Below are 144,179 nucleotides of genomic sequence, written 5' to 3' on the forward strand. Positions count from 1 at the left end.
GTCACCACTAGGGGGAGCTCCCTGTATACCGAGATGCATGATAAGATCATGTCTGCAGACACCATTAGGGGGAGCTCCCTGTATAAAGAGATACAAGATAAGAGCCTGTCTGCAGTCACCACTAGGGGGAGCTCCCTGTATACTTAGATACATGATAAGATTCTGTCTGCAGCCACCACTAGGGGAAGCTCCCAGTATGCAGAGATACATGTTAAGATTCTGACTGCAGCCACCACTAGGGGGAGCTCCCTGTATACAGAGATACATGATAAGATCCTGTCTGCAGACACTATTAGGGGGAGCTCCCTGTATACAGAGATACATGATAAGATTCTGTCTGCAGCCACCACTAGGGGGAGCTCCCTGTATACAGAGATACATGATAAGATTCTGTCTGCAGCCACCACTAGGGGGAGCTCCCTGTATACAGAGATACATGATAAGATTCTGTCTGCAGTCACCACTAGGGGGAGCTCCCTGCATACAGAGATACATGATAAGATTCTGTCTGCAGCCACCACTAGGGGAAGCTCCCAGTATGCAGAGATACATGTTAAGATTCTGTCTGCAGCCACCACTAGGGGGAGCTCCCTGTACACATAGACACTTGATAAGACTGAGGTAGGGGGCACTTACTTTTCCGCATCTCTGTACATACATTCATCTGGTGAGTTACAGGTTGGGTCTGTTCTCGGTTATGTGCCGCAGTTATTAATCCATCTCGCGTGTGACCGCCATTTGTGGGGCGTATTTTCCCCGTGCCGCGCACTATAAACAGCTCAGGTTTGATGTAAAGTGGTTGTGACGGGGGAGCGTTCACAGCAGCCCCAGCGTTTACGCTGCGATGTTCGGAGAGCGTGCGGCGTGTCACATACGACCATTGTTTACTGCGAAATCCAAACAACATCCCCGGATTATATGTATCAGATGTAAACTGAGCATCGGAATGTCCCGGCCGCTGCTAACAGTGGCGCTGCCAGCTGTGGAATGTGCCCGGATCGGTGGCAGCTGTCCTAAGGCGTCCTCCACCCATAGCCCGCACATCAGGACCTGGGAAAGCTGGGTGTCGGTTATATGGCCCCCACTGCAGCAATTCTGGCTCTGGACCCCTGAATCTGGCGGGGTGATAGTTCTGCTGAGCGCGTCTGGTCGCATCTCACACCAAAAGGTTTCAGTAAATAATCAGAAGAAATCCCGACAGCAAATGGCCCCTAGTTCCATCAGTGCGGCCCGTGACCCCTGCCCCTCTGACCACAACACATCAACCCCGCGGAATGCCCACCTGTCCACCAGGATCAGATGACCCCCCAAATCCTGGGTAGATATACAGGGTGCGGTGGGCATATATACGGTAACATTACTCCCGATTATGGAATATTCCATATTATCAGAATTCCATACAGAAGCCTGTCATTTGTAAAGACAGAATGTGGAGGAGCCCAGGTCAGAGGTGACCCCAGGATATGACGCCTGTCCTCCATTATATGGGCTGGGAATGGCGAGCGCCGCGGACCCTCACACCGCCCACAGTATAAAGAGATGTTCCAGTGTACAACAATCAAAGCAGTGATCTAGCAGAGTTCAGGCTTCAGATCTTCATTACTTTCAATATGTCTGCTTGCTGTTAGTGAATGAAAACTTGTGTGCAGAGAAGTGGATCCAATGTGTCAGTGTGGGGGAGGCAGCATTGTCTGCACTGATACATTGTATCCACTGCTCAGCTGGGATCATGGACAGGATGGATACACCAGTTCGCATTCACTGACAGCAAGCACAGATCCAGGAAATGGTGAAGAGCTGAAACATAAATGGTCGCTTCATCAGGCGGATTTGGGGAGTAAGATTGCATGGAATGCTTTCTGAATGCTGGGGATTATAATCCAACAATGTGTGAAAGGGAATCTACTGGTGATGTGGAGTTACCATTCCCATCATCCTCACTACCACCACCATCACTGCCATTACCATCCTACAATCATCCCACCATCATAACTGTCACTACAATCCCCATCATCCTCATCACAGTATGATTCCCACATATTATATTAGGTGAGTGCTGACACGTGACCCGGCATCATCCTGTTATTGCGGAGCGTCACGACTTTTCCAGGTGTCTGGAGCGACAAGTGCAGCAGGAAGTGGAGTCATCACCGCAATCTGCAGCAGATGGAAACCATCCTAGGAGATTAGATCCCTCATCTGTCAGGAACCATCAAACCCCAAATCAGAGGACACCCGGCACCTGACACAGCCAGACCCACCAGCACCAGAGAATTAGATTCAGCAGTCAGTATCACACAGGAGAGGATTAGATACATGGCTCAGCAGTCAGTATCACACAGGATAGGATTAGATACACAGCTCAGCAGTCAGTATCACACAGGAGAGGATTAGATACACAGCTCAGCTGTCAGTATCACACAGGATAGGATTAGATACACGGCTCAGCAGTCACTATCACATAGGATAGGATTAGATACATGGCTCAGCAGTCAGTATCACACAGAATAGGATTAGATACACTGCTCAGCAGTCAGTATCACACAGGATAGGATTAGATACAGGAGCTCAGCAGACAGTATCATACAGGATAGGATTAGATACACAGCTCAGCAGACAGTATCACACAGGAGAGGATTAGATACACGGCTCAGCAGTCAGTGTCACACAGGATAGGATTAGATACACTGTTCAGCAGTCAGTGTCACACAGGATAGAATCATAGAATCATAGAATGGTAGAGTTGGAAGGGACCTCCTGGGCCATCTGGTCCAACCCCCTGCTCAAAGCAGGATTCGCTAAATCATCCCAGTCAGATGTCTGTCCAGCCTCTGTTTGAAGACTTCCATTGAAGGAGAACTCACAACTTCTCTTGGCAGCCTGTTCCACTCATTGCTCACTCTAACTGTCAAAAAGTTTTTTCTAATATCTAATCTGTGTCTCCTCCCATTCAGTTTCATCCCATTGCTTCTAGTCTTTCCTTGTGCAAATGAGAATAAAGTTGATCCTTCTACAATGTGACAGCCCTTTAGATATTTGTAGACAGCTATTAAGTCTCCTCTCAGTCTTCTCTTTTGCAAACTAAACATTCCCAAATCCTGCAACCTTTCCTCATAAGACAGGGTTTGCAGACCAGTCACCATTCTGGTCGCTCTTTTCTGAACTTGCTCCAGTTTGTTGATGTCTTTTTTAAAATGTGGTGCCCAAAACTGGACACAATATTCCAGATGAGGTCTGACCAAAGAGGAGTAGAGGGAAATAATGGCTTCACGTGATCTAGACTGTATGCTTCTGTTAATACATCCTAGAATTGCATTTGCCTTTTTTGCTGCTGCATCACACTGTTGACTCATATTCAGTCTGTGATCTATTAGTATACCCAAGTCTCTTTCACATGTGCTGTTGCTTAGCCCTATTCCTCCCATTCTGTATATGCTTTTTTCATTTTTATTGCCCAGATGTAGTACTTTGCATTTTTCCCTGTTAAAAACCATTCTGTTAGTTGCTGCCCACTTCTCCAGTTTATTTAAATCTTTTTGAATCCTCTCTCTCTCTTCTCTAGTATTAGCTATCCCTCCTAGCTTTGTGTCATCAGCAAATTTAATCAGTTTACCCTCAATTCCTTCATCTAAATTGTTGATAAAGATGTTGAACAATACAGGGCCCAGGACAGAGCCCTGTGGTACCCCACTTGAGACATTCTTCCAACTGGATGTGCAGCCATTTACGACCACTCTTTGGGTCCGATCACTAAGCCAGTTATGATTCCACCTAACAGTTGCCTTGTCCATTCCATACTTAGTCATTTTTTCAATAAGGATTGTATGAGATACTTTGTCAAATGCTTTGCTGAAGTCAAGATATACTATATCTACAGCATTTCCTTGATCCACCCAATCAGTGATTCCATCATAGAAGGAAATTAAGTTAGTCTGACATGACTTATTAGTTACAAACCCATGCTGACTCTGTTTAATCACTTCATTCTTATCCAGGTACTGACATACATGTTGTTTAATAATTTGTTCAAAGATCTTTCCTGGTATAGAAGTCAGACTCACCGGCCTATAGTTGCCTGGGTCCACCTTCTTCTTAGATACACAGCTCAGCAGACAGTATCACACAGGATAGGACTAGATACACAGCTCAGCAGTCAGTATCACACAGGATAGGATTAGATACACAGCTCAGCAGACAGTATCACACAGGATAGGACTAGATACACAGCTCAGCAGTCAGTATCACACAGGAGAGGATTAGATACACAGCTCAGCAGACAGTATCACACAGGATAGGACTAGATACACAGCTCAGCAGTCAGTATCACACAGGATAGGACTAGATACACAGCTCAGCAGTCAGTATCACACAGGATAGGATTAGATACACAGCTCAGCAGACAGTATCACACAGGATAGGACTAGATACACAGCTCAGCAGTCAGTATCACACAGGAGAGGATTAGATACACGGCTCAGCAGACAGTATCACACAGGAGAGGATTAGATACACGGCTCAGCAGTCAGTATCACACAGGATAGGACTAGATACACAGCTCAGCAGTCAGTATCACACAGGATAGGATTAGATACACAGCTCAGCAGACAGTATCACACAGGATAGGACTAGATACACAGCTCAGCAGTCAGTATCACACAGGAGAGGATTAGATACACAGCTCAGCAGACAGTATCACACAGGATAGGACTAGATACACAGCTCAGCAGTCAGTATCACACAGGATAGGATTAGATACACAGCTCAGCAGACAGTATCACACAGGATAGGACTAGATACACAGCTCAGCAGTCAGTATCACACAGGATAGGATTAGATACACAGCTCAGCAGACAGTATCACACAGGATAGGACTAGATACACAGCTCAGCAGTCAGTATCACACAGGAGAGGATTAGATACACGGCTCAGCAGACAGTATCACACAGGATAGGATTAGATACACAGCTCAGCAGTCAGTATCACACAGGATAGGATTAGATACAGGAGCTCAGCAGACAGTATCACACAGGATAGGATTAGATACACAGCTCAGCAGTCAGTATCACACAGGATAGGACTAGATACACGGCTCAGTAGTCAGTATCACACAGGATAGGAATAGATACACAGCTCAGCAGTCAGTATCACACAGGATAGGATTAGATACACAGCTCAGCAGTCAGTATCACACAGGAGAGGATTAGATACAGGAGCTCAGCAGACAGTATCATACAGGATAGGATTAGATACACAGCTCAGCAGTCAGTATCACACAGGATAGGACTAGATACATGGCTCAGCAGACAAAATCACACAGGATAGGGTTAGATCTGTGGGGAGGTTGAGCTGGGTAAGGTTCTGTCTGTAATGGAGACAGAGTTTGACAGCAGGTGTCATGTGGCAGCCTGCCCATCAGAGGTCACTAGAGAGCACCGATGTCAGTGATTATGTAACTGTCATTGGAGTGTTACATAACTGCCAGAGGTCAAGGTGACTCTGATTGGGCAGAGGTGACTGTCAGGTGACAGAGGGTGGGGCTACCTGGTCTGTCTGAATAAATACTGAGGTAAGCTTCCAGAAGCTTCAGTCAGCCAGGGGAGCTCACAGGTTAGGAGAGTCTGTCACACAAAGGAGATCCCCCAGAGACTTTGGACAGTGGAAACGGTCACGGGGGGTGACCCTATAGGACACTGGTCACATGCAGAGACGGCCTGTGAGGACCTGGATTATTGGTGGACTTTGTAAGGCGAAACGCCATGGTGGATTGGCCTAGGGCAGCCACGGCGGATAGAGCCACGAAGTATGCCTGACGGAAAAAAGTGTACAAGTGAAGGTACCCGGGCCTGTCTGCAGGAGGATAACAGTGTGAAACACCTGTCGTGTTTTGTTCTGGTCGTCGTGAGGGCGGCCATTAAAAGCAAACCTGTTGAATACAATTCCTGCCTCTGTCTCGTGCCTGTCGATGTCAAGAAGCGGGTCACCTGTGAGTACAGCACACCTCCGCCACCTATCTGCACTAACACCAGCAGCACCACCACCCAATTGCCGTTCCTCCCTCGCCACCGACCCTACATTTTGGCGTAGTCGGCAGGATCCATCGCCGCAAATACAACATCTTCAGCGGTAAGCCTGCGCCAGAAGAATCAAAGGACCCTAAGCTGTGTGGGTTGAAGATTTTATTTTTCCCTTTGGATTACAAAAATTGGACTGTGAATTGCTGGTTTTCAGCAGGTGGATCTGGAGCGAAAAAGGCCTTGTTAAAATTGGCTGTGGCAATTTGGCACCAAAAAGAAGCACAGGAGTTTGCAGCCACCTTGGACCTCCAGGAACAGCTGCTAGAGGAGCTGTTGCCGACCGTCCGTGCAGAGTCATCGGGCCTGGAGGCTGGCCCTGCCGGACGGCGGGGTGAAGAACATCTGCTGCTGGAGGAGCTGCGGGATGGACTGTCAGGAGCTGCGGTGCCGGGGAAGGTGAGCGTTACTCCGACTCAGCCGGCAGCACCGCAGGCAGATCCCGCCCCCATGCCCCGTGTACGAGACACCGGCCCCCGGCCACCCCGCCTGACCTCTCGTTCTTCAGCGACCCCGGCCCCGCCCCAGACCGCCACGGCCTACTCACCGGCATCCGCGGCCGCCGCTGATCCATCCGTGACCCCTGCTGCGGCCTTCTTGCCGGAGCTCGCGGCCGCCTTGATCCCTGCTGCGGCCTGCTCCGCGGCCTACCCGCTGATGCCTGTGGCCGCCTCTGTCCCTTCCATGACTCTGGGTGCGGCTTGCTCCCCAATGTCCGCGGCCGCCTCTGCAACGTTCTTGACCCCGACTGCGGCCCGCCCACTGGACTCTGCGACCTACGCCGGACCCTCCGTCTGGGTTGCGGAGATTATTGATCAGAAGGAGGCCAAAGAGTGGGAGGTGTGGGCACTGCTACACGAGAAGGGAGAGGCAGCCATGACTACCCCTCAATCATATGGGCGGCTTGTACATGCTAACACCGCTAAAGGCTACGGGTTCATCTGGGACCTCGCCACCGGCCACAAAGACTACCTCAATGTGACCCCCATCAGACATGGACGGGCTTTGCGGGAGGGAGACCCGGTCTCCTATTCAAACGAATACTGCCCCTGCGGCTGCTATGCGGTAGCGGTCATCACCTACCCTGAGGGGTATGAGCCTCCATAGAAAGAAACAAGGACTCCTGGGTCTCGGGCATCAGGGACACTCGAGGCCCAGAATATTTCAAGCATCCCAGGGACTTCACGGCTGTGGAGTTCCCTGCTAATTGGCGAAACATCGGCCGCCAGGAGGTGGCCCGGAGTATCCTGCTAAATCGACTGCCGGGGACTGTCGTGCGCCGTTGCACGACCTGGGGACAGTTCGAAGTCCTCAATTGGGTAATAAGTGCCCCTTTCTTGGTGTAGTGGGAATGCATACGGGGGGCGTGCTCTCCTCAAAGGAACGGGGAGCACTAGTGTCCATGTTTGTTAAAAATTTAAAGATGTTATGCTTTATTTAAAAAAAAAAAATGCTTTGCATAATGATACTGGTAGATATAGGTAACAAAACTAGTGAGTAATTTAAGCATAGTATGGTACTTAATGTAGAATGTTGCAAAGAAGAGGGTAAATGTTGTACCCATCAAAAAGTAATGTATGTCGAAGCTATGTGTAATATGTATAGTGAGTTAGAAATGTTATTTGAAAAATGAAAATGTGTATTCAGCAGGTCCCGGGTACGGGGAATGGGCCGACCCTGACTGTGTTAAGTTGAAAGGATGACAGGACCAAGAAGGCAAAATGGAACGGGTGCCTGAGTAAGAGAAGTCTGTATGACACAGGAGTTTGTGTGACGCAGAGAGGTCTGTGCGACCGGGAGACTGTGTGACGCAGAGAAGTCTGTGTGACACAGGAGTTTGTGTGACGCAGAGAGGTCTGTGCGACCAGGAGACTGTGTGACGCAGGGAAGACTGTGTGACAAGAGGGTCTGTGTGACCAAAGGTTTGTGTGACACAGGAGTCCGTGTGATGCAGAGAGGTATGTGTTACCCAGGTGACGACCATGTCAGTACCAGATACTGACACTACTTTCATCCCCGTGACGCAATTGTCGAGGACGACAATGGTCAAAGGAAGGAGGAATGTGGGGAGGTTGAGCTGGGTACGGTTCTGTCTGTAATGGAGACAGAGAGATTGACAGAGGGTGTCATGTGGCAGACTGCCCATCAGAGGTCACTAGAGAGCACCGATGGCAGTGATTATGTAGCTGTCATTTGAGTGTTACATAACTGCCAGAGGTCAAGGTGACTCTGATTGGGCAGAGGTGACTGTCAGGTGACAGAGGGTGGGGCTACCTGGTCTGTCTGAATAAATACTGAAGTAAGCTTCCAGAAGCTTCAGTCAGACAGTGGAGCTCACAGGTTAGGAGAGTCTGTCACACAAAGGAGACCCCTCAGAGACTTTGGACAGTGGAAACGGTCACGGGGGGGGTGACCCTATAGGACATTGGTCACATGCAGAGACGGCCTGTGAGGACCTGGATTATTGGTGGACTTTGTAAGGTGAAACGCCGTGGTGGATTGGCCTAGGGCAGCCACGGCGGATAGAGCCACGAAGTACGCCTGACGGAAAAAAGTGTACAAGTGAAGGTACCCGAGCCTGTCTGCAGGAGGATAACAGTGTGAAACATCTGTCGTGTCTTGTTCTGGTCGTCGTGAGGGCGACCAATAAAAGCAAACCTGTTGAATACAATTCCTGCCTCTGTCTCATGCCTGTCGATGTCAAGAAGCGGGTCACCCCCCATTCCTGAGAGTACAGCACACTCCGCCGCCTATCTGCACTAACATCAGCAGCACCACCACCCAATTGCCTTTCCTCCCTCGCCACCGACCCTACAGATACACGGTTCAGCAGTCAGTACCACACAGGATAGGTTTAGATACACAGCTCAGCAGACACTATCACACAGGATAGGATTAGATACATGGCTCAGCAGACAGTATCACACAGGAAAGGATTAGATACACAGCTCAGCAGACAGTATCACACAGGATAGGATTAGATACAGGCGCTCAGCAGACAGTATCATACAGTATAGGATTAGATACACAGCTCAGCAGACAGTATCACACAGGATAGGTTTAGATACACAGCTCAGCAGACACTATCACACAGGATAGGATTAGATACATGGCTCAGCATTCAGTATCACAGAAAGGATTAGATACACAGCTCAGCAGACAGTATTACACGTGGTAGGATTAGATACATGTGTGGCCCCCATTACACTCAGTATTGGGCTCCGGTTGAGGACATGTTCCTCGTGTCTGGACATTTGCTGGATGCACCTGATGTATTTGATGCTCTCCCCCTCATAGACACGTGTCACTCATCGTCTCGGGGGGGATTTGCGGACATTTGGCTGCAAATTGATCTACAAGATGCCGGGAAACAGATGGAGCCGAAATGTGGTTTCCATTAAACCTGAATGAGCAGGAATCTCCACGTATTGGGGCGTCCGACATGTGGAGGAAATCATGAGTGATAGACATGTGGGGGGTCCCCGACCTGCTGAGGGGTTCATGTCCTCAGCTCCATGATTGACAGGCTCCATGTGATGTCTGTGTCCCGGCTCTACTGAGAATCTCGGCTACAGATAAAGGGGAGTAATAAATGAAATCTGAGGGGTGACACCAAATAACACCAGGGGAAGGAGCTACCTGCATTGTCTGGGGCTCTGCGCTGCCATCATGTGACCCCCGGGGTCCCCAATTTTTATATTCCGAAGTAATGAGTCTGTTGCTGGGGAATCCTCTATTCATCCTGTAGATGACGATATCCATGTACCCCAGAAACAAGGACACACAGGCGCCAAGCCTGGACTCCGTGGTGATAGCATGTAGTACGACAGCACCCTGCGAATACTACAGCGCCCCCACAGTCCACCACGCACAGTATTACTTCGTCCCCAGAGTCCACACCATATAGTATTATAGCGCCCCCCAGAGTCCACTACACATAGTATTACAGCGCCGCCCAGAGTACTACAGTGCCCCCCCAAAGACCACCACTCATAGTATTATAGCTCCCCCCCAGAGTCCACCACACACACCTTACCTGCTCTCTGATGGCCTGCAGGTGTCTCCGATTCTCCTTAGAACATTGGTGCAACACCATTATATTCAACTGTATCTGTGTCCTGAGGATTAAACTAGGGGGCAGCTCCCCAAATTCAGGATAGTTCCATTGGATCCCAGACAATTGAAAGATTTCTAGCTTACTCCCAGTATAGAAAAGTCACTAAAAGCAAAGGTCCCGTACCACTCCAGAGTTTGGATATGGATTTATCTGTTGAATGGATTTCATCTGAACATTTCTGACATAGAAAAGGCCCCAGTCCAAACTCAAATACAGCACCTCTACAGTCTTATGCTTACAATCACCACTAGAGGGAGCTTACTGCATTCAAAATTATTATTGAGGTCTATAGATATGTAAGCAGCTCCCCCTAGTGGTGGCTGCAGACAAAATCTTATCATGTATCTCTGTATACAGAGAGCTCTCCCTAGTGGTGACTGCAGGCAGAATCTTATCATGTATCTCTGCATACAGGGAGCTCCCCCTAGTGGTGACTGCAGACAGGATCGTATCATGTATCTCTGTATGCAGGGAGCTCCCCCTAGTGGTGGCTGCAGAAAGGATCTTATCATGTATCTCTGTATACAGGGAGCTTCACCTAGTGGTTGCTGCAGACAGGATCTTATTTTGTATCTCTGCATTCAGGGAGCTCCCCCTAGTGGTGCCTGCAGACAGGATCTTTTCATGGATCTCTGTATACAGGGAGCTCCCCTAGTGGTGGCTGCAAACAGAATCTTATCATGTATCTCTGTATACAGGGAGCTCCCCCTAGTGGTGACTGCAGACAGGATCGTATCATGTATCTCTGTATGCAGGGAGCTCCCCCTAGTGGTGACTGCAGACAGAATCTTATCATGTATCTCTGTATACAGGGAGCTCCACCTAGTGGTTGCTGCAGACAGGATCTTATTTTGTATCTCTGCATTCAGGGAGCTCCCCCTAGTGGTGCCTGCAGAAAGGATCTTATCATGTATCTCTGTATACAATGAGCTCCCTTTAGTAGCGACTGCAGACAGGAACTTATCATTTATCTCTGTATACAGGGAGCTCCCCCTAGTGGTGACTGCAGACAGGATCTTATCATGTATCTCTGTATACAGGGAGCTCCCACTAGTGGTGACTGCAGACAGGATGTTATCATGTATCTCTGTATACAGGGATCTCCCCCTAGATGTGGAAAATATGTAGATAGCTTGTAAACTGACATGATACATTTAATTGTCTCCTTCTAGTGTATGCAATCATATCAAATTTTTGTTTCTGCTGTGATACAACCTACTCAGCCACCATATCTAATCCAGTTATGTGTGATATTGGCTGTTCACCAATGAATCTACTCCCATCATATATCATACTGTTGTCTGCGCTGCTGTAGCTAATCATTTTGTGTATGATACTTTCTGTATTCCTCACATAAGTGATGTATTATACTGGGGGATTTTACTCAGTGTCTGGTCTCAGTGTCCTGTGGGGTCCATGTTGCCCCCTCCTACGCCTCGTCTTGCGCCCGTCTTGCAGGTGAGCTGCGCTGATTAGCTGTTAAGTATTTGCAGGTGTCCGGAAAATGGGGAGGAAATTGTTTGCATGAGGATCATGATTGGGGGAGGTCTATGTCATCACCCGGAGGATGTGACCCCCGACCATCCCGAGACCCTCACTGATCATAGAAAATAACTTTGGAAATGGCCAGAACACTTCTCTGATAATTCCTGAGCTTCCAGGAGTTAAATGGTTAATTCTTTCCCATGTTTTTTGGAACAGGACAAAATAACTCAGCGGACCGACCCTATTAGTAGCGTAGCCTCGCACCCGGAGGAGCGGCTGAGGACTGATGACATCACAACGTGCGGGATTTATGCCACCATACACAGGACTGCATCCGGCCAGACCCCACTATATCTGTCGTCCTGTTTTAGTTGGGTATATATATTTACCACTTGTGGCCGTCCGCTCCTAGGGGCTGATTGTGCCAGTATGGAGTGAAAAACACCAAAAATCTCAGAGAACGAATTTCTGGTTTGGGGACATTTTTAATTACATTAATAAAAGTGCAGAATTTCCCATTTAAATCCCTCGTCAATAATGTCGGGCAGGAGATGATGGGAATGCGCCTGACAGGGATTGAACGTCGATCGATTCCCCTTAAATCGCCCGAAAAAGAGGACAAATGGTGCCCGCTCCTCGCCCACCGCCCCTCTGCGCACAATGAGGCCGCTGTACGCATCACCCGGCAGCCGCCATTTGTAAACATTCACGGTGGAAAGTTCAGCAGGAAATTAGACATCGGCCGCTCTTCCTTACTGACCATTATTGGAACAACATGTTTCTTTGAGCGGTGAGGAGAGAATCCGGAACAGTCCGCCATCGTGTTCTCGGCTCCTTGGCGGCTGACGGATTTTTTCTGAATTGGAAGTTTGAGAAGTTTGTGGTTTCTGGGAAATAAAAGTTGTATAAATCATAAAAAATAGCTCAAAGGTTGAAAATATCAGATATTTGAAAGGAGACGTCCGGCAGATACGACGGGCGCGTTGCACAGCAGCCACACACAGCCTTCTATTCCCAGCATTCAGCTTTTCCACCTGTGACACAGATCATAATTTCCACCAATACCAAAGAGATTTAAATGGCAGAAAAAATCAAACAAGAAGTAAAAATGCTTTTTTTTCATGCAGATCCTATGAGTGTCCTGGAGATATTTAAAAGCCCCTGGACTGCAAGGAAATGCTCCGAAATGCCAAGAATTCCCAAAATCTTTTCCCTTATCATCGACTACTCATTTTCCACTTCAACAACACAACATTTATCTGATGAAGGTCCATGGGGACCGAAATCTTAACCTCTAGCTATCGATCCACGGACTGTAAATAAATTCACATTGTTTATCTGAGTGACGATTTTCATTACTACTACTGGTATGGATTGGAACCCTACTCAGGCCCCTCATCAAACCCCTCCAGAGTGCCATTTATGATTTTTCTACTGAGGCCATAGTAGCGCCGCGTGTCGGAGGCCACATAGTAGCGCCGCGTGTCGGAGGCCACATAGTAGCGCCGCGTGTCGGAGGCCACATAGTACTGCCATGTGCCTGAGGCCACATAGTAGCTCCGCGTGTCGGAGGCCACATAGTACCACCGCGTGTCGGAGGCCACATAGTACCGCCGCGTGTCGGAGGCCACATAGTACCGCCGCGTGTCGGAGGCCACATAGTACCGCCGCGTGTCGGAGGCCACATAGTACCGCCGCGTGTCGGAGGCCACATAGTAGCGCAGCGTGTCGGAGGCCACATAGTACCGCCGCGTTCGGAGGCCACATAGTACCGCCGCGTGTCGGAGGCCACATAGTAGCGCCGCGTGTCGGAGGCCACATAGTACCGCCGCGTGCCGGAGGCCACATAGTACCGCCGCGTGTCGGAGGCCACATAGTACCGCTGCGTGTCGGAGGCCACATAGTACCGCCGCGGGTCGGAGGCCACATAGTACCGCCGCGTGTCGGAGGCCACATAGTACCGCCGCGTGTCGGAGGCCACATAGTACCGCCGCGTGTCGGAGGCCACATAGTAGCGCAGCGTGTCGGAGGCCACATAGTACCGCCGCGTTCGGAGGCCACATAGTACCGCCGCGTGTCGGAGGCCACATAGTACCGCCGCGTGTTGGAGGCCACATAGTAGCGCAGCGTGTCAGAGGCCACATAGTACCGCCGCGTTCGGAGGCCACATAGTACCGCCGCGTTCGGAGGCCACATAGTACCGCCGCGTGTCGGAGGCCACATAGTACTGCCATGTGCCTGAGGCCATAGTACCGCCGCGTGCCTGAAGCCATAGTACCGCCGCATGCCTGAGGCCATAGTACCGCCGCGTGCCTGAAGCCATAGTACCGCCGCGTGCCTGAGGCCATAGTACCGCCGCGTGCCTGAAGCCACAGTACCACCGCGTGCCTGAGGCCATAGTATTGCCGTGTGCCTGAGGCCAAAGTACCACATGTTGAAACGGACATGACGCCACCGTTGTTGAGTTCAGGCGGTTTCTGGTATCTGATGAGTCACAATTTATTACGTGTAAATTGCGCTGAATATTGAGAAAATCCATAATAATAAAACGAATTAAGTAAAAGGCAGAAATACATAAACTATACAGTGAATGTCCGTCCCGCGGGACTGCTGAGCCGTGCGGCATCCTCATCAATGCACAGGACACCTGAGGCTCCGGGTTGCTCCTCACGAGGGTCCTGGTATCGTCCGGCTCGCTATCCAACATTAAATAATTATCTCCGTTGCCATTATCCCCCACGAGCGTCCATTACAGGCAATGATTGACAGACGAGGGCGTCCAGCGGGGGCCTCTGGGCCGGACGTCTCTGAATGAGCTGGGACAAGTGTCAGTCGTCTTTACATTCCCGGCTGTGGAGATGAAATGTGACGGCACGGAGATGTTGTAGCCGTAGAAGCCACAGGGCGGGTGCAAGGAGCAGTTTAGGGTTTCCCGGGCGAGAGGGAAAATGTTCCCAGATGTGGGAATCCCATACAACATGGGGCTGGTGGCGGCCGCTCCGGGGACGCTGTGACCCTTGTATGTTTCCAGTTTGTTGTGTCTGGAGATGCCAAATGTAGACAAGAAAGGGACGTCCACCATTAGAGGAGAAAGTATGTGCCCCCCTGGAGATGCAGGCTTATCCAGCAGAGACCGGGGTCTTAGGATGCCGCTGGGGCAGATTTTGTAGCAGAACGGGGCGTTTATGTTGTGGAGATAGGTGTCCGAGCAGTGAAGACTCCCGGCAGGCAGGTGAAACGTAGGAGGGGAACAAGACGGAGATAGAAGAGGGGATGGAGCGCCCCCACTGGGCGAGAGCGGAGAAGAACCGGAGCTTCCTCCTGTGCACGAGAGAACAATCATCAGGAACAGTAATCATCATCATCATAAGTCATCAGTAATCATCAGACATCGCCATAGTATTAAACACCAATTATTATAGGTCATTGTATCAATGATCATCAATAATCATTATACGAGCACAGTTTTTATCTCCCAAAACAACACGCGTGGCCTCTGCTGATTGTACCGTCTACATCATCGCCAGAGTTATTGAGCCCTGTGATTGCCTGCAGTGGTTATGGGTGCTATAGTCATGGTGTCACCAATGCAATAAAGACCAGAGCCACAGTGGAGAGCTGGGACTGATGGGTGTTAATAACTGTATTCGTGGAAGACCCCTATAAGGGGCCGTTTCCATTTATCCGTAGCATCAAAATCAGTTTTCTTGTTCCTCAACAGATGTCAGAAAGGCCTCGGTAGTCCTCCGACTATTTCTACTGCACAACTAGCAAAACAAAAAATGCAGCATGTGGGGATTCCTGATCCGGGTCCTTGAACAGACCGATGTGACGAATGAATGAGAATGATCCCACAGAAATTATCGTCACTGCTGCCCCGGAGGGAAAAAATGCCTGAGAAATGGGAACAAGGCATAATAATCATTCTCAGCAATTGTTATCAGTGATCAATAACGTCATTAATTATGGGAAGAATTAATACAAAGGAGAATACATTACATAGGGCCCCATACATACACATACTTATACATGTACCGTCATACAGTGCTCACACTGTATATACCGTATAGACAATATATAACTATATAATGCCCAATAATAGCACCGCACAACGTCTACACAATACTGTCACCTAATATTCATTACTACCATCCATTGCCTTCACAGTACTAACATGCAGTGTCCAAGTAAGGCTAGTTTCACACTAGCGTTTATGAGCGCAGCGACGGCCTGCGCACGGCCGCCGCTAAGCCCCGCCCCCTGCCACGCCTCCACCGGTAGCTCCGCCTACCGGCGCATGACGCTGCATGCGCCCTGCGTCCCCTATCTTTATCACAGGGGGCGCAGGCCGTGCGCAGTATGCGTTTGGCGGCGCATGCGCCTTTTTGACGGTGCGCCGACGCAACCAAACTGCAGCAGGTTGCGTTTGGCGCAGGTCGGCGCACCGTCAAAAAGGCGCATGCGCCGCCAAACGCATACTGCGCACGGCCTGCGCCCCCTGTGATAAAGATAGGGGACGCAGGGAGCATGCAGCGTCATGCGCCGGTAGGCGGAGCTACCGGCGGAGGCGCGGCAGGGGGCGGGGTTTAGCGGCGGCCGTGCGCAGGCCGTCGCTGCGCTCATAAATGCTAGTGTGAAACTAGCCTAACACTGCCATGTACTAACTAAATACTACCATTATACACAGGTCAAAATCCAACTAAACGCTGCCTGCAATATTACAATACAGCGCCTGTGTAACACTACCATATAACACTCACATCATTCCCGCCATATGGTGCCCACACAAAACTGCCACCCACTGACAATGTTATAGCCATACAGAAATTGTCCCATAAATCACTTGCAAACACAACCATACACCACTACTGACACTGGGCATGTAGGACCATCAGTGGAGGTCGTCAAAAGGGTCTCAAGTTCCTAAATGGTTAAAATTGCAAAATGCTTGTTAAAAAAAAAAAAGAGCACGGTGAGATAGTGGACAGGTTGTTGCCATGGTAACCAGCCACCTCTGCAGCCTCAGAGTGGCTGTTTACTTAGGTAAGGAGAGGGTGCTGCATCGAGGCTGTATGTATTAGAGGCTGTAAGTGTCGCTCTGAAGAAGCCCGGGTCACTGGATCAGTGAGGACCAGTGGCACGATCATGTCCGATCTGTCAATCCTCAGGAGCGCATGGTCCCCCGTCATCCAAGAGGCAGAGGAGCTGCTGCATGCAGATTGTTACAGCACTGGTCGAGCTGTCAGATGAGCGTCTATTAGACCTCAATCAGACATCCGTGTTAGGTCGGTTTCACACATCCTGATATTTCCAGTACCGGAGAAATCCATGTGGACCTCCCTCGTACCTAGGGCGGCGGGGTACTCGGTACCGGGCCCGTTGGTTTCAATGGGAGATGTCACGGTAGCTGTGACCCGGTCCGTGGCCCTGGGTGTTGTGAGTTCATTTTCCCCTTCATTACTGAGGCCCGAGGAACTCCCTCTTCTGGTAAAGAAAGGTAGTGAGCCTGATTATCAAACACCTGAGGCTGATGATGATGACTGGCTGAGTGGAGTTACTGACTGGATATAAGGCTGCCGACGCCCTTCTGCCCTGCGGGTGATTTCTCTGTGGGATCCTTGGAGACCAGTCTGAATTCCTGCTCCTCTAAAGCTAAGTTTGCTGCTCGGCCTTTTGCTTTGGTGCTTTGACTTTGTTTTGCTTTGTTTTTCTGGATTTCTGCCATTCCCTGCTGGGGTGTGCTGAATTCATTTAGCTCTGTCTTCTGAAAATACCTGAGTGCTGATTTAGTTTTTGAAGCCTAGCTGCTTCAGGGCCTTTTTCATATCAGCTTGTTGGCTTATGTCTTTGATAGGGTTTTGGCAGATTGCAGACAGCAGCCTTCCTGTCCTTTCCTATCTAGGTAGTTTTGGGCCCCGTCTTTGCTCAGTCTATCTTTCTGTCTGTGTTAGTATTTTCATCTTGCTTCACCGTCATTATATGTTGGGGGCTGCCTATTGCTTTGGGGTCTGCTCTGGGGCAGTTTAGATTTCCCCTTTCTTTCTTTAGGCCTATGTAATTCTCCGGCTGTGATGGAGGGGTCTAGGGCATCGTAGGAACCCCCCATGGCTACTGCTAGTTGTGTTGATAGGTTCAGGGGTCTGCAATCTGATAGTTGCCAACTTCTCTGGTTTTCTGGACTTAGCTTGTATTTCTACTTTTGCCTCCTACGGTGACTCATTCATAACACCTGGGCGTCCATTGTAAAAGGGGAATGTTGAGCGTGAGGATGATAATGATTAAAGTTTATTAGTGAATGATTCGTGATGCCTCCTGTGGTGTTCGGCAATAAAGATGTTAAGCCGACGCTGCAGACAGATCCTCTGGGACAGATGGTGTGGTACAGCAATGATGGTGTGGCCCTCCACAGGTAGGGCTGTAGTCCCAGGGCAGTGAGGATAGGTGTTGAGGAAGAGGGTGTAGTGTCTGGCACAGAGATGTAGCAGTGCTGAGTAGGTGGCGCAAGAATAAGCGGAGGACAGCAGGGCATGTAGTTCCAAAGCTTTACTCACAGTCTGTTGAGCGTACAGGTGCCCACATCCGTGCCGTGTCCTCCAGGTCAGGGACTCAGCCAACCTCCAGGCAAGATGAAGTATCCCCTTCCAACACTCCGCCAACATATGTGCCTTTTCTGAACGTCTCCCTTTTGCGCCTATAGTGAAGTACTCTCAGTACCGAGTTACACTGGAGTTCCTCCTGTCAGATGTTTTTAGAACTGTACTTGTACGGCAGACAGCTGTAGCCTGCTTCGGGGACTCCTTGCTACTAAGTCCCGGCTGTTGCTGTTGGGCCCCCAAGTCTTGTGTGGGAATAAAGTGGTGACAACTTCTATTCCTCCGGTGTCTGCTGCAGGACCATTAGTATCCATACAACCTCGGGGACCGGACCCTGGCCTTGCGCTGTGAACTCGGGAAGGGTTCTGCTCTAACCCTAATCCTTAGTCCTCCTCTCCTTATGTTCCGTACTAATCCTTCCTTCTTATGGAGAGAGTCAGACTTTCCATCAATGTCTCCTGTGCCAGCGGACCCAGGTCACTGAGGTCGGCTGCAGCACGTCCTTCATCCATCCCACTCAGGGGATGTTCACTCCTCCTCTGACTCTGTCAGACTGACTAAATTCTAAACTCTTCCAGCTCTTTTGATGCTAACTAAACTCCACCCGCCTCCCAGCACGCTTCGTGTTCCAAGCAGGGAGCCACCAAAGGTGCTTTGCTACACTACTATGTTGTGTGGGATGCAGGTGTTGGAGCGTGGTCAGGTGTCTCCACCTTACCTGAATGGTGGGGCACCACACCTCAGCAGGAGGTGCAGTACCTCTGTGGCGACTGAACCCTCAGGGGCGACTGAACCCTCATGTACATGTGTCTGTGTGTCCATTTGTCACATCTGTGTGCTATCCGTGTGTACCATCCTTGTGTGATCCATGTGCTGTCCGTGTGGATACATACCAGAGCCTAGAATTAAAACAATTTGTTTCAATTTTAATCTTTTGACTTAAAAAACGCACACAGATGGCAAACGGACGCCATCCGTGTGCAGTACGTGTTTACATGGACCTACTGACTTTTATGGATCCGTGTGATCCGTGCAGATGCACAAAAATGGACATGTTGATGTGTGGAGTACACGGAGACACGGTCTGTGAGAAGACACAGATATGTGCATAGACCCATTCATTTGAATGGGTCTACATGTGTCAGTGTCTCCGGTACGTGTGAAAACTGTCACCACACGTACTGGAGACACGGACGTGTGAAAGAGGCCTTATATGTACATGTTCTATACCTAATTTCTACAGACACAACATGTGCCCATACAGTCTATGGTGCTAGTCACATTAAAATGTCCGTGCAAAAATTACAGAGATGTGTCCTTTTTTTAGCCAACTTCAAAGATGAAAAGTACAAATATGAGTCTATAAGTCTGCGAAGCTCACTGACAGCACATGGACGGCATCAGTGTACGATCCAAGCGCTGTCCGTGATTAACCCTGTAATGTACAGGAGAAGCTGTCAGATATTTATCCATAAAGGAAAAATCACTGATGAAACAAGGTAAAAACTGACACACGGAGCAAACACTGAGACAACTCAGATCCAAAACGCTGAGGACCCTCAGATCCAAAATGCCAAGAACCTTTGGAACCAAAACACCTAGGATGCTTGGAACCAAAACACTGTGGACCCTCAGATCCAAAACTCAAAGGACCCTCAGATCCAAAATGCCTAGGACCCTCAGATCCAAAACATAGAGGACCCTCAGATTCAAAATGCCGATGACCCTCAGATCAAAACACAGAGGACCCCCTTAAATCCAAAACACAGAGGACCCTCAGATCCAAAACACCCAGGACCCTCAGATCCAATACGCAAAGGACCCTCAGATCCAAAATGCCGAGGACCCTCAGATCCAATACACAAAGGACCCTCAGATCCAAAACACAGAGGACCCCCTTAAATCCAAAACACCCAGGACCCTCAGATCCAAAACACAGAGAACCCTCAAATCCAAAACACCCAGGACCCTTGGATTGTGACTGAGTCCTGACAATTGTATCCAGTCTGCATAAAGTACTCTCCCAGCTGCACAGAATTGTCTCCCATTGTTACAAAGTATCAGTCTGGAAGTCTCAGCATTGTCGGCACTGACACATTGTATCCACTTCCCAGCTGAGCACAGGGTCGCTCTGTGCAGGGTTTGGCTCTGTTCTTTCACATTGTGTTCATGCAGAACGTAGGATCCAAATTATTATTGTATTTGAGCCTTTGTCTATTTTTTCTAGTCATTGGTGTTTTCCATTTGTGTTTTATTCTTCTTTTAATTTGGGCCTTTTTTTAAAGTCTATTTTAGGGTATGTGCACACGTTGCCGGTTTCATTGCGGATTCTGCACAATCCGCAGGTCAAAATACCCGCGTTTTACTTGCGGATTCCCTGTGGGTTTTCTGCAGATTTCACCTGCGTTTTTACACCTGCAGATTCCTATAATGGAATAGGTGTAAAAACGCTGCAGATTCCGCACAAAGAATTGACATGCTGCGGAAAATAAACCGCTGCGTTTCTGCTCGGAATTTTCCGCAGCTTGTGCACAGCGGTTTTGTTTTCCATAGGATTACAAAGTACTGTACATCGCATGGAAAACTGCTGCGTATCCGCAGGGCCAAATCCACTGCGGATCTCATAGAATCATAGAATCATAGAATCATAGAATTGTAGAGTTGGAAGGGACCTCCTGGGCCATCTGGTCCAACCCCCTGCTCAAAGCAGGATTCGCTAAATCATCCCAGTCAGATGTCTGTCCAGCCTCTGTTTGAAGACTTCCATTGAAGGAGAACTCACCACTTCTCGTGGCAGCTTGTTCCACTCATTGATCACTCTAACTGTCAAAAAGTTTTTTCTAATATCTAATCTGTGTCTCCTCCCATTCAGTTTCATCCCATTGCTTCTAGTCTTTCCTTGTGCAAATGAGAATAAAGTTGATCCTTCTACAATGTGACAGCCCTTTAGATATTTGTAGACAGCTATTAAGTCTCCTCTCAGTCTTCTCTTTTGCAAACTAAACATTCCCAAATCCTGCAACCTTTCCTCATAAGACAGGGTTTGCAGACCGGTCACCATTCTGGTCGCTCTTTTCTGAACTTGCTCCAGTTTGTTGATGTCTTTTTTAAAATGTGGTGCCCAAAATTGGACACAATATTCCAGATGAGGTCTGACCAAAGAGGAGTAGAGGGAAATAATGACTTCACGTGATCTAGACTGTATGCTTCTGTTAATACATCCTAGAATTGCATTTGCCTTTTTTGCTGCTGCATCACACTGTTGACTCATATTCAGTCTGTGATCTATTAGTATACCCAAGTCTTTTTCACATGTGCTGTCACTTAGCCCTATTCCTCCCATTCTATATATGCTTTTTCCATTTTTATTGCCCAGATGTAGTACTTTGCATTTCTCCCTGTTAAAAACCATTCTGTTAGTTGCTGCCCACTTCTCCAGTTTATTTAAATCTTTTTGAATCCTCTCTCTCTCTTCTCTAGTATTAGCTATCCCTCCTAGCTTTGTGTCATCAGCAAATTTAATCAGTTTACCCTCAATTCCTTCATCTAAATCGTTGATAAAGATGTTGAACAATACAGGGCCCAGGACAGAGCCCTGTGGTACCCCACTTGAGACATTCTTCCAACTGGATGTGCAGCCATTTACGACCACTCTTTGGGTCCGATCACTAAGCCAGTTATGAATCCACTTAACAGTTGCCTTGTCCATTCCATACTTAATCATTTTTTCAATAAGGATTGTATGAGAGACTTTGTCAAATGCTTTGCTGAAGTCAAGATATACTATATCTACAGCATTTCCTTGATCCACCCAATCAGTGATACCGTCATAGAAGGAAATTAAGTTAGTCTGACATGACTTATTAGTTACAAACCCATGCTGACTCTGTTTAATCACTTCATTCTTATCCAGGTATTGACATACATGTTGTTTAATAATTTGTTCAAAGATCTTTCCTGGTATAGAAGTCAGACTCACCGGCCTATAGTTACCTGGGTCCACCTTCTTCCCTTTTTTGAAGATAGGAACAACATTTGCTCTTCTCCAGTCTTCTGGCACTTCTCCTGTTCTCCAAGAATTTTCAAAGATTATAGAGAGGGGTTCAAAAATTTCTTCTGCTATCTCCTTCAGTACTCTGGGGTGTAATTCATCTGGACCTGGAGACTTGAATTCATTTAGGCTAGCTAAGTGTTTCCTCACTATCTTTCTGTTTATAGATATCCTGGATTCTTCTATTCCCGTAATAGGACAGTGAATAACAGTTGATGTTACATTTCCTTTCTGAGAGAAAACAGATGCAAAATAGGAATTTAAAAGTTCAGCCTTCTCAACATCCTGTCTTACCATTTCATCATTTTCATCCTGTAAAAATCCTATAGCATCTTTGACTTTTCTTTTACTTTTGACATATCCCCAAAATCCTTTATTATTGCTTTTGACATCTCTTGCAAGCCTCAATTCATTTTCAGCTTTAGCTAATCTGATTTGTGCCCTGCAGGTTCTGCAGACAGCATTATATTCTTCTTTAGATATGCCTCCCTCTTTCCATTTTATAAACATTTTTTTCTTCCTTTTTAGCATGTGCTTAAGTTCTGTGTTCATCCATCCTGGTTTCCTTAACTGCTTCCTATTCTTCCCTCTTTTCGGAATTGTTAACAACTGTGCTTTGAGAATTTCATTTTTCAAGATTTCCCATCCTTCCTGGACATTTTTGTCTTTAAGGATATCCAGCCATTGGATCCCTCCAATTCTCTTTCTGAATCCCTTAAAATCTGCCTTTCTGAAATCTAACCTTGACGTCTGAGTCTTCACAGGTCTTCCGCCTCTAGTTATCCAAAATTCTAAAATAGCATGGTCGCTACCTCCTAGGGTCCCAGCCACTTTTACCTCCTCAACCATCTGCAGCCAAATCCGCAACGTGTGCACAGACCCTTATGTGTTCACTTGTTCCAGATGCTTCGGCTGATCCATGATTTGTTACTTTTTTAAAAGTGGGAACCATTTTTGTGAAAATATTCCCCAGTCCCTTCCTCGTCCCAAAGAGATTTTATGGATATTTAACATTTTATGCAAGTTTTGCAAAATTTTCGGGGAACATGTGACTTTTTGGGCAGTTGCGAATATTATCATTTCAAAAAATTCTTGAGCAGCGTCCACCATTTTAAATAATTTGGCATAAAAGTCGCCAATGAATACCGCAAGACAAAAATGAAATAAATGAATAAAAGTAACTTTAAAAAAAGAAACACAAATAAAAAATTAGGGACAAAGTTTGTTTTCGGGTTTGCGATGATGCGGGCGCAGGATTCATTATTCTGTTGCTTTCGGCTAATTCATCATTTGTGACTTTTCGGAATGTCTCTAGATGTTTGCAGAGTTTCTGCAGCTCACTACTGGGGAACAAAATGTCATTTGTTTTTATTTGCACAATTGAAGACTGAAGTGCGACAGTTTATTGCTTACTGAAAGTACGATGCCACAACCGCTGCAAATACTGATGTGTTGGCAGGAAAAATTCAATTTTCCCATTCGTTAGAATAGGTAAAAAATGCTGCAAAATCTCTGATCGAATTGTCGAGTTGCACATATGAACTGATCAAATCTGCAAGGAAAAAATAAGCAACATGTGCAGGAGACTGCAGGAAAAACTTCAGTTTTTGTATCAGATCTGTGCAGGAAAAAATACAACAAAAATGCAGCAAACGCTTACCGTGTGCACCGACCCGAAAAGGTCTCAAAAAAGCAGTGAAATTCTTTTTCATATTCTTACGGAATTCCCTTCGATGAAACTGACACAATCAATTTATTCCACAGGTTAATACAGTTGTGGAGACTTTTTATTTCTTTTTTTTTTTACTTCTCTACAATAAAAATATACAAAAAATTATTTTTTTATTTTGTCGCCACATTCAGGGGAGTTCAGCTTAGCTTTCATTTGACATAGCCGTATGAGGGCTCGTTGCTTTGAGAGACAGGTGTATTTTTTATTTTAAGGTACCTGCAACTTGCCAACTATATTAATTTTTCATAAATCGGGGGATGTAAGCAAAATGTTAGTAGGCTAAATAGCCTACTAACTGTGCGGGATAAAAATGTGCTGTATTTGTTTTATACTGAGGGGTGTCGGGTGCAGGGAGACATTTGTGGGAGAATTTTAACAACACACTTTAATAGTCCAGTATCACTGTGTATTGTGTCCATCAGTCCGTCAGGTCCAGCCTCAAGGGGTTAATGGAAAATGGATTAACCAGCTGCCACTCAGCTCTCCGAGGCTCCAGAAAAGCCAGAATAAACCATCTCCTGCTCCAATACCACAATACTAGTCTGGTTAAGATGGGTGACAAACAATCTCTGTATAGCAACTTACACTACAGTAAATGGCTACAGAACAGATTTATAGCAAGTGATGTCTGACAAATCCCTGAACAGCGGCCGTAATACAGATTCCATGTTCCCCAAATCACCGACACCTCATAATGTAACGTGCAACCCGAGCAAGTGATCCGCATGTAACTGCAAAGCCTCTTACCAGCTGGATCGGCCCCAAAGGCCTTAAAGTCTAAGGAAAGAGAAGATCTCCATGGGTAGTTCTCAAGAAGACCATCCAGAACTCCCCTAAAACACAAAAGTCAAATGATCAGCCCACGACTTGGAAGATGAGAGCGGCACAAAAGATATGTTCTTGTACATAGGAGCAGTATTATAGTAATGTTCTTGCACATAGGAGCAGTATTATAATAGTTATATTCTTGTATATAGGGAGCAGTATTATAGTAGTTATATTCTTGTACATAGGGGCAGTATTATAGTAGCTATATTCTTGTACATAGGAGCAGTATTATAGTAGTTATATTCTTGTACATAGGAGCAGTATTATAGTAGTTATATTCTTGTACATAGGGGCAGTATTATAGTAGTTATATTCTTGTACATAGGGGCAGTATTATAGTAGTTATATTCTTGTACATAGGAGCAGTATTATAGTAGTTATATTCTTGTACATAGGAGCAGTATTATAGTAGTTATATTCTTGTACATAGGGGCAGTATTATAGTAGTTATATTCTTGTACATAGGGGCAGTATTATAGTAGTTATATTCTTGTACATAGGAGCAGTATTATAGTAGTTATATTCTTGTACATAGGAGCAGTATTATAGTAGTTATATTCTTGTACATAGGAGCAGTACTATAGTAGTTATATTCTTGTACATAGGAGCAGTATTATAGTAGTTATATTCTTGTACATAGGGGCAGTATTATAGTAGTTATATTCTTGTACATAGGGGCAGTAGTATAGTAGTTATATTCTTGTACATAGGGGCAGTATTATAGTAGTTATATTCTTGTACACAGGAGCAGTATTATAGTAGTTATATTCTTGTACATAGGGGCAGTATTATAGTAGTTATTTTCTTGTACAAAGGGGCAGTATTACAGTAGTTATATTCTTGTACATAGGAGTATTATAGTAGTTATATTCTTGTACATAGGAGCAGTATTATAGTAGCTATATTCTTGTACCTAGGGGGCAGTATTATAGTAGTTATATTCTTGTACATACAGGGCAGTATTATAGTAGTTATATTCTTGTGCATGGAGGGCAGTATTATAGTAGTTACAGTGCCTTGTGAAAGTATTCGGCCCCCTGGAACTTTTCAACCTTTTTCCACATATCATGCTTCAAACATAAAGATACCAAATGTAAATTTTTGGTGAAGAATCAACAAGTGGACCACAATTGTGAAGTTGAACGAAATTTATTGGTTATTTTAAATTTTTGTGGAAATTCAAAAACTGAAAAGTGGGGCGTGCAATATTATTCGGCCCTTTTACTTTCAGTGCAGCAAACTCACTCCAGAAGTTCATTGTGGATCTCTGACTGATCCAATGTTGTCCTAAATGACTAATGATGATAAATATAATCCACCTGTGTGTAATCAAGTCTCTGTATAAATGTACCTGCTCTGTGATAGTCTCAGGGTTCTGTTTGAAACACAGAGAACATCAGGAAGAGCAAGGAACACAACAGGCAGGTCCGTGATACTGTTGTGGAAAAGTTTAAAGTCGGATTTGGATACAAAATGATTTCCAAAACTTTAAACATCCCAAGGAGCACTGTGCAAGCGATCATATTGAAATGGAAGGAGTATCATACCACTGCAAATCTATCAAGACCCGGCCGTCCCTCTAAACTTTCATCTCAAACAAGGAGAAGGCTGATCAGAGGTGCAGCCAAGAGGCCCATGATCACTCTGGATGAACTGCAGAGATCTACAGCTGAGGAGGGACAGTCTGTCCATAGGACAACAATCAGTCGTACAATGCCCAAATCTGGCCTTTATGGAAGAGTGGCAAGAAGAAAGCCATTTCTCAAAGATATCCATAAAAAGTGTTGCTAAAAGTTTGCAACAAGCCACCTGAGAGACACACCAAACATGTGGAAGAAGGTGCTCTGGTCAGATGAAACCAAAATTAAACTTTTTGGCAACAATGTCAAACGATATGTTTGGTGTAAAGGCAACACAGCTAATCACCCTGAACACACCATCCCCACTGTCAAACATGGTGGTGGCAGCATCATGGTTTGGGCCTGCTTTTCTTCAGCGGGGACAGGGAAGATGGTTAAAATCGATGGGAAGATGGATGGAGCCAAATACAGGATCGTTCTTGAAAAAAACCTTTTGGAGTCTGCAAAAGACCTGAGACTGGGACGGAGATTTGTCTTCCAAGACAATGATCCCAAACATAAAGCAAAATCTGCAATGGAATGGTTCACAAATAAACGTATCCAGGTGTTAGAATGGCCATGTCAAAGTCCAGACCTGAATCCAATCGAGAATCTATGGAAAGAGCTGAAAACTGCTGTTCACAAACGATCTCCATCAAACCTCACTGAGCTTGAGCTGTTTGCCAAGGAAGAATGGGCAAGAATTTCAGTCTCTTGATGTACAAAACTGAAAGAGACATACCCCAAGCGACTTGCAGCTGCAATCGCAGCAAAAGGGGGCGCAACAAAGTATTAAGTTAAAGGAGCCGAATAATATTGCACGCCCCACTTTTCAGTTTTTGAATTTCCACAAAAATTTAAAATAACCAATAAATTTCGCTCAACTTCACAACTGTGTCCCACTTGTTGTTGATTCTTCACCAAACACCAAAAATTTACATTTGGTATCTTTATGTTTGAAGCATGATATGTGGGAAAAGGTTGAAAAGTTCCAGGGGGCCAAATACTTTCGCAAGGCTCTGTATATTCTGGTACATAGGGGGCAGTATTATAATAGCTATATTCTCGTACATGGGGGCAGTATTATAGTAGTTATACTCTTATACATAGCAGCAGTATTATAGTAGTTATATTCTTATACATAGGGGCAGTATTATAGTAGTTATATTCTTGTACATAGGGACAGTATTATAGTAAATATATTCTTGTACATAGGGGGCAGTATTATAGTAGTTATATTCTTGTACATAGGGGCAGTATTATAGTAGTTATATTCTTGTACATAGGGACAGTATTATAGTAGTTATATTCTTGTACATAGGGGGCAGTATTATAGTAGTTATATTCTTGTACATAGCGGCAGTATTATAGTAGTTATATTCTTGTATATAGGGGCAGTATTATAGTAGCTATATACTTGTACATCGGGGGCAGTATTATAGTAGTTATATTCTTGTACATAGCAGCAGTATTATAGTAGTTATATTCTTGTATATAGGGGCAGTATTATAGTAGTTATAGTCTTGTACATAGGAGCAGTATTATAGTAGTTATATTCTTGTATATAGGGGCAGTATTATAGTAATTATATTCTTATACATAGCAGCAGTATTATAGCAGTTATATTCTTGTATATAAGGGGCAGTATTATAGTAATTATAGTCTTGTACATAGGGACAGTATTATAGTAATTATATTCTTATACATAGCAGCAGTATTATAGTAGTTATATTCTTGTATATAGGGGCTGTATTATAGTAGTTATATTCTTATACATAGCAGCAGTATTATAGTAGTTATATTCTTGTACATAGGGACAGTATTATAGTAATTATATTCTTATACATAGCAGCAGTATTATAGTAGTTATATTCTTGTACATAGAGGACAGCATTATAGTAGTTATGTTCTTGTACACAGGGGGCAGTATTATAGTAATTATATTCTTATACACAGCAGCAGTATTATAGTAGTTACATTCTTGTACATAGGGGGCAGTATTATAGTAGTTATATTCTTATACATAGCAGCAGTATTATAGTAGTTATATTCTTGTATATAGGGGCAGTATTATAGTAGTTATATTCTTATACATAACAGCAGTATTATAGTAGTTATATTCTTGTATATAGTGGCAGTATTATAGTAATTATATTCTTATACACAGCAGCAGTATTATAGTAGTTACATTCTTGTACATAGGGGGCAGTATTATAGTAGTTATTACCTGTTCCTTCCTGGGTCTCTAAAGCCTTTTGCAAATGGATTTCTGTCAATTTTCAACTTTGTTATCTATGGAGAAAATGATTATATATGAAGTAGTAATATGAACATATGATTGTAGAATCTGATGTTCTGATTTCTGATTGATGTATTTGTTACAGGGTATTTTTAGCTTTCTATTTGCTAGGCATTCTGGGAGTTGTTGTGCTCTGTAACCCTATAGACTATTCCCCGCTGCCCATATGACACAGCGGCGCCCCCACCTGCTGGTTCTGATATGCTGTTACTGTGGTGAATTCTGTTTCTTTGAATGAAAACGTCTTCACCCCGTCTGCCGGTAACGACTGAATCTGAGACAGGTCAAAGCGCGAGTCTTGGACTATGACGTGGACCCGGGGCTTGTACTTGTGCATCGACTGCAGGATGATCTGCAAACATAAGAGAAGAATTATCAGTCAGCAGCACACGGCCGCCATTGTAATCAGTCTTGTAGGTGACTCTGCTGTTTCCCTCCAAAATGAAGTGATTGTACAGAGGGCCAGCAGAATAGGCAGAAATACCCAATGTTCTACCGGCGCCACACGCAGGCGTTTGTACGTAAAGTGACGTGCAGAGTCTTCAGACCCTGCACTTTACTATATCATAGGCGCAGATCTTGAGTATTTATTTTCCCCACAGACTACAAGACCCCAGACATAACCCCCCACAACCCCAAAGATTACAAGACACCAGACATAAGCAACCACCTTAAAGATTGCAAGACCCCAGACATAACCCCCTGCACCCCAAAGATTACAAGACCCCAGACATAACCCCCTGCACCCCAAAGATTACAAGACCCTAAACAAAACCCCCAGTACCCTACAGTTCACGAGACCCCAAACATAACCCCCCGCACCCTAAATGTTACAAGATCCCAGACATAACCCACCCCACATCCCAAAGATTACAAGATCCCAGATATAATCCACCATTCCACAGATAACAAGACCCCAAACATAACCCCTGGACCCCAAAGATCACGTCCGCAGACATAACCCCCCACACATCACAAGACACTGGACATAACCCAATACAGCACCCCATAGATCACGAGACCCAAGACATAACCCCTACACATTACAGATCACAAGGTCTCAGATATGATCCCCGCACCTGAAAGATCACGAGACCCCAGACATAACCACCACACACTACAGATCACGAGACCCCAGACATAACACACAGATCACGTGACTTTAGATGTAGCTGATAATGCACCTGACAACTGACACCTGTGCAGAGGATGGCGTCTGACACCTATGAAACCTATGTGTTTTGGACGTCACTTGATGTTGGTGACGTTGATGTAGTTGTGATGTGCGGGTGTCATACTGGATGGGGTCACACTGGGCAGTGACCGGAGTAATGTGCTGTGACCAATGACACATCTGTTGCTGCCAAATGGAGGAATTTCAGGACTGTGGAGAACACAGCAAAGAAGATGAATGCGGCCCCCGCACGTCACCGAGGGTCATGTAGAGACACATAGGTATAAGGGGTTTATGGCATTATACAGTGTATATACAAATGCAATACCAATAAAGATGGGACGCTGTGTAACATGTAAAGAGAACAAGAACTAACTATCTGGAAATCTCTTATCGACATATTTTATTCACACAGAGCATAGAGCAGATCAGAAATGTTGGACATTTTTCCATCTTATCTGAATATATGAACTTATTTAGAAATTCATGGAAGCGATAGCTCAAAAAAGTTGGGCCAAGGATAATAATAGGCTGGAAGAAGGCAGAGGCAGAAGAGGCAGAGTCTCTCAGGAGCAAAGATGTCAGAGATCACAGATCTGCGTCTAAAAATGATGGAACACATTCAGAAAAAAATTCCTTAACATAAAACTACTAAGTCTTTGAACTTCCTCCATCTACAGCACATAATGTCATCAGAAGATTCAGAGATTATGGAGAGAGCCATGTGCACAAGTGACAAAGACGAAGGTCACTATTTGAGGTTTGGGATCTCCGAACCCTCGGGCCGCACTGAATTAAAATCAGGCATGATTACCTGTGCAGATCACTCCATGGAGTCAGGCATAATCCATAAATTATTGTCTATGATGAGGAAGAGAGTAACCATCCAGCTTGAACTCCTCGTGTTTCCTCCCTCTACTAACCTACCTATGCTCGACATTGCCATTTCCTTGTGTGGTTCCACCATTAATCCCCAGCAACATGCCCGCTGTCTTGGGGTCATACTTGATTCCGAGCTTTCATTCACCCCCCACATCTGATCAGTGGCTCGCTCTTGTTATCTGCACCTCAAAAACATTTTTAGAATTCGACCCTTTCTTATTTTCGACTCTGCAAAAACTCTTACTGTTTCTCTTATTCATACTGGACAATTGTAACTCTCTACTAATCGGTCTCCCTCTTACCAAACTCTCCCCTTTCCAATCTGTCCTGAATGCTGCAGCCAGGATCAAATTCCTCACCAATCGTTATACCGATGCCTCTATCTTGTGCCAGTCCTTACACTGGTTATCCATCCACTCCAGAACAGTATAAACTTATTAACCCCCCTCAAAGCACTCCATGGCTCAGCACCACCCTACATCTCCTCCCTCGTCTCAGCCTACCACCCTAACTGTGCCCTCCATTCTGCTAATGACCTGAGGTTAGCATCCTCAATAATCATCACTCTCGTCTCTAAGACTTTTCACGTGCTGCGCCAATTCTTTGTAATGCACTACCCAGGTTACTACGATTAATCCCCAATCCCCACAGTTTTAAGCGTGCCCTAAAAACGCATTTGTTCAGACTGGCCTACTGCCTCAACGCATTAACCTAACTACCCCTGTGTTGCCCACTCAAAATTTTTACCATAACCGGGTTCCTCGCATCATGTTCTCACATGCTTTATGCATTTAATAGCCCTCTGTGTCTGAACTGTTACATATTTAGACTGTTAACTGGTTCATGCAGCATCACAGGATCACCCGATTCTTACACTATGACTGGTCCGAACAATAAAAGCAATTGTTACCATCCACCTTTCGTGTCTCCCCTTTTCCTTATAGATTGTATGCTTGCGAGCAGGGCCCTCATTCCTCTTGGTATCTGTTTTCATCTATGTTTTTATTGGTATGCTGTAATGTCTATTGTATGTACAAGCCCCCTCTATAATGTAAATGTGCTGCGGAATATGATGGCGCAATAGAAATAAAATTATTACTATTAGTATTATCAAAGAGAGGGGCCATCCAGCTTGATATTGAGGAAAGGGACCATCCAGCTCAAAATCAAGGAGAGGGACAATCCAGCTAATTGTCGAGGAGAGGAACCATCCAGCTCATTATTGAGGAGAGGGACCATACAGCTTGTTATCAAGGAGAGGGACCATCCATCTTGTTATCGAGGAGAGGGACCATCCAGCTCGTTATCAAGGAGAAGTACTGTCCAGCTTGTTATCGAGGAGAGGGACCATCCAGCTTGTTATTGAGGAGAGTTACCATCCAGCTCATTATCAAGGAGCGGAACCATCCAGCGTGTTATCAGCACACAGTTCTGCATCACTTATTTATGGGGGACATTAGTGCCTATGTTTCTGGCAGTGCACACATGAGAGGCGCCATCAATGCTGAACATTATACAGAGGTGATAGAACAACACCTGCTCCCTCCAATGTCTATTCCAGAGAAGACCTTGTATGATACAGCAGGACAATGTCAAACCATATACTGCATCTATCACAGCAGCACAGCTCTGCAGAGGAACCTGAGAGATCATCCGGCAGCCTGCAGTCCGGACCTTTCACCAATATAAAACATTTATCTCATTATGAAACAAAAAACTTGGAAAAGACCCTTAACTAAGGAGCAGCAAGACCCCAACATCAGACAAGAAGGCAGGGGCTGGCTGGCACTTTTCAGCCTGGGGGGCAATCACAAGGCAGTGGCCCTCCAGTCGCGGTGCTTTTGCCCTGCTTATCTCTGGCCGCTGCATTAAAGAAGCAGAGATAATAGGCTTTAATAACAGGCTGGTACATAGATATGGGAACAAAACGAAGCTAGCTGCATATATATGGAAGCAGAACCAAGTTTGCTGCCTACATAGATACTGTAACAGAAGCAAGCTGACTACATAGACACGAGACTGGAAACAAGATTGCTACGTAGATAAAGAAACTAACTGGAGCTTACTACAGAGATATGGGAGCCGAACCAAGCTTACTACAGAGATACGGGGGCAGAACCGAGCTTACTACAGAGATATGGGAGCCAAACCAAGCTTACTACAGAGATATGGGGGCAGAAAAGAGCTTACTACAGAGATATGGGAGCAGAACCGAGCTTACTACAGAGATATGAGAGCAGAACCAAGCTTACTACAGAGATATGGGAGCAGAACCAAGCTTACTATAGAGATATGGGAGCAGAACCGAGCTTACTACAGAGATATGGGAGCAGAACCGAGCTTACTACAAAGATATGGCAGCAGAACCAAGCTTACTACAGAAATATTAGAGCAGAACAGAGCTTACTACAGAAATATAGGAGCAAAACAGAGCTTACTATAGACCTATGGGAGCAGAACTGAGCTTACTACAGAAATATGGGAGCAGAACCAAGCTTACTACAAAAGTATAGGAGCAGAACCGAGCTTAATAGAGAGATATGGGAACAGAATGGAGCTTACTACAGAGATATAGGAGCAGAACCAAGCTTACTACAGAAGTATAGGAGCAGAACGGAGCTTACTGCAGAGATATGGGAGGAGAACCAAGCCCTAAGAAAAAAATAATGGAATCTGAGTGCCCCTATCAAAACTAATAATGTCCCCATTTATAACAAATAATGTCCTCTGAGTGCCCACAAAGCTCTGAATATACAGAATAATGGCCCTACATACCACAAAACACAATATGATGGTCCCCAAAGCCCTTTATTATACATTGAGGACTCCAGAACGCCCTATATAGTAAAATGGCTACATAGCCCCTATATAAAATAAGATGTTCCCATTGCCCCTAAATATAGTATGATGGTCCCCAATGACCCTATATACAGCAAGAAGGTCCCCCTGCCCCCCATATATATAGTATGAAGGTCCCCACTGCTCCCTGTATATAGTATGAAATCCCCACTGCCCCCTATGTGTATACAGTTGAAACCAGAAGTTTAAATCCACTATATACTGTATAAAAATACAAATCTGCATGTTTTTCTCTATCTGACATGAAATTAGAATAAACATTTCCCGTTTTAGGTCATATATGTCTTTTTATATAGTGTATGGAAACTTCTGGTTTCAACTGTATAGCATGATGGCCCCACTGCCCTGTATATATAATATAAAGGTCCCCATGTACATAGTAGGATGGTCCCAGTTCCCCCATATATATAGTATGATTACCCCAGTTCCCTCTCATATAAAGTATGATGGTCCCACAGCCCCATATATATAGTATGGAGGCACCAGTTCTCCCCATATATATAGTAAGATATCCCCATCTCACCCCATATATATGTTGACCCCAGTTCCTATATATATATATATATATATATATATATATATATATATATATATATATATAGTAGAATGGTTCCAGTTCCCCCATGTATATAATAAGGTGCTCCTAGTTCTCCCATATATATAGTATGATGACCCCAGCCCCCTTATATACAGTATGATGGCCCCTCAGTCCGTTCATAAATACAGTATGAAGGCCGCAGTTTCCCCCATATATACAGTATAATGGCCACAGTTTCCTCCCATATATACAATATAGTGGCCCCAGCCCCATATATAGAGTATGATGGCCGCAGTTTCTCCCCATATATACAGTAGGATGGCCGCAGTTTCCCCCATATATACAGTATGATGGCCACAGTTTCCCCCCATATATACAGTATAGTGGCCCCATCCCCATATATAGAGTATGATGGCCGCAGTTTCCCCCCCATATATGCAGTATGATGGCCCCAGTTCCCCCCCATATACAGAGTATGATGGCCCTAGCCCCCATATATACAGTATGATGGCCGCAGTTTCTCCTCATATATACAGTAGGATAGCCGCAGTTTCTCCCCATATATACAGTAGGATGGCCGCAGTTTCTCCCCATATATACAGTAGGATGGTCGCAGTTTCTCCCCATATATACAGTATGATGGCCACAGTTTCTCCCCATATACACAGTATGATGGCCCCAGCCCCCATTTATGCAGTATGATAGCCGCAGTTTCCCCCCCATATATGCAGTATGATGGCCCCAGTTCCCCCCATATATACAGTATTACAGTATGATGGCCTCAGCCCCCATATATACAGTATGATGGCCGCAGTTTCCCCCCATATATGCAGTAGGCTGGCCGCAGTTTCTCCCCATATATACAGTAGGATGGCCGCAGTTTCTCCCCATATATACAGTAGGATGGCCACAGTTTCTCCCCATATATACAGTATGATTGCCCCAGCCCCCAAATATGCAGTATGATGGCCGCAGTTTCCCCCCCATATATGCAGTATGATGGCCCCAGTTTCCCCCCCATATATGCAGTATGATGGCCCCAGCCCCCATATATGCAGTATGATGGCTGCAGCTTCCCCCCCATATATGCAGTAGGATGGCCACAGTTCCCCCCATATATACAGTATGATGGTCCCAGCCCCCATATATACAGTATGATGGCTGCAGTTTCCCCCCCATATATGCAGTAGGATGGCTGCAGTTCCCCCCATATATACAGTATGATGGTCCCAGCCCCCATATATACAGGATGATGGCTGCAGTTTCCCCCCCATATATAGTAGGATGGCCGCAGTTCCCCCCCATATATACAGTATGATGACCCCAGCCCCCATATATACAGGATGGCCGCAGTTCCCCCCCCATATATACAGTATGATGGTCCCAGCCCCCATATATACAGGATGATGGCTGCAGTTTCCCCCCCATATATAGTAGGATGGCCGCAGTTCCCCCCATATATACAGTATGATGGTCCCAGCCCCCATATATACAGGATGATGGCTGCAGTTTCCCCCCCATATATAGTAGGATGGCCGCAGTTCCCCCCCATATATACAGTATGATGACCCCAGCCCCCATATATACAGGATGGCCGCAGTTTCCCCCCCCATATATACAGTAGGATGGCCCCAATCCCATATATACAGTATGATGCCCCCCTCATATATACAGTATGATGGCCCCACAGCCCCGTTCATTTAAAAAATAATAAAGTTTATACTCATCTCATCGTGATTCCCAGCACCGCGGCCTCCGTGTCCTCTTCTGGCCTGTAGAGCGGTGTGAGACAATGACGTCATCGCGCCGCCTGCGTGCACAACACAGTCTGTCTCATAAGCCGCAGACCGCGGCTGAGACAACTGGTCACTGGGATGTGCGCGGCTGTGTCTGCTGTCGGCCGCATCGATCACAGCACAGCAGACACGGCCGCACGCAGTTCACTGTGCAGGGCCATCAGGCGGCCGGCCCTGCACAGCTGCTGGGGGAGCGGCCCGGGGGGCATTTGCCTCCCTGCCACCCGTCCCAGCCCGCCCCTGCAAGAAGGGAACAATGTTCTTCCCTAAAACTCCAGCAATTGTCTCCTCACTTCCCCGACGTTTATAGACTGTTGTAAGAAGAAGAGGGGACCCTGCATAATGGGGGACACGGCCCGGGCACAATGGTCGACACAAAATGTCCAATGTTCACTTTATGATCTGTTCTATGTGGTAAAATATGGCGATAAGACGTGACGTAATTGAAGCTTGTGGATCCCAATGCAAATCTCCAACAGAGCCCCTGACGATCATGGTTATGTAAAAGTTTTGGTCATCTATAGACCAGAAGGACTGTTTGGGCCCCTTAGGCTCCAGTGACCAAGTGAGACTGCAGCCCCTGCACCCATTATAGTTATAATCCTGGTCATAGGAAATTTCTAAATCATTGCATCATCAGTGTGACATCATCAGTCATCTATTAAGTCATCTCTTAGTGATCAGTGGCGACCAGTAGTAACCGGAAGTGACCAGTAGTGACCTTCCATCTCATCCCCAATGTTGTAATTCTACTTCATATTGCACTTCTTGTCTTTGTAAGCCGTCCCTCCATGAGTCACAGAATTACTTTTTGGTCTTTTGCCTGACTTCTATCAGATTATATTCGGAGCTACATTAATAAATCAGATGTTTTCTGCAACATATGTGGCAAAGTGACTGTTGGGTCACAGAAGAAGAACGTGTCTCCCCTGGTTCGGAAGCCGACACTCACTATTCTGGCTGCTGGAGGTGGGGTCTTTGCAGGAATAAATGTGCTTCATGTCTGACACAACGGTTGAATGGGACCAGGGAATCTCAGAAAACTGATCCCACTATTAATCATTAATCATCACTGTGTCATCTCCATAGATAAGATATTGGAAATAGAATTCTGGTGAGCTTTCCTCTATTTGCCACTTTATGTTTGCAGAAATAATGTAAGAGCAATGAATCATTCTCTATCATTATTGACACAATTTACTTACATGAAAAATGTGATGGACAGATAGATACAGTGTCGGACTGGGGTGCCAAGGGCCCACCAGTAACATTGACTTTTGGTGGAGGCCACTTTTCTCCTGCATACAAATATTACACTGCCCTCATTCACAAATTTATCTCTATACAATAATAAGCTGGGTAGATTGGTTAATGAATGAGGAGATGCTTCTTTTTTTCTGTACAGAGTAAATCAATTGAATTATGCCAAGTACTGCCCATACAGTGCGTCTGGGGCCCAGATGTGCACAGGGGCCCACCGAGGGATTCCCCTATTCTCCTGTGGGCCAGTCCAAGCCTGAATAGAAAGATGCATAGATAGATAGAAAAATAATAGATAAATAGCTAGATAGAAAATAGTAGATAATAAATAGATAGATAGATCATAGATAGATCATAGATAGATAATAGATAGATAAGATAGTGTGAGTCAGTGACCCCTGTTACAGCTAGGGGGCGCTGTATGTTCTCCCCAGGATGTGCACGGAGGTGTATGAAGGCCATAGGTGTGCATGGCAGTCACGGGTGTAAATATGACTGCAATGCAGACTGGAAATAATAAAAGTAAGTGTTAGGCTAACTGCACACGTAGCAGAAAATTTCTGCTGAAAAACCTGACTCCCTTCCCAGAAAACGTGCGGTTTTTATGCGTTTTTCTCTGCGCATTTTCAAAATGCATAGAACTAGCCAGAAACGCGGAAAAATCAACTAAATTAATGAGCATGCTGCGTTTTTTACCGTGATGCGTTTTTTTCGCGATAAAAAAACGCATCAATGTGCACAAAAAGTACAAAATGCATAGAGATTAATGGGAAGCTTATTTTTAGCGGTTTTATAGCGGTTTTATTGGAAAAACCGCTAAAAATACTGCTAAAAAAACGCTGTGTGTGAACACAGCCTAAGGCTATGTGCCCACGTATGCAGAAAATTTCTGCATAAAAACTGGACTCCTTTCCAGAAAACGCGCATTTTTTCCGCGATTTTTGCGCGTTTTTACCGCGATTTTTGCCGTGATTTTTTCCGGAGAGTCCCCAGACACATAGAAAATAGCCAGAAATGCGGAATTTACCGCGAAATTAATGAGCATGCTGCGTTTTTTTTACCGCAAGGCGGTTTTTTCGCGTTAAAAAATGCGTCAATATGCACAAAAAGTGGAAAATGCATTAAAATGAATGGGAAGCTTCTTTTAGGCATTTTTTGAGTGGATTTTTTGGTAAAGCCGCAGGAAAAACATGAAAGAAAACACAACGTGTGAACACAGCCTTAGTCTTGGACATGCTATGGTCCAAAACAGATGTAGGGAAAACTGGCCTTGGAATTGGTGTTTTGAAACTGACATGTCAGTGGTGCAGTCCGTTTCATTTCCGGTCCGAGTTTTCCATGTGGCTGAAAGCCACAGGTTTCTGTGATAAAAGCCCTGCAGGAAAGGGTTAGTGAGTTCAGACTGAGTGAGTCTCAGGTGTGTCAGGGCCAGAGTGAGTTGGTGCTTATTGCTGTGCAGAGCAGTTAGTGTGTAGAGCACAGGCAGGGGCGCACCTATAATGAGGCCATTTGAGCCTGTGGCTCAGGTGGCAGACAGCTGCTGTGCACAGGGGGCGCCATTATGCGCTCTACTACCCGCAGCACCTACAATTTAGCCTCTGCACGCTGGTGCTGCTGGTAGCGTGCAGAGGCTTGTAATTGATGAGGTCACAGGAGGGAAGGAGTCAGGGTCCCCGATGTGACCCTTGACTCCTCCCCTCTTGTGACCTCATCACAGGTCCTATGCGCACAACCCTCAGTGTCTGCAGGACTCTGCTGTGCTAGTTGTCATCATGCTGGATGAGGGAAGTTTATGTGTGGGGTCAGGGGGGTTTACAGGTTGGATGTAGCAGAGCCGCGCATAATCGAGGTGTACGGAGCAGAGCCATGTGTGTACGAGGTGTACGGAGCGGAGCCGCGCGTGTACGAGGTGTACGGAGTGGAGCCACGTGTGTACGGGATGTACAGAGCGGAGCCGCGTGTGTATGGGGTGTACGGAGTGGAGCCGCCTGTGTATGGGTTGTATGGAGTGGAGCTGTGTATGTGTGGAGCGTACAAAATGTAGCCCTGTGTGTACAGTGCATGGAGCTGAGCCGTGTGTGTACAGAGCGGAGCAGAGCCGTGTGTGTACGGAGTGGAGCTGCGTGTGTACGGAGCGGAACCGCGTGTGTACGAGGTGTATAGAGCAAAGCCGCATGTGTACAAGGTTTACGGAGTGGAGCCATGTGTGTACAAGGTGTATAGAGCGTGGTCACGTGTGTAAATGGTGTACGGAGCAGAGCCGCATGTGTACGAGGTTTACGGAGTGGAGACATGTGTGTACTGAGTGGAGCCATGTATGTGCGAGGTGTTTTAAGAGCGGAGCCGTGTGTGTACGAGGCATAAAAAGCGGAACCGTGTGTGTATGAGGTGTGCGGAGCCATACATGTACAAGGTGCATGGTGGGGAGCATTCATACCTCCCAGCGGGACAGCCCCGATTTTGAGAGAGTCTGTCCCAGCCAGGAGCTTACTTTTCCCACGGACACGAGAGTACACGGCGGAGCTGCGAGGAGCATTTTAAAATTCGCACATGACGTTCCTGTTAGGAATCTGAGTTCTGCCATACCTATGCAGAGACCCAGGTCCTCACATTTATCTCCAGAGGCTAAGTCCTTTGTGCCAGCTTCTGAGCATGCTCACAGGACGAGCTCCTATTGGAGTTCGGGAGTCAGGTGCTCAGGTCCTGCTCTGAATCCTATTGGCTCGTATTGGAGTTCTGGAGATTTCCGGCAGGTCCCGTACACTATAAAAAGCATGCATGGCTGTTCCACCATGCGCTAGTATAGTCTTACTTGCTGCTGTATGTTTGTTGATGGATGCATGGACTGGTGAATGACTCATTTGAAACCCCCATTCCTTGGTTATTACGAATGTGTGAGTGTTTGAGTCAGAGCCAGTACTAGCGCCAGCGCGCCATTGCTCCAGTGCTCAGCAGCTAGCGTCATTGTGCGCCTGCTTGACAGCAGCGTTTCTACAGCGGCTTAGTTATCGTTGCGCTGCAGTCGCAGCACTACGTGCTTCTCACGTGCAACACCCTATTCCCCAGACATCCAGGGTAGGTCTAGACGGAGTTGGTGCCGTCAGCTAGGGCCACTCCTGTGACCACATACCGCGTCTGTGTCGCTGAGCTCCTGTGACATTTAAACAGACTCAGCATTATTGCACATGTGTATATGCTTGCAGCTCTGTGTGTTTAACAGAGCTTGTGTATGCTTGCAGCTCTGTGTGTGCAACAGAGCTTGTGTATGTTTGCAGCTCTGTGTGTGCACCAGAGCTTGTGCATGCTTGCAGCTCTGTGAGTGAAACAGAGCTTGCTCCAGCGTTATCTGTCCGTATGCTTATCCTTGCAGCTCTGTGAGTGCAACAGAGCTTTCTCAGTGCACCTGGGTGAAGTCTGAACCCTGTGCACTCTACCACCAGATACCTTCTGCCACCACCTAGCAGCGGTCTTACCATCTACCGCACGGTGGACCCCGAGCGGTGAACGCACTTTATTTATAATTTTATTTAGTGCGTTCCACCGCTCCTAACAGTTCCACCAGAAGTGACGTGCTAGAAGCTGACCAGAAATGAGGTAATTTCGGGAGGAGATTGTGATGGAACCATGGAGGCACTTCAGGGAATGCTTCAGATCCATCACCGTGTCTTCTTCCGACAGTGCGGACAGCGGGACCGCCTTGGACTCAGGGATGCCAGTCATGTGAGCGGATCGTGATATGTCCTGCATCAGGAGGCTCAGGTGGGCACTACAATGGGAGCCGGGCTGCTATAGTATCTTCATAGAATCTCTCTTTCTTTCTCTCTCTGTTTCTTTCTCTTTCTCTGTTCTTTCTTTCTCTTTCTGTTCTTTCTTTCCTCTCTTTCTCTCTTTTCTTTCTCTTTGTTCTTTCTTTCTTTCCCTTCTTCCTTTCTCTTTCTCTCTGTTCTTTCTTTCTTTACCCTTCTTTCTCTCTCTAATCTTTCTTTCTGTTGCTCTGTTTTTTTTCTCTCTCTCTGTTCTTTCTTTCTCTCTCTGTTCTTTCTTTCTCTGTTCTTTCTTTCCCCTCTTTCTTTCTGTTCTTTCTTTCTCTCTGTTCTTTCTTTCTTTCCTCTCTTTCTCTCTCTGTTCTTTCTTTCTCATCTTTCTTTCTTTACCATCTTTCTTTCTCTCTCTCTGTTCTTTCTTCCCCCTCTTTCCTTCTTTCTCTCTCTGTTCTTTCTTTCTCCTCTTTCTTTTTTTCTCTCTCCCTGTTCTTTTTTCTGTTCACTCTTTCTTTCTCTTTCTGTTCTTTTTCTTTCTTCTTTCTTTCTCTCTGTTCTTTCTTTCGCTCTGTTCTTTCTCTTCCCTCTTTCTTTCTCTCTCTAATCTTTCTCTCTCTCTCTGTTCTTCCTTCCTTTCTCTCTGTTTTCTTTCTCTTTCTTTCCATTCTTTCTTTCTCTCTCTGTTCTTTCTCTCTCTCTGTTCTTTCGTTCTCTTTCTTTCTCTCTCTATTCTTTCTTTCCCCTCTTTCTTTCTCTCTCTGTTCTTCCCCCTCTTTCTTTTTCTCCCCTCTCTGTTCTTTCTTTCCCTCTTTTTTTCTCTTTCTCTCTGTTCTTTTTTTCTGTCCCCTCTTTCTTTCTCTGTTCTTTCTTTCCCCTTTCTTTTTCTCTTTTGTTTCTTTCTTTCTCTTTCTTTCTCTCTCTGTTCTTTCTTTCTTCCCCCTTTCTTTCTTTCTTTCTCTCCCTGTCCTTTCTTTCCCCTCTTTCTTTCTCTCTCCCTCTGTTCTTTCTTTCCCCTCTTTCTTTCTCTCTCCCTCTCTGTTCTTTCTTTCTTTCCCCTCTTTCTCTCTCTGTTCTTTCTTTCCCCTCTTTCTTTCTCTCCCTGTTCTTTCTTTCCCCTCTTTCTTTCTCTTTCTCTCTGTTCTTTTTTTCGTTCTCTTTTTTATTTCTCTTTCTCTCTCTGTTCTTTCTTCCCCCTCTTTCTTTCTTTCTCTCCCTGTTCTTTCTTTCCCCTCTTTCTCTCTCTTTCTCTGTTCTTTCTTTCGCTCTGTTCTTTCTTTCTCTTTCTTTCCCCTCTTTCTTTCTCTCTCTAATCTTTCTTTCTCTCGCTAATCTTTCTTTCTCTCTCTCTAATCTTTCTTTCTCTCTCTCTGTTCTTTCTTTCTCTCTGTTCTCCCTTTCTTTCTCTGTTTTCTTTCTCTCTCTCTGTTCTCTTCCTTTCACCTCTTTCTTTCTCTCTCTGTTCTTTCTCTCTCTCTGTTCTTTCTTTCTCTCTCTGTTCTTTCTTTCCCCTCTTTCTTACTGTTCTTTCTTTTCCCCTCTTTCTTTCTCTCCCCCTCTCTGTTCTTTCTTTCCCCTCTTTCTTTTTTTCCTCTTTCGCTCTGTTCTTTTTTTTCTGTCCCCTCTTTCTTTCTCTCTCTGTTCTTTCTCTCTCTCTCTGTTTCTTTCTCTCTCTTTTCTTTCTTTCTCTCTCTGTTGTTTCTTTCTTTCTATCTTTCTGTCTCTGTTCTTTCTTTCTTTCTTTATTTCTTTCTCTCTCTCTGTTCTTTCTTTCCCCTCTTTCTTTCTCTCTCCCTCTCTGTTCTTTTTTCTTTCTCTCTCTGTTCTTTTTTTCTGTCCTCTCTTTCTCTGTTCTTTCTTCTCTTTCTCGCTCTATTCTTTCTTTCCCCTCTTTCTTTCTCTCTCTCTTCTTTCTCCTCTTTCGTTCTTTCTCTCTGTTCTTTCTTTCTTTCTCTGTTTTCTTTTTTTCTCTCTCTCTCTGTTCTTTCTTTTCCTTAGTACCAGTCAGTGTGCGCACAGTACCAGTAGAATAAGATGGGTAGGAAACTAGGTGGCACTGGTCACATTGAGCCTCTCATACTTTTTACTGGTGTATAATCATATGCCCTGAGCACCCCCATAAAGTGGGCCAGCCCCAGACAACAGGGTACAAACAAATCACTATTACTATCAGTCCAAGTGGACAATTAGATACGTACAGTTAATGATGTCCCTGTGCCAAGCAGAGCAGAGTATCAGAATACACTGAGGAGACCAGAGCAGCGGGGTTATGGGGAAAAGGGGGGCGTCATTTTGCTGTTCGCCTCAGGCAGCAGAGAGGCCAGGTTCACCCCTGAGCACAGGACAGAGTGGAGCCAATAGGCCTGGCACTCACAGCGTACACAGTGGTGCTGCCGTCCACAGTGACTGATCTCGGAAGTGGATGTCCTGTGCTCGAATAAAGGACTGGCGTGTAACAGCTGCAAACAGGTGGATATGGTGCCCGGCTGCGATCCAGAGGATATCGAGGACTATGTACGGCTGTGAGTAGAGGACTGTGATACAGCGGCGCAGGACACCGACGGGAACTAGTCAGTGGAGGACTAGCGTGTGTAGTGACAGCAATCTAAAGGATGCCTTGTACTGTGTAGTGCTATGAACTGGTGTGATTTGAACACTGATAATATGCACTGAAGTTATATGCATTTGTGTGGATTGAAACCTTTTCTGTGTAAAGATAACACACTAAAGATACTTTTATGTTTGAACTTTGTGGGTCACTGCCTTATCACTGTGTATGGTGCAACCTCTGCCTTACAATAGATAGATAATAGATAATACATTGATAGATAATAGATAGATAATACATAGATAATAGATTGATAGATATTAGATAGATAATAGATTGATAGATAATAGATAGATAGATATAGACAGATAGATAATAGACAGACATGCAGAGATCTGGAGGGGTAAGTCCCGCGGCTCCACACCTACATGTCCTTTGTCGTCCATCTCGTTATTGGTGAGTTTGACGCGGTCGAAGCTTATGATCTGTCTCATCCAGGTCTCTCCGGAGCAGGGAGAGTCGGGGTGCACGTAGAGTCGGGGGGAAATGCAGGAATGATCCGTGTTTCCAGCCACCATCCACTGCGAGCTGTGATATACGTATCTGTAGAGACAAGGAGGACAGGGCTGATCCGCGGGGGCGGTGCTAACATATATCCTGAGCTTTGATAGGATGCTCTTGGCAACAATGACAGTTTTATAGTCAAACAGATCCGATGAATGAGACTAAATAAACGAGGTCCTGTAAAGACCGCACAAGGAGACAGAGGCCGGGTATCGCAACCCACCCTACACACAGAGCAGCTCCACAGATTCCCAGAACAGCTCACATATAACAGCGTTCATACCTATAGCGCTTGGAGTCGACAGGAACCACATCCAGTGCGATATAATACTGTTTAGCAGGGTCCAGACCCTTCACTTTGATTCGCACAGAAGGAAACATCCGCCTATAAAGAGCAAAATATAAGAGGGAGGTCACAGACCAAAAGTATCACCTATACATAAATATACTGTACAATATATGGAGAAAGTATGTGCCCCCCACATCCACCTACGAGGGCTTCTCTGTCCTCATGTACATCCATAGACATTAGTATAGATAAAGTATGTGCCCCCCACATCCACCTCCAGCAACTTCTCTGTCTTCATCTACATCGATTGACATTAATATGGTGAAATGTATGTGCCCGCACAACATAGAAAAAGATTTTCCATCGTCTCCAGGAGATAAAATAACAATTGCTTTATTGAAAATATAAAATCTTCTTACCATCTTAATCATGATTAAGCCCTTTCAGGGTGAAACGCGTAGGAAAGTGCTCCCCTCCATATGCCTCTTTATGTTGTTTTTACTTGATGGTAAGAAGATTTTATATTTTCAATAAAGCAATTGTTATTTTATCTCCTGGAGACGCTGGAAAATCTTTTTCTATGTTGTGCATGCACTATACAACCGGGTAAGGGTGTTTCCGTGCGTCGGAGGTGTGATAAGGAGTGAAGAGGGGTGAACAGAATATTTCCTTTTGTGCAAATGTATGTGCCCCCCCACATCCACCTCTAGGGGCTTCTCAGTCTTCCACCTACATCCATAGACATTAATATGAAGAAAAGTATGTGCCCCCCACATCCACCTCCGGGGGCTTCTGTGTCCTCCATCTACATCCATAGACATTAATATAGAGAAAAGTATGTGCCACCCACATCCACCTCTGGGGGCTTCTCTGTCCTCCATCTACATCCATAGACATTAATATAGAGAAAAGTATGTGCCTCCCACATCCACCTCTGGGGGCTTCTCTGTCCTCCATCTACATCCATAGACAGTAATATGGAGAAAAGTATGTGCCCCCACATCCACCTCCATGGGCTTCTGTGTCCTCATCTACATCCATAGACATTAATATAGAGAAAAGTATGTGCCCCCCACATCCATCTCCGGGGGCTTTTCTGTCCTTATCTACAGTTGTGCTCATACCTGGCATAATTTTTGGTTTCTTGGCCTTTTTTCAGAGAATATGAATGATAACACCAAACCTTTTCTCCACTCATGGTTAGTAGTTGGGTGAAGCCATTTATTGCCAAACTACTGTGTTTTCTCTTTTTAAATCATAATGACCCTGATCAAAAGTTTACATACCCCATTTATTAATACTGTGTATTGCCCCCTCTAACATCAATGACAGCTTGAATTCTTTTGTGGTAGTTGTGGATTAGGTTCTTTACTTTCTCAGATGGTAAAGCTGCCCACTCTTCTTGGCAAAAAGCCTCCAGTTCCTGTAAATTCCTGGGCAGTCTAGGATAAACTGCGCACTTGAGATCTCCCCAGAGTGGCTCAATGATATTGAGGTCAGCATGCAGAGATGGCCACTCCAGAACCTTCAATTTGTTCTGCTGTAGCCAATGACAGGTTGAATTGGCCTTGTGTTTTGGATCGTTGTCATTTTCGAACGTTCAAGTAAAAATTTTCCTCCTGTATTTGCTGATAGTGTGCTGCATTCATTTTTCCTTCAACTTTGACTAAGTTTCCTCTGCCTTTGTAGCTCACAGGTCCCCAAAATATCAGCAATCCACCTCCGTGCTTTACAGTAGGAATAGTGTTCCTTTCATCATAGGCCTTGTTGACCTCTCTCCAAATGTAACATTTATGGTTATGGCTAAAAGTTCATTTTTGGTCTCATCACTCCAAATTACCTTGTTCCAGAAGATTTGAGGCTTGTCTCTGTGCTGTTTTGCGTATTGTAGGTTAGATATTTTGTGGCATTTGAGCAGTAATGGCTTTCTTCTGGCAACTTGACCATGCAGCCCATTTTTCTTCAAGTGCCTCCATATTGTGCATCTTGAAACAGCCACACCGCTAGTTTTCAGAGAGTCCAGTATTTCACCTGATGTTATTTGTGGGTTTTTCTTTGCATCCTGATCAATATTCCTGGCAGTTGGGGTTGAAATTTTTGTTGGTCTACCTGACCATGGTTTTGTTTTTACAAAGCCCCTGATTTTCCATTTGGTAATCACAGTTTGAACGCTGCTGACTGACATTATCAATTCCTTGGATATCTTTTTGTATTCCTTTCCTGTTTTATACAGTTCAACTACCTTTTCCCGTAGATCCGTTGACAAGTCTTTTGCTTTCCCCATGACTCACAATCCAGAAATGTCAGTGGCTGGATGAAAGATGCAAGAGTCTGTCTGGATCCCAGAAACTCACTCAGCTCTTATGCACACACACTGATTACAAGCAAATAGGTCACAGGTGAGGATGTGTTACCTTTAGTATCCAGTCAAACCCTTTTGTGTCAACTTCTGTGCTTGTTATCAGGCCAAAATCACCAGGGTATGTGAACTTTTGATCAGGGTCATTTGGATGTTTTGGTTTGTCATTATGATTTAAAAAGAGAAAACACAGTAGTTTGACAATAAATGGCCTCACCCAACCACTAACCATGAGTGGATAAAAGGTTTTGGTGTTATCATTCATATTCTCTGAAAAAAGGCCAAGAAAGCAAAAATTCTGCCGGGGTATGTAAACGTTTGAGTGCAACTGTACATCCATAGACATTAATATGGGGAAAAGTATGTGCCCCCCACATCCACCTCCGGGGGTTTCTCTGTCCTCCATCTACATCCATAGACATTAATATGTGGAAAAGTATGTGCCCCCCACATCCACCTCCTGGGGCTTCTCTGTCCTCATCTACATCCATAGACATTAATATGGCATCGTTCTCTGCAGCGATATCAGCTCCGCTCTTCTGGAAAGATTTTCTACAAGATTATTGATGCATCTGTGGGAATTTGTGCCCTATCATCCAAAAGAACATTTGTGAGGTCAGGCCTGATGTTGGGGGGAGGTCAGGCTCACAATCTCAGGTCTAGTACAGTAGGATTTTGGTGACGTAATCCTTTGCTGTCCTTGTCGCTTCCTCACCTTCCGGCTTTGGTGATGATCATCTCGGTCCCAATCTGGTGGAATCTCCTCCACAGATCTCCTCCCTGGAGCTCCACTTGGACTTCGCTTTCTTCGCTCGTCGCTGGGTCTGGAGACGGGGGCGCTGCACATTTGGGTCTTTTCTCTGCTGGGATAAGAGCGGTATAGAGACATTACTGGCAGAAAGGATCGGAGGGGCGACCGTTACGGGGGCTTACAGGGGTCATCAGATGAGAAACTGTAATGCCTCATTATACTGTATCCTACAGGATCCCAATACTGAGTAATGTTACATTATATCCGCGGTGTTAGGATTATAACGTGCTTCTTGTTAGACCAGGTTCACACCAGAGTATAAAAAATTGTCACAGTTTCATTCAGAAAACTCAAATGATTTTTTTCTCACTTGTCATCTGGGCACATTCCGCTTTTACAGCAGCAGCTATTAATCATTGACAGTTTCTTATGTTACAGAACTGTAATGTATCCATAAAAGTCGGATCTATACTGTGGCTCTGTACGGCATCCGATTTTTTTGTAGAGCCGTAGACTTGAAATGGCGAGGCTCATGCGAGTTTTGGAAGAAAAACTAGTGCTCGCTGCAATTTTTATTATTATTATTATTTTTATTTATTTGTGATTTTTTTTTCACACGCAGATTCGGTCAGAGAAAAAATAATCACTCATCTGCACGGCCGCACTGAATTAATCTGATTTTTTTTCTGTGACAGCACCCGGATCAAAAATATGGTTGTGGGCACGAGCCGTTATAGAGCGGCTTTACCTGCGGCGGCGAACACTTTCCATTTACACCTTCCCTACGTCTCTATCGGGGAACGCTCCACTTGGTGGAATTTCTGCATAAAAATCCCAGTGAAATCTGCAGCGATAAATACTGCTGAGAATTCACTGCAGATTGTCCACACAGCTCGCCTTATGCAAAGGGTGAAAGACGCATTCACATCCGCACAATGATCTGACTTCTGGGACTTTTAGTTCCTGTAGCAGATTTCATTCTGTAGCACAGGACATGAGACTTAGCTGAATCTCATTCATGAAGCTGATTCTATAAGGGCAGGTTCACACAACTCTATAGAAAAACTCGGTAAGATGCTCATCCAGAAAAGTGGGACGTTTTTTTTCTCGCTTGTCATCCGTGTACATTCCATTTTTTTAACATCAGCTATTAACAATTTCCTACGTTCCCGAATTATAATGTATCTGAAATATTTGCATGCATCTCGCTATTTAGAATTGAGCGTCCTCAGTGGTTGATGCTTCTCGCTAGGCGTTTTTTCAGTGTTTTTTTTTTCTGCAGCAAAACCAGATCTGAGCAGCAAAGAATCTGCAGGAAAAAAAGCATGTTTTTTCTTGCGTGTTTTGCTGCGCTTTTGGCATGCTACATTTGTCTCTTGTACAGGCTTATAAAGTTTAGTGTTGAAAAAAAAGTCTTATTCCATAGAATCAGGTCTTGGCACAAAAAATTCAGCGAAACCTGATACCTGGGTTTATGGTGCTTTTTTTCCCGCATTTTTTCACCACCTATTCATTTCAATGGATGAAAAATGCTAAAAAAAACACTGAGAGAAGTGACATGCGCTATGTCCAAAAAGACATGTAAAGCACCAAATCCTGATGACAAAAAACCAAGCTGTGTGCATGCAATTTCTGAAATCTCATAGGCTTTGCTGGTACCGTAAAACGCAGTTGAAAAGTTGCATTAAAAAAAGGTGTGAACTTAGTCTAACTGTGGCATCAGATTTTTTTCTCGCACCCATAGACTTGAATGGGTGGGTCTCATCTGTACGCTGACATTTTTAGTCAGTGGAAAAAAATAGTTCATCATCACGGCCCCACTGAATAACATTAGTCTGGATGGAATCCGATTTTTTTGCTGGACATCACTCGGACTGAAAATACGCCCTAATATACAGCAATATTTCCCGATCAGATCTGCAGCATTTACACTAAACTCAGTATTATGGGATATTATCACACACTCATGACATAATATCATGGGACAATGCACCAGTGACATTATATAGCATCATCTGATATTGACATTATAACACCAGAATCATATAGTAATGTGGGACCAATGTCGTTATATAGTGTTATCTACTAATAAAGATATTATTACACACTATATATATCATTATGTGATGAAATGTAATGCATCAATGTCATTATATATTATTACCTAGTAACAGAGACATCAGCAGACATGGGAATCATTAGATAGGGACAATATAATACTTCAGTGTCTTTTTATTGTATTGTATAATAATAATGCTCCTACTATGGGACAATATCATACATCAGATTTCCTTCGGCAGCGTTACAGTGTAACCACTTGGTTTATAATATATTAGGAGGATACTTACTATTATGTAATATGTCTTTCTAGTATTGCATCTAGTATACTCTGGCCCATACAGTATTATGGCATATTATAACTCACAAGCTTCATTATATAGTATGTTGGTGTAACATAACATCACATTCATGGTTACAGTATTGGCATTTTGCAACATTGTAACATATCAGGAGCAAATATTGTGCTGTGGTGATAGATTCAAGATGTAATAATCACCCAGATGTCGTTATAAAGTATTACCAGTTATTACAAGTACAGGACAGTATAAATCACCCGGAGCCATGATTCAGGATTACAAAGTTTTAGATGTATGACTATATAATATATTGGGGTCATTACATGGTATTATGGAGTGACAGAGCTGCAGGATATTATAATACTCTGCGGCTATTATATATTATTATGGGGCATTAGACTTGTCATGATGCTATAAAGCACATGATTAGATGATGTAATTATGTGTCAGAATTATGTTAGAATACTTCAGGTTATATTAGATGGAAATGTACATTTGCAGAATTTTAGTTGTAAAGGATTAGGCAGACACTAGACCTGATAAAATGAAAGAAAACAAAAATGATCATATAACGTATAATAATGGAATAGAATAAATAGGAATTTCTACTAGAAAGGTATAAAGTGATAATAGTGCGGCAGTTTACACTTCTATCTAGTATTATAGGAATGTAAAGACACCAGGTGCATTATACGGTATTATCATATTCTAGAATTGTAGAATGTGACCGCACTTTATATAGTAAAACTAGTGGCAGAATGATATCAATGATCAAATAATATTCTCATATTGTTCTAAAATCTTGTAATACAACACTGGCACCTGGTGAATTATATGGTATCATAGATAATTATTACAGATCATATGGGGGGTCAATATATTATATTATCAAGTTGTATCATTTATTTATTTATTCATATATTTATTTATTTAATGGCCTTCAGCTTGATCTCGAGCCATGATCACTTGATGGATGAACGATCTGTAGGAAGATCGATCTTGTATAATCACAGAATGTAACAATACAGTGAAAAAAAATGTTATAAGCTTATATTATCATCTTCTATTATAATTGTAGAATTAAATAAATAGTTATGTAGCTGTAATATAAAATGACAGTGTAACACCATGAATGTGTAGAATTATCTACGTCCATTACTGTGATACATTGGAATCCACCAAGTAGGAAGTATTAGTTCATTGTACTAATACATGATGGGGTTTATACCCCAGAAATGTATAATATTACCTGGAGTATATAGCAGTACTTATATAATAAATGAGAATATATTATCTAGTCACATCCCAATAATATATAATGACCATCATATAGGGCAAGGATCTCATCCGGATAAAGAGGCGCTGCTACAAATTCTGGTGTCAGAATCCAGAAATGATCACTGCCCTCTACACTTTCCAATAATCTGTCGTCCCAAAAAAAAACAGCAGGAAAGGAAATTTAACGTCAGTCCTGGTGGATCCATCTGTGTCCACATCAGGGTCACCAACCTTCCAGAAATTCCTGGACAGTCCATAAAAAGTGGCCACATTTTTTGCCCTGTCTGTATAAAAAGAGATTTATTGAAGCTGAAGAAACGTCTGCAGATTATCTTGACTTGGAATTATCATTATTTTCAGTGAACGCCGCTCATTTCTTCAGATGAGAATTCTGGGCTACGGACAGATACCATTTATAATCATGTTTGGCAGCGATTCTTGGATAAACTGATGTTGGCACCCTTGGTCCTTATCCAATATCCACTGAGGATAAATCCCCAATCCTGATCTGTGATGTCCGAGACCTGCGATCGTACGATCAGTGCCGTCATTCTCTTGTGTTTCTCATAAAGGATGACAACAAAAAGTATCAATCCAGATCTTTCACAATACTTTTTGCTCCTTTTTTGTGTCCAAATTCTGAATATAAATCAATAGTAAAATATGAGGCTTGATATTATCTGTGCATTTCTGTGGTCAGATATTATTAGTTGTGTTTTTTGCATTTTTGGTGCTTTTTTTCCCCCCAAATACAGCAATGCTCCGAGTTTATGCTTTATATGTATACCATATGGAAAAAAAAGGGAAAAACACAACTCTATACGAAAAAGTCTCTTTTTTTGCATGAAAATATTAGTGCCTTTAATGAGGCCTCAGATATCAATTTTTTTTTGCTTGCGCTTGAATAAAAAGGACCAATTCTCATCTGTAGGCTTCATCAATATTATCTCAGCGTCACTCCATGTCTATATTTACCATCAGTGATTTTATAAAAATAAAAGTTTAAAAAAACAATAGTAAACGTCACCTCATTAAGGATCATAAATGATGTGTTGTGATTTTTCACAGCGTTTTTGATCAGATTTTTCTCAGTTTTTCCTATCAGATTTTTCCTGAGCAAAAGCGAACTGTTGGCGGATTCTCTGGGTTCTCCTATGAAACGGCCCGCGAAGAACGGACGTCACACGACGGCATCAGAGCGCAGGGTGACTTCTTCACAGACCCATAGACTGGCACTGGCAAGATCCATCTATGACTTGGATCAAAATCAGACGCCTCTGTGATTTTTTTGCAGACGGCTCGGTCCATGAAAAAAAACACAGCCCCATAGACTGGAATGTAAGAGCTGTAGCCCTCAAAACCTGGCCTCGTTCACACATTCAGTATTTGGTCAGTATTTTACATCAGTATTTGTAGCCAAAACCAGGAGAGGAGCAATCAGAGGAGAAGGTGCAGCAGGAGGTGTAAGACCCCAGAGAGGGAGAAGCGGATGTGGACATTGCTGCGAATGGAAGAAGCACACATTTTCAATACATAAAGGAGAAAACTGCAGCGTAAATTTTGTGAATTTCATAAATCCGCTGCATATTTGTCTCAGGAACAAAAGTTCCCTAAAAAGAACTGCAAGGAAAAGTGACAGAGAATCAATAACCATCCTATAATGTGACTGTATAACGATCAGAACACAACCAGAATTGTATAAGAAAGGATGATAGGATGACAACTGTGTCCCGTCCATGAGCGATCGGCTCCACATAGTCGGGACGGACAGCGGCTCCAGGACCGCACAGAAAACCACACGCGTTTCCGCTGCTGCAGGCAGCGCATCATCCCACTATACTGATGGCGGGCAGGTATATATATATATGTGTCCGGGCAGCGGCACAATCCTCTGTGTCTCTTCTCTGCGCCCATCTCCTCCATCATTCCTGGTTTGGGGTCCCCTCCTCCTGCAGCCCCCGACACTAACCCGTCTCCTGGCGGTGCCCGCTCCGCTCCTCTGCGCCTTCCTCCTCCTGCGCTTTCCGCTTTGCGCCCATTAGCGCCTCCACAGAGAAGGCGTGCGCCCGGGAGCTGAGAGACATGGCGACTGCACCCGCGGCTCCACAGCGCCGACACCAGGGGAGGCCGCAGCCCACACCCGACTCTGCAGCCTCCAATCAGCGGCCGGCTCGGGGGGCAGTGTGTGTGTTGGGGGGCTGGTCAGTTCTCGGACGCAGCGTGACTTGTCATATGCGCTGACACCAGAGAGAAGTAGCGCACACAATCCTGCCGATGCTGCTGGTATCAGTGTCATTGTTATCGGCTCGTTATAGGGGGACAGTACCAGGGGTAGTCAGCCACGCTACCTGTGAGTGACAGCACTGAGTGATGTGGGAAGGTGATTATTGGTGACATCCTGGGCAGTATATGGATCTCAGCATGTCCTGTCCTCTGTAGCTCCGGGGGATTTATAGGTAACATTATTACTAATGGAGATCATACAGAAGATGAGGGTTCTATAGTATGTAATATAGGGGTTGGGAGTCAGAGCGATGTGATCGGGCGATCAGCAACTCATGAGGATGTATACAAGCTCATCTATATAATGCACAAGATGCAATATTCCGGACACTACATGGTGCAAGCTGCAGAACATACAGAGTCCGGATATATATAGCTATATAACCCTACTATCACTAGGAAAATATTCTGGATTATACAGTGTATTATAATATATCACCATATGATGGCTCTGACTGTTATAAGTATATATATATACACTCCTACTCATTATAACGCCATTATATGATGTTAGGCTCTGACTCTATATTGTTATTACTACTATTATTATGAAGGAGGCATTATACATACATTATATGAAAGGCTATCCGTGTATTGCTGGGAAGGTGTTATCTATTATATTGTGTTACATGTATACTTTACTGTGTAATATTTAACATTCTAGTGGTGTATCATATATGAGGCTCTCACCCTATTAGTGTATTATGTATACTCTAGCCAGGACATCTATAGTACTCGGCTATATTGTATACTATGGATTATGGCACTCCCGATATTACTTATATAACAGTGTACTGTACTAGATATTGGGGCTCCTTTTATACATAGAAATATTATTATAATCTTACTATGGACACATGTAATTTTTGAGTATATTATATATATTATATATGTATGTGATTATTGTTATGCTGTAATGTCTATTGTCTGTACAAATCCCCTCTGAAATGTAAAGTGCTGCGGAATATGTCGGCGCTATAGAAATAAAATTTATTATTATTATATTATACTTTGTAGTATGGCATTCCCTATATAACTGATATAACTATATACTATAGCGGTGTAATGAGCTCGATTTTCGGGCTCTCATGGTAAATATATATATATATTGTGGAAGTGCTTTACATTAGGTACATATTATAGCAGTGAATCGTTCTACTTGTTTTGCTGATGAGACCTTAGATACTGGTGTATTATATAACTATTATGGGTCTCACTATAATGCAGACATATGTTATATTACATGAGGCGAAGTTGCTTATAGGTTGTTATTATTATATATTATGTCTTGCACTGCATAATATGAGAGGACATTATAATATACTGATGAACTCTGTAATAAGGCTCTTACGTTTGGTTACTGGAAACATCATATAGTATGGTGGTTTATTATACATTATTATATGTTGTGGCTCTCACTATATAATATGAGGAGCTTTAGGTTTTAGGCTCTGATTATCTTTGTTCTGGACGCATCCCTGGTTTGCGTTCACACCTGAGATATTTGTAGCGGCTTTTAGGCTGAGAAAGCCGCGGCGTCCTATATATCCCATACAATCTATGGATCCCTGATCCCGGTGTCAGTATTTACTGCTGCTGACATTTCTTAGTCCGAGTTCCCACCAGGAGCATTTGTTGCGTTTCTGATGATCAGATTTTCTGCACCCGTTCCCTATATTAAATCTGTTGCATATTTTCAGCTACAATTTTTGTCTCTTTTCGTTCATGTTTTCATTAAATCTGTTTTGCTCTGGAAACTTCATGTTACTTAGTTTTGCTAAATCTTTATTGCTACATTCCTGCATGGATTATGGGCACTTTTACTGCATTTCTGCTGCAGATTTCCCTGATCTAATTCAAGTCTATGGGCTCATACTCACTGGAGAGAAAATCGGACGAGTGCAATCCGATAAAAAATCGGATTGCACTCGGACCAATGTTATTCCATAGGTGACATCTCATCTGCGATTTTTTTTCTCATCCGAAATCAGACTGAGGGCTCACACCCATTTGCGAGGAAAAAAGCGGTCCGTTTTCTGGACAGAAAAAAAAAGACCAAAACTGTGCAATTGTCATGCGTTTTGTATGCGATTTTTAATCGCACCATCTGTTTTACATCCGGTTTTCATCCGTATGCCATGCATTTTTTTTTTTTGCAGCAACTATTTTTCTACAGTCATTTACAGGACCATTTACAGTGTTCTATACCACAGAATGGTGATGTATCTGTTAAAAACGGATGGAAAATGGATTGTTCGTTTTTTGTCCTTTTTTTATCACTTGCATTGGCGATTTTCAAGCGAAAATAGGAGCAATATGCAGCATGCTGCGATTTTCTTCTCAGTCCAATTTCGGGTGGGAAAAAAATCACAGATGAGATGTCACCCATTGACTAACATTGGTCCAAGTGCAATACGATTTTTAATAGGATTGCACTCGTCCGATTTTCTCTCCAGTGAGTATGAGCCCTAAATCCCATCCACACGATATACAGGCGTTGCCAGGGGCCAGGCGACATCACCAGGAGGACCCTCAGTCTGCACCATTACCAGATGTTCACACCTTCAGGTAAATTTCAGAAGTATTTTGCAAACTTGAAATCATCATTCACATTCAGCCTCAGAGAGCTGTAAAATGGGGCAAATCGGCAGCTTTACCAGAGGAGTTCTGCACAAAACCAAGATCTGTAAATTATCTGTGGCTATAAAGTAATGGAGAATTCCCCGTATATCATCTAATAATATACAGATAATATACTGCCACATATACTGTAGATGTAAAATACAGATAATATACCGCCATATATACTGTAGATGTAAAATACGATAATATACCGCCATATATGCTGTAGATGTAAAATACAGATAATATACCGCCATATATGCTGTAGATGTAAAATACAGATAATATACAGCCACATATACTGTAGATGTAAAATACAGATAATATACCGCCATATATACTGTAGATGTAAAATACAGATAATATACCGCCATATATACTGTAGATGTAAAATACGATAATATACCGCCATATATGCTGTAGATGTAAAATACAGATAATATACCGCCATATATGCTGTAGATGTAAAATACAGATAATATACAGCCACATATACTGTTGATGTAAAATACAGATAATATACCGCCATATATACTGTAGATGTAAAATACGATAATATACCGCCATATATGCTGTAGATGTAAAATACAGATAATATACCGCCATATATGCTGCAGATGTAAAATACAGATAATATACAGCCACATATACTGTTGAGGTAAAATACAGATAATATACCACCACATATACTGTAGATGTAAAATCCAGATAATATACTGCCATATATACTGTACATGTAAAATACAGATAATATACCGCCATATATGCTGTAGATGTAAAATACAGATAATATACCGCCATATATACTGTAGATGTAAAATCCAGATAATATACCGCCATATATGCTGTAGATGTAAAATACAGATAATATACCGCCATATATGCTGTAGATGTAAAATACAGATAATATACCGCCATATATGCTGCAGATGTAAAATACAGATAATATACAGCCACATATACTGTAGATGTAAAATACAGATAATATACCGCCATATATACTGTAGATGTAAAATACAGATAATATACAGCCACATATACTGTAGATGTAAAATACAGATAATATACCGCCATATATACTGTAGATGTAACATACAGATAATATACCGCCACATATATTGTCGATGTAAAATCCAGATAATATACCGCCATATATGCTGTAGATGTAAAATACAGATAATATACCGCCATATATGCTGCAGATGTAAAATACAGATAATATACAGCCACATATACTGTAGATGTAAAATACAGATAATATACCGCCATATATACTGTAGATGTAAAACACAGATAATATACAGCCACATATACTGTAGATGTAAAATACAGATAATATACCGCCATATATACTGTAGATGTAACATACAGATAATATACCGCCACATATATTGTCGATGTAAAATCCAGATAATATACCGCCACATATACTATAGATGTAAAATACAGATAATATACCGCCATATATACTGTAGATGTAAAATACAGATAATATACCGCCACATATACTGTTGATGTAAAATACAGATAATATACCACCACATATACTGTAGATGTAAAATACAGATAATATACCGCCATATATACTGTAGATGTAAAATCCAGATAATATACCGCCATATATGCTGTAGATGTAAAATCCAGATAATATACCGCCATATATGCTGTAGATGTAAAATACAGATAATATACCGCCATATATACTGTAGATGTAAAATACAGATAATATACAGCCACATATACTGTAGATGTAAAATACAGATAATATACCGCCATATATACTGTAGATGTAAAATACAGATAATATACCGCCATATATGCTGTAGATGTAAAATACAGATAATATACCGCCATATATGCTGTAGATGTAAAATACAGATAATATACCGCCATATATGCTGTAGATGTAAAATACAGATAATATACCGCCATATATGCTGCAGATGTAAAATACAGATAATATACAGCCACATATACTGTAGATGTAAAATACAGATAATATACCGCCATATATACTGTAGATGTAAAATACAGATAATATACAGCCACATATACTGTAGATGTAAAATACAGATAATATACCGCCATATATACTGTAGATGTAACATACAGATAATATACCGCCACATATATTGTCGATGTAAAATCCAGATAATATACCGCCATATATGCTGTAGATGTAAAATACAGATAATATACCGCCATATATGCTGCAGATGTAAAATACAGATAATATACAGCCACATATACTGTAGATGTAAAATACAGATAATATACCGCCATATATACTGTAGATGTAAAATACAGATAATATACAGCCACATATACTGTAGATGTAAAATACAGATAATATACCGCCATATATACTGTAGATGTAACATACAGATAATATACCGCCACATATATTGTCGATGTAAAATCCAGATAATATACCGCCACATATACTATAGATGTAAAATACAGATAATATACCGCCATATATACTGTAGATGTAAAATACAGATAATATACCGCCACATATACTGTTGATGTAAAATACAGATAATATACCACCACATATACTGTAGATGTAAAATACAGATAATATACCGCCATATATACTGTAGATGTAAAATCCAGATAATATACCGCCATATATGCTGTAGATGTAAAATCCAGATAATATACCGCCATATATGCTGTAGATGTAAAATACAGATAATATACCGCCATATATACTGTAGATGTAAAATACAGATAATATACAGCCACATATACTGTAGATGTAAAATACAGATAATATACCGCCATATATACTGTAGATGTAAAATACAGATAATATACCGCCATATATGCTGTAGATGTAAAATACAGATAATATACCGCCATATATGCTGCAGATGTAAAATACAGATAATATACCGCCATATATGCTGTAGATGTAAAATCCAGATAATATACCGCCATATATACTATAGATGTAAAATCCAGATAATATACCGCCACATATACTGTTGATGTAAAATACAGATAATATACCACCACATATACTGTAGATGTAAAATCCAGATAATATACCGCCATATATACTGTAGATGTAAAATCCAGATAATATACCGCCATATATGCTGTAGATGTAAAATCCAGATAATATACCGCCATATATACTATAGATGTAAAATACAGATAATATACCGCCACATATACTGTTGATGTAAAATACAGATAATATACCACCACATATACTGTAGATGTAAAATACAGATAATATACCACCATATATACTGTAGATGTAAAATACAGATAATATACCGCCATATATGCTGTAGATGTAAAATACAGATAATATACCGCCATATATACTGTAGATGTAAAATACAGATAATATACCGCCATATATACTGTAGATGTAAAATACAGATAATATACCGCCATATATACTGTAGATGTAAAATCCAGATAATATACCGCCATATATGCTGTAGATGTAAAATACAGATAATATACCGCCATATATACTGTAGATGTAAAATACAGATAATATACAGCCACATATACTGTAGATGTAAAATACAGATAATATACCGCCATATATACTGTAGATGTAAAATACAGATAATATACCGCCATATATGCTGTAGATGTAAAATACAGATAATATACCGCCATATATGCTGAAGATGTAAAATACAGATAATATACAGCCACATATACTGTAGATGTAAAATACAGATAATATACCGCCATATATACTGTAGATGTAAAATACAGATAATATACAGCCACATATACTGTAGATGTAAAATACAGATAATATACCGCCATATATACTGTAGATGTAACATACAGATAATATACCGCCACATATACTGTCGATGTAAAATCCAGATATTATACCGCCACATATACTATAGATGTAAAATACAGATAATATACCGCCATATATACTGTAGATGTAAAATACAGATAATATACCGCCACATATACTGTTGATGTAAAATACAGATAATATACCACCACATATACTGTAGATGTAAAATACAGATAATATACCGCCATATATACTGTAGATGTAAAATCCAGATAATATACCGCCATATATGCTGTAGATGTAAAATACAGATAATATACCGCCATATATACTGTTGATGTAAAATACAGATAATATACAGCCACATATACTGTAGATGTAAAATACAGATAATATACCGCCATATATACTGTAGATGTAAAATACAGATAATATACCGCCATATATGCTGTAGATGTAAAATACAGATAATATACCGCCATATATGCTGCAGATGTAAAATACAAATAATATACAGCCACATATACTGTTGATGTAAAATACAGATAATATACCACCACATATACTGTAGATGTAAAATACAGATAATATACCACCATATATACTGTAGATGTAAAATCCAGATAATATACCGCCATATATGCTGTAGATGTAAAATCCAGATAATATACCGCCATATATACTATAGATGTAAAATACAGATAATATACCGCCACATATACTGTTGATGTAAAATACAGATAATATACCACCACATATACTGTAGATGTAAAATACAGATAATATACCGCCATATATACTGTAGATGTAAAATCCAGATAATATACCGCCATATATGCTGTAGATGTAAAATCCAGATAATATACCGCCATATATGCTGTAGATGTAAAATACAGATAATATACCGCCATATATACTGTAGATGTAAAATACAGATAATATACCGCCATATATACTGTAGATGTAAAATACAGATAATATACAGCCACATATACTGTAGATGTAAAATACAGATAATATACCGCCATATATACTGTAGATGTAAAATACAGATAATATACCGCCATATATGCTGTAGATGTAAAATACAGATAATATACCGCCATATATGCTGCAGATGTAAAATACAGATAATATACAGCCACATATACTGTAGATGTAAAATACAGATAATATACCGCCATATATACTGTAGATGTAAAATACAGATAATATACAGCCATATACACTGTAGATGTAAAATTCAGATAATATACCACCATATATACTGTAGAAGTAAAATACAGATAATATACTGTCATATATACTGTACATGTAAAATGCAGATAATATACCGCCATATATACTGTAGATGTAAAATACAGATAATATACCGCCATATATACTGTAGATGTAAAATACAGATAATATACCGCCATCGCCATATATACTGTAGATGTAAAATACAGAAAATATACCGCCATATATACGGTAGATGTAAAATACAGAAAATATACCGCCATATATACGGTAGATGTAAAATTCAGATAATATACCACCATATATACTGTGCATGTAAATGCAGATAATATACCGCCATATATACTGTAGATGTAAAATACAGATAATATACTGCCACATATACTGTAGATGTAAAATACAGACCATATTCTGTAGATGTAAAATACAAATAATGTGCCGCCATCGCCATATATACTGTAGATGTAAAATACAGATAAAATACAGCTATATATACTGTAGATGTAAAATACAGATAATATACCGCCATCACCATATATACTGTAGATGTAAAATACAGATAATATACCGCCATATATACTATAGATGTAAAATACAGATAATATACCGCCATCGCCATATATACTGTAGATGTAAAATACAGATAATATACCGCCATATATACTGTAGATGTAAAATACAGATAATATACCGCCACATATACTATTGATGTAAAATACAGATAATATACCACCACATATACTGTAGATGTAAAATACAGATAATATACCGTCATATATACTGTAGATGTAAAATCCAGATAATATACCGCCATATATGCTGTAGATGTAAAATCCAGATAATATACCGCCATATATGCTGTAGATGTAAAATACAGATAATATACCGCCATATATACTGTAGATGTAAAATACAGATAATATACCGCCACATATACTGTAGATGTAAAATACAGATAATATACAGCCACATATACTGTAGATGTAAAATACAGATAATATACCGCCATATATACTGTAGATGTAACATACAGATAATATACCGCCATATATACTGTACATGTAAAATACAGCTAATATACCGCCATCGCCATATATACTGTAGATGTAAAATACAGATAATATACAGCCATATACACTGTAGATGTAAAATTCAGATAATATACCACCATATATACTGTAGATGTAAAATACAGATAATATACTGCCATATATACTGTGCATGTAAAATGCAGATAATATACCGCCATATATACTGTAGATGTAAAATACAGATAATATACCGCCATCGCCATATATACTGTAGATGTAAAATACAGAAAATATACCGCCATATATACGGTAGATGTAAAATACAGAAAATATACCGCCATATATACGGTAGATGTAAAATACAGATAATATACAGCCACATATACTGTAGATGTAAAATACAGATAATATACCGCCATATATACTGTAGATGTAAAATACAGATAATATACCGCCATATATACTGTAGATGTAAAATACGATAATATACCGCCATATATGCTGTAGATGTAAAATACAGATAATATACCGCCATATATGCTGTAGATGTAAAATACAGATAATATACAGCCACATATACTGTTGATGTAAAATACAGATAATATACCGCCATATATACTGTAGATGTAAAATACGATAATATACCGCCATATATGCTGTAGATGTAAAATACAGATAATATACCGCCATATATGCTGCAGATGTAAAATACAGATAATATACAGCCACATATACTGTTGATGTAAAATACAGATAATATACCACCACATATACTGTAGATGTAAAATCCAGATAATATACCGCCATATATACTGTACATGTAAAATACAGATAATATACCGCCATATATGCTGTAGATGTAAAATACAGATAATATACCGCCATATATACTGTAGATGTAAAATCCAGATAATATACCGCCATATATGCTGTAGATGTAAAATACAGATAATATACCGCCATATATGCTGTAGATGTAAAATACAGATAATATACCGCCATATATGCTGCAGATGTAAAATACAGATAATATACAGCCACATATACTGTAGATGTAAAATACAGATAATATACCGCCATATATACTGTAGATGTAAAATACAGATAATATACAGCCACATATACTGTAGATGTAAAATACAGATAATATACCGCCATATATACTGTAGATGTAACATACAGATAATATACCGCCACATATATTGTCGATGTAAAATCCAGATAATATACCGCCACATATACTATAGATGTAAAATACAGATAATATACCGCCATATATACTGTAGATGTAAAATACAGATAATATACCGCCACATATACTGTTGATGTAAAATACAGATAATATACCACCACATATACTGTAGATGTAAAATACAGATAATATACCGCCATATATACTGTAGATGTAAAATCCAGATAATATACCGCCATATATGCTGTAGATGTAAAATCCAGATAATATACCGCCATATATGCTGTAGATGTAAAATACAGATAATATACCGCCATATATACTGTAGATGTAAAATACAGATAATATACAGCCACATATACTGTAGATGTAAAATACAGATAATATACCGCCATATATACTGTAGATGTAAAATACAGATAATATACCGCCATATATGCTGTAGATGTAAAATACAGATAATATACCGCCATATATGCTGCAGATGTAAAATACAGATAATATACCGCCATATATGCTGTAGATGTAAAATCCAGATAATATACCGCCATATATACTATAGATGTAAAATCCAGATAATATACCGCCACATATACTGTTGATGTAAAATACAGATAATATACCACCACATATACTGTAGATGTAAAATCCAGATAATATACCGCCATATATACTGTAGATGTAAAATCCAGATAATATACCGCCATATATGCTGTAGATGTAAAATCCAGATAATATACCGCCATATATACTATAGATGTAAAATACAGATAATATACCGCCACATATACTGTTGATGTAAAATACAGATAATATACCACCATATATACTGTAGATGTAAAATACAGATAATATACCGCCATATATGCTGTAGATGTAAAATACAGATAATATACCGCCATATATACTGTAGATGTAAAATACAGATAATATACCGCCATATATACTGTAGATGTAAAATACAGATAATATACCGCCATATATACTGTAGATGTAAAATCCAGATAATATACCGCCATATATGCTGTAGATGTAAAATACAGATAATATACCGCCATATATACTGTAGATGTAAAATACAGATAATATACAGCCACATATACTGTAGATGTAAAATACAGATAATATACCGCCATATATACTGTAGATGTAAAATACAGATAATATACCGCCATATATGCTGTAGATGTAAAATACAGATAATATACCGCCATATATGCTGAAGATGTAAAATACAGATAATATACAGCCACATATACTGTAGATGTAAAATACAGATAATATACCGCCATATATACTGTAGATGTAAAATACAGATAATATACAGCCACATATACTGTAGATGTAAAATACAGATAATATACCGCCATATATACTGTAGATGTAACATACAGATAATATACCGCCACATATACTGTCGATGTAAAATCCAGATATTATACCGCCACATATACTATAGATGTAAAATACAGATAATATACCGCCATATATACTGTAGATGTAAAATACAGATAATATACCGCCACATATACTGTTGATGTAAAATACAGATAATATACCACCACATATACTGTAGATGTAAAATACAGATAATATACCGCCATATATACTGTAGATGTAAAATCCAGATAATATACCGCCATATATGCTGTAGATGTAAAATCCAGATAATATACCGCCATATATGCTGTAGATGTAAAATACAGATAATATACCGCCATATATACTGTAGATGTAAAATACAGATAATATACCGCCATATATACTGTAGATGTAAAATACAGATAATATACAGCCACATATACTGTAGATGTAAAATACAGATAATATACCGCCATATATACTGTAGATGTAAAATACAGATAATATACCGCCATATATGCTGTAGATGTAAAATACAGATAATATACCGCCATATATGCTGCAGATGTAAAATACAGATAATATACAGCCACATATACTGTAGATGTAAAATACAGATAATATACCGCCATATATACTGTAGATGTAAAATACAGATAATATACAGCCATATACACTGTAGATGTAAAATTCAGATAATATACCACCATATATACTGTAGAAGTAAAATACAGATAATATACTGTCATATATACTGTACATGTAAAATGCAGATAATATACCGCCATATATACTGTAGATGTAAAATACAGATAATATACCGCCATATATACTGTAGATGTAAAATACAGATAATATACCGCCATCGCCATATATACTGTAGATGTAAAATACAGAAAATATACCGCCATATATACGGTAGATGTAAAATACAGAAAATATACCGCCATATATACGGTAGATGTAAAATTCAGATAATATACCACCATATATACTGTGCATGTAAATGCAGATAATATACCGCCATATATACTGTAGATGTAAAATACAGATAATATACTGCCACATATACTGTAGATGTAAAATACAGACCATATTCTGTAGATGTAAAATACAAATAATGTGCCGCCATCGCCATATATACTGTAGATGTAAAATACAGATAAAATACAGCTATATATACTGTAGATGTAAAATACAGATAATATACCGCCATCACCATATATACTGTAGATGTAAAATACAGATAATATACCGCCATATATACTATAGATGTAAAATACAGATAATATACCGCCATCGCCATATATACTGTAGATGTAAAATACAGATAATATACCGCCATATATACTGTAGATGTAAAATACAGATAATATACCGCCATATATGCTGTAGATGTAAAATCCAGATAATATACCGCCATATATGCTGTAGATGTAAAATACAGATAATATACCGCCATATATACTGTAGATGTAAAATACAGATAATATACCGCCACATATACTGTAGATGTAAAATCCAGATAATATACCGCCATATATGCTGTAGATGTAAAATCCAGATAATATACCGCCATATATGCTGTAGATGTAAAATACAGATAATATACCGCCATATATACTGTAGATGTAAAATACAGATAATATACCGCCACATATACTGTAGATGTAAAATACAGATAATATACAGCCACATATACTGTAGATGTAAAATACAGATAATATACCGCCATATATACTGTAGATGTAACATACAGATAATATACCGCCATATATACTGTACATGTAAAATACAGCTAATATACCGCCATCGCCATATATACTGTAGATGTAAAATACAGATAATATACAGCCATATACACTGTAGATGTAAAATTCAGATAATATACCACCATATATACTGTAGATGTAAAATACAGATAATATACTGCCATATATACTGTGCATGTAAAATGCAGATAATATACCGCCATATATACTGTAGATGTAAAATACAGATAATATACCGCCATCGCCATATATACTGTAGATGTAAAATACAGAAAATATACCGCCATATATACGGTAGATGTAAAATACAGAAAATATACCGCCATATATACGGTAGATGTAAAATACAGATAATATACAGCCACATATACTGTAGATGTAAAATACAGATAATATACCGCCATATATACTGTAGATGTAAAATACAGATAATATACCGCCATATATACTGTAGATGTAAAATACGATAATATACCGCCATATATGCTGTAGATGTAAAATACAGATAATATACCGCCATATATGCTGTAGATGTAAAATACAGATAATATACAGCCACATATACTGTTGATGTAAAATACAGATAATATACCGCCATATATACTGTAGATGTAAAATACGATAATATACCGCCATATATGCTGTAGATGTAAAATACAGATAATATACCGCCATATATGCTGCAGATGTAAAATACAGATAATATACAGCCACATATACTGTTGATGTAAAATACAGATAATATACCACCACATATACTGTAGATGTAAAATCCAGATAATATACCGCCATATATACTGTACATGTAAAATACAGATAATATACCGCCATATATGCTGTAGATGTAAAATACAGATAATATACCGCCATATATACTGTAGATGTAAAATCCAGATAATATACCGCCATATATGCTGTAGATGTAAAATACAGATAATATACCGCCATATATGCTGTAGATGTAAAATACAGATAATATACCGCCATATATGCTGCAGATGTAAAATACAGATAATATACAGCCACATATACTGTAGATGTAAAATACAGATAATATACCGCCATATATACTGTAGATGTAAAATACAGATAATATACAGCCACATATACTGTAGATGTAAAATACAGATAATATACCGCCATATATACTGTAGATGTAACATACAGATAATATACCGCCACATATATTGTCGATGTAAAATCCAGATAATATACCGCCACATATACTATAGATGTAAAATACAGATAATATACCGCCATATATACTGTAGATGTAAAATACAGATAATATACCGCCACATATACTGTTGATGTAAAATACAGATAATATACCACCACATATACTGTAGATGTAAAATACAGATAATATACCGCCATATATACTGTAGATGTAAAATCCAGATAATATACCGCCATATATGCTGTAGATGTAAAATCCAGATAATATACCGCCATATATGCTGTAGATGTAAAATACAGATAATATACCGCCATATATACTGTAGATGTAAAATACAGATAATATACAGCCACATATACTGTAGATGTAAAATACAGATAATATACCGCCATATATACTGTAGATGTAAAATACAGATAATATACCGCCATATATGCTGTAGATGTAAAATACAGATAATATACCGCCATATATGCTGCAGATGTAAAATACAGATAATATACCGCCATATATGCTGTAGATGTAAAATCCAGATAATATACCGCCATATATACTATAGATGTAAAATCCAGATAATATACCGCCACATATACTGTTGATGTAAAATACAGATAATATACCACCACATATACTGTAGATGTAAAATCCAGATAATATACCGCCATATATACTGTAGATGTAAAATCCAGATAATATACCGCCATATATGCTGTAGATGTAAAATCCAGATAATATACCGCCATATATACTATAGATGTAAAATACAGATAATATACCGCCACATATACTGTTGATGTAAAATACAGATAATATACCACCATATATACTGTAGATGTAAAATACAGATAATATACCGCCATATATGCTGTAGATGTAAAATACAGATAATATACCGCCATATATACTGTAGATGTAAAATACAGATAATATACCGCCATATATACTGTAGATGTAAAATACAGATAATATACCGCCATATATACTGTAGATGTAAAATCCAGATAATATACCGCCATATATGCTGTAGATGTAAAATACAGATAATATACCGCCATATATACTGTAGATGTAAAATACAGATAATATACAGCCACATATACTGTAGATGTAAAATACAGATAATATACCGCCATATATACTGTAGATGTAAAATACAGATAATATACCGCCATATATGCTGTAGATGTAAAATACAGATAATATACCGCCATATATGCTGAAGATGTAAAATACAGATAATATACAGCCACATATACTGTAGATGTAAAATACAGATAATATACCGCCATATATACTGTAGATGTAAAATACAGATAATATACAGCCACATATACTGTAGATGTAAAATACAGATAATATACCGCCATATATACTGTAGATGTAACATACAGATAATATACCGCCACATATACTGTCGATGTAAAATCCAGATATTATACCGCCACATATACTATAGATGTAAAATACAGATAATATACCGCCATATATACTGTAGATGTAAAATACAGATAATATACCGCCACATATACTGTTGATGTAAAATACAGATAATATACCACCACATATACTGTAGATGTAAAATACAGATAATATACCGCCATATATACTGTAGATGTAAAATCCAGATAATATACCGCCATATATGCTGTAGATGTAAAATCCAGATAATATACCGCCATATATGCTGTAGATGTAAAATACAGATAATATACCGCCATATATACTGTAGATGTAAAATACAGATAATATACCGCCATATATACTGTAGATGTAAAATACAGATAATATACAGCCACATATACTGTAGATGTAAAATACAGATAATATACCGCCATATATACTGTAGATGTAAAATACAGATAATATACCGCCATATATGCTGTAGATGTAAAATACAGATAATATACCGCCATATATGCTGCAGATGTAAAATACAGATAATATACAGCCACATATACTGTAGATGTAAAATACAGATAATATACCGCCATATATACTGTAGATGTAAAATACAGATAATATACAGCCATATACACTGTAGATGTAAAATTCAGATAATATACCACCATATATACTGTAGAAGTAAAATACAGATAATATACTGTCATATATACTGTACATGTAAAATGCAGATAATATACCGCCATATATACTGTAGATGTAAAATACAGATAATATACCGCCATATATACTGTAGATGTAAAATACAGATAATATACCGCCATCGCCATATATACTGTAGATGTAAAATACAGAAAATATACCGCCATATATACGGTAGATGTAAAATACAGAAAATATACCGCCATATATACGGTAGATGTAAAATTCAGATAATATACCACCATATATACTGTGCATGTAAATGCAGATAATATACCGCCATATATACTGTAGATGTAAAATACAGATAATATACTGCCACATATACTGTAGATGTAAAATACAGACCATATTCTGTAGATGTAAAATACAAATAATGTGCCGCCATCGCCATATATACTGTAGATGTAAAATACAGATAAAATACAGCTATATATACTGTAGATGTAAAATACAGATAATATACCGCCATCACCATATATACTGTAGATGTAAAATACAGATAATATACCGCCATATATACTATAGATGTAAAATACAGATAATATACCGCCATCGCCATATATACTGTAGATGTAAAATACAGATAATATACCGCCATATATACTGTAGATGTAAAATACAGATAATATACCGCCACATATACTATTGATGTAAAATACAGATAATATACCACCACATATACTGTAGATGTAAAATACAGATAATATACCGTCATATATACTGTAGATGTAAAATCCAGATAATATACCGCCATATATGCTGTAGATGTAAAATCCAGATAATATACCGCCATATATGCTGTAGATGTAAAATACAGATAATATACCGCCATATATACTGTAGATGTAAAATACAGATAATATACCGCCACATATACTGTAGATGTAAAATACAGATAATATACAGCCACATATACTGTAGATGTAAAATACAGATAATATACCGCCATATATACTGTAGATGTAACATACAGATAATATACCGCCATATATACTGTACATGTAAAATACAGCTAATATACCGCCATCGCCATATATACTGTAGATGTAAAATACAGATAATATACAGCCATATACACTGTAGATGTAAAATTCAGATAATATACCACCATATATACTGTAGATGTAAAATACAGATAATATACTGCCATATATACTGTGCATGTAAAATGCAGATAATATACCGCCATATATACTGTAGATGTAAAATACAGATAATATACCGCCATCGCCATATATACTGTAGATGTAAAATACAGAAAATATACCGCCATATATACGGTAGATGTAAAATACAGAAAATATACCGCCATATATACGGTAGATGTAAAATACAGATAATATACAGCCACATATACTGTAGATGTAAAATACAGATAATATACCGCCATATATACTGTAGATGTAAAATACAGATAATATACCGCCATATATACTGTAGATGTAAAATACGATAATATACCGCCATATATGCTGTAGATGTAAAATACAGATAATATACCGCCATATATGCTGTAGATGTAAAATACAGATAATATACAGCCACATATACTGTTGATGTAAAATACAGATAATATACCGCCATATATACTGTAGATGTAAAATACGATAATATACCGCCATATATGCTGTAGATGTAAAATACAGATAATATACCGCCATATATGCTGCAGATGTAAAATACAGATAATATACAGCCACATATACTGTTGATGTAAAATACAGATAATATACCACCACATATACTGTAGATGTAAAATCCAGATAATATACCGCCATATATACTGTACATGTAAAATACAGATAATATACCGCCATATATGCTGTAGATGTAAAATACAGATAATATACCGCCATATATACTGTAGATGTAAAATCCAGATAATATACCGCCATATATGCTGTAGATGTAAAATACAGATAATATACCGCCATATATGCTGTAGATGTAAAATACAGATAATATACCGCCATATATGCTGCAGATGTAAAATACAGATAATATACAGCCACATATACTGTAGATGTAAAATACAGATAATATACCGCCATATATACTGTAGATGTAAAATACAGATAATATACAGCCACATATACTGTAGATGTAAAATACAGATAATATACCGCCATATATACTGTAGATGTAACATACAGATAATATACCGCCACATATATTGTCGATGTAAAATCCAGATAATATACCGCCACATATACTATAGATGTAAAATACAGATAATATACCGCCATATATACTGTAGATGTAAAATACAGATAATATACCGCCACATATACTGTTGATGTAAAATACAGATAATATACCACCACATATACTGTAGATGTAAAATACAGATAATATACCGCCATATATACTGTAGATGTAAAATCCAGATAATATACCGCCATATATGCTGTAGATGTAAAATCCAGATAATATACCGCCATATATGCTGTAGATGTAAAATACAGATAATATACCGCCATATATACTGTAGATGTAAAATACAGATAATATACAGCCACATATACTGTAGATGTAAAATACAGATAATATACCGCCATATATACTGTAGATGTAAAATACAGATAATATACCGCCATATATGCTGTAGATGTAAAATACAGATAATATACCGCCATATATGCTGCAGATGTAAAATACAGATAATATACCGCCATATATGCTGTAGATGTAAAATCCAGATAATATACCGCCATATATACTATAGATGTAAAATCCAGATAATATACCGCCACATATACTGTTGATGTAAAATACAGATAATATACCACCACATATACTGTAGATGTAAAATCCAGATAATATACCGCCATATATACTGTAGATGTAAAATCCAGATAATATACCGCCATATATGCTGTAGATGTAAAATCCAGATAATATACCGCCATATATACTATAGATGTAAAATACAGATAATATACCGCCACATATACTGTTGATGTAAAATACAGATAATATACCACCATATATACTGTAGATGTAAAATACAGATAATATACCGCCATATATGCTGTAGATGTAAAATACAGATAATATACCGCCATATATACTGTAGATGTAAAATACAGATAATATACCGCCATATATACTGTAGATGTAAAATACAGATAATATACCGCCATATATACTGTAGATGTAAAATCCAGATAATATACCGCCATATATGCTGTAGATGTAAAATACAGATAATATACCGCCATATATACTGTAGATGTAAAATACAGATAATATACAGCCACATATACTGTAGATGTAAAATACAGATAATATACCGCCATATATACTGTAGATGTAAAATACAGATAATATACCGCCATATATGCTGTAGATGTAAAATACAGATAATATACCGCCATATATGCTGAAGATGTAAAATACAGATAATATACAGCCACATATACTGTAGATGTAAAATACAGATAATATACCGCCATATATACTGTAGATGTAAAATACAGATAATATACAGCCACATATACTGTAGATGTAAAATACAGATAATATACCGCCATATATACTGTAGATGTAACATACAGATAATATACCGCCACATATACTGTCGATGTAAAATCCAGATATTATACCGCCACATATACTATAGATGTAAAATACAGATAATATACCGCCATATATACTGTAGATGTAAAATACAGATAATATACCGCCACATATACTGTTGATGTAAAATACAGATAATATACCACCACATATACTGTAGATGTAAAATACAGATAATATACCGCCATATATACTGTAGATGTAAAATCCAGATAATATACCGCCATATATGCTGTAGATGTAAAATCCAGATAATATACCGCCATATATACTGTTGATGTAAAATACAGATAATATACAGCCACATATACTGTAGATGTAAAATACAGATAATATACCGCCATATATACTGTAGATGTAAAATACAGATAATATACCGCCATATATGCTGTAGATGTAAAATACAGATAATATACCGCCATATATGCTGCAGATGTAAAATACAGATAATATACAGCCACATATACTGTTGATGTAAAATACAGATAATATACCACCACATATACTGTAGATGTAAAATACAGATAATATACCACCATATATACTGTAGATGTAAAATCCAGATAATATACTGCCATATATGCTGTAGATGTAAAATCCAGATAATATACCGCCATATATACTATAGATGTAAAATACAGATAATATACCGCCACATATACTGTTGATGTAAAATACAGATAATATACCACCACATATACTGTAGATGTAAAATACAGATAATATACCGCCATATATACTGTAGATGTAAAATCCAGATAATATACCGCCATATATGCTGTAGATGTAAAATCCAGATAATATACCGCCATATATGCTGTAGATGTAAAATACAGATAATATACCGCCATATATACTGTAGATGTAAAATACAGATAATATACCGCCATATATACTGTAGATGTAAAATACAGATAATATACAGCCACATATACTGTAGATGTAAAATACAGATAATATACCGCCATATATACTGTAGATGTAAAATACAGATAATATACCGCCATATATGCTGTAGATGTAAAATACAGATAATATACCGCCATATATGCTGCAGATGTAAAATACAGATAATATACAGCCACATATACTGTAGATGTAAAATACAGATAATATACCGCCATATATACTGTAGATGTAAAATACAGATAATATACAGCCATATACACTGTAGATGTAAAATTCAGATAATATACCACCATATATACTGTAGATGTAAAATACAGATAATATACTGTCATATATACTGTACATGTAAAATGCAGATAATATACCGCCATATATACTGTAGATGTAAAATACAGATAATATACCGCCATATATACTGTACATGTAAAATACAGATAATATACCGCCATCGCCATATATACTGTAGATGTAAAATACAGAAAATATACCGCCATATATACGGTAGATGTAAAATACAGAAAATATACCGCCATATATACGGTAGATGTAAAATTCAGATAATATACCACCATATATACTGTGCATGTAAATGCAGATAATATACCGCCATATATACTGTAGATGTAAAATACAGATAATATACTGCCACATATACTGTAGATGTAAAATACAGACCATATTCTGTAGATGTAAAATACAGATAATGTGCCGCCATCGCCATATATACTGTAGATGTAAAATACAGATAAAATACAGCTATATATACTGTAGATGTAAAATACAGATAATATACCGCCATCACCATATATACTGTAGATGTAAAATACAGATAATATACCGCCATATATACTATAGATGTAAAATACAGATAATATACCGCCATCGCCATATATACTGTAGATGTAAAATACAGATAATATACCGCCATATATACTGTAGATGTAAAATACAGATAATATACCGCCACATATACTATTGATGTAAAATACAGATAATATACCACCACATATACTGTAGATGTAAAATACAGATAATATACCGTCATATATACTGTAGATGTAAAATCCAGATAATATACCGCCATATATGCTGTAGATGTAAAATCCAGATAATATACCGCCATATATGCTGTAGATGTAAAATACAGATAATATACCGCCATATATACTGTAGATGTAAAATACAGATAATATACCGCCACATATACTGTAGATGTAAAATACAGATAATATACAGCCACATATACTGTAGATGTAAAATACAGATAATATACCGCCATATATACTGTAGATGTAACATACAGATAATATACCGCCATATATACTGTACATGTAAAATACAGCTAATATACCGCCATCGCCATATATACTGTAGATGTAAAATACAGATAATATACAGCCATATACACTGTAGATGTAAAATTCAGATAATATACCACCATATATACTGTAGATGTAAAATACAGATAATATACTGCCATATATACTGTGCATGTAAAATGCAGATAATATACCGCCATATATACTGTAGATGTAAAATACAGATAATATACCGCCATCGCCATATATACTGTAGATGTAAAATACAGAAAATATACCGCCATATATACGGTAGATGTAAAATACAGAAAATATACCGCCATATATACGGTAGATGTAAAATTCAGATAATATACCACCATATATACTGTGCATGTAAATGCAGATAATATACCGCCATATATACTGTAGATGTAAAATACAGATAATATACTGCCACATATACTGTAGATGTAAAATACAGATCATATTCTGTAGATGTAAAATACAGATAATGTGCCGCCATCGCCATATATACTGTAGATGTAAAATACAGATAAAATACTGCTATATATACTGTAGATGTAAAATACAGATAATATACCGCCATCACCATATATACTGTAGATGTAAAATACAGATAATATACCGCCATATATACTATAGATGTAAAATACAGATAATATACCGCCACATATACTGTTGATGTAAAATACAGATAATATACCACCACATATACTGTAGATTTAAAATACAGATAATATACCGCCATATATACTGTAGATGTAAAATCCAGATAATATACCGCCATATATGCTGTAGATGTAAAATACAGATAATATACCGCCATATATGCTGTAGATGTAAAATCCAGATAATATACCGCCATATATGCTGTAGATGTAAAATACAGATAATATACCGCCATATATACTGTAGATGTAAAATACAGATAATATACCGCCACATATACTGTAGATGTAAAATACAGATAATATACAGCCACATATACTGTAGATGTAAAATACAGATAATATACCGCCATATATACTGTAGATGTAACATACAGATAATATACCGCCATATATACTGTACATGTAAAATACAGCTAATATACCGCCATCGCCATATATACTGTAGATGTAAAATACAGATAATATACATCCATATACACTGTAGATGTAAAATTCAGATAATATACCACCATATATACTGTAGATGTAAAATACAGATAATATACTGCCATATATACTGTGCATGTAAAATGCAGATAATATACCGCCATATATACTGTAGATGTAAAATACAGATAATATACCGCCATCGCCATATATACTGTAGATGTAAAATACAGAAAATATACCGCCATATATACGGTAGATGTAAAATACAGAAAATATACCGCCATATATACGGTAGATGTAAAATTCAGATAATATACCACCATATATACTGTGCATGTAAATGCAGATAATATACCGCCATATATACTGTAGATGTAAAATACAGATAATATACTGCCACATATACTGTAGATGTAAAATACAGATCATATTCTGTAGATGTAAAATACAGATAATGTGCCGCCATCGCCATATATACTGTAGATGTAAAATACAGATAAAATACTGCTATATATACTGTAGATGTAAAATACAGATAATATACCGCCATCACCATATATACTGTAGATGTAAAATACAGATAATATACCGCCATATATACTATAGATGTAAAATACAGATAATATACCGCCACATATACTGTTGATGTAAAATACAGATAATATACCACCACATATACTGTAGATGTAAAATACAGATAATATACCGCCATATATACTGTAGATGTAAAATCCAGATAATATACCGCCATATATGCTGTAGATGTAAAATACAGATAATATACCGCCATATATACTGTAGATGTAAAATACAGATAATATACCGCCATATATACTGTAGATGTAAAATACAGATAATATACCGCCATATATACTGTAGATGTAAAATCCAGATAATATACCGCCATATATGCTGTAGATGTAAAATACAGATAATATACCGCCATATATACTGTAGATGTAAAATACAGATAATATACAGCCACATATACTGTAGATGTAAAATCCAGATAATATACCGCCATATATACTGTAGATGTAAAATACAGATAATATACCGCCATATATGCTGTAGATGTAAAGTACAGATAATATACCGCCATATATGCTGCAGATGTAAAATACAGATAATATACAGCCACATATACTGTAGATGTAAAATACAGATAATATACCGCCATATATACTGTAGATGTAAAATACAGATAATATACAGCCACATATACTGTAGATGTAAAATACAGATAATATACCGCCATATATACTGTAGATGTAACATACAGATAATATACCGCCACATATACTGTCGATGTAACATACAGATAATATACCGCCACATATACTATAGATGTAAAATACAGATAATATACCGCCATATATACTGTAGATGTAAAATACAGATAATATACCGCCACATATACTGTTGATGTAAAATACAGATAATATACCGCCACATATACTGTAGATGTAAAATACAGATAATATACCGCCATATATACTGTAGATGTAAAATCCAGATAATATACCGCCATATATGCTGTAGATGTAAAATCCAGATAATATACCGCCATATATGCTGTAGATGTAAAATACAGATAATATACCGCCATATATACTGTAGATGTAAAATACAGATAATATACAGCCACATATACTGTTGATGTAAAATACAGATAATATACTGCCATATATACTGTAGATGTAAAATACAGATAATATACCGCCATATATGCTGTAGATGTAAAATACAGATAATATACCGCCATATATGCTGCAGATGTAAAATACAGATAATATACAGCCACATATACTGTTGATGTAAAATACAGATAATATACCACCACATATACTGTAGATGTAAAATACAGATGATATACCGCCATATATACTGTAGATGTAAAATCCAGATAATATACCGCCATATATGCTGTAGATGTAAAATACAGATAATATACCGCCACATATACTGTTGATGTAAAATACAGATAATATACCACCACATATACTGTAGATGTAAAATACAGATAATATACCGCCATATATACTGTAGATGTAAAATCAAGATAATATACCGCCATATATGCTGTAGATGTAAAATCCAGATAATATACCGCCATATATGCTGTAGATGTAAAATACAGATAATATACCGCCATATATACTGTAGATGTAAAATACAGATAATATACAGCCACATATACTGTAGATGTAAAATACAGATAATATACCGCCATATATACTGTAGATGTAAAATACAGATAATATACCGCCATATATGCTGTAGATGTAAAATACAGATAATATACCGCCATATATGCTGCAGATGTAAAATACAGATAATATACAGCCACATATACTGTAGATGTAAAATACAGATAATATACCGCCATATATACTGTAGATGTAAAATACAGATAATATACAGCCATATACACTGTAGATGTAAAATTCAGATAATATACCACCATATATACTGTAGATGTAAAATACAGATAATATACTGCCATATATACTGTAGATGTAAAATACAGATAATATACCGCCATATATACTGTAGATGTAAAATACAGATAATATACCGCCATCGCCATATATACTGTAGATGTAAAATACAGAAAATATACCGCCATATATACGGTAGATGTAAAATACAGAAAATATACCGCCATATATACGGTAGATGTAAAATTCAGATAATATACTGCCACATATACTGTAGATGTAAAATACAGATCACATTCTGTAGATGTAAAATACAGATAATGTGCCGCCATCGCCATATATACTGTAGATGTAAAATACAGATAAAATACAGCTATATATACTGTAGATGTAAAATACAGATAATATACCGCCATCACCATATATACTGTAGATGTAAAATACAGATAATATACCGCCATATATACTATAGATGTAAAATACAGATAATATACCGCCATCGCCATATATACTGTAGATGTAAAATACAGATAATATACCGCCATATATACTGTAGATGTAAAATACAGATAATATACCGCCACATATACTGTTGATGTAAAATACAGATAATATACCACCACATATACTGTAAATGTAAAATACAGATAATATACCGCCATATATACTGTAGATGTAAAATCCAGATAATATACCGCCATATATGCTGTAGATGTAAAATACAGATAATATACCGCCATATATGCTGTAGATGTAAAATACAGATAATATACCGCCATATACAGTGGGGAAAAAAAGTATTTAGTCAGTCAGCAATAGTGCAAGTTCCACCACTTAAAAAGATGAGAGGCGTCTGTAATTTACATCATAGGTAGACCTCAACTATGGGAGACAAACTGAGAAAAAAAATCCAGAAAATCACATTGTCTGTTTTTTTTTCATTTTATTTGCATATTATGGTGGAAAATAAGTATTTGGTCAGAAACAAGCAATCAAGATTTCTGGCTCTCACAGACCTGTAACTTCTTCTTTAAGAGTCTCCTCTTTCCTCCACTCATTACCTGTAGTAATGGCACCTGTTTAAACTTGTTATCAGTATAAAAAGACACCTGTGCACACCCTCAAACAGTCTGACTCCAAACTCCACTATGGTGAAGACCAAAGAGCTGTCAAAGGACACCAGAAACAAAATTGTAGCCCTGCACCAGGCTGGGAAGACTGAATCTGCAATAGCCAACCAGCTTGGAGTGAAGAAATCAACTGTGGGAGCAATAATTAGAAAATGGAAGACATACAAGACCACTGATAATCTCCCTCGATCTGGTGCTCCACGCAAAATCCCACCCTGTGGGGTCAGAATGATCACAAGAACGGTGAACAAAAATCCCAGAACCACGCGGGGGGACCTAGTGAATGAACTGCAGAGAGCTGGGACCAATGTAACAAGGCCTACCATAAGTAACACACTACGCCACCATGGACTCAGATCCTGCAGTGCCAGACGTGTCCCACTGCTTAAGCCTGTACATGTCCGGGCCCGTCTGAAGTTTGCTAGAGAGCATTTGGATGATCCAGAGGAGTTTTGGGAGAATGTCCTATGGTCTGATGAAACCAAACTGGAACTGTTTGGTAGAAACACAACTTGTCGTGTTTGGAGGAAAAAGAATATGAGTTGCATCCATCAAACACCATACCTACTGTAAAGCATGGTGGTGGAAACATCATGCTTTGGGGCTGTTTCACTGCAAAGGGGCCAGGACGACTGATCCGGGTACATGAAAGAATGAATGGGGCCATGTATCGTGAGATTTTGAGTGCAAACCTCCTTCCATCAGCAATGGCATTGCAGATGAAACGTGGCTGGGTCTTTCAACATGACAATGATCCAAAGCACACCGCCAGGGCAACGAAGGAGTGGCTTCGTAAGAAGCATTTCAAGGTCCTGGAGTGGCCTAGCCAGTCTCCAGATCTCAACTCTATAGAAAACCTTTGGAGGGAGTTGAAAGTCCGTGTTGCCAAGCGAAAAGCCAAAAACATCACTGCTCTAGAGGAGATCTGCATGGAGGAATGGGCCAACATACCAACAACAGTGTGTGGCAACCTTGTGAAGACTTACAGAAAACGTTTGACCTCTGTCATTGCCAACAAAGGATATATCACAAAGTATTGAGATGAAATTTTGTTTCTGACCAAATACTTATTTTCCACCATAATATGCAAATAAAATGAAAAAAAAACAGACAATGTGATTTTCTGGATTTTTTTTTCTCAGTTTGTCTCCCATAGTTGAGGTCTACCTATGATGTAAATTACAGATGCCTCTCATCTTTTTAAGTGGTGGAACTTGCACTATTGCTGACTGACTAAATACTTTTTTTCCCCACTGTATACTGTAGATGTAAAATACAGATAATATACAGCCACATATACTGTAGATGTAAAATACAGATAATATACCGCCATATATGCTGTAGATGTAAAATACAGATAATATACCTCCATATATGCTGCAGATGTAAAATACAGATAATATACAGCCACATATACTGTAGATGTAAAATACAGATAATATACCGCCATATATACTGTAGATGTAAAATACAGATAATATACAGCCACATATACTGTAGATGTAAAATACAGATAATATACCGCCATATATACTGTAGATGTAACATACAGATAATATACCGCCTTATATACTGTACATGTAAAATACAGCTAATATACCGCCATCGCCATATATACTGTAGATGTAAAATACAGATAATATACAGCCATATACACTGTAGATGTAAAATTCAGATAATATACCACCATATATACTGTAGATGTAAAATACAGATAATGTGCCGCCATCGCCATATATACTGTAGATGTAAAATACAGATAAAATACAGCTATATATACTGTAGATGTAAAATTCAGATAATATACCACCATATATACTGTAGATGTAAAATACAGATAATATACAGCCACATATACTGTAGATGTAAAATTCAGATAATATACCACCATATATACTGTAGATGTAAAATACAGATAATATACCGCCATCACCATATATACTGTAGATGTAAAATACAGATAATATACCGCCATATATACTATAGATGTAAAATACAGATAATATACCGCCATCACCATATATACTGTAGATGTAAAATTCAGATAATATACCACCATATATACTGTGCATGTAAAATGCAGATAATATACCGCCATATATACTGTAGATGTAAAATACAGATAATATACCGCCATATATACTGTAGATGTAAAATACAGATCATATACTGTAGATGTAAAATACAGATCATATACCGCCATCGCCATATATACTGTAGATGTAAAATACAGATAATATACCGCCATATATACTGTAGATGTAAAATACAGATAATATACCGCCATCGCCATATATACTGTAGATGTAAAATACAGATAATATACCGCCATATATACTGTAGATGTAAAATACAGATAATATACAGCCACATATACTGTAGATGTAAAATACAGATAATATACCGCCATATATGCTGTAGATGTAAAATACAGATAATATACCGCCATATATGCTGCAGATGTAAAATACAGATAATATACAGCCACATATACTGTAGATGTAAAATACAGATAATATACCGCCATATATACTGTAGATGTAAAATACAGATAATATACAGCCACATATACTGTAGATGTAAAATACAGATAATATACCGCCATATATACTGTAGATGTAACATACAGATAACATACCGCCTTATATACTGTACATGTAAAATACAGATAATATACCGCCATCGCCATATATACTGTAGATGTAAAATTCAGATAATATACCACCATATATACTGTGCATGTAAAATGCAGATAATATATCGCCATATATACTGTAGATGTAAAATACAGATAATATACCGCCATATATACTGTAGATGTAAAATACAGATCATATACTGTAGATGTAAAATACAGATCATATACCGCCATCGCCATATATACTGTAGATGTAAAATACAGATAATATACCGCCATATATACTATAGATGTAAAATACAGATAATATACCTCCACATATACTGTTGATGTAAAATACAGATAATATACCACCACATATACTGTAGATGTAAAATACAGATAATATACCGCCATATATACTGTAGATGTAAAATCCAGATAATATACCGCCATATATGCTGTAGATGTAAAATACAGATAATATACCGCCATATATACTGTAGATGTAAAATACAGATAATATACCGCCATATATACTGTAGATGTAAAATACAGATAATATACCGCCATATATACTGTAGATGTAAAATCCAGATAATATACCGCCATATATGCTGTAGATGTAAAATACAGATAATATACCGCCATATATACTGTAGATGTAAAATACAGATAATATACAGCCACATATACTGTAGATGTAAAATACAGATAATATACCGCCATATATACTGTAGATGTAAAATACAGATAATATACCGCCATATATGCTGTAGATGTAAAGTACAGATAATATAACGCCATATATGCTGCAGATGTAAAATACAGATAATATACAGCCACATATACTGTAGATGTAAAATACAGATAATATACCGCCATATATACTGTAGATGTAAAATACAGATAATATACAGCCACATATACTGTAGATGTAAAATACAGATAATATACCGCCATATATACTGTAGATGTAACATACAGATAATATACCGCCACATATACTGTCGATGTAACATACAGATAATATACCGCCACATATACTATAGATGTAAAATACAGATAATATACCGCCATATATACTGTAGATGTAAAATACAGATAATATACCGCCACATATACTGTTGATGTAAAATACAGATAATATACCGCCACATATACTGTAGATGTAAAATACAGATAATATACCGCCATATATACTGTAGATGTAAAATCCAGATAATATACCGCCATATATACTGTAGATGTAACATACAGATAATATACCGCCTTATATACTGTACATGTAAAATACAGATAATATACCGCCATCGCCATATATACTGTAGATGTAAAATTCAGATAATATACCACCATATATACTGTGCATGTAAAATGCAGATAATATATCGCCATATATACTGTAGATGTAAAATACAGATAATATACCGCCATATATACTGTAGATGTAAAATACAGATCATATACTGTAGATGTAAAATACAGATCATATACCGCCATCGCCATATATACTGTAGATGTAAAATACAGATAATATACCGCCATATATACTATAGATGTAAAATACAGATAATATACCTCCACATATACTGTAGATGTAAAATACAGATAATATACCGCCATATATACTGTAGATGTAAAATCCAGATAATATACCGCCATATATGCTGTAGATGTAAAATACAGATAATATACCGCCATATATACTGTAGATGTAAAATACAGATAATATACCGCCATATATACTGTAGATGTAAAATACAGATAATATACCGCCATATATACTGTAGATGTAAAATCCAGATAATATACCGCCATATATGCTGTAGATGTAAAATACAGATAATATACCGCCATATATACTGTAGATGTAAAATACAGATAATATACAGCCACATATACTGTAGATGTAAAATACAGAAAATATACCGCCATATATACTGTAGATGTAAAATACAGATAATATACCGCCATATATGCTGTAGATGTAAAGTACAGATAATATAACGCCATATATGCTGCAGATGTAAAATACAGATAATATACAGCCACATATACTGTAGATGTAAAATACAGATAATATACCGCCATATATACTGTAGATGTAAAATACAGATAATATACAGCCACATATACTGTAGATGTAAAATACAGATAATATACCGCCATATATACTGTAGATGTAACATACAGATAATATACCGCCACATATACTGTCGATGTAACATACAGATAATATACCGCCACATATACTATAGATGTAAAATACAGATAATATACCGCCATATATACTGTAGATGTAAAATACAGATAATATACCGCCACACATACTGTTGATGTAAAATACAGATAATATACCGCCACATATACTGTAGATGTAAAATACAGATAATATACCGCCATATATACTGTAGATGTAAAATCCAGATAATATACCGCCATATATGCTGTAGATGTAAAATCCAGATATATACCGCCATATATGCTGTAGATGTAAAATACAGATAATATACCGCCATATATACTGTAGATGTAAAATACAGATAATATACAGCCACATATACTGTAGATGTAAAATACAGATAATATACCGCCATATATACTGTAGATGTAAAATACAGATAATATACCGCCATATATGCTGTAGATGTAAAATACAGATAATATACCGCCATATATGCTGTAGATGTAAAATACAGATAATATACCGCCATATATGCTGCAGATGTAAAATACAGATAATATACAGCCACATATACTGTTGATGTAAAATACAGATAATATTCCACCACATATACTGTAGATGTAAAATACAGATGATATACCGCCATATATACTGTAGATGTAAAATCCAGATAATATACCGCCATATATGCTGTAGATGTAAAATACAGATAATATACCGCCACATATACTGTTGATGTAAAATACAGATAATATACCACCACATATACTGTAGATGTAAAATACAGATAATATACCGCCATATATACTGTAGATGTAAAATCCAGATAATATACCGCCATATATGCTGTAGATGTAAAATCCAGATAATATACCGCCATATACGCTGTAGATGTAAAATCCAGATAATATACCGCCATATATACTGTAGATGTAAAATACAGATAATATACAGCCACATATACTGTAGATGTAAAATACAGATAATATACCGCCATATATACTGTAGATGTAAAATACAGATAATATACCGCCATATATGCTGTAGATGTAAAATACAGATAATATACCGCCATATATGCTGCAGATGTAAAATACAGATAATATACAGCCACATATACTGTAGATGTAAAATACAGATAATATACCGCCATATATACTGTAGATGTAAAATACAGATAATATACAGCCATATTCACAAAAGATGTAAAATTCAGATAATATACCACCATATATACTGTAGATGTAAAATACAGATAATATACTGCCATATATACTGTGCATGTAAAATGCAGATAATATACCGCCATATATACTGTAGATGTAAAATACAGATAATATACCGCCATATATACTGTAGATGTAAAATACAGATAATATACCGCCATCGCCATATATACTGTAGATGTAAAATACAGAAAATATACCGCCATATATACGGTAGATGTAAAATACAGAAAATATACCGCCATATATACGGTAGATGTAAAATTCAGATAATATACCACCATATATACTGTAGATGTAAAATACAGATAATGTGCCGCCATCGCCATATATACTGTAGATGTAAAATACAGATAAAATACAGCTATATATACTGTAGATGTAAAATACAGATAATATACCGCCATCACCATATATACGGTAGATGTAAAATACAGATAATATACCGCCATATATACTATAGATGTAAAATACAGATAATATACCGCCATCACCATATATACTGTAGATGTAAAATTCAGATAATATACCACCATATATACTGTGCATGTAAAATGCAGATAATATACCGCCATATATACTGTAGATGTAAAATACAGATAATATACCGCCATATATACTGTAGATGTAAAATACAGATCATATACTGTAGATGTAAAATACAGATCATATACCGCCATCGCCATATATACTGTAGATGTAAAATACAGATAATATACCGCCATATATACTGTAGATGTAAAATACAGATAATATACCGCCATCGCCATATATACTGTAGATGTAAAATACAGATAATATACCGCCATATATACTGTAGATGTAAAATACAGATAATATACAGCCACATATACTGTAGATGTAAAATACAGATAATATACCGCCATATATGCTGTAGATGTAAAATACAGATAATATACCGCCATATATGCTGCAGATGTAAAATACAGATAATATACAGCCACATATACTGTAGATGTAAAATACAGATAATATACCGCCATATATACTGTAGATGTAAAATACAGATAATATACAGCCACATATACTGTAGATGTAAAATACAGATAATATACCGCCATATATACTGTAGATGTAACATACAGATAATATACCGCCTTATATACTGTACATGTAAAATACAGCTAATATACCGCCATCGCCATATATACTGTAGATGTAAAATACAGATAATATACAGCCATATACACTGTAGATGTAAAATTCAGATAATATACCACCATATATACTGTAGATGTAAAATACAGATAATATACTGCCATATATACTGTGCATGTAAAATGCAGATAATATACCGCCATATATACTGTAGATGTAAAATACAGATAATATACCGCCATCGCCATATATACTGTTGATGTAAAATACAGAAAATATACCGCCATATATACGGTAGATGTAAAATACAGAAAATATACCGCCATATATACGGTAGATGTAAAATTCAGATAATATACCACCATATATACTGTGCATGTAAATGCAGATAATATACCGCCATATATACTGTAGATGTAAAATACAGATAATATACTGCCACATATACTGTAGATGTAAAATACAGATCATATTCTGTAGATGTAAAATACAGATAATGTGCCGCCATCGCCATATATACTGTAGATGTAAAATACAGATAATATACCGCCATATATACTATAGATGTAAAATACAGATAATATACCTCCACATATACTGTTGATGTAAAATACAGATAATATACCACCACATATACTGTAGATGTAAAATACAGATAATATACCGCCATATATACTGTAGATGTAAAATCCAGATAATATACCGCCATATATGCTGTAGATGTAAAATACAGATAATATACCGCCATATATACTGTAGATGTAAAATACAGATAATATACCGCCATATATACTGTAGATGTAAAATACAGATAATATACCGCCATATATACTGTAGATGTAAAATCCAGATAATATACCGCCATATATGCTGTAGATGTAAAATACAGATAATATACCGCCATATATACTGTAGATGTAAAATACAGATAATATACAGCCACATATACTGTAGATGTAAAATACAGATAATATACCGCCATATATACTGTAGATGTAAAATACAGATAATATACCGCCATATATGCTGTAGATGTAAAGTACAGATAATATAACGCCATATATGCTGCAGATGTAAAATACAGATAATATACAGCCACATATACTGTAGATGTAAAATACAGATAATATACCGCCATATATACTGTAGATGTAAAATACAGATAATATACAGCCACATATACTGTAGATGTAAAATACAGATAATATACCGCCATATATACTGTAGATGTAACATACAGATAATATACCGCCACATATACTGTCGATGTAACATACAGATAATATACCGCCACATATACTATAGATGTAAAATACAGATAATATACCGCCATATATACTGTAGATGTAAAATACAGATAATATACCGCCACATATACTGTTGATGTAAAATACAGATAATATACCGCCACATATACTGTAGATGTAAAATACAGATAATATACCGCCATATATACTGTAGATGTAAAATCCAGATAATATACCGCCATATATGCTGTAGATGTAAAATCCAGATATATACCGCCATATATGCTGTAGATGTAAAATACAGATAATATACCGCCATATATACTGTAGATGTAAAATACAGATAATATACAGCCACATATACTGTAGATGTAAAATACAGATAATATACCGCCATATATACTGTAGATGTAAAATACAGATAATATACCGCCATATATGCTGTAGATGTAAAATACAGATAATATACCGCCATATATGCTGTAGATGTAAAATACAGATAATATACCGCCATATATGCTGCAGATGTAAAATACAGATAATATACAGCCACATATACTGTTGATGTAAAATACAGATAATATTCCACCACATATACTGTAGATGTAAAATACAGATGATATACCGCCATATATACTGTAGATGTAAAATCCAGATAATATACCGCCATATATGCTGTAGATGTAAAATACAGATAATATACCGCCACATATACTGTTGATGTAAAATACAGATAATATACCACCACATATACTGTAGATGTAAAATACAGATAATATACCGCCATATATACTGTAGATGTAAAATCCAGATAATATACCGCCATATATGCTGTAGATGTAAAATCCAGATAATATACCGCCATATACGCTGTAGATGTAAAATCCAGATAATATACCGCCATATATACTGTAGATGTAAAATACAGATAATATACAGCCACATATACTGTAGATGTAAAATACAGATAATATACCGCCATATATACTGTAGATGTAAAATACAGATAATATACCGCCATATATGCTGTAGATGTAAAATACAGATAATATACCGCCATATATGCTGCAGATGTAAAATACAGATAATATACAGCCACATATACTGTAGATGTAAAATACAGATAATATACCGCCATATATACTGTAGATGTAAAATACAGATAATATACAGCCATATTCACTGTAGATGTAAAATTCAGATAATATACCACCATATATACTGTAGATGTAAAATACAGATAATATACTGCCATATATACTGTGCATGTAAAATGCAGATAATATACCGCCATATATACTGTAGATGTAAAATACAGATAATATACCGCCATATATACTGTAGATGTAAAATACAGATAATATACCGCCATCGCCATATATACTGTAGATGTAAAATACAGAAAATATACCGCCATATATACGGTAGATGTAAAATACAGAAAATATACCGCCATATATACGGTAGATGTAAAATTCAGATAATATACCACCATATATACTGTAGATGTAAAATACAGATAATGTGCCGCCATCGCCATATATACTGTAGATGTAAAATACAGATAAAATACAGCTATATATACTGTAGATGTAAAATACAGATAATATACCGCCATCACCATATATACGGTAGATGTAAAATACAGATAATATACCGCCATATATACTATAGATGTAAAATACAGATAATATACCGCCATCACCATATATACTGTAGATGTAAAATTCAGATAATATACCACCATATATACTGTGCATGTAAAATGCAGATAATATACCGCCATATATACTGTAGATGTAAAATACAGATAATATACCGCCATATATACTGTAGATGTAAAATACAGATCATATACTGTAGATGTAAAATACAGATCATATACCGCCATCGCCATATATACTATAGATGTAAAATACAGATAATATACCGCCATATATACTGTAGATGTAAAATACAGATAATATACCGCCATCGCCATATATACTGTAGATGTAAAATACAGATAATATACCGCCATATATACTGTAGATGTAAAATACAGATAATATACAGCCACATATACTGTAGATGTAAAATACAGATAATATACCGCCATATATGCTGTAGATGTAAAATACAGATAATATACCGCCATATATGCTGCAGATGTAAAATACAGATAATATACAGCCACATATACTGTAGATGTAAAATACAGATAATATACCGCCATATATACTGTAGATGTAAAATACAGATAATATACAGCCACATATACTGTAGATGTAAAATACAGATAATATACCGCCATATATACTGTAGATGTAACATACAGATAATATACCGCCTTATATACTGTACATGTAAAATACAGCTAATATACCGCCATCGCCATATATACTGTAGATGTAAAATACAGATAATATACAGCCATATACACTGTAGATGTAAAATTCAGATAATATACCACCATATATACTGTAGATGTAAAATACAGATAATATACTGCCATATATACTGTGCATGTAAAATGCAGATAATATACCGCCATATATACTGTAGATGTAAAATACAGATAATATACCGCCATCGCCATATATACTGTTGATGTAAAATACAGAAAATATACCGCCATATATACGGTAGATGTAAAATACAGAAAATATACCGCCATATATACGGTAGATGTAAAATTCAGATAATATACCACCATATATACTGTGCATGTAAATGCAGATAATATACCGCCATATATACTGTAGATGTAAAATACAGATATTATACTGCCACATATACTGTAGATGTAAAATACAGATCATATTCTGTAGATGTAAAATACAGATAATGTGCCGCCATCGCCATATATACTGTAGATGTAAAATACAGATAAAATACAGCTATATATACTGTAGACGTAAAATACAGATAATATACCGCCATCACCATATATACTGTAGATGTAAAATACAGATAATATACCGCCATATATACTATAGATGTAAAATACAGATAATATACCGCCATCGCCATATATACTGTAGATGTAAAATTCAGATAATATACCACCATATATACTGTGCATGTAAAATGCAGATAATATACCGCCATATATACTGTAGATGTAAAATACAGATAATATACCGCCATATATACTGTAGATGTAAAATACAGATCATATACTGTAGATGTAAAATACAGATCATATACCGCCATCGCCATATATACTGTAGATGTAAAATACAGATAATATACCGCCATATATACTGTAGATGTAAAATACAGATAATATACCGCCACATATACTGTAGATGTAAAATACAGATCATATACTGTAGATGTAAAATACAGATCATATACCGCCATCACCATATATACTGTAGATGTAAAATACAGATCATATACTGTAGATGTAAAATACAGATCATATACCGCCATCGCCATATATACTGTAGATGTAAAATACAGATAATATACCGCCATCGCCATATATACTGTAGATGTAAAATACAGATAATATACCGCCATATATACTGTAGATGTAAAATACAGAAAATATACCGCCATATATACTGTAGATGTAAAATACAGATAATATACAGCCATATATACTGTAGATGTAAAATTCAGATAATATACCGCCATATATACTGTAGATGTAAAATTCAGATAATATACCGCCATATATACTGTAGATGTAAAATACAGATAATATACCGCCATCGCCATATATACTGTAGATGTAAAATTCAGATAATATACCGCCATATATACTGTAGATGTAAAATTCAGATAATATACCGCCATATATACTGTAGATGTAAAATTCAGATAATATACCACCATATATACTGTGCATGTAAAATACAGATAATATACCGCCATATATACTGTAGATGTAAAATACAGATAATATACCGCCATATATGCTGTAGATGTAAAATTCAGATAATATACCGCCATATATACTGTAGATGTAAAATTCAGATAATATACCGCCATATATACTGTAGATGTAAAATACAGATAATATACCGCCATCGCCATATATACTGTAGATGTAAAATTCAGATAATATACCGCCATATATACTGTAGATGTAAAATTCAGATAATATACCGCCATATATACTGTAGATGTAAAATTCAGATAATATACCACCATATATACTGTGCATGTAAAATACAGATAATATACCGCCATATATACTGTAGATGTAAAATACAGATAATATACCGCCATATATGCTGTAGATGTAAAATTCAGATAATATACCGCCATATATACTGTAGATGTAAAATTCAGATAATATACCGCCATATATACTGTAGATGTAAAATTCAGATAATATACCACCATATATACTGTAGATGTAAAATACAGATAATATACCGCCATATATACTGTAGATGTAAAATACAGATCATATACTGTAGATGTAAAATACAGATCATATACCGCCATCGCCATATATACTGTAGATGTAAAATACAGATAATATACCGCCATATATACTGTAGATGTAAAATACAGATAATATACCGCCATCGCCATATATACTGTAGATGTAAAATACAGATAATATACCGCCATATATACTGTAGATGTAAAATACAGATAATATACAGCCACATATACTGTAGATGTAAAATACAGATAATATACCACCATATATGCTGTAGATGTAAAATACAGATAATATACCGCCATATATGCTGCAGATGTAAAATACAGATAATATACAGCCACATATACTGTAGATGTAAAATACAGATAATATACCGCCATATATACTGTAGATGTAAAATACAGATAATATACAGCCACATATACTGTAGATGTAAAATACAGATAATATACCGCCATATATACTGTAGATGTAACATACAGATAATATACCGCCTTATATACTGTACATGTAAAATACAGATAATATACCGCCATCGCCATATATACTGTAGATGTAAAATTCAGATAATATACCACCATATATACTGTGCATGTAAAATGCAGATAATATATCGCCATATATACTGTAGATGTAAAATACAGATAATATACCGCCATATATACTGTAGATGTAAAATACAGATCATATACTGTAGATGTAAAATACAGATCATATACCGCCATCGCCATATATACTGTAGATGTAAAATACAGATAATATACCGCCATATATACTATAGATGTAAAATACAGATAATATACCTCCACATATACTGTTGATGTAAAATACAGATAATATACCACCACATATACTGTAGATGTAAAATACAGATAATATACCGCCATATATACTGTAGATGTAAAATCCAGATAATATACCGCCATATATGCTGTAGATGTAAAATACAGATAATATACCGCCATATATACTGTAGATGTAAAATACAGATAATATACCGCCATATATACTGTAGATGTAAAATACAGATGATATACCGCCATATATACTGTAGATGTAAAATCCAGATAATATACCGCCATATATGCTGTAGATGTAAAATACAGATAATATACCGCCATATATACTGTAGATGTAAAATACAGATAATATACAGCCACATATACTGTAGATGTAAAATACAGATAATATACCGCCATATATACTGTAGATGTAAAATACAGATAATATACCGCCATATATGCTGTAGATGTAAAGTACAGATAATATAACGCCATATATGCTGCAGATGTAAAATACAGATAATATACAGCCACATATACTGTAGATGTAAAATACAGATAATATACCGCCATATATACTGTAGATGTAAAATACAGATAATATACAGCCACATATACTGTAGATGTAAAATACAGATAATATACCGCCATATATACTGTAGATGTAACATACAGATAATATACCGCCACATATACTGTCGATGTAACATACAGATAATATACCGCCACATATACTATAGATGTAAAATACAGATAATATACCGCCATATATACTGTAGATGTTAAATACAGATAATATACCGCCACATATACTGTTGATGTAAAATACAGATAATATACCGCCACATATACTGTAGATGTAAAATACAGATAATATACCGCCATATATACTGTAGATGTAAAATCCAGATAATATACCGCCATATATGCTGTAGATGTAAAATCCAGATAATATACCGCCATATATGCTGTAGATGTAAAATACAGATAATATACCGCCATATATACTGTAGATGTAAAATACAGATAATATACCGCCATATATGCTGTAGATGTAAAATACAGATAATATACCGCCATATATGCTGTAGATGTAAAATACAGATAATATACCGCCATATATGCTGCAGATGTAAAATACAGATAATATACAGCCACATATACTGTTGATGTAAAATACAGATAATATTCCACCACATATACTGTAGATGTAAAATACAGATGATATACCGCCATATATACTGTAGATGTAAAATCCAGATAATATACCGCCATATATGCTGTAGATGTAAAATACAGATAATATACCGCCACATATACTGTTGATGTAAAATACAGATAATATACCACCACATATACTGTAGATGTAAAATACAGATAATATACCGCCATATATACTGTAGATGTAAAATCCAGATAATATACCGCCATATATGCTGTAGATGTAAAATCCAGATAATATACCGCCATATACGCTGTAGATGTAAAATCCAGATAATATACCGCCATATATACTGTAGATGTAAAATACAGATAATATACAGCCACATATACTGTAGATGTAAAATACAGATAATATACCGCCATATATACTGTAGATGTAAAATACAGATAATATACCGCCATATATGCTGTAGATGTAAAATACAGATAATATACCGCCATATATGCTGCAGATGTAAAATACAGATAATATACAGCCACATATACTGTAGATGTAAAATACAGATAATATACCGCCATATATACTGTAGATGTAAAATACAGATAATATACAGCCATATACACTGTAGATGTAAAATTCAGATAATATACCACCATATATACTGTAGATGTAAAATACAGATAATATACCGCCATCGCCATATATACTGTAGATGTAAAATACAGAAAATATACCGCCATATATACGGTAGATGTAAAATACAGAAAATATACCCCCATGTATACGGTAGATGTAAAATTCAGATAATATACCACCATATATACTGTGCATGTAAATGCAGATAATATACCGCCATATATACTGTAGATGTAAAATACAGATCATATACTGCCACATATACTGTAGATGTAAAATACAGATCATATTCTGTAGATGTAAAATACAGATAATGTGCCGCCATCGCCATATATACTGTAGATGTAAAATACAGATAAAATACAGCTATATATACTGTAGATGTAAAATACAGATAATATACCGCCATCACCATATATACTGTAGATGTAAAATACAGATAATATACCGCCATATATACTATAGATGTAAAATACAGATAATATACCGCCATCGCCATATATACTGTAGATGTAAAATACAGATAATATACCGCCATATATACTGTAGATGTAAAATACAGATAATATACCGCCACATATACTGTTGATGTAAAATACAGATAATATACCACCACATATACTGTAGATGTAAAATACAGATAATATACCGCCATATATACTGTAGATGTAAAATCCAGTTAATATACCGCCATATATGCTGTAGATGTAAAATCCAGATAATATACCGCCATATATGCTGTAGATGTAAAATACAGATAATATACCGCCATATATACTGTAGATGTAAAATACAGATAATATACAGCCACATATACTGTAGATGTAAAATACAGATAATATACCGCCATATATGCTGTAGATGTAAAATACAGATAATATACCGCCATATATGCTGCAGATGTAAAATACAGATAATATACAGCCACATATACTGTAGATGTAAAATACAGCTAATATACCGCCATCGCCATATATACTGTAGATGTAAAATACAGATAATATACAGCCATATACACTGTAGATGTAAAATTCAGATAATATACCACCATATATACTGTAGATGTAAAATACAGATAATGTGCCGCCATCGCCATATATACTGTAGATGTAAAATACAGATAAAATACAGCTATATATACTGTAGATGTAAAATACAGATAATATACCGCCATCACCATATATACGGTAGATGTAAAATACAGATAATATACCGCCATATATACTATAGATGTAAAATACAGATAATATACCGCCATCACCATATATACTGTAGATGTAAAATTCAGATAATATACCACCATATATACTGTGCATGTAAAATGCAGATAATATACCGCCATATATACTGTAGATGTAAAATACAGATAATATACCGCCATATATACTGTAGATGTAAAATACAGATCATATACTGTAGATGTAAAATACAGATCATATACCGCCATCGCCATATATACTGTAGATGTAAAATACAGATAATATACCGCCATATATACTGTAGATGTAAAATACAGATAATATACCGCCATCGCCATATATACTGTAGATGTAAAATACAGATAATATACCGCCATATATACTGTAGATGTAAAATACAGATAATATACAGCCACATATACTGTAGATGTAAAATACAGATAATATACCGCCATATATGCTGTAGATGTAAAATACAGATAATATACCGCCATATATGCTGCAGATGTAAAATACAGATAATATACAGCCACATATACTGTAGATGTAAAATACAGATAATATACCGCCATATATACTGTAGATGTAAAATACAGATAATATACAGCCACATATACTGTAGATGTAAAATACAGATAATATACCGCCATATATACTGTAGATGTAACATACAGATAATATACCGCCTTATATACTGTACATGTAAAATACAGCTAATATACCGCCATCGCCATATATACTGTAGATGTAAAATACAGATAATATACAGCCATATACACTGTAGATGTAAAATTCAGATAATATACCACCATATATACTGTAGATGTAAAATACAGATAATATACTGCCATATATACTGTGCATGTAAAATGCAGATAATATACCGCCATATATACTGTAGATGTAAAATACAGATAATATACCGCCATCGCCATATATACTGTTGATGTAAAATACAGAAAATATACCGCCATATATACGGTAGATGTAAAATACAGAAAATATACCGCCATATATACGGTAGATGTAAAATTCAGATAATATACCACCATATATACTGTGCATGTAAATGCAGATAATATACCGCCATATATACTGTAGATGTAAAATACAGATAATATACTGCCACATATACTGTAGATGTAAAATACAGATCATATTCTGTAGATGTAAAATACAGATAATGTGCCGCCATCGCCATATATACTGTAGATGTAAAATACAGATAAAATACAGCTATATATACTGTAGACGTAAAATACAGATAATATACCGCCATCACCATATATACTGTAGATGTAAAATACAGATAATATACCGCCATATATACTATAGATGTAAAATACAGATAATATACCGCCATCGCCATATATACTGTAGATGTAAAATTCAGATAATATACCACCATATATACTGTGCATGTAAAATGCAGATAATATACCGCCATATATACTGTAGATGTAAAATACAGATAATATACCGCCATATATACTGTAGATGTAAAATACAGATCATATACTGTAGATGTAAAATACAGATCATATACCGCCATCGCCATATATACTGTAGATGTAAAATACAGATAATATACCGCCATATATACTGTAGATGTAAAATACAGATAATATACCGCCACATATACTGTAGATGTAAAATACAGATCATATACTGTAGATGTAAAATACAGATCATATACCGCCATCACCATATATACTGTAGATGTAAAATACAGATCATATACTGTAGATGTAAAATACAGATCATATACCGCCATCGCCATATATACTGTAGATGTAAAATACAGATAATATACCGCCATCGCCATATATACTGTAGATGTAAAATACAGATAATATACCGCCATATATACTGTAGATGTAAAATACAGAAAATATACCGCCATATATACTGTAGATGTAAAATACAGATAATATACAGCCATATATACTGTAGATGTAAAATTCAGATAATATACCGCCATATATACTGTAGATGTAAAATTCAGATAATATACCGCCATATATACTGTAGATGTAAAATACAGATAATATACCGCCATCGCCATATATACTGTAGATGTAAAATTCAGATAATATACCGCCATATATACTGTAGATGTAAAATTCAGATAATATACCGCCATATATACTGTAGATGTAAAATTCAGATAATATACCACCATATATACTGTGCATGTAAAATACAGATAATATACCGCCATATATACTGTAGATGTAAAATACAGATAATATACCGCCATATATGCTGTAGATGTAAAATTCAGATAATATACCGCCATATATACTGTAGATGTAAAATTCAGATAATATACCGCCATATATACTGTAGATGTAAAATACAGATAATATACCGCCATCGCCATATATACTGTAGATGTAAAATTCAGATAATATACCGCCATATATACTGTAGATGTAAAATTCAGATAATATACCGCCATATATACTGTAGATGTAAAATTCAGATAATATACCACCATATATACTGTGCATGTAAAATACAGATAATATACCGCCATATATACTGTAGATGTAAAATACAGATAATATACCGCCATATATGCTGTAGATGTAAAATTCAGATAATATACCGCCATATATACTGTAGATGTAAAATTCAGATAATATACCGCCATATATACTGTAGATGTAAAATTCAGATAATATACCACCATATATACTGTGCATGTAAAATACAGATAATATACCGCCATATATACTGTAGATGTAAAATACAGATAATATACCGCCATATATGCTGTAGATGTAAAATTCAGATAATATACCGCCATATATACTGTAGATGTAAAATTCAGATAATATACCACCATATATACTGTGCATGTAAAATACAGATAATATACCGCCATATATACTCTGCATGTAAAATACAGATAATATACTGTCATATACAGAGATAATATACGAGTAATATATCACCATATACAGTGGGGATAATAAGTATTTGATACACTGCCAATTTTGCATGTTTTCCCACCTACAAAGACTGGAGAGGCCTGTAATTTTTATGATAGGTACACTTCACCTGTGAGAGACAGAATCTGACAATAAAATCCAGAAAATTACATTGTATGATTGTTACATAATTAATTTGCATTTTATTGCATGAAATTAGTATTTGATCACCGACCAACCAGCAAGAATTCTGGCTCTGACAGACCTGTTAGTTTTTCTGTAAGGCCGGAGTCACACTGGCGAGGAATACGGGAGAGTGAGAGGCGCTAAAAGCACGCATTACACACGGACCAATGATTCTCTATGGGGTCCCTCGCACCAGCCGTATATTTCTCATCCGTATTCTACGCTCCGTGCCAATCGCAGCATGCTGGGACTGTCAGCGTACTACGGCCGTAATACGCCAATGCAAGTCTATGGGTGCGCAAAAAATACGCATTACACACGGACCACACGTGTGACCTGCGAGCAATACGCACCCGGTGTCTTTTAGAAAAGCCGGCGATTCAGTGCACTATACAGTAATCTCACCCTGACAGGTTTAATAAAGAAACAAAAGAATAGATATAGACACATAGAATACATATATATATATATATATATATATATATATATATATGCATTCTATGTGTCTATATCTATTCTTCCGTTTCTGTTAGAAACCCTGTCATAGGGCTCCATTATATGTCCATTTTGCAAGCCTGCGAGAAAATCTCGCCATACGGATGCCATACGGATTACATACGGATGCTGACATACGCAAAATACGCGACCACACCTTGATTACGGATGACATACGGAGCACTGTTTAGGGGTCATTCATCCGTATTACGCATGTAAAATACTGACCGTATTTTGCGTCGGTTAGTGTGACCCCGGCCTAAGAAACCTCCTCTGCCATTTCCTGTATTAATTGCATCTGTTTGACCTTGTTACCTGTATAAAAGACACCTGTCCACACACTCAATCACAGTACAACCTATCCACAATGGCCAAGACCAAAGAACTGTCTAAGTGTGTAAGGACACCAGGGACAGAATTGTAGACCTGTACAAGGCTGGGATGGGCTGCAGGACAATAGGCAAGCAGCTTGGTGAGAAGGCAACTACTGTTATAATAAATAAACTAGGCCGCACCTATGATGGAATAATATAGAGAAACACCAAGCTAAGTGCACATCAGGGTGCTACACTTTGTATGGAAGACAAAGTACATGTAAAAGGGAGAAAAAGACCAATACAAAAGTAGGTGTGCACACCTGGTAAATAATCAAAGAATACCAAATTTTATTTCATAATCTATATTTGTAAGACTCTTGGATTGGTATATACATATATTCACCTCTATGTAGAATGGCAGTAATAATCGTGTGCCTACTCCTGATGAAGCTGTCGCAGGGCAGCGATACACGTGGGTTCTCCTCACACCCCTGATCCTTGCGCTCCTTTTGCTCACTATGCTATTTTCCTGGAGCGCTTATGGAGCACATGAGGTAGTATTGACTACGAAGCTCTCTCTGTCAATGGTTAGGCATGCAAGTGCAGCACGATTTGATTTGCTCCTATTATTCAGCCTTCGTTACCCGGTCTTTGTGTGACCTCTATACCATGCATGATTATTATTTCCATTCTACATAGGGGTGAATATATGTATATACCAATCAAGAGTCTTACACATATTGTTTGTTCATTGCTCCTTACTACATTTGTGGCCATTTAGGTGTTTGCTATAGTAATAGGGGTGTTGGATAGTGATTGTGTTGTATTTACATGTTTTTAACTGTTTTTAATGTGTTTGCATATCCATAGTTATGAAATAAAGTTTTGTATTCATTGATTATTATTTACCAGGTGTGTACACCTATTTTTGTATTGGTCTTTTTTTCCCTTTTACAAGACAAAAACTATTGGCACAATTATTAGAAAATGTAAGAAACTGTCAATCTTCCTCGGTCTGGAGCTCCATGCAGGATTTCACCTCATGGGGAAAGGATGATTCTGAGAAAGGTCAGGAATCAGCCCAGAACTACACCGGAGGACCTGAAGAAAGCGGGGACCACAGTCTCATGACATTATTGTTAGTAACACAATACACCGTCATGGATTAATATCCTGCAGGGCACACAAGGTTCCCCCCTGTTCACACCAGAACATGTCCAGGAATGTTTGAAGTTCACCAATGACCATCTGGATGATCCAGTGGAGGTATGGAAGAAGGTTATGTGGTCAGATGGCACCAAAATATAACTTTTTGGTATCAACTCCACTCGCCATGTTTGGAGGAAGATGAAGGATAAGTACAACCTTAAGAACGCCAAAACAACCATGAAGCATGGTGGGGGAACATCATACTTTGTTGATTGCTTTTCTGTAAAGGGGGCATGACGACTGCATTGTATTGTAGCGAGAATGGATGAAGTCATGTATCTCAAGATTTTGGCCAACAACCTCCTTCCCTCAGTAAGAGCATTGAAGATGGATCATGGCTGGGTCTTCTAACATGACAATGACAAGAAACACAGCCAGGGCAACTAAGGAGTGGCTCCGTAAGAAGCATTTCAAGTTCCTGGAGAGGCCTAGCCAGTCTCCTGACCTGAACCCAATAGAAAATCTTTGGAGGAGCTGAAATTCAATGTTGCTCAGTGACAGCCCCGAAACCTCAAAGATCTGGAGAAGATCTGTATGGAGGAGGGGGCCAAAATCCCTGCTGCAGTGTGTGCAAACCTGGTCAAGAACTACCAGAAAAGTCTGACCTCTGTAATTGCAAACAAAGGTTTCTGAACCAAAGTTCTGTTTCTCTATCGTATCAAATACTTATCTCATGCAATAAAATGCAAATTAAATATGTAAATATAATACAATGTGATTTTCTGCATTTTATTGTCAGATTCTGTCTCTCACAGGTGAAGTGTACATACGATAAAAATTACAGACCTCTCCATTCTTTGTAGGTGGGAAAACCTGCAAAATCGGAAGTGTATCAGGTACTTATTTTCAAACTGTATGGCTGTATATTATCTTTATATGGTGGTATATTATCTGTATTATCTCTATATATAGCGGTATATTATCTGTATATGGCGATATATTTCTATATTATGTCTGTATATAGCAGAATATCATCTGTATAATATGTCTCTATATGGCGGTATATGATCTGTTTATTATCTCTGTATATAGCGGTATATTATGTGTATATTATCTCTGCATATAGCTGTATATTATCTCTATATATAGCTGTATATTATCTGTATATTATCTCTGTATATGGCGATATATTTGTATATTATGTCTGTATATAGCAGAATATCATCTGTATAATATGTCTCTATATGGCGGTAAATGATCTGTTTATTATCTCTGTATATAGCGGTATATTATGTGTATATTATCTCTGCATATAGCTGTATATTATCTCTATATATAGCTGTATATTATCTGTATATTATCTCTGTATATGGCGATATATTTGTATATTATGTCTGTATATAGCAGAATATCATCTGTATAATATGTCTCTATATGGCGGTATATGATCTGTTTATTATCTCTGTATATAGCGGTATATTATGTGTATATTATCTCTGCATATAGCTGTATATTATCTCTATATATAGCTGTATATTATCTGTATATTATCTCTGTATATGGCGGTATATGATCTGTTTATTATCTCTGTATATAGCGGTATATTATGTGTATATTATCTCTGCATATAGCTGTATATTATCTCTATATATAGCTGTATATTATCTGTATATTATCTCTGTATATGGCGATATATTTGTATATTATGTCTGTATATAGCAGAATATTATCTGTATATTATGTTTCTATATGGCGGTATATGATCTGTTTATCTCTGTATATAGCGGTATATTATGTAACATAGTAACATAGTTATTAAGGTTGAAGGAAGACTTTGGCTATGTGCACACGTCGTTTTTTTGGTGTGCGGATTTTGGAGAGAAAACCGCATGTAAATCCGCAGGACAAAAATCCTGCGGTTTATCTGCGGTTTTGCCCTGCGCTTTTACACCTCATAATGGATGAGGTGTAAAACTGCAGCGCTTCTGCACCAAACATTGCGGATTGTAAACCGCAGCAAAACCGCGCGGAAAAATATGCAGCATGTGTACAGCGTTTTTTAATTTCCATAGGAAATAAAGGTACTGTACAACGCACCTAAATCTGCTGCGGACCCGCAGAGCCTGAAACGCTGCGGAACCGCAGCAGAATCCGCACCGTGTGCACATAGCCTTTAAGTCCATCTAGTTCAACCCATATCCTATCCTAACTTGCCCTAACATGTTGATCCAGAGGAAGGAAAAAAAAACCATTTGGCAAACAGTAAGCTTCACATTGGGGAAAAAAATTCCTTCCTGACTCCACATACGGCAATCAGACTAGCTCCCTGGATCAACGCAATATTAACCCCTTCACCCCCAAGGGTGGTTTGCACGTTCATGACCGGGCCAATTTTTACAATTCTGACCACTGTCCCTTTATGAGGTCATAACTCTGGAACGCTTCCATGGATCCCGGTGATTCTGACATTGTTTTCTCGTGACATATTGTACTTCATGTTAGTGGTAAAATTTCATTCAAATAACTTGCGTTTATTTGTGAGAAAAATGGAAATTTGGCGAAAATTTTGAAAATTTCGCAATTTTCCAAATTTGAATTTTTATGCCCTTAAATCACAAAGATACGGCACACAAAAAACTTGCTAACTAACATTTCCCACATGTTTACTTTACATCAGCACAATTTTGGAACCAAAATTTTTTTTTGTTAGGAAGTTATAAGGGTTAAAAGTTGACCAGCGATTTCTCATTTTTACAACACCATTTTATTTTCAGGACCACATCACATTTGAAGCCACTTTGAGGGGTCTATAGGATAGAAAATACCCAAAAGTGACACCATTATAAAAACTGCACCCCTTAAGGTGCTCAAAACCACATTCAAGAAGTTTATTAACCCTTTAGTTGCGTCACAGGAATTTTTTTGAATATTTAAAAAAAAATGAACATCTAACTTTTTTTCACAAAAAAAATACTTCAGGTTCAATTTTTTTTATTTTACCAAGGGTAACAGGAGAAATTGGACTGCAAAAGTTATTGTGCAATTTGTCCTGAGTACGCTGATACCTGATATGTGGGGGGGAACGACTGTTTCGGCGCATGGCAGAGCTCAGAATGGAAGGAGCGCCGTTTGACTTTTTCAATGCAAAATTGGCTGGAATTCAGATCGGACGCCATGTCACGTTTGGAGAGTCCCTGATGTACCTAAACAGTGAAAACCCCCTACAAGTTACCCCATTTTTTAAACTAGACCCTCCAAGGAACTTATCTAGATATGTGGTGAGAACTTTGAACCCACAAGGGCTTTACAGAAGTTTATAACGTACAGCGGTACGTTATCATATTTTTTCCACAAAAATGATCTTTTCACCCCAATTTTTATTTTCCCAAGGGTAACAGGACCCTAAAAGTTATTGTGCAATTTGTCCTGAGTAAGCTGATACCCCACATGTGGGGGTAAACCACTATTTGGGCGCATGGCAGAGCTCGGAAGGGAAGCAGCGCCATTTGACGTTTTTGGCTGGAATCGAGATCGGATATCATGTCGCGATTGGAAAACCCCTGATGTACCAAAACAGTGGAAACCCCCCACAAATGACACCATTTTGGAAACTAGACCCCCTAAGGGACTTATCTAGATGTGTGGTGAGAACTTTGAACCCCCAAGGGCTTCACAGAAGTTTATAACATACAGCCGTACAATTAAAAAATCATATTTTTTCCACAAAAATGATCTTTTCACCCTCAATTCTTATTTTTCCAAGGGTAACAGGACCCTAAAAGTTATTGGGCAATTTGTCCTGAGTACGCTGATACCCCACATGTGGGGGTAAACCACTATTTGTGCGCATGGCAGAGCTCGGAAGGGAAGCAGCGCCATTTGACGTTTTTGGCTGGAATTGAGATCGGACATCATGTCGCGATTGGAAAACCCCTGATGTACCAAAACAGTGGAAACCCCCCACAAATGACACCATTTTGGAAACTAGACCCCCTAAGGAACTTATCTAGATGTGTGGTGAGAACTTTGAACCCCCAAGGGCTTCACAGAAGTTTATAACATAAAGCAGTACAATTAAAAAATCGTATTTTTTCCACAAAAATGATCTTTTCACCCTCAATTCTTATTTTTCCAAGGGTAACAGGACCCTAAAAGTTATTGTGCAATTTGTCCTGAGTACGCTGATACCCCACATGTGGGGGTAAACCACTACTTGGGCGCATGGCAGAGCTCGGAAGGGAAGTAGCGCCATTTGACGTTTTTGGCCGGAATTGAGATCGGACACCATGTCGCGATTGGAAAACCCCTGATGTACCTAAACAGTGGAAACCCCCCACAAATGACACCATTTTGTAAACTAGACCCCCTAAGGAACTTATCTAGATGTGTGGTGAGCACTTTGAACCCCCCAGTGCTTCACAGAAGTTTATAACGCCCGGGCGTGAAAATAAAAAATTTGTATTTTTTCCACAAACATGATCTTTTAGTCACCATTTTTTTATTTTCCCAAGGGTACCAGGAGAAATTGGACCCCAAAAGTTGTTGTCTAATTTGTCCTGAGTATGCTGATACCCCATATGTGTGAGAGAAAACTACTGTGTGGGCACACGTTGGGGCTCGAAAGGGAAGTGGTGACGTTTTGGAATGCAGACTTTGATGGAATGGTCTGCGGGTGTCATGTTGCCTTTGGAGAGCCCCTAATGTACCTAAACAGTGCAAACCCCCCCACAAATGACCCCATTTTGAAAACTAGACCCCCTAAGGAACTTATCTAGATGTGAGGTGAGCACTTTGAACCCCCAAAAGCTTCACAGAAGTTTATAATGCCAGGGCATGAAAATAAAAAAATCGTATTTTTTCCACAAACATGATCAATTAGTCCCCAATTTTTTTATTTTCCCAAGGGTAACAGGAGAAATTGAACCCCAAAAGTTGTTGTCCAATTTGTCCTGAGTACACTGACACCCCATTATGTGGGAAAAAACTACTGTATGGACACACGTCAGGGCTCGAAAGGGATGTAGTGACGTTTTGAAATGCAGACTTTGATGGAATGGTCTGCGGGTGTCATGTTGCCTTTGGAGAGCCCCTAATGTACCTAAACAGTGGAAACCCCCCACAAATGACCCCATTTTGGAAACGAGACTCCCTAAGGAACTTATCTAGATGTGTGGTGAGCACTTTGAACCCCCAAGGGCTTCACAGAAGTTTATAATGCCCGGGCATGAAAATAAAAAAATCGTATTTTTTCCACAAACATGATCAATTAGTCCCCAATTTTTTTATTTTCCTAAGGGTAACAGGAGAAATTGGACCCCAAAAGTTGTTGTCCAATTTGTCATGAGTACGCTGACACCCCATATGTGGGAGAAAACTACTGTATGGACACACGTCGGGGCTCGGAAGGGAAGCAGTGACGTTTTGGAATGCAGACTTTGATGGAATGGTCTGCGGGTGTCATGTGCATTTGGAGAGCCCCTGATGTACCTAAACTATTGAAACTCCCCACAAGTGACCCCATTTTGGACACTAGACCCCCCACGGAACTTATCTAGATGTGTGGTGAGCACTTTGAACCCCCAAGTGCTTCACAGAAGTTTATAACGCTCAGGCGTGAAAATAAAAAAATCATTTTTTTCCACAAAAATGATATTTTTGCCCCCAATTTTTTATTTTCCTAAGGGTAACAGGAGAAATTGGACCCCAAAAATTGTTTTGCAATTTGACCTGAGTAGGCTGATACCCTACATGTGGGGGTAAAACACTGTTTGGGCGCATGGCAGAGCTTGGAAGGGAAGGAGCACCATTTGACTTTTTCAACTCAGAATTGGCTGGAATTGAGATCAGACGCCATGTTGCATTTGGAGAGCCCCTGATGTGCCCAAACAGTGGAAACCCCCAATTCTAACTCCAACCCGAACCCCAACACACCCCTAACCCTAATCTCAGCCCTAACCCTAGCCCTAACCCTAACCCTAGCCCTAACCCTACCCTAACCCTAATGGAAAAATGGAAATAAATACATTTTTTTAATTTTATTATTTTTCCCTAACTGGGGGTGATAACAGGGGGTTTGATTTACTATTTATGGCGGTTTTTATATTTGGCAGCTGTTGCACGCTAAAAGACGCTTTTTATTGTAAAAATAGTTTTTGCATCACCACATATTGAGAGCTATAATTTTTCCGTATTTTGACCCCCAGAGTCATGTGAGGTCTTATTTTTTGTGGGACGAGTTGACGTATTTATTGGTACCATTTTCGGGCACGTGACATTTTTTGATCGCTTTTTATTCCGATTTTTGGGACGCAGAATGAACAAAAACCAGCGTTTCATGAATTTCTTTTGGGGGGGTGCGTTTACACCATTCCGCGTGCGATAAAATTGATAAAGCGGTTTTATTCTTCGGGTCAGTATGGTTACAGCGATACCTCATTAGGTCTTTTTTTATGTTTTGTCAGTTTTATGCAATGAAAACTATTTTATATAAAAAATAATTATTTTTGCATCGCTTTATTGTGCGAGCTATAACTTTTTTATTTTTTCGCTGATGATGCTGTGTGGCAGCTCGTTTTTTGCGGGACAAGATGACGTTTTCAGCGGTACCATGGATATTTATATGTGTCTTTTTGATCGCGCGTTATTACACTTTTTGTTTGGCGGTATGATAATAAATCATTATTTTTTGCTTTGTTTTTTATTTTTATTTTTAAAGGGGTTCGCTAAAGGGGTTAACTAATGGGACAGTTTTATAGGGCGGGTCGTTACGGACGCGGCGATAACTAATATGTGTACTTTTATTGTTTTGTTTTTTTTTTATTTCCAAAAAATGGATTTATTGGGGGAATATTTTTTTTTTTTTTCTAATTTATTTGGCGATTTTTTTAAATTTATTTTAACACTTTTTTTAATTTTTTTTTTTATTTTTATTAAATAGTCCCCAGGTCGCTGATCTGTCACAGATCTGTCACAGGCAGTGCAGAAGGCTTCCTCATGCCTGCGCTTTGCAGGCACTGAGGAAGCCAGTTTCCTGTAGGCCCCCGAAGGCCCCTGTCACCATCTTGGATTCGGGGGCCTGCAGGAATGGAGCCCCCCGCAGCTATGCTGCACATTGCGCTGCCGTGGGGGGCTCAGGGAAGCACGGAGGGAGCCCCCTCCCTGCCGATGCTTCCCTTTAACCCCCGGTACACCGCGATCATGTTTGATCGCGGTGTGCAAGGGGTTAACGTGTCGGGGGGCGGTCCGTGACCGCCCCTGACACATTGTGCCGGGTGTCAGCTGTGATAATCAGCTGACACCCGGCCGCGATCAGCGGCGCTCACCACGTGGGCGCTGCTGATCGCGGTAGACGTACTATCCCGTCCATGGGCATAGGGGCCCGGGTCCCATGGACGGGATAGTACGTCTGATGTCAGGAAGGGGTTAAGGAAACTAGTGTATATACCCTGTAATATTATACTTTTCAAGAAAGGCATCCAGTCCCTTCTTAAATTTTAGTAGTGAATCACTCATTACAACAACATATGGCAGAGAGTTCCATAGTCTCACTGCTCTTACAGTAAATAATCCGCGTCTGTGATTATGCTTAAACCTTCTTTCCTCCAGACGTAGAGGATGCCCCCTTATCCCCGTCACAGGTAAGAGTATATTATCTCTGCATATAGCTGTATATTATCTGTATTATCTCTGTATATAGCAGTATATTATCTTTATATTATGTCTGTATATGGCGGTATATTATCTGTATATTATGTCTGTATATAGCGGTATATTTTCTCTATATTATCTCTGTATATAGCGGTATATTATCTGTATGTTATCTCTGTATATGGCAGTATATTATCTGTAATAATAATAATAATAATAAAAGCTGGTCGTACATCTCGCCTCCTAGAGACAAGACTGGAAAAATTATTACAGCAACAAGAACCTCCTTCCCACTTGATCTCTCTATTATATGGAGAGTTCCATGTTGAGAACTCGGAGACGATCCCGAGCTATATCCGGGCATGGGAGGAGGAGATGGGATGTAGATTCTCGGTAGAGGATCTTAACAAAGCCTACCTATTTACACATAAAATGTCCCTGGCCGGGGGCGCACAGGAGAAAAATTTTAAGATACTGACCAGATGGTATTTGTCCCCCATTAAAGTCTATCTTTCCGTCGGTGGTGGACACTTGTTGGCGATGTGGAACTGAGAGGGGCACACTATACCATATATGGTGGCAGTGCTCCGCGATACAGCCCTTCTGGAAGAGAGTGTTTCAGGCTTATCAAACAATTACTGGTGATGATGTTCCCCCTTCCCCACAAGTCGCCATCCTCTCGATCCTCCCAGGCTCCATATCAGCTCAGAAACGGAGCATTCTCAGATTTTGTATAACTGCAGCACGTATGGTAATCCCACGCCATTGGAGGGCAACACCATGGCAGAATGGGTGTCAGAATTTGCAGAAATTTTCCGAATGGAAGAGCTGATGGCCGAGATGGAGGGGGACAACTCCCGCTTGATTCGTACTTGGAGTCCATGGATCTTGTTCAAAGAAACTGCTGGGCTGCCCCGACTGGTTGAGGCGGCTTCTTAGGGGCCGGTTCGGGAGTCTAGCGCCCAATTCCCCTCTTTCTCCCCTTCCTCCCACGTTCTCTTCTTTACTACCCTTAAACGTTCTAATTATAATTTTTGTGTCCTTTCTTCCCCCTCTTTTTTTTATCTTTCCTTCTCTTTTCTTCTTTCTATAACGTACCCCCGCTGCGAAATGTAAAAGATATTTCGAACAACCGTTACCGCATTGCTCCTGCCCATCTATGGTATTAAGAATTAAGATAATGGGAGGAAGGTTTACTCCCCTGACCGCACCATTTCATGTAAACAGAATGTTTTATGCAAACCAATTTGGGGGGTTAACTAATACTAAGGGTCAATCATTCGGGTGGAACTTGGGTAGCGACAGTGGATCAGAGTATACTCAACATGCATTCTATTGGGAAGATGCGAAACTTTACCTTAAGCAGACGTGATAAAGTTATAAGGGATTGTTATAATGTGAAAATGTTCAGATGATGTACAATCTTTACCATTTTGTATGTTTACCTTGTTACTATGTCTGTCTACTTGATTTTTCTTTCAATAAAAATAGATTCAACATAATAATAATAAAAAATTTTATTTCTATAGCGCCGACATATTCCGCAGCACTTTACATTTCAGAAGGGGATTTGTACAGACAATACTTTAGAAATTACAGCATAACAATAATCACATAGATCATAACAGATACCAAGAGGAATGAGGGCCCTACTCGGAAGCTTACAATCTATGAGGAAAAAGGGAGACACGAAAGGTGGGTGGTAACAGTTGCCCTGATTGTATGGGCCAGCCATAATGTTAAGTGTGTAACAGTACAGACACAGAGGGCTAATGGATGCATAAAGCATGTGGGAACATGATGCGGAGAACCTGGTTATGGTAAAACTTTTGGCTGAACCACACAGGGATAGTTAGGTTAATGTTTTGAGGCGGTAGGCCAGTCTGAATAAATGCGTTTTCAGGGCATGCTTAAAATTGTGGGGATTGGGGACTAATCATATTGACCTCGGAAGTGCATTCCAAAGAATTGGCGCAGCAAGTGTATAGTCTTGGAGATGGAAGTGGAGGTTCTGATTATTGAGGATGCTAACCTCAGGTCATCAGCCGAACAGAGGGCACGGGTAGGGTGGTATACTGAAACAAGGGAGGAGATGTGGGGTGGTGCTGAGCCATGAAGAGCTTTGTGGGTGAGGGTAATAAGTTTGTACTGGATTCTGGAGTGGATGGGTAGCTAGTGCAATGACTGGCACAAGGTAGAGGCATCGGTGTAACGATTGGTGAGGAATATGATCCTGGCTGCAGCATTCAGGATGGATTGGAGAGGGGAGAGTTTGGTAAGAGGGAGACCGATTAGAAGAGAGTTACAATCGTCAAGACGAGAATGAATAAGAGAAACAGTAAGAGTTTTTGCGGAGTCAAAAGTAAGAAAAGGTCGAATTCTAGAAATGTTTTTGAGGTGCAGATAACAAGAGCGAGCCAGTGATCGTATGTGGGGGACAAAGGAAAGCTCGGAGTCAAGTATGACCCCAAGACAGCGGGTATGTTGCTGGGGAGTAATAGTGGAACCACACACGGAAATGGCAATGTCGGGTATAGGTACATTAGTAGCGGGAGGAAACACAAGGAGTTCAGTCTTTGACAGGTTCAGTTTCAGATAGAAGGAGGACATGATGTTAGACACAGCGTTTAGACAATCGCTGGTGTTTTCTAGAAAGGCAGGCGTGATGTCAGGAGAAGAAGCTTATAATTGGGGGTCATCAGCATAGAGATGGTACTGGAAACCAAATCTACTGATTGGTTGACCAATAGGGGCAGTGTACAAAGAGAAGAGGAGGGGGCCTAGGACTGATCCGTGAGGAACCCCAACAGTAAGGGGAAGATGAGAGGAGGAGGAGCCGGCAAAAGATACAGTAAAGGAGCCGTCAGAGAGATAGGAGGAGAATCAGGAGAGAACGGTGTCCTTGAGGCCAATGGAACAGAGCATAGTGAGGAGGAGCTGATGATCCACAGTGTCGAATGCTGCAGAGAGATCGAAGAGAATTAGCATGGAGTAATGACCATTTGATTTAGCTGTTAGTAGATCATTAGAGACTTTAGTGAGGGCAGTTTCAATAGAGTGTAAAGAGCGGAAACCTGATTGGAGAGGGTCGAGAAGAGAGTTATCAAAGAGATAGTGGATAAGATGGGAGTGGACCAGGCGTTCCAGGAGTTTAGATATGAAGGGAAGATTAGAGACAGGTCTATAGTTAGAGGCACAGTTTTGGTCGAGGGATGGTTTTTTAAGTAGTGGATGTATGATGGCATGCTTAAATGAGGGAAAGATACCATAAGAGAGAGGTATTTTAGTTAGGTGAGGGGTGACAGTAGGGGAAAGGGACTGGAGTAGATGTGACGGAAATGGGTCACTGGTGCAAGTGGTTGGGCGAAAAAATGCAAGGAGCCTGCTTACTTCTTCTGTGACTGGTTCAAAATCAGAGAGTGAGCTAGATGCAGTGGGGGAGGGAGGACAGTGCATGGTATGAGGTAATTGGGAGATAATTTCCTGTCGGATCTGGTCAATTTTTTCTTTGAAGTAATTGGCCAGATCGTCAGCTCGAAGCTCCGTGGTTGGGGCCTGCACTCTTGGGTTGAGTAGAGAATGAAAAGTGTCAAAGAGACGTTTTGGGTTATTAGACAGTGGGGTGATGAGGGTGTTGAAATAGGATTGTTTGGAGAGGTGAAGGGCAGTGTGGTATGTTCGAAGCATAAATTTATAATGGATGAAATCTTCATGTAGATTGGATTTTCTCCACAGTCGTTCGGCGCACCTGGAGCACCGCTGCAGGAAACGTGTTTGCAGGGTGTGCCAGGGTTGTCACCATCTGTGTTGTGGTGTTTTATGTATAGGAGGTGCAAATTCATCCAGGGGCACTTTGAAGTGTTTCATTGTAATGCTTCAATGCAGAATCAGGACATGAGAGGGTGGAGATAGGGGCTAATGAAGACTGCAAGTTCTTCATAAGTTTCTGAGTGTTAATGGCCTGTATGTTTCTATAAGTATGGACAGTGGGGGTGACTTGAGCAGCCTGGCAGTTCTTGATAGAGAATGAAAGAAGGTTGTGGTCAGAGAGCGGGAGAGGGGAGTTTGCAAAATCATCCACTGCACAAAGCCGAGAGAAGACCAAGTCGAGGGCGTTCCGTCTTTATGCGTTGGAGAATTAGTAAGCTGCGAAAGGTCAAACGAGGAGGTTAGAGATAAAAGGTGAGTAGCAGATGGGGAGAGGGGAAGAGCAATGGGGATGTTGAAATCGCCCATGATGAGGGTAGGGATGTCACAGGAGAGAAAATGTGGAAGCCAAGTGGCAAAATGATCCAGGAACTGATGGGAGGGGTCGGCAGGACGATATACCACCGCCACTCACATGGAGAAGGGGGTGTAGAGTCTGACCGCATGGACCTCAAAAGAAGGGAATACAAGTGAAGGTACTTGAGGGATAACCCGAAAGGTACATTTTGGTGATAGGAGCAGACCAACGCCTCCACCTGCTCTATTGTCTAATCTTGGGGTATGAGAGAAGTGTAGTCCACCATATGAAAGAGCAGCAGCAGCAGTGGTGGTGTCTGACTGCTGGATCCAGGTTTCAGTAAGAGCCAGAAGGTTAAGAGAATTAGAAAGGAAGAAGTCATGAAAAAAGGCGAGTTTGTTACACACTGAACGAGAATTCCAAAGGGCACAATTAAGAGAGACAGATGGCAGGCAGGGAATATTAATAAGATTAGAGGGGTTTCTGAGTGTAGCAGTTGTGGGGTTTGACTTTCTATAATATGAGGGACTAGGGTTGAGCGCAATGTCTCCTGCGACTAGGAGAAGGAGGATAGAAATTGTGAGCAGATGGTTAAGTGATGTGTGAGAGTGTCTCAAAAGTTGAATCGTGTGACTGAATGGATCTGTGCAATTTAGCAATGTGAAAAGATATATTATCTCTGTATATTATGTCTGCGTATAGCGGTATATTATCAGTATAGTATCTGTATATTATGCCTGTATATGGCGGTATATTATCTGTATATTATCTCTGTATATAGCGGTATATTATCTGTGTGACGAGGTCAGCTTACGCTGAGTCATTTTTCTTTGGAGTGGACCCTCTGGGTCGTGGCAGCCCCCCCCCACCTAGGGCGAGCTGACCTTGTGAAGAACTAGAGGCGTGTCAGGGGCAAGACCAAGGGGGTGAGCCACCATGACTGCTGGCACCAGACGGCCGGCTCAGGTAGACACTAGGTACGAGAGTCTGATGACAAGGACGAGCAGGAAGCAAGACAAGACGTTAGTTCAAGGTATCTTCATTAAGACAATTTCAGGAAAACATTCAGTGCAAAAACGTGAGAACAAGCAAACACGGCAAGGTGCGTGCGTGGGCACGCCAAGGTCCATAGCATGGTACGTGCCAGGTGGCACGCCTGGGTACAGGCAAAGGCACAATGGCATCGGACTCCGGACAGCTGGCAACGATCGACATGATCAGGGCATCAGGCTGCGGACATCAGCTCCGGACATCAGGCCGCAGTCATCAGGCTTACGATCTCTGGCAGCGATTGGCAGGTTCCGGGCATCCAGCAGGCAAACCAGGGTTCAGGCAAGGAGGTACGACAGATCTCCAGGCATGGTGCGTGTTAGGCCTCTTTCACACTTCCGTTTTTGACAATCAGTCAAGAGCCGCCAATTTTGAAAAAAAACGGATCCGCCATTTCTCTCTCTCTCCTTCCCGGCCAGCGGTTCCTTTAAATTTCCTCATTTTCAGGATCCGTCTAAAAACGGATCCTGTGCCATCTATTCACATCAGTTGAGAATGGATCCGCTTGTCTGCCTTTTTGGCGGATTTTAACTGATGGAAATAACTGAAGTGTGAAAGAGGCCTTAGGGAAAAAGCCGAGGTCCAAGGCAGGATTCCAGGCAGGGGCGTGCTAAGGGCACACCAGGGTCCAGGGCAAGGTGCAAGGCAGGGTGCGTGTGTAGGGGACACGCCAGGGTTCAAAGTTCAACAAACAAGAAAGGAGGCGTGTGTAAAGACACGCCAATGCACAAGGCAGAGTCCTGCACGTGCAGAGAGAAACACCAGGGTCAAGGTTCAAGGCAGAGTCCTGCGCGTGCAGAGAGACACGCCAGGGTCAGGTTCAAGGCAGAGTCCTGCGCGTGCAGAGGGCAGGCCAGGATCAGGTTCAAGGCAGAGTCCTGCGCGTGCAGCGGGCACGCCAGGGTCAGGGTTCAAGGCAGAGTCCTGCGCGTGCAGAGGGCACGCCAGCGTCAGGGTTCAAGGCAGAGTCCTGCGCATGCAGAGAGACACGCCAGGGTCAGGTTCAAGGTAGAGTCCTGCGGGTGCAGAGGGCACGCCAGGGTCAGGGTTCAAGGCAGAGTCCTGCGCGTGCAGAGAGACATGCCAGGGTCAGGTTCAAGGCAGAGTCCTGCTCATGCAGTGGGCACGCCAGGGTCAGGGTTCAGGCAAGGACCTGTACGTACGAGAGGGCACATGGCAAGACCTGCGTGTACTGTACTTTTACAGAAGCACGGGGAGGTATGCCACGGGGCAGATGTGCTAAGAGAAGCACAGAGAGCACAGTGCAAAGACAGCGTGAGTGCAAGGAAGCACAGAGAGCACGGCTGGGGCACTGGCTAGCTGGACCGGCTGCAGCACAAACAGGTGGGTAAGACTCCAGCGAACCCGACTGGGGCATAGCAGGTGACACAGCTGTCACTGACCGACGAGCACAGCTGAGGCACAAGCAGGCGGGCACGGCTTGGGCGGGCACGGCTGAGGCACAGGCAGGAGGCTAGGAAGGCCAGGCGCATGCAAAGGGCACACGAAGAAGCAAGGCAAGGCAAAGCAAGAAACAAGGCAAGGCTAGGCGAGAAACAAGACAAGACTAGGTACGGAACATGGAGCGGAACGTAGGCAGAAACACAGAGCCAAGTCGGAGCGAGAACAGAGCTAGCAGTGGAGCGTAGGCCGAAGCCCAGAGCCGGGTCAAGGGAGAACCTTGAGACTAGCATGGAAATGTGCAGGAGAGCACGACAGGCCAGAGTCTAGCGGCGGAGCGTAGGCCGAAGCACAGAGCCGGGTCAAGGCAGAGCCTTGAGACTAGACATGGAAATGTGCAAGAGAGCACCATAGGGCAGAGTACAGAAAACCAGGCAGAGACAAGAAACATGAGAAGCACTACAAGGCTCAGAATAGCAAAGACCAGACATGGCAAAACAGGCAAAGGCAGAGAACAGCGGAAGTACTACAAGGCAAGGCAAGGAAAGGACAAACATGGCAGGAGAGACAACACAAGACATGGCACGAGACAAGAGGCAGAGTACAAGCACAGAGCGTGTGCAGAGACGCACGACAGAGCAGAGTGCAGGGGCACAGAATACAGGGTGCAGCCAAGCAACACAATACTCCGGCCCTGACCATAAGGAGGGGCGGTCTGATATAGCACCATAGCACCAGTACTTCCGGGTCAGGACCAGGGAGGTACTTTGGGTTCAGATCCTCCAGGATCAGAGAGAGCATTGCTAGAACAGCCTGGGTAGAACCATAGAGCAGGTCACATGATCAGGAGTTCCAGGAATACAGCGGATTGCAGAACCAGAGCAGGGCTGGAACATAGGAAAGGTCACATGATCAGGGGTTTCCAGGAATACAGCGGATTGCAGAACCAGAGCAGGGCTGGGACATAGGAAAGGTCACATGATCAGGGGTTTCCAGGAATACAGCGGATTGCTCAACCAGAGCAGGGCTGGAACATAGGAAAGGTCACATGATCAGGGGTTCCAGGAGTACAGCGGATTGCAGAGTCAGACAGAGACGGATGGTTACCCAGCAACAGCGTGCAGCCATGAGGTAAGTCGCGCGTGCACACTGCTCCAGGCAACTTGCGGCATAACAGACATGGCGGACATGACAATCTGTATATTATCTCTGTATATGGCGGTATATTATCTGTATATTATCTCTGTATATGGCGGTATATTATCTGTATATTATCTCTGTATATAGCTGTATATAATTTATATATTATCTCTGTATATAGTGGTATGTTATTTGTATATTATCTCTGTATATACAGTAGCTGTATATTACCTATATATTATCTCTGTATATAGCGTGTGAGATAGTGACCGGCATTGTTGTAAATCGCTGTAAGCCTGAAATGTTACTCTGGGACTTGTAGTTCAACAAGCCTTGTTTTTTTATAAGGGGGACTTACAGGGTTAGCCGGAGAGCTGGGCAGGACTGGCTAACCACACACACCTCCCACATATGGGGGTGGTTTCAGCTACATAATGTGGCTGTGGTTTGGTCACATGATCGGTGTTGTAAGGTCCTGACAGGTCTCTGTGTGTTGGAAGGTCCTGTGAATGGACCAGATTCCTGAAGAGCACATGGTGAGGCCACATACCTGAATGGTCTCTGTGTTGGAAGGACCTGCAAGTGGACCGGATTCTTGAAGAGCACAGGGTGAGTGTTAGGCATCGCATTCCTGTCGCTGCACAGCGGGAATCCCGAGCCTTGCTTCCGGCGGTCCCCCATTCCTCTCCAGCTGCAGAGGAGGCTGCTCAGCAGACTTGTCGGTCCCGGCGCTCTGCCCAGACTACCTCCATGGGTTTGGTAGCTGCTGCCACCTCTGGTCCAGCTATAGCAACGCATGCTGGTCAGCAGCGAGCTACTCCAGGGACTAAGTCCTCCTTTCGGTCCACTGAGCAAGCCCCTGGGATGATCTCTCATTGGAGATCGGAGGTCACATGCTCAGGTCCTTCTCCAGCTCTGATTGGGCCAACAGAAAGGTCAGGAAGGTCCCGGAAGGACGCGGCTATAAAAGGTTCGCATGGCCGCTCGGCCATGCGCCAGTATAAACTGCATTACCAGACTATGAGGAGTAAGTGTATGCAAGTATGAATGTCTCTGGTGACTGACTCATTTGAAACCCCTACCCTTGGTACGCATGTGTTGTGCAGCCTAGCCTGTTAAGCACCCAGGCTTAGGTGTAGGTAGAGGCAGAGTCTGAGACTAACATCAGTGTCCACCGGTGGCTCTGCACGCCACGGTGCACGTGCTCGACACTCAACCATAGTCAGCATCTATAGTGTCGTCCGCAGGTGCGACGCCGTGCGCTCAGTAGGTCTAGAGGGACTCAGACCTCGTGTCCTTGGGGCTGAGTTCTGTGACCGCATACTGTGCGCTCTCTTGCCGAGTGCTTTGATTTTAACAGGCTCCGGCATTTATGTTCAGCGGTGGCGCGGCTCTGTGTCGTAACAGAGTTCGCTTCTGTTCATACTGGGTGACGTTAACCCATGCGTGACCTCTTGTATACCGCTTTATAATTCCGCCATTACTAAGCAGCAGTTTACCACCCCTGCACGGTGAACCCCGGGCTGCGAACGCACCATACTATTATTTTATTATTTGGTGCGTTCCGCCAGCCCTAACAGTGAGACCATGTACCTGCAGAGCCTGTGACAGCTAACTGTGGTGGTGATGCTACTGTTCTTCTGAGGGTCTGGACTGTCGGGTTTGGCCTGTGGTACAAGTCATCGTCCGGGACAGTAATCCCAGTTAGGCAGCTTCCCCAGAAGCTAGGACTGACAAGAAGTCAGCATGTGGAGCGGAGCTCCAGGAAGGTAACCCAGAGAATGGGGGACTGTGTGCACTGACGAGGGTCAGTTAATGAACTGTGCGGTGACCCAGGTTACTGGGCGAAGTGAGGTCCAGCGTGTTTATAGACTGCAATCTAATGTCGCGTGTCATGGAGTAAAATTGTGACATTGGCATGGCGTGCGGTTGTGGGGAGGTTGGTCTGACGGACGGATCTGCCTAAGGAGAGAGGCAGAGGAGCAGCGCAGTGTAGGCTGAGATATAGAGCCAGGGGCGACATGTGGCCGTTTGACCATTAGAGGGCAGGGGGGAGCATAGGAGAGAGTGGTTATGTAACTGCCATGGGTCAAGGCCACTGCCATTGGTTAAGGGTTACTTTCAGGTGATAGTGGGCGGAGCTACTGGGACTGGGATTATAAGAGGTCAGGGAAGGTTCTGGGAGTTCCTGTCAGCCAAGAGAGCTCACTAGAGAGGAGAGTTTGCTGTAGGTAGAAAGGCAGAAAAGGCCTACAGAGAGCTACTGACAGTGGAGATGGTCACAGGGGGTGACCCAAAAAGGACAGTGGCTGCGGACAGAGACAGACTGTGAGTGTCAGGTGGACGGCGTACTCTAAAGGGTGAAACGCTGTGGTGAAAGTGCTTAGGGCAGGCACAGCGGAGAAGAGCCATAGAGGACGCCACAAACGGTGACAAACTAAGAAGAGAAGGTACCCGGGTCTGTGTGTAAAAGTGAATTGTGGACTATTTATTTATTTATTATTATTATTATTATTATTTATTTTATTATTTATGTATTACTTATTATTTTTTATTATTATTGTGACTATTCCTGTGATGAAGTACGGTGGTCGTCCGAAAAGCGGCCAATAAAATCTGAGCTGTTGGACACAACCCTTGTCTCTCAGACTCATGTCTGCCGGCGCCACGAAGTTGGTCACCCCCCAGTCCTGTTGGATCAGCACCACCTAATCGCCTCCCTCAGCCCGACCCTATATGGTCATCCACGGTAACTGGACAAAGAGTAGTCTGGCGTGTTTAGTGACTGCGAGTTAAAGTCATGAACTATAGAGGGCTATGGACTATGTGTTAGTTCTGTGATATATAACATGGCCTGCAGTGGTTTATGAGTGTATAATAAACCACATGGACTGTTTGAGTGGAAAAAGCATTCCTCTGTGCCTTAATCCCGTTACCAAGCGAGTGTCCCCCAACACATGCTGTAATCGCTGCCTTACATATGGTGCTAGACTGCGGGCAACAGTCCAGGAAGCACGTGTGGAGGTGATTGCTGTGGATCGGCGGGTGCACGAAAAAATTTTCAAGACAGCTTGCTGTTGCTCGGCAGAGCCACAAAGATTACAAGCTTCTGGTGGTAACTTGGTGGGGTTACAAAGTTGGCTCGAGCCGTTTGGAGGTCCGCAGACCCGTCTGGAGCCGTGCAGAGCTTGGCAGAGCAGCACGGAGCCGTGCAGAAAGGTGCAGAACCTTGCAAAGCCATGCAGAGCGTGACAGAGCGGTGCACAGCTTAATTGTACAGAGCTGTGCAGAGCCGGACAGAGCCTGGCAGAGCTGTGCTGAGCCTTGTGGAGCGGCTGCAAGAACGGCAGCAGCGTCATGTGATTGGCAACCGGAGGTGCCAGTAGCTGCAGCAGGAGCTGTCGCAGTGCCAGCAGGAGCTGGTGAGGTTCCGTATAAGGACATCGGTGGTCCAGGTCATACAAACTCTTAAAGGGCCAGTGCAAGCCCAGAGAGAGATAACGGTGTACTGTGTGAACTGGGGTCTGAGAATACCATGGGGAGTCCACAGGGTATACCCCAAGGAGGGATGGTGTCCCTAAAAAGGGTGGATCCCAAAAGGGGGCGGTGACCCAAAAAGGGATGGTTGCCCAAAAGGGGGTGGAGTCCCAAAAGGGGGTGGTATCCCAAAAGGGAGTAATTGCCCAAAAGGGGCCAGAGAACCATTGGGGATAATGGCCCAAAAGCGGACCGAGTCCTGGGAAATGGTAGTTACCCTAAAGAGGGCGGAGCATCCCAAAGTTAAAGGGGTGGCGCACACGGACGGTTGGCAGGGGCAATTGTAATATGTATGTCCAGTCTGCTACGAGGCGCTGCTGATAAGTCATTGGTTTTTCCCAGAAAGAAACGAGATATGAAGATTAAACTTTACATTTATTCCACATACTCTCCACTGATGTCAACACACTTCTTACATCAGTATTCCAAGTTTTGCAAGCCTTGCAAAAAGAAGGATTTCAGTTGTGCTTCAAAGCAGGAATCCGTAACAGCTATAGCATCAGAAATGGTGTTAAAATTGGTACCCTTGAGGTGTTTCTTCAGGTTTGGAAACAGATGATAGTCGGAGGGAGCTAGATCTGATGAAAAAGGTAGGTGATCAACCACCTGGATGCCCAGCTCTGCCAGTTTTGCCTTGGTCTCTTGTGCAGTGTGAACGGAAGCATTGTCTTGCAAGAACAAGATTCCTTTAGACAGCTTGCCTGCCTTTTGGCCTTCAGAGCTGCCTTCAATTGGTCCAAAAATTCAATGTAATACCTTGCATTGATGGTGGAACCCTTTTGAAGGTAGTCCACTAGCAACATGTCCTCCTTCTCCCATAACACAGACACCATCACCTTTGTGGCTGATTTTTGCACCCTGAACTTCTTTGGATGAGGAGAACCACTGTGCCTCCACTCTTTTGACTGCTCCTTGGTTTCATGGTCATACAAATAAATCCAGGTCTTGTCCATAGTAACCATTCGATCCAGGAAGTTCTTATCAGTCTGGAAATGCTGACAAATGGACCGAGAAGTTTTCACTCACATGCTTTTCTGATCTGTTGTCAAACATTTGGGGACCCACTTTGCAGATAGCTTCTTCATGTCCAAATGTTCATGGATAATTACACAAACACATTCACAGGAAATCCCCATGATTGATGTCTGCTATTGCTTTACCTGAAATTCGCCGATTCTCCAGTATGAGGTTTTGCACAGCATCGACGATCTCTGGAACAACCACTCTTGGTCGTCCAGGACGTTCCTCATCGTAGGTGCTGAAGTGGCCCATTTTAAATTTGGCAACTCAGTTCTTAACTGTAGAATATAAAGGGCATTGATCCCCCAATGTCTGTGACATATCACCATGAATATCCTTTGCGGACTTTCCTTGCAGAAACAAGAATTTTATCACTCCTCTGATCTCATTTGCTGTGAATATCGCATTAGACTCCGCCATTTTGTTTTCCCTCGTGCGTAGAACACTGTTGCCATAAGATAAAAACCTAAAATTTTGAGAACATGTATTAGACACATAAGGCTTTCATATGATATAACATTTGTTACCATATAAACAAAAAACGATCACAAAACCAAAGATTTATCAACAGCCCCTCATATATGAACTACCCACCCGGCAAGAGGATACGTGAGCGTGCCCTGCAGATGTTCGGAGAGGATATGGTCAGACTGGTCGATTCTGGGAGCTCGGTGACTCTAATGAAGATTGCGCCCAAGGGATTTGTAATACCTGATAGGAAGGTCAGGGTCACTTGCATCCATGGAGGCACTAAGGACAATCAAGTGGCCAGGGTGATCCTCGAGACGGCCTAGGACAGTACAGTACAGGATGTCGCTATAGTCCCGAATTTATCTTGCCCGGTAAAAATAGGCCGGGACTTTAAGCTGTTCTCGGGACGTGTGGGACAAGGGAATTCCTCTTCAGCAGGAGGATGGAGGACTCACTCCTGATGGGGTCGCATACATAAAGGCAGTAACGCCTCCCAAAATTGACGGGTCAGGCGTAGGGGTGACCAGAGGAAAGGATGTGTCTGCCCAACTTACTGACCTGACGTCACCTGAAGTGTACCACAGTATGGCTGATAGTGATGTGGTAGTTAAAAAGAGTGGAGCTGACACCCAGATAGAGAGCAACTTGAGGGTTCACCACACTGTGGAGTATGACACAGACTCCAGGGTTGACTGTGACTCTAAGAAAGAAAGGGAGTACAGTAAGGAAGGGCCGCACAAGAAGGGCAAGTCCTCCCATCTCCAGAGTTGTAAAAAGGCACAAAGAGGTTGAACCAGTTGCACTTTGGGAAGATATGAATAAAGGAAAGGCAGTGTCTTGTGCTTTTGTTCAAGGTGTGAATTCTTTTCAAGACTGTACAAGAAACATGAATGCATTCATGTTGCCCCTTGCAATCGCTAGGTTGGAGTCTGATGATCGGTCGGTGGGGGGCGCGGTAGGAGAAGGAATCCTAGAGTGCGCTGGTGGAGCTAGAATACACGACGGTCACGGAGAACTGACCTGTCATAGACCCGCATCTGCGGCGACAGAAAAAGATAAGATGACAGAAGGTGGTGAAGGTTCCAAAGGACCTGATATGGAGGAGTTGGAGTACACTGAAGTCCCAGAGAATTGGGATGTAGCTAAGGGTGACACGGCTGGGCCTCAAGAGAGGGCTGAAGATGATACTGCTGAGACCTAAGAGAGGGCTGAAGATGACATTGCTGAGTCCCAGGTGAAGACGGAGGGTGCAGAAGTGGAGGAAGTCACCTAAGAAGTGGGACCTGAAGCAGATACTTCCTCAAGTGAGGGAAGATCAACCAATCCAGAGGTTGGAAGATGTGAGCTAAGGAGGATCAAGGAGACAGTATAAGCCTGTTTGAAGCAAGAGGAGCTTTGGAGACAGGCTGCTGAGTGTCGAGTGGGTGCCTTGGAGAAAGAGGTGTCAGAGCTCAGAGGTCGTCTGACAGAAAGCCAGTCGATGAATGCGGCAGCATTGAAGAAGATGGAGCAACAGGTGTCTGTCCTGGCCAGACAGGTGGAAGGAAGCAGGTGACATGCAGAGGCAGATGGCTCTGAGAGCCGAACAAAATGGTGGTCTTATGACAGCAGAAGAGAGACTTCCCTGTTTAAATGCTTGATAGACATACCTAAAGACCTGAAAGAGGTGTGTGCCAGGGAGGCTATGCATCAAGAATTCAAGAAGGCTGTGGGGGCGTGTAGGGTGTACTGGTCCCCGGAAACTAAACAGTTAGTGGTACTGTCCACAACTGGTGTCACTGCAAAGAGAGTAGCTATCCTTAGTGACCTGAACTGGAGATGTGTGCAGACGAAGTGGATGATCCAGTTGAGGAATGAAGACGCTGCTAGGCGACTAGAGTATGTGAGGAAAGCTCGGAGTCTTTTGGAAGATGTAATACAGGTGCCTAGTACTATGGTGAGGAAAGTCATTGGGAAAAATGGTCGAGCCATGCAAGGGATGGTGAATAAGTCTGGAGTGGTGAAGTTAAGAATTCCAGGTGACCATGAAGACCAGATACCCAGGGAAAAGGGTATGGTACCATTCTTCATTCTAGGTACGGTGGAGAGTCTTGAAAATGTACTGACTGTGCTGGAGTATCGTGTGGCATATCTAATGGAGATAGAGCAGTTAAGGCTTGAAAGACTGCGCTTTACAGGACTGCTGCGCCAAATTGGTGGTAGATGGTGGCCGCCTTCAACCCAAGGTCCCAGTGAAAGGAGGGGCCCTCCAAATAATAGAATTATCACAGCGGAGGTTAGGGAAAAAGGAAAAAGAGAATTGGCGTGACTGTTCTCTAATTAGGAAAGGCGATAGAGAAGTTTGCCAGCAGAGTGACAGCCAACGACATCCAGCAAGAAGAGGCCTTGGTTGTTCAGCAAGACAAGAATGCCAAGAATCTGAAAGTGGCATTTCCATCCTCAGTACAAGGCTGAGGGACTGGGACAGTAGCCCCTGTAACATACTAGAGAGGTCAGATTCAGACCAGACAGTAGGCTCGACTGTGAGCGGAGCCATGTGTGTATGAGGTGTACGGATCGAAGATGCGCGTGTATGAGGTGTACGGAGCCACGCATGTACGAGGTGTACGGAGTGGAGCCGTGCGTGTATGAGTGTATGGAGCGGAGCTGCGCGTGTACGGAGCGGAGATGTGCGTGTACAAGGTGTGCGGAGGGGAGATGTGCATGTATTTTGGCATGGGGGGCCCCATTTGAAAGTTTGCACCGGAGCCCATAACTTTGTAGTTACGCCACTGAAAGGTCGGGTGAAGGGGCGTACTTGAGAAATCTGGTGACACAGACAGACTGTGACTCAAGGGCTGAAGCTTAAGGCCTACATATGGACCGCTGGGGGCGGGGGAGGCCTAACAGATTGACTCTGAAATGTGACAGTGACGGACTACTGTATGTTTCAGGAGCTGAAGCTCAAAGATGACTGAGAGGGCCCTCTCGACTGGTAGGGAAAGTGACGTGGGTGTGTTATCTCGGTGCCCCTGGTTTGTGACAAGTGTTCAACCCCACAAGTTTGAACAGAGGGGGGGAATGTGAGACAATGACAGTGACCAGCATTGTTGTAAATGGCTGGTATATGCTTCAAAGGAGGAGTTCCTCTGCGCTGTAAGCCTGAAATGTTGCTTTAGAACCTGTAGTTCCACGAGCCTTGTTTTTTATCAGGGGAACTTACAGGGTTAGCCAGAGAGCTGGGCGGGACTGGCTAACCACACACACCTCCCACCTAAGGGGGTAGTTTCAGCTACATATTGTGACTGTGGTTTGGTCACATGATCAGTGTTGTAAGGTCATGACAGGTCTCTGTGTTAGAAGGTCCTGTGAGTGGACCAGGTTCCTGAAGAGCACAAGATGAGGCCACGTACCTGACTGGTCTCTGTGTTGGAAGGTCCTGCAAGTGGACTAGATTCCTGAAGAGCACAAGGTGAGACCATGTGGGTCGCCCTCACACCCAGGGCAGCGGGGTACCCGGTATCGGGCCGGTGTCAGGGGGATGTGTCACGGCAGCAGTGACCCGGTCCGTGGCCCTGGGCCCCCAATATCAATGGCGATGATGTTAATAGTGTTATAGTTTATTGAATAGTTCGTGACACCACCCGTGGTGTTTGGCAAGCAAGATGCTAAGCCAACGCTGTGTGCAGATCCTCTGGGACTGATGATATATTGCAGCAAAGATGGTATAGCTCCCCACAGGTGGAGCTGTAGTCCCAGGGCAGTGTAGGTGCAATGGACGAGGAGAGGTGCAGAATGGTATAGATGATGTTACCCAGATGTAGCGGTGCTGGAGGGGTTAGCGACGAATGAATGGAGGACACCAGGGCTTGTAGTTTCAACGCTTTACTCACAGTTCTTGGTAACCACTGGTGCCCGCCTCCGTTCCGTGTCCTCCGGGGTAGAGACTCAGTCAACCTCCCGGGCAAGTCAGGGTTCTCCTCTCCAACACTCCGCCAACATTTGCCTTTCCTGAACGACTCCTCTATTGCGCCTTTTAGTGTGAAGAACTCCAGTACCGTGGTTCCCTGAAGTTCCTCCTGTCAGATGTTCCTAGAACCTTACTTGTATGACAGACAGCTGTAGCCCGATCAGGGACCTCCTGGATCCCGGCTCTATCCATGTTGCTGTTGTGTCCCGAGTCTTAGATGGGAGTAGTGCATTTACAGCCAACTACTCCACCGGTGTCTGCTGCAGAACCATAAGTGTCCATACAACCTCGGGGACCGGGCCACGGCCTTGCGCTGAGAACCTATAGGCAGGGTTCCTCTTCCAACACACAACTCCTCTCTGTTCTCCTACTCCTTCATTCCGCGCTGTTCCTTCTCTCTCTTATAGAAGCTTAGGTTGCAGTTCTACGCCTTTCTCCTCTTCTCTTTCCCGTGCCAGCTGGCTCAGATCACTGAGGCAGCTGCAGCACTCTTTCTAAACTGAACTCAAACTGAACTCAAAACTAACTTCAGAACTGAACTCCACTCGCCTGACCTCCCGTCAGACTGACCTGCAATTCTAAACCTTCCCACTCTTTTAAATGGATCTCCACTCCACCCGCCTCCCAGCACATCTCGTGTTAAGAAGCAAGGAATCACCAGAGGTGCTCTGCTACCCTCTAAGCATGAGCCACAATGTGATCAGTGCTGAACTATCCTGTGTGTGGGATGCAGGTGTTGGAGTGTGGAAAGGAGTTCCCAACTTACATAGTTGGTGGGGCACTACACCTTAGGAGAAGGTGCAGTATCTCTGTGGCGACTGAGCCTCAGGGGCGCCACACATTTATCTGCAGAGCCTGTGATGGCTAACTGTGGTGGGGAAGCTACCATCCTTCTGAGGGTCTTGACCGTCGGGTTTGGCCTGTGGTTCAAGTCATCGTCCAGGACAGTGATCCTAGTTAGGCAGCTTCCCCAGAAGCTAGGACTCACAAGAAGTCAGCGTGTGGAGCGGAACTCCATGAAGGTAACCCAGAGTATGGGGGACTATGTGCACTGACGAGGGTCAGTTAATGATCTGCGCGGTCACCCACGGTAACGGGGGGGAAGTGAGGGCCAGCGTGTTTAGAGACTGCAATCTAATGTTGTGTGTCATGGAGTAAAGTTGTGAGAGACATTGGCACGGTGTGCGGTCGCCCACAGTAACTGGACAAAGAGTAGTCTGGCGTGTTTAGTGACTGCAAGTTAAAGCCGTGAACTATAGAGTGCTGTGGATTATGTGTTAGGTCTGTGATGGGTGTCATGTCATGGGTGACTTCAACATCCCCATTGACATCCACCAGTCAGCAGCCTCCAAACTCCTGTCCCTTCATCTTTTGGACTTACAGTACTTAGTGGTCCTCCTCAGCCACCCACACAGACGGACACACATTAACCTGGTCTTCACCCGTCTCTGTTCCCTACCTAACTTTCTCATCCCTGTCCTCCTCACCTGTCACCCATGTCCAGCAACATGCGCCCCCCCGCAGAAACTTCGCACATCTAGACACTCGCACACTCTCTCTCTCTATTCTGCCACTGTCCTCCATATCTTCACTCCACGACATAGACACTGCCACTAGTTTCTACAATGCCACTCTTGCATCAGCCATCGACTCGGTCGCCCCTGTCATGTATATCAGAGTGCAACAAATCAATAGACATCCCTGGCACAATAACATCACTAAAAAGCTTCGGCAAGTATCCAGAATTGCAGCACGGCGTTGGAAGAAAACGCATTCACGAGATGATTTCACTGCACTCAAACAAGCAACGCTCGCATTCAAATCAGCTGTCACCTCTGCTAAACAGGCCTACTTTACATCCCTTGCATCTTCCTTATCCCACAACCCCAAACAGTTGTTCAACACTTTTAACTCATTCCTCTGTCCACAACTGCCCCCTCCGACTTCCCTAATCTCAGCTGAGGACTTTGCCAGGCACTTTATAAATAAGATAGACCAAACAAGGCAAGTCTTTGTTGTCCAACCACAGCAATCCCTTTGTATGCCAGACAAATGCCCTAACTCCATAACTTCCCTTTCCAAAATCACTGACGGAGAGCTTGCTCATCTTCTCTCCAAATCACACCTCACCACTTGTGTGCTTGACTCCATCCCATCCCATCTCCTCCCCAACCTCACTACTACACTAATAACATCCCTAACCCATCTTTTCAACCTATCACTAACTTCTGGTACCTTCCCTTCTGCTTTTAAACATGCCATAATCACACCTATCCTCAAAAAGCCATCCCTTGACCCAAGCGCTATGTCCAGCTATTGCCCCATAACTTTGCTCCCATTTGCTTCCAAACTTCTTGAGCACCACGTCCACGCTGAACTTTCCTCTCACTTTGCAATCTAAGTCGCTCTTTGACAACCTAAAATCTGGCTTCTGTCCCCACCATTCCATTGAGACTGCCCTGACCAAACTTACTAACGACTTACTTACAGCCAAAGCCAACAGACAATTCTTTATACTCCTCCTTCTAGACCTGTCCTCTTCCTTCGATACAGTTGACCACTGCCTCCTACTACAGATCCTCTCTTCCTTTTATATCAAAGACCTTGCCCTATCCTGGATCTCCTCATACCTTACCAACCACCCATTTAGCTTTTCCTACACCCACACTACCTCTTCATCTCGCCCTGTCTCTGTTGGTGTCCCTCAAGGCTCTGTCCTAGGACCCCCTCTCTTCTCAATCTATTCCCTTGGCCTGGGACAACTCATAAAGTCCTATGGTGTCCAGTACCATCTATATGCTGATGACACTCAGATCTACCTCTCTGGCCCAGATGTCACCTCTCTGCTCTCCAGAATCCATGAGTGTCTATCGGCCATATCCTCCTTAATCTCCACCCGCTTCTTCAAACTCAATGTAAACAAATCTGAACTAATTATCTTTCCTCCATCACGCATATCTTCCCTACCTCATCTGTCTATCACAATAAATTAATTCACACTTTTCCCTGTCCCTGTAATCCGCTGCCTCGGAGTAACCCTTGACTCTGCCTTGTCCTTCAAACTGCACATCTAGGCTCTCGCCACATCCTGTTGCCTCCAGCTCAAAAATATTTCCAGAATCCGTCCTTTTCTCAACCCTCACTCTAGCAAAATGCTAGTGCATGCCACCTCGACTACTGCAAAATCCACCTTTTTAGCCTTCTAACACTCTCACACCCCTCCAGTCCATCCTTAACTCTGCTACCCGACTAATTAATCTCTCTCCTCGCTACACCCCTGCTTCCCCTCTTTGCAAATCCCTTCACTGGCTCCCAATTTCCCTGCGTATCTAGTTTAAACTACGAACACTGACCAACAAAGCCATTCATAACCTTTCTCCTCCATATATTTCTGAACTAATCTCTCAGTATCCTCCTTCACGTAATCTCCGGTCCTCCCAAGACCTCCTTCTTTCCTTCACGCTTATTCACTCCTCACCCAATCACCTCCAAGACTTCTCCCGAATAACCACCGCATGACCTGCTCTACCCTCTCCTACTGTATCCTCACCCATCCCTGTAGACTGTGATCCCTAGCGGGCAGGGTCCCCTCTCCTTATGTACTTGTATGTCCCTTGTCTTACACATGTTTATTATACTTGTCTATATTTCCCCTTTTCACATGTAAAGCGCCATGGAATAAATGGCGCTATACAAATGCACAATAATAATAATAATATCCCCCAACCTCTGGAATTCGGTGCCCCAACATGTCCAGTTATCCACCACATTTGGATCCTTCAAACGGAACCTGAAAACCTATCTCTTCAAAAAAGCTTACAACCTTTAATGACCACATGGCCACCTCTACACCATCGGAGCCGCTGCATCCCCCGACATACTGTCTCCTTCCCCACCATCCTGTAGCATGTAAGCCCGAAAGGGCAGGGTCCTCTCCCCTCTGTATCAGTCTGTCATTGTTAGTTTGTTTACTGTGATATCTGTAATTTGTATGTAACCCCTTCTCATGTACAGCACCATGGAATCAATGGTGCTATATAAATAAATAATAATAATAATCTCCGCAAGATAAATAACCCAGTCTATGTATAGGACGCTGTGATTCCGCAAGTTTTCAATGAACACTTCCGGAATCATCACGCGTACAACAGGAGGCTGCGCTTTGGGCGGAGTGGGGTTTCCGCTGCGTCCAAAGGGCTGCCAGTACGCAGCGTGGAGATGTGCCCTAATATATAACATGACCTACAGTGGTTTATGAGTGTATAATAAACCGCATGGACTGTTTGAGTGGAAAAAACGTTCCTGTGTGCCTTAATCCCGTTGCCAAGCGAGTGTCCCCCAACACATGCTGTAAGTGCTGCCTTACAAGCGGTATATTATCTGTATATTATCTCTGCATATAGCAGTATATTGTCTGTATATTATCTCTGTTTATGGCGTTATATTATCTGTATATTATCTCAGTATATTGTTTGTATATTAGCTCTGTATATTCTTGCTATATACGGTGGCATATTATCTATATTATCTCTGCATATGGAAGTATATCGTGATATTATCTCTGTATATGGCGGTATATCTGTATATTATGTTTTTATATGGCGGTATATTATCTGTATATTATCTCTGTATATAGCGGTATATTGTCTGTATATTATCTCTGTACATAGCGGTATATTATCTGTATATTCTTGCTATATACGGTGGCATATTATCTGTATTATCTCTGCATATGGCGATATGCCAGTATATTATCTCTGTATATGGTTGTATATCTGTATATTATGTTTTTATATGGCAGTATATTGTCTGTATATTATCTCTGTATATGGCGGTATATTATCTGTGTATTCTTGCTATATGTGGCAGTATATCTGGATATTATATCTGTATATGGCGGTATATCTGTATATTATGTTTGTATATGGTGGTATATGATCTGTATATTATCTCTGTATATAGTGGTATATTGTCTGTATATTATCTCTGCATATAGCGTTATTATCTGTGTATTCTTGCTATATATGGCGGTATATTGCATTTATATACAGTAAATATCTTTATCTCGTTATTCACTGAGAGTGGATGATAACTGATATTTATTCCCATGCCCTCATCCCCCACCCTGGAGACTGAGTGACCCTGGTGTATTGTGCAGACAGTGATGGTTCCTAAACTCAATGAATAGACGTCCAGTTCTGGTTGTTCTCAGGCTGCGATGTAGATTCATTATTTTACCCCTGGTCATTTACAGTAGGTGAATACAAGCTATTGCTTTCTGTTATCATCCTCCTTCCTCATGTGCGGTCTCTAGACTCTCTGGCATAGTGATGCTGCCCTCTGCTGGCTGCCCCTGGTAATACTGATATTGCATCATTGACATTGGTTTCCTTACAGGAGTCCCGGAGCTGTAGGGATAGCGGAGGAGGAACAGCCGAGATCAGGGGGATAATGAGACCTGCGTGCAGGTACAGACTGGGGCTGAAATTCAGCCCTGGCATTTGAAATCACACAGGCCCATGGTGTCCCAGTCTCCAAGCACCAGATGGGATATATTACTAATATTACCCTGGATGGAGGAAAGCAAGATTTACTACAAGATCAATATTTCTAATGATACCCGTGGCCTACTGGGGTAAGTGATGGAGTCAGTGAATTTATTTTCTGTCACAACTCTTAACAGTATGGATGTCTTGAGATCACCAATTCTGCTAACAATGTAGTAGTCAAGGTGGCCCACGAATAGACAGGCCCTTCTGGCATTTGGCAGAATTGCCAGAAGGCCAGTCCAGCCCTGCCTGCATGCGAATGATCTGAACAACCATTATGGGGTCACCATTAACTGCAGTGACCCCAACACCGGGGTGTATTGTCCTGTACAAGGGGCTCCCAATGCGGCAGCTTGCAGGTGTAAAAATGGAGATGAGGATGATGTTATGAATGATGAGGATGATGATGATGGAGGTGAAGATGATGCATGATCAGATTTGTGCAGGAACCTTCATTTTCATGTCTGTGATCTCGGCAGTGGCCAGTGTCGTGGGGAAGAGCGTCCTGCATCCTGCAGAGCAATCTACCAAACCTGCAGAGCAATAAATCTGATGGCGGAGACCTGGAAGCCACAGCTTCATCTTCAGCCATGAGCGGGAAACCACAAGTGCAGTAGACATGTCTGACAGATCTCCACTGATCTAATCCCTACGAGTCCCCAATCCACCGGAGCGTGAATGCCTGCGACAAATGATTCACAATGTGTCGCGTGAGCAATGAGAAGCTCTATGATCTGCAGCCGCCTGTGGGAGCCATTAGGAGGGTAAAATACCCACAATGCTCCACTGTACAAGAGGGTGCCCGATGGGGGCAGAGGACTAAACAAGCTACTTCCAACTTAATCTATCTCTCTGGAAGAAATCGCAGCAACTCATCCACAAAGTAGAGACCCCGTAACATTACAGAGCGGGGGGGGGCTGAGTGCTGAGGAGCAGAGGGCAGAAAAGTCAGTAACTGCAGGGTCCAGATCTCCTCTACTGCACCCCCTCCGGGAGCTTTATGGCCGAGCAGCTGCATGCAGCCGTACATCACCAAGCACAATGCCGAGTGTCGGATGGAATGGTGTAAAGCCGCCACCGCTGGACTCTGGAGGAGACGTGTTCTGTGCAGTGATGGATCATACTTCTCTATCTGCGTCTGATGGAGGAGTCTGGGTTTGATGATTCCAGGAGAATGTTACCCCCTGACTGAATTGTGCCCGGAGGTGGATGTGGGGGGGCACATATTTTTCCCCATATTAATGTCTATAGCTGTAGATGGAGGACAGAGATGCCACCAGAGATGGATTTGTGGCTTGAGGACCCTATTTTTCACTTGTTCGGTGGCTGCAGCTTTGTGAATATGGCACCCTGTGTCTTTATCTCCACAAAAGGGTTAAATATGTTTTGCATGTATTTTGTGAGCAATGGGAGTTATGCTTTCTCTGCTAGAGACCACAACACACACACACAATTTACCTCATTCCCTTACTTGTCTGAAGCTTAGAGCTTTGCAGACACACCCTAACTGGAAGGAGGAGGAGCAGAGTTGTTGTTTTCAGAGAAGAAGGTGGGGGAAAGATGGAGAACGCTCTTGGAAGCCATACCACGTGCTCCTTCCAGGAGAAAAGCTAAGAAGCATCAGGGAATCAGCCCCTAGGCCATCGATACTTTTAGAGCAGGGTGGTAAGCTGAGAAACTGTGTGAGTTTATACAACCAATAGCAAGGTGTTTTCCCTGGGAAGACTGCCGCAAACTAGGATCAGTGAAAGATAGTGCAAGAAGATACTTGAGCTTCACACAGGATGCAAGCTGCCAGAGGAGGAATACACAGTGAGTAGAAGCTATACTGGAAGTTCTAAACTCCAGGAAGCCTTGGTCCGTGAAGGGATTAGAATAGCAGGAAGCTTACACCGAGTCACAGCAGAGTAAAGGATAACTCCCATTCTGCAGAGCAGACTGTAACCTGATGAGAGTTGTAATATCTCCTCTGAACTGCACCTGAACCACAATAAATGATAAAGTGACTTTCCTTGTCTCCTGTCTGATTACTCCGTGCCTTCTACTTCCATTACAATCTCTGGGGGTCTGCCCTGGTTGGAGAGGGATAAACATCTGCACTGCCATCACCATCTACTACCCCAGGGATCATCTGCAGTGCCGGCTATACTACAGTCGAACACTCCAACTGGCGTCACGAATCACTACATAAACTTTATCCCTAATCAGTACTCCCTTTTACATAACTGCCTGGGGCCATGGACTGGGTCACCGCCACTGTGACACATCCCTTTAAGATGACCGGGCCAGTACCGAGTATCCCACGGCCTCTAGGGTGCGTCATGTACACATTCGCTGCATTTTCCACTTGTACCGTTCGGGGGGGTGAATATATCAGCGTTTCTTATATAAAATACATCTGCAAATTATAGCCATAATTCATCATTAACAATAAGCTCAGGAGCCATAGAAATGTTTCATAAGTGGAGAAAGAAGCAGATTTGTTTGATAAGATTTATTATGGATTAAATGGAGCTATAATAATGATAAAGTTTCATGTTTTATGCCGTTTGCTGTTGTGGTTTTTCTTTTACTTCTGCATAGAAATTTTCCCGTGTGCTCAGTAGTGCGTACTGCAAACTAATACTCTGCCACATGAGGACATGTACATTAAACTGGCACATAACACTGCCACGCTGTCACATTTCTGCATCGCCATCATGCTCATCACGTTCCTTGATGACTCGGACCCTTCACCCCATCTTGGTGTATGACCCCAGAAGTTTCAGGTCGCCCATAGTCATTTCCTCAAGGATAGTGGCGGCTTTGAATGCCTTCACCATTTGTAGCTCTGGAGCGCCACGTGCAGCGGGATTTGGCACCATCGCTTCTTTATCTCGCCAGATCCAATCTCACTGGCCGCTCCCCAGCAGCCGGGACTGCAGCTCATTAGGACGTAATAACATGGCACCTGGATACAGTGAGTATCTCTCCCTGGGGCGAGGTCTGGGTTTTATTTCCCGGCCGACATTCCATCCTGAGGATGAGCGCACAATGTCTGCAGGCGCAGAGATAAACGCCATCACTTTACAGCACAGGGGACTATGTGGCCCCAAATAAGATACAACCTTGGACCAGTGTGTAAAATGCAAAGAAAACAGGTGGCACTGGATAAAATACAGGAAGGATCCGGAGGTGCAAATCACTACATGAGCTCAGGAATAATCCTGAAATCATTGTCTGTGATCACAGGTCTCCGTGCAATCCACAAGTGTAAGATGAATCTCCATCATAGAAAGATGCTGAATATCAGCACAACCCAGGAAAGCTCTGGAACAAAGATCATTTGTAATGGACAAAGGCAAAATGGAAAACAATTCTGTAATCAAAATGTGAAATTCTAGATGGAAACCCCAGACACCATGTCCTGTGGACTCAGGAAGAGAGGAACAATCCAACTTGTTATTGAGGAGAGGGACCATTCAGCATGTTATCGAGAAGGATCATCCAGATTGTTATTGAGGAGAGGGATCATCCAACATGTTATCAAGTAGAGGGACCATTCAGCATGTTATGGAGGACAGGAACCATCAAACTTGTTATAGAGAGGGACCATCCAGCTTGTTATTGAGGAGAGGGACCATTCAGCATGTTATCGAGGACAGGAACCATCAAACTTGTTATAGAGGAGAGGGACCATCCAGCTCATTATCTAGGAGAGAGACCATTCAGCTTGTTATTGAGGAGAGGAACCATCCAACTTGTTATAGAGGAGAGGGACCATCCAGCTTCTTATCAAGAAGAGGGACCATCCAGCTTGCTATTGAGAAGAAACATCCAACTTCTTATAGAGGAGAGGGACCATCCAGTTGTTTTCGAGGAGAAGGACCATCCACATTATTATCAAGGAGAGGGACCATCCAGCTTGTTATCTCTGATGTACGGGAGCATTAGTGCCTATGTCAGAGGCAGTGCACACATGAGAGGCACCATCGATGCTGAACATTATATAGAGGTTATAGAACAACAACGGCTCCATCCAGACAATGTCTATTTCAGGGGAAACCTTGTATATTTCAGCTAGACAATATAAAACCTCATCCTGCCTCCATCACAGCAGCACAGTGTCCACCAATAGAAAACATTTGGAGCATTATGAAAGAAAAATCCTACAAAGTCCCCGAACTGAGGAGCCGTGAGAACGCAACATCAGACAGGAAGGGGACAACTTTCCTTTACCAAACCTCCAGTGATTGTCTCACTTCCCCGACGTTTACAGACTGTTGTAAGAAGAAGAGGGGACACTGCACAATGCGGGACACATACAGGACACAATGGTGGACAGGGCCTAGGCAGAATGGGGGACACGGCCCGGGCACAATGGAGGGACACGACCCAGGCAAAATAGGGGGACACGACCCTGGCACAAAGGAGGGACACAGCCCAGGCACAATGGGTGGACACGGCCCAGGCACCATGGGGGTCCAAAGCTCAGGCACAATGGGGGGGACACGGCCTGGTCAAAATGGGGGACATGGCCTGGGCACAATGGGGGACACAGCACGGGCACAACGGAGGGATACGACCCAGGCACAATGAAAGGGCACGGATCGGGCACAATGGGGGACACGGCCCGGGCACAATGGGGGACACAGTGTTCTGAAATTTGTTGCCGTTATCAATTTCTAAATTTGATAATTTTTCCACTGAATTGGAGAAATGTCTGACCTTCACTTTTACCGTTTGTTCTCTGTTCTGTGTGATGAAATATGGAGATGAGAGATTTCCTGATCATCACTTTCTGGTTTTCAATACATTTTACAGCGCCGTGCTTTTTTTCAGTTGGTTTTGTACTTCTGCTTTGCGACACTATGGTGGTCCAAGATTGGTGACCCCTCACCTGTACGGTGCACCATCCATTACGCCTTCGTGGTCTCCTCCTGTCCTGTAGGCGTTAGCGCCTTAGTACGAGGTCATGTCCCCCCTCCTGACCCCAGAACACCAGGACTTCCATAACCATGGTGCGATTCCTTGGTGTTTTGCACCTCCTCCCATCAATCATCATGAGGTGATGAAATGTTCTGGAAATGATCAGATCCTCCTAATCCCCGGACTCCATCACAGAGGTCACACTGCCTAGTCCCGAGCACCATCAGACCGTCCATCTCTCTGTGGCCCTCAGGGGCCTAATCCTCCAACTTCACACACATCTGCAAGGAAATCATAACATCCTCCGGCTCATGTATCCCCCCACCGAATCTGCAGCCCCTGGATATTCCCAAAGCTGCGGCTCAATCACTGTAAAAGTGCAGATTCGCCTCATTTCATTCTGTAATCCTCCACAGAAAGAAGAACTCTGAAAACCCGATGTCTGCCTTCTTCTGTAATGAACCAAGTTACTGACTCCAGTCACCTCCAGAGCTGCGGTCACTATTATGCAGTTACATTGTGTCTTACGCTCCAGTCACATCCAGAGCTGCAGTCACATCATCTTTTATCCTCCAGTCACCTCCAGAGCTGCAGTCACTATTCTGCTGTTACATCCTGTCTTATCCTCCAGTCACCTCCAGAGCTGCAGTCACTATTCTGCGGCTACATGGTGTCTTATACTCCAGTCACCTCCAGAGCTAAAGTCAATATTTTGCTGTTACATCCTGTCATCCTCCAGTCACCTCCAGAGCTGCAGTCCCTATTCTGCTGTTTCATCATGTCTTATGCTCCACTCACGCAGTCACTATTCTCCTGTTACATCCTGTCTTATTCTCCAGTCACCTCCAGAGCTGCACTCACTATTCTGCTGTTACATCGTGTGTTATCCTCCAGTCACCTGCAGAGCTGCAGTCACTATTCTCCTGTTACATCCTGTCTTATTCTCCAGTCTCCTCCAGAGCTGCACTCACTATTCTGCTGTTACATCCTCTCTTATCGTCCAGTCACGTCCAGAGCTGCAGTCACTATTCTGCTGTTACATCGTGTCTTATGCTCCACTCAACTCCAGAGCTGCAGTCACTATTCTGATGTTACATTGTCTTATCCTCCAGAGCTGCAGCCACTATTCTGCTGTTGCATCCTGTCTTATCCTCTAGTGACGTCCAGAGCTGCGGCCACTATTCTACAGTTACATTGTGTCTTATACTCCGGTCACATCCAGAGCTGCAGTCACATCATCTTTTATCTTCCAGTGACATCTGAAGCTGCAGTCCCTATTCTGCTGCTACATCATCTTCTATCCTCCAGTCACCTCCAGAGCTGCAGTCACTATTCTGCTGTCACATCACCTTCTATCCTCCAGTCACCTCCAGAGCTGCACTCACTAATCTGCTTAAAAACACACGTGACATGCACAAGTGTGAACACCTTGATCAGACAATGCTCACACCACCCACTGAAATACAACAAGAAAACACAGAATGATAGATTTGCAAAAATACTCTGAAATAGAAAATGGCAGTAGTCAGCAAGTGCTGGATAACAAATACAGGGTATTTAGTTGATACTTTTTTTGCGCAAAAAAAGTACACCAAGCTGCTCCACCACGTCAAGGTAACCCCTATCGAAGCAGTCCATATCTAATGTATTAAAAACCTGAACATGTGAACAGTGTCTAATATGAACAGGATTCAGACAGGCCGCTCCCGAGTATGGGCTTGTGGTCTGAGACAGCTCTTATGTGCACGTCACACAACAGAGGGGTGGGGTCTCTCAAACCATGCTAAGGAAAAAAACAGATTTAAAACTCACTATTCTGCTGTTACATCGTGTGTTATCCTCCAGTCACCTACAGAGCAAGAGTCTCTATTCTGCTGTCACATCATGTCTTATCCTCCAACTCTTTTATTTTACAAAATTATCAAAATTACACTCAGAAACAAACCACAATACATAAACTAAAGAAAACCAACATAGACAGACATAAAATGTGCAAAACATGCGCAAATAACTGAAAGTCCAAATCCTTTCCTTGTCCTCCACTGAGCTCGGCAGCTTAGGGTCCCCCAGCAGGAATCCACTTAAAAGAGAATACAAAGAAACATAAACCCCTCTCCCCACTCTCACCCCCATTCACCCCCATTCACACCTCACCGATTTTACTGGTTTACTAGTTTACTATTTACAATTTTACTATTTACAAAAACCAAACGAAAATAACCCTTTCCTGGCCCTCCGCCTTGAAAAAAAACAAGAACTCTGCCACTTTGGCCGACAAACCTTACCTCCTATTACACAGCAAAGATTTTTTTTTTCTTTTTCCCTTTTTTTCCCTCTCCCACACATGGCAACAAGTTCGCAGCCTTTTTTCCCACCACCTTGCACCGCAGGTCCTACAAGTTTGTAGCCTTGTCACTGCAAAATCTGGTCCACGAAAGTTTATGGCCTTTTGATTCCACACGAAAACTATTTCCAGGGTCCGCAGAGTCTACTTCTCCTGCCCTGCTCCTTTGCTCCTTCATGTTGCTCTTGGCATCCGGACATCCATCCACCACCCCCCATGCACCCCCCTCCCAACCTGACTACACCCCATCCACACATTCTAACTAAAAAAAACAAAAAAACGTGTGTTATATGTTTTTCCTTTTACCAAAGCACAACCAAAAGACATTTTCCAAAACTCTCAATACCATCCCATCTACTTACGCATTAATATACAAACTAAACACAGCATTTACATACCCAAGGCCCAAGTTTGGCACCTGTGAGCCCAATATCCATTATATGTCCTGTTTTTAAAACAAAAAGCTAAGGTGGCATGCACCAGCCCACCACCAGGAAAACGGGGTTCTAGAGGCTCCATCCCTCACTAACACATTCATCCTATCCCTCAAGAACTAAGACTGTCCCTACTTCTGTCCCTAAAAAAAAGAAACCTGTCCCTATCTGTCCCTTCCTGTCCCTACTCTACCTAACTTATCATAACTAACTCTCTATCTGTCCCTCAGTGCCTGTCCCTCCCTGTCCCTATCTGCCTCTACTTCTGTCCCTAACACACCCAGTGAAACTTATGCTATCCCTACCCTCATTCACACGGAGCTAGCTCTCCCTTGAGTGCGTTTTTAAAAGGAGAGGCCTCTCCAAAGCCAAGAGGCCTTCCTCACACCCAACCTTTCGAACTCCAAAGAACGGACCTTCACCAGGTCACCCAAGATGTTTCCTACCACCTCATCCCTTGGGAGGGTTTTTTTCCGCGTCATAACTAGGCACCGTGCATTCCAAGTGTGGAACCTAACCGCTGCACTGACTAGGAATAAAGTGCACGGGTCCCGGCCACCCAGGGATCTGAACGCTCCATAGGCCCATTCAGTGTAGGAGAGGGACGCCAGCCGCGGCCAACGTATGGAGGCACCCACCCTGTTGTAAACCTCTGCATTAAAGGGACAATGAAGCAGGAAGTGCTCCATGCTTTCCAGCACGTCGCCACACTCCTCACGAGGGCAACCCCGGTCATCGGAGTTCCTGCACTTCAAGTTGTCCCTTACATACAGCCTCCCGTGGAAGGTCAAGTCCCAAAACTTCTTGGGGATCCGCTTAGAATTTAAAAGCCCCAGCCCGACCTCCAGATCCCGGCCTGGGCAATCCTTAAGGGCCAGGGGCTTCTGGAAATGGGTCAACAGGACCCTCCTGTCAAGGCACTGCCTCGACATGGTCCTGATTTCCCACATTCCCAGACCCCACCGGCGGATCACCTTCAGAACCGGGGTAGCGTAAGCCGGAAGATGCCCATGAGGTGTGCGTAGGTCCTTCACCCGCCCTCCTGTCTCCCATTCCTGGAAGAAAGGCCAAAGCCAACCCTTGCAGGAGACTACCCACGGAGGAGCCCTCTCTAGCCAGAGGTTGGAGATGTTAGTCTTAAGAAAGGTGTTTACTAGAAACACCACCGGGTTGACCATACCCAACCCGCCTAGTCTCCTCGTACGGTATGTAACCTCCCTCTTGATTAGGTTAAGCCTATTCCCCCATAACAATTGGAAGAACAGGCTATAGACCCGCGTCCAGAGAGGTTCCGGCAAGATGCACACACTGCCCAGGTATATCAATAAAGGTAGCAGATAGCCTTTAGCCAGGGCAACCCTTTCCCTCAGGGTTAAAGACCAACCCTTCCATTGGTCCACCTTTTGGGCGGCGATCTTAAGTCTGCCCTCCCAATTTTGCTGGGGGTAGTCCCCGGGGCCAAATTCGATGCCTAGAATTTTGGCGGTGGCCTGGGGCCCTGGAAGGGTGTCCGGGAGATCAAAACTAGGATCTCCCCCTCCCAGCCAGAGACTTTCACACTTATCCCGGTTGATCATGGACCCGGATGCCTCCGAGTAGCGCACTACCTCCGACATGACCCAGTCCGCCTCCCCTCTCGAGGATACGAACAGGGAAACATCATCGGCGTACGCCACCACCCTCAGAGAGGAGCCAGAGCCCGCCTGGTCCATCCCGACTCCCGCCAACGGTCCACGATCTACCCTCCTTAAGAAGGGATCGATCGCGAACACGTATAAAAGCGGGCTCAGCGGACAGCCCTGACGGACCCCAGAACCCACCTCAAAAGGACGACCTGACCAACCATTCACCAGCGGAAAAGTCTCAGCCCCTTGGTACAAGATCTCTAACCATTTTACAAACCTCCCAGGCAGACCATACCTCAAAAGGACGGACCAGAGGTACTCGTGGTTGACCCGGTCAAAGGCTTTCGCTTGATCTAATGACAGCAAGTACCCCTTCCAGTGACCTGCCCTACCCTGCTCCACTGCCTCTCGGACACCGAGCACAGCACTAAAAGTACTGCGGCCTGGAACAGAGCAATGCTGGGCCCCTGAAAGGAGCCGGGGTGCAAACTTCACCAGCCGATTAAACAGCACCTTGGCCAGAACCTTCCGGTCCGTATCGAGAAGCGCTATGGGACGCCAGTTCTCGATTCGGGACGGATCCTTACCTTTTGACAGAATAATGAGGGCTGACTTCCTCATTGAGCCGGGAAGAGTGCCCGAGGAGAGACACTCATTAAAGACCCCTGTCAAGAGGGGGACCAAGGAGTCCCTAAAAGTCTTATAGAACTCAGATGTTAAGCCATCCGGACCTGGCGATTTCTTGAGCCGAAGCCCATCAATGGCCAGTCTCACTTCCTCTTCCCTGATTTCTTCTGCCAAAACACCAAGAGAGGGGTCACCCCCTGGCTCAGGGATGGCTTCAGCCAGGAAAGCCGACATCCTGTCCCGATCCAGATCCTTCTTTTCCAAGAGGTGTGAGTAGAAGGATCTGACTACCTCCAGGATCCCTGATTTGGATCTGTTCAGGGACCCCGTACTGTCGATCAGTCCTGTCACCATCTTACAATTCACTGACATCTTACAGTTTCTGTAAGGGTCGGGCGAGCGGTACTTCCCGAAGTCCCTCTCAAAAACCAAGGATGTGTGCCTATCATACTGACACCTCTTGAGCAAAGATTTCACTCTGGAGATTTCCTCTCGGTCACCTCCAGTCGAGACAAGCTGCTCGAGTTTCCTCCCCAGAGCCTGGTACAAGCGGTGCCTGTTCAGACTCCTGAGGCTCGAGAGCTGACGGAAGAACCCCGCCACCCGCTTTTTGAAGATCTCCCACCACTCTGACTTACTACTACAGAGATCCAACAGCGGTACCTGGCTCTGAAGAAAATCCTCGAAGGATTGTCTCACCTCCGCTTCTTCCAGCAGGGACGAATTGAGCTTCCACAGCCCTCTTCCCATCCGAGGAGTCTCTGCAACATTCAGAGAAAAGAAAATTAGACAGTGATCGGAGAACTCCACCTCAACAGCGGACACAGCAGAAAAGATGGCGTCCTCCTTCAAAAAAAACCTGTCTATTCTAGACCTACAGCTACCCCTATGGTAGGTGAAACCTCCGTGACCTGGGGTGTGCCGGATGTGGGCATCCACCAGGCGAGCTTCACTGGCTATGCTATTCAACGCGACGCTATCATAAGCCAGGCGATCTCCGGGACCCCCCCGGTCACGGGACCTCGTAATGTTGTTAAAGTCCCCACCGAAGACCACCTGTCGGCTCGTAAAAAGAAAGGGCTTGATCCTCAGGAAGAGACATTTGCGGTCCCACTTGGACTGCGGGCCGTAGATGTTGATGAGCCGGAGCTCTTGTCCCCTCATGAAGACATCTAGGATCAGGCACCTCCCCATTTCCAACTCAGTAACCCGTCGGCATTCAACTGCTGCAGTCTTAAAAAGGACTGCCACCCCGCTATACGGCTCGGCCGCAAGAGACCAGTATGAGGGCCCGCACCTCCACTCCCTCCGTGCTTTATAGATGGCCCCCATGTCTGTTAGTCTGGTCTCTTGCAAGAATAAAATTTCTGCCTCAATCCGGGAGAAAAAATCAAAGGCCGTGAAGCGAGCCGCATCTGACTTAATGCTGGCGACATTAATAGACGCCAGCGTCAACGGGGCGAGTTCAGCCATCATGGGTGATCGAGTTGGATGGCCAATTTCTTCCCTACCCCGCTATTACCTCCTCCTGGGGAGGGGTCAGACACCTTCCTTTTCAGGGAAGCTCCCGACGTGTCCATCCCACCCCCCCCGGTGTCCTCGCCCCCGGGTTCCAGGTCTGTCCCCCCCTCAGGAGGAGCAATGCCCCCTGAGGGACGGACTCCGCCATCCCCTGAAGGACCCTCCGGTGTTGCCCCCGGCCCAGTACCCTCGTCTTGCGGTTCATCATCTGAACCCCCGAGGGCGCTGAACCGGTTGGAGAGTCTGATCAGAGGGGGGTCAGCGGGCCCTTCCGTATGCACCCTTGTGGTCGGGGGTGGGGGGGACTTTGAAGGCTTGTCAGCCTTCCTCCCCACCGCTTTGCGCTTGGCACGCCTGGTTTTGCCACCTGGTGCTGTAGGCTGCTCTTGGACATCCTCATCAACACTTTCATACTGAGAGGAATTGTCCGAGTCAGCCGCTTTCTCCTCTCTCTCCATCCTCCTGATCTCCTCACTCACCGCACTCTCCCCCAGGGCCTCAGAGGCTTTGGCCACGGGCCTGGAGGGAGGAGCAGGCATCACCCCGGTTGCCCGAGGCTCCACCTGTCCCTTACCTCCCTGGCGTTTTTCCTGCCTCCGCTGGTACGCGGGGCCCCTTGCAGCATTGCCCTTCCTCACTGGCCCCTCAGCCCTTCCCCCTTCGCCACCACCTGCCACAGCAGAAGCAGCGCCACCGGGGGTTGCCCCCCCGCGGTCTCCCCCCACCGGGCCTGTGGCGGCATTAGAGAAAGAGCGAGGGCAGCGGCTGAGAGGGTGACCCAGGTCACCACACAGGTGGCACCGAATGTCTTTGCAC

At 41.0% G+C, this 144,179-nt stretch overlaps 1 protein-coding gene across 3 annotated transcripts; it reads right to left on the reverse strand.

Annotated features, from left to right (window-relative positions):
- Positions 1 to 14,156: 14,156 nt before the first annotated feature.
- On the reverse strand, positions 14,157 to 118,216 carry TBX22 (T-box transcription factor 22). Of its 3 annotated transcripts, none has more exons than XM_073561173.1 (8): positions 117,929 to 118,216; positions 47,538 to 47,682; positions 44,458 to 44,559; positions 44,039 to 44,213; positions 28,983 to 29,147; positions 28,724 to 28,788; positions 24,797 to 24,882; positions 14,157 to 14,994 (listed from the first exon to the last, which is right to left on the reverse strand). In XM_073561173.1, exons 1-8 carry the CDS (start codon positions 118,005 to 118,007, stop codon positions 14,423 to 14,425), a joined length of 1,389 nt encoding a protein of 462 aa, XP_073417274.1. In that variant the 5' UTR covers positions 118,008 to 118,216; the 3' UTR covers positions 14,157 to 14,422. The 3 variants fall into 3 exon arrangements, with proteins under 3 accessions (XP_073417274.1, XP_073417273.1, XP_073417275.1); XM_073561172.1 differs by having other exon boundaries at positions 47,538 to 47,685; XM_073561174.1 differs by lacking the exon at positions 117,929 to 118,216 and adding an exon at positions 100,678 to 100,731.
- Positions 118,217 to 144,179: the final 25,963 nt, after the last annotated feature.

The sequence above is a fragment of the Dendrobates tinctorius genome, unplaced genomic scaffold, assembly GCF_039654945.1.
Source record: "Dendrobates tinctorius isolate UK_male_01 unplaced genomic scaffold, ASM3965494v1 ptg000315l, whole genome shotgun sequence".
NCBI classification, from domain to species: domain Eukaryota; kingdom Metazoa; phylum Chordata; class Amphibia; order Anura; family Dendrobatidae; genus Dendrobates; species Dendrobates tinctorius.

Coding starts and splice junctions, on each gene's coding strand:
- TBX22 (XM_073561172.1), bottom strand. CDS start 118,007: ATGCGATGCCTAACACTCACCCTGTGCTCTTCAAGAATCCGGTCCACT. Junction 28,789..28,982: donor CAGCATATCAGAACCAGCAG/GTGGGGGCGCCG, acceptor TTTTCTCCATAG/ATAACAAAGTTGAAAATTGA. Junction 14,995..24,796: donor CTTTGGGGCCGATCCAGCTG/GTAAGAGGCTTT, acceptor TCTCGTGCACAG/GAGGAAGCTCCGGTTCTTCT.